Source organism: Ovis aries, chromosome X (genome assembly GCF_016772045.2).
Source record: "Ovis aries strain OAR_USU_Benz2616 breed Rambouillet chromosome X, ARS-UI_Ramb_v3.0, whole genome shotgun sequence".
Classification (NCBI taxonomy): domain Eukaryota; kingdom Metazoa; phylum Chordata; class Mammalia; order Artiodactyla; family Bovidae; genus Ovis; species Ovis aries.
In genome coordinates, this window is record NC_056080.1 from 128,560,345 (window position 1) to 128,670,574 (window position 110,230).

At 38.2% G+C, this 110,230-nt stretch overlaps 1 protein-coding gene across 2 annotated transcripts; it reads right to left on the reverse strand.

The window, feature by feature from the left end:
- Positions 1-4,403: 4,403 nt before the first annotated feature.
- RNF128 (ring finger protein 128) lies at positions 4,404-102,578 on the reverse strand. 2 transcript variants are annotated; one of them, XM_027962884.2, is made up of 7 exons: positions 102,024-102,578; positions 37,060-37,307; positions 23,803-23,874; positions 20,069-20,151; positions 17,026-17,122; positions 16,066-16,234; positions 4,404-5,835 (listed from the first exon to the last, which is right to left on the reverse strand). In XM_027962884.2, exons 1-7 carry the CDS (start codon positions 102,421-102,423, stop codon positions 5,702-5,704), a joined length of 1,203 nt encoding a protein of 400 aa, XP_027818685.1. In that variant the 5' UTR covers positions 102,424-102,578; the 3' UTR covers positions 4,404-5,701. The 2 variants fall into 2 exon arrangements, with proteins under 2 accessions (XP_027818685.1, XP_014960599.2); XM_015105113.3 differs by lacking the exon at positions 102,024-102,578 and adding an exon at positions 66,752-67,456.
- Between the last annotated feature and the right edge of the window lie 7,652 nt (positions 102,579-110,230).

Sequence of the window (110,230 nt, forward strand, 5' to 3'; positions counted from 1 at the left end):
CAAGGTCGCTGACGCTGAAAAGAGTCACTGAAGGGAGTTGCTGAAAGGAATCCAAGCAGATACCCTTTCCCATGATTTCAGTCCTGAGAACTGCGTGCAGCTCTATTCATTCTCAGAATAGGAACTGATAAGGAACAGAGAATCCTTGAGAAATAGAAAACAGCATGCAGGAATCCTTCTGTTAAATGTTCCCTGACAGTTCTAATTCTGTGAAAAATACTGTTGGTAGCTTCAATCTATTGAATCTATAGATTGGTTAGGGTATATATTCATTTTCACTATATTGATCCTTCTGATCCATGAACATGGTATGTTTCTCCATCTATTTGTGTCACCTTTGATTTCTTTCATCACTATTTTGTAGTTTTCTATATATAGGCCTTTTTTTTCTTTAGGTAAATTTATTCCTAAGTATTTTATTATTTTTGTTGCAATGGTGAATGGGATTGTTTCCTTAATTTCTCTTTCTGTTTTTTTCATTTTTAGTGTATAGGAATGCAAGGGATTTCTGTGTATTAATTTTATATCCTGCAATTTTACTATATTCATTTATTAGCTCTAGCAATTTTCTGGTGGTATCTTTAGGGTTTTCTATGTAGAGGATCATGTCATCTGCAAACAGTGAGAGTTTTACTTTTGCTTTTCCAATCTGGATTCCTTTTATTTCTTTTTCTTCTCTGAATGCTGTGGCTAGGACTTCCAAAACTATGTTGAATAGTAGTGGTGAGAGTGGGCACACTTGTCTTGTTCCTGATTTTAGAGGAAGTGCTTTCAATTTTTCACCATTGAGGATAATGTTTGCTGTCAGTTTGTTGTATAAGGCTTTTATTTTGTTTAGGTCTGATCCTTCCATGCTTGCTTTCTGGAGAGTTTTTTTTTTTTTTATCATAAATGGGTGTTGAATTTTGTCAAGGGCTTTCTCTGCATATATTAAGATAATCATATGGTTTTTATCTTTCAATTTGTAATAATGGTGTATCACATTGTTTGATTTGTGATATTGAAGAATGTATCCTTGAAATAAAACCTGCTTGATCATGATGTATGATCTTTTTAATATGTTGTTGGATTCTGTTTACTAGCATTTTGTTGAGGGTTTTGCATATATGTTCATCATTGATATTGGCCTGTAGTTTGTGTGTGTGTGTGTGTGTGTGTGTGTGTGTATGTGTGGCACCTTTGTCTGACTATGGTATTAGGGTGATGGTGGCCTCATAGAATGAGTTTGAGAGTTTCCCTTCCTCTGCAATTTTCTGGAAGAGTTTGAATAGGATAGGTGTTAGCTCTTCTCTAAATTTTTGGTAGGATATACCTGTGAAGCCATCTGGTCCTGGGCTTTTCTTTGTTGGAAGATTTTTGATTACAGTTTGATTTCCATGCTTGTGATGGGTCTGTTAAGATTCTCTGTTTCTTCCTGGTTCAGTTTTGGAATGTTATACTTTTCTAAGAATTTGTCAATTTCGTGCAAGTTGTCCATTTTATTGGCATATAATTGGTCATAGTAGTCTCTTATAATCTTTTGTATTTCTGTGTTGTCATGATTTCTCCATTTTCATTTCTAATTTTATTGATTTGATTCTTCTCCTTTTTTTTCTTGATGAGTCTGGCTAACAGTTTGTCTATTTATCATCTCAAAGATCCAGCTTTTAGTTTTGTTGATTTTTGCTATAGTCTCCATTTCTCTTTCAGTTATTTCTGCCCTAATTTTTATGATTTCTTTCCTTCTACTAACTTTGGCTTTCTTCTGTTCTTCTTTTTCTAGTTGCTTTAGGTGTACAGTTATGTTATTTATTTGATGTTTCTCTTGTTTCTTGAGGTAGGCTTGTATTGCTATGAACCTCCCTCTTAGCATTGCTTTTATAGGTTTCGGGTTGTCATGTTTTCATTTTCATTTGTTTTTATGCATATTTTGCTTTCCTTTTTGATTTCTTCCATGATCTTAACACAACGTGACTTTTACAAATGAATTCTCATAAAACCCCACCATCTTAAGTTGGAGACTACCTATACATACAAATATATCTACTGTCACTGTTTAAAAATATCAGCCTATATTTTGAATGTCATGTTGTTGTTTAGTTTCTAAGTTGTATCCAACACTTTTGCAACCTCATGGACTGTAGCCTGCGAAGCTCCTCTGTCCATGGGATTTCTCAGCAGGAAGAATGGAGTGGGTTGCCATTTCCTCTCCAGGAGATCTCCCCGACCCAAGGATTGAACCCCTATCTCCTGCATTGGCAAGCAGATTCTTTACCACTGAGCCACCAGGGAAGCCCTATATTTTGACTATGTGAAAATAATAAAGTCTGTTGCTCAAACTCTTATTTATATCAAAATATAATACCAGGAAGAAAATTCACAAGTGACATGGATTCCTCTTCTTTGCATATACCCAAGAGAATTGAAAGCATAAATCTACACAAGGACTTGTACATGAATGTTCATAGGAACATTAGCCATAATGGCCATAAAGTGGTAACGATCCAAGTTTTCTTTAGCTGATGAATGGATAACCAAATATGGAATACCCATAGACTGGAATATTATTCAGCAATTAAAAAGGATGAAATACTGATGCATGCTTCAACATGGATAAACCTTGAAAATATGCTAAGTAGAAGAAGGCAGTCACAAAAGACCGTATATTGTGTGATTCCATTTAAATGTAATGTCCAGAATAGGCAAATCCATAGAGACAAAAGGCTAATTGATGGTTCCCGGGGGCTAGGAATGGGAGCAGAAACTGACTAAAAATGGATATGAAGGGATTTTAGGGGATAATGTCAGTCAGTCAGTTCAGTCGCTCAGTTGTGTCTGACTCTTTGTGACCCCCATGAACCACAGCATGCCAGGCCCCTGTCTATCACCAACTCCCAGAGTCCACCTAAACCCATGTCCATTGAGTTGGTGATGCCATCCAACCATCTCATCCTCTGTTGACCCCTTCTCCTCCTGCCCTCAATCTTTCCCAGCATCAGGATCTTTTTCAGAGTCAACTCTTCACATGAGATGGCCAAAGTATTGGAGTTTCAGCTTCAGTGTCAGTCCTACCAATGAACACCCAGGACTGATCTCCTGGTTAATGTAATGTTCTCAAATTCACTTGTGGTGGGCACAATTCTATCCATCTTTAGAACCATACATTTACAAGGGCTGAATTTTTGGTATATAAATTATATGTTCATACAGCTAGTAAATATTCAAAAATTATAAGTGCCTCCCCAGAAGAACTGCTGCAAAGCTTGAGATGATTAACTTCCTAAGAATATAGAGAAACTTCCTAAGAATATAGAGAAACTTTATAGTGTGGCATCACACACATTGGGCATATTGCCACAGAAGACATTATGTATATCCTGGATTTCATAATCATGGTTCTGAAGTGTTTCAAACAACTGTTTATTCTTAACATGTTTGCCAAAATAAAGAGCTGCTTTTAACCCATTAATAGCATCCAAAGAATGATACTTCCAAAGAGAAGACCGAAGGAAAAGGTAATTATAAAGCAATAAAGTGGCCTTATGTTTTCTGTAATATAAAGATGGACATTTCCCTGGTGGCTTAGTTAGTGATAAAGAATCTGCCTGCAGTGCAGGAGACCTGGGTTTGATCCCTGGGTTGGGAAGATCCCCTGAAGGAGGGCATGACAATCTACCCCAGAATTTTTGCCTGGAGAATCCCCATGGACAGAGGAGGCTGGCGGGCCATAATCCATAGGGTCACACAGAGTCAGACATGACTGAAGCGACTAAGCAGCAGCAGCAGTGTAAAGATGGACTGGCATCATGGTCCTTTTCTAACCCTAAATTTTCAGTGATCAATAGGAGGAGGGTTCTGGAGAGAGGGGACATATGTATACCTGTGACTGATCTGTGTTGATGTATGGCAGAGGCCAACACAATATTGTAGAGCAATTGTCCTCCAATAAAAAAAGAAAAAGAAAAAAACTTATCAGTGGTCAACCTCATTATTTACCTTGTTGACATTTAAAAATAATTCATGATAGATTCAGTTATTTTATAACGGCAGCAGTTCCTCACTATGTAGTGAAATATGTAAACACGCTGTGCTGTGCTTAGTCGCTCAGTCATGTACGACTCTGTGACCCCATGGGTTGCAGCCTGCCAGGTTCCTCTGTCCATGGGGATTCTCCAGGCAAGAATACTGGAGTGGGTTGCCATGACCTCCTCCAGGGGATCTTCCCAACCCAGGAATAGAAGACAGTTCTCCCGCATTGCAGGTGAATTTTTTTTACCATCTGAGCCACCAGGGAAGCCCAAATACTGAAGTTTTAGTTTTTATTAATCAAATATATCAACAAATATTTACATTAAACCTTTTTCCTCCTAAATCCAAGCATATGTTAAAAGTTAGTATATGATTACTAAATACCAGACACAAACTTTTATTGGAATATTTTATTTACGTTTTATATTTAAAGAGAATCAATATAAATCGGGACCTATTTACAGCATTTCAAATCAGTGTACAAGAATGCAATGGTTTCATCCACTCTATATTTAGCCAACAAAAATACATGTCTATTCTGCTTTTGCTTAAATTCTGCTGGAATTTGTACTGGAAACAAAACTCTAAAACCAAAGATAAGCCACAGAAAATATAAAGTGCATTTTTATAATAGCTCTATTTAACTTTGGTGGATGAAGCTTCAAACTTTATATTAAGGCACCTGGAATTCTACCCCCCAACACCAATTCTTTTTCAAACACCAAGAAAATGCATTCACGAAATTTATAGCTACATAGATAGAATTTTATTTTACCTAATGTTATTTTATAAAGCCCATTTTGGTAAAATGTAAACTCAATTTTCAGTCAACTTTATTTGGAAAACATTTTCTATAGACTAATTTCTGTAGACAAATTCATACACAGAGATCAACTACCAATTTTTGTGTGACTTATTCAAAATCATTCTCAAATGGCATGATGATTTATATGTTCTACTTTTGAAAGTCCCATAAGTAAAGTTTGAGAAATAGTTATACAGTGTTTTTGTAAGGAAAGTTTATGTCTATGATCTTTTGTCAAATTGGTATCATTAATATACCAATCAATCCAGTCCAGTCCATATTCTCTAAAAAACTATGCTTGACACTCAAATGAAGTAAATTTAGCCTGCTTTTTAAAATAAGAAATTGTTAAAATGAGTATTTTGCTTTAATCTTTTTCTATCAACTTAATGCAGTTTAAATAGATATTTCATGAAGTACTAGCCTAAGTTTGCATTGTTTTTTAAATTACAATTCCAGATCAATATAAGCACCTGGAGAAAAACCCTGACACATATAGCCCAAGCTAAAGTAGTATTATTTTTAATTAAGATACTATCATAAAATAAAGTGATTATAGCTGTTCCACATTTTAAAAGCAACATGTTTTGATAAGAAAATTGTTATAAATGGAAAACATGATTACTTGACAAGAGTTTTGAATGTTTAAAAATGTTGCTACTGCTATCAAGAGGAAACTTGCCTATGAAAAATATTATAATGTGTTTGTGGAAAAAGTTAATAGGTTTAATATTTTAAGTCATTTAACTATAGCATAATATTAGTTATCTCAGCACTTTCAGTATCATTCTTATTTTATTAAGTTTATCCAGTTCCTTAGTAGTAAACTAGGCCCTGATTGGCAGTTCTGTTATTACTAAAGGTTCAAGTTTTCTATTGATACAGATTTTATGATTTAATTTCTCGAACAGTGGTCTCCTGATCAGGACTTTCATCTTCTTCAAAGGTTGGGTTGTCAACGTGAGGAACAACATCCACTGCCATGGAATTTGCTTCATGGTTTACCAGCTGTAGATTTTCATCTTAAAAAAAAAAATGGCATTTGAATCAGTTCTAATGAGGTGGATGAAACTGGAGCCTATTATATAGAGTGAAGTAAGTCAGAAAGAAAAACACCAATACAGTATACTAACGCAGATATATGGAATTTAGAAAGATGGTAACGATGACCCTATATGTGAGACAGCAAAAGAGACACAGATATAAGAGTGGACTTTTCGACTCTGTGGGAGAAGGCGAGGGTGGAATGATTTGAGAGAATAGCACTGAAACATGTATATTACCATATGTGAAATACATGACCAGTCCCAGTTCAATGCAGGAAACAGGGCACTCAGAGCCAGTGCACTGGGACAACCCAGAGGGATGGGATGGGGAGGGAGGTGGGGGGGGCTTCAGGATGGGGGACGCACGTATACCTGTGGCTGATTCATGTCAATGTATGGCAAAACCCACCACAAGACTGTAAAGTAATTAGTCTCCAATTAAAATTGTTAAATGGCAATTTTAGGATGCTTTTACCCCTCTGTTTTTCTTTTTTCTTTTTTTAAAAAATATTTATTTTTTAACTTTACAATATTGTATTGGTTTTGCCATACATCAACATGAATCTACCATAGGTGTACACGTGTTCCCAATTCTGAATCCCCCTCCCGCCTCCCTCCCCGTACCATCCCTCTTGGTCATCCCAGTGCACCAGCCCCAAGCATCCTGTATCCTGCATCAAACCTAGACTGGTGATTCGTATATGATATTATACATGTTTCAATGCCATTCTCCCATATCATCCTGCCCTCGCCTTCTCCCACAGAGTCCAAAACACCGTTCTATACATCTGTGTCTCTTTTGCTGTCTCACATACTGGGTTATTGTTACCATCTTTTAAATTCCATATATATGCGTTAGTATACTGTATTGGTCATATACACAATAGAGTATTACTCAGCCATTAAAAAGAATACATTTGAATCAGTTCTAATGAGGTGGATGAAACTGGAGCCTGTTATACAGAGTGAAGTTAGCCAGAAAGAAAATACCCCTCTGTTCTTTAAGACAAAATTCAACACACATGTCTAAGAAGTCTTTCTTATCTAATTCAATCACACTCTGATTATCACACTAATTCCCTGTTTCTTTAATATGATTTTGCTGCCTTACATAAAGCACTTATATGTGTGTGCTCAGTCACTTCAGTCGTGCCTGACTCTTTGTGACCCTATGGATTATAGCCTGCCAGGCTCCTCTGTCTATGGGATTTCCCAGGCAAGAATACTGGAGTGGGTTGCTATTTCCTCCTCCAGGGGATCTTCCCAACCCAGGAATCGAACCCTTGCCTCTGGTATCTTCTGCATTGGCAGGCGGGTTCTTTACCACTGCACCCAGGGAAGCCCTAAAGCATTTATGGCATTATATTAATTTACAATTACTATTTTGTTGATTCATACATGTGTTTATTTTTACCTACATTATAGCATCCTTAAGAGCAACAGTTATGTCTTCTGCTTCTTCTCTATTCTAAATATAATAGCTCTTAAAATCAACTTCATGTTTGAATCACCTGAGCACTTTAAAAAATTATCTATGCTTTTTCATATACATAGAGAGACTGATAAGATAGATCTGTGTATATGCTCAGTCAAGTCCAACTCTTTGTGACCCCATGGACTGTAGCCTTCCAGGTTCCTCTGTCTATGGGATTTCCCAGCCAAAAATACTGGTTGTCATTTCCTTCTCCAGGGGATCTTCCCAATCCAGGGATTGAACCCACATCTCCTGTGTCTCCTGCATTGCAGGAAGATTCTTTACCAACTGATAGATAGATAGACAGAAGGACTAAAGCTAATCAACCAGGAAGTTGTGAAGGGAGTTCCCAAAATGGAATACAAGTAGTAACAAGTGAATATAATTATTTTACAAATGAAATATAGAGAGTTCAGAAGAGAGTGGGAAAGAAAAGAACTAACCTAAGTAATTTTGGAAAATGATATTTTGACTATATCCTATAAGGTTAAAACCAAAGAACTACACTGGTTAGTGGAATTGTTCTTCACAGGGTACATTGGCAATGTTACAACTTACATGTACTTTAGGATTGAACAAATAAGTAAATATACTGAGGATAATAACAGCCAGGTTTCTCAATGTCCAAGAATGGAGTTAAAAGTAAGGAAAGAGGAAGGCTAGAATAAACTCTGTGATGTTGGATTAGAATCATACATCAGTATGAACTAGCTGTTCTTCAGATAGGTAAATGTAGATGTGTGTATATTTGTGTGAGTACATACACATATTTCCTCACTTTGTTCCTTTAAAGGTCTAATAGCAATGATACTCCAAAAGCAATGAGCATACCTAATGCCTGATCTTGACTCTGAGGTGCTGTTCTCCAATAAAAGCCCCCACTCCCTGATTTTAGGGCTAGGGCAAGAGAGAAGATTAACCTAGATTCTAGCCTGCTGCTGCTGCTAAGTCACTTCAGTCGTGTCCAACTCTGTGCAACCCCATAGACGGTAGCCTACCAGGCTCCCCCGTCCCTGGGATTCTCCTAGGGGCCAGCAAACTACAGCTTGCAAGCCAAATCCATAGCTAAGAGTGATTTTGACATTTTTAAGAGGTTGGAAGATAAAACAACACTGTCCCAGCCCCCAAAGCAACAAAGACCTAAAGTCTTCAAAGCCTAAAATACTTATTATCTGGCCCTATACAGAAAAAGTTTGCCACTCCTTGGCCTAGACCATCTTGTGATGATAGAAAGTAAGGAAGTACTCAAAAAGGGGGGGGGCATTATTTTGAAAGAAAATCAACCAACTTGAGGGAGTTCCCAATGACCAAATCTAGAACAATCTAAGCATGAATAAATCATGAGAATAATATTATGGAGAAAAAGAAGTGAGTCTGTGAGTCCATATTATAAACAGTTGAATAAATAAGTGGAGAAATGATAGCTCTTCTTTAAATTAGAAGCTTAATTAATGTAGAAAGAAGGATGGAAATAGAAAATCACCATTTGGCACACACTTCAGTAATAATTATTGCAAGCAAGAACTATCAATGATTGCTAAAATTAGTAGGTAAAAATTATGATGAGAAACAGGACATTTGCATAGTTTCCAAGTGCCTATAAAACAATAAAGGGAAAAATAATAACTTTAAAAGAAGAGGCTTGGCAGATACCACCTTAACCAAGTGAACAAAGTTAAAAACAGTGATAATAAGACATGGGCATAATGTGCCTCATTATATGATATCAAGCAGACAAGATAAGATATGTGGTTTTCTTGCCAGAAATAGACAATGAATTTAATCATTGGGAAACAGCAGACAATTCCAAATTGAAGGATATTCTTCAAAGTAACTAACTGGTGGCCTTCAAAGGTGTCAGAGCCAAGAAAAATGAAGACTTAGAAACAGTCACATATTAAGACTAAAAGGACATGACAGTTAAATGTAATGTGGACCTCTCAGCAGATTTGGTATAGAAAGAACATATCCAAACATAAAGGACGTATATAGGGACTTCCCTGGTGGTACAGTGGTTAAGATTCCAAGCTTTCAATGCAGGGGGTATGGGTTGGATCCCTGGTCAGGGAGCTAAGATCTCACATGCCTCACATGCGTGAGATGAACTAATATTTGACAAGGGAACCAAAAACATCCAGTGGGGAAGACAGTCTTCAATAAATGGTGTTGGGTAACCTGGATAAATACGCAACAGAATGAAACCAGACTCCCATCTCACACCACTTCCCCAGAGGGATGGTACGGGGAGGGAGGTGGGAGAGGGGTTCAGGATCGGGAACACGTGTACACCCATGGTGGATTCATGTTGATGTATGGCAAAACCAATACAATATTGTAAAGTAATTAGCCTCCAACTAAAATAAATAAATTTAAATTAAAATGAACTCTAAATAGATTAAGGACTTAAAATGCCAAAATCAACAAATGGGACTACATCAAACCAAAAAGCTTCTGCTCAGCAAAAGAAATAATCAAAAGAATGAAAAGGCAAGCTACAAAATGGGAGAAAATATTTGCAAACCACATATCAGGTAAGGAGTTAATATCCAAAATATATAAGGAACTCATATAATTCAATAGCAGAAAAGTAAATAATCTGATTTAAAACTGGACAGAATTGAAATTTTGGGGGGAAAAGATATTTTCCCAAAGAAGACATGTGTGCATGCTCAGTTGCTCAGTCATCTCCAACTCTTTGCCCCCATGGACTGCAGCCCATCAGGCTCCTCTGTCCAAAGGACTTTCCAGACAAGAACATTGGAGTGGGATGCCATTTCCTCCTCCAGGGGATCTTCCTGACCCAGGGATTGAACCTGCATCTCCTGTGGCTCCTGCATTGGCAGGCAGAATATTTACTGCTGACCCATCTGGGAAGCACCCCAAAGAAGATATGTGGATACAAATGGCCAACAAGTACATGAAAAGATGTTCATCGCTAATCATCAGGGAAATGCAAATCAAAACCACAATGTGATATTGCCTCACGCTTGTTAGAATAGCTATTATCAAAATGATAACAGATGAGTGTTGTTGGCAAGGATGTGAAGAAAAGGGAACTCTGGTGCACAGTTGGTGGGAATGTATATTGGTACAGCACTATGGGAAACATGTTCTCAAAAAACTAAAAATAGAACTACCATATCATCCAGCAATCCAACTTCTGGGTATATACCCAAAGGAAATGAAAGCATTATCCTGAAGAGACAGCTGCACCTCCATGTTCACTGCCATTATTCACAATAGCCAGACACAGAAGTAACCTGCTTCTATTGACTGATCAACAGATATAGAAAATGTGAGATACATATATATGTACACATACACAACAGGAATATTACTCAGCCATGAGAAAGAAGGAGATACTGCCATTTGCAACAACATTGATAGATCTTGAGGACACTGTGCTAAGTGAAATAAGCCACACAGAGAAAGACAAACACTGTATGATAACACTTATATGTGGAATCTTTTTTTAAAAAGTCAAAGTCATAGAAACAGAATGGTGGTTCCAAGAGGCTAGAAGCAGGGGGGGAATGGAGAAATGTCCATCAAAGGATACAAGTTTCCAGTTATAAGATGAGTAAGTTCTTGAGAATTTAATATATAGCATGGTGACTACAGTTAACAATACTGTAGTAAATACTTGAAAGTTGCTAAGTGTAGATCTTAAATGTTCTCACCACACCTACACACACACAATTTGTAATTATTTGAGATGATAGATTTGGTGACTAATCTTTCTCTGGTTATATGTCAAGTATATTTCAATAAAATTGGGGGGAAATGAGAGAAGAGGAAATGCAATGTGGGATCCTAGGACAGAAGAAGTACATTAATGGGTCAACTGGTGAAATTTGAGTAAGTTCAATTTAGTTACCAACATTTTATCATACAATTTCCTGATTTTGATAACTGTATATGGTTATATACAATGTTAATACTTGGAGAAGTTCAGTGATTGGCATTCTTTTTACTATTTTTGAAACATTTTTAAAGTCAGGCTGAAACTATTAAAAAAAAAAAAAAACAACCTGTGTTTGGGCCCCACATCTCATGGATTCTGATTGAACTATTCTGGGGTAGAGTCCAGGTATCAGTAATGTTTAAAGTTCTTCTGGGTGATTCTAATGTGCAGCAAGGATTAAGAACTAGGGGCCCTATTCTGTGGTTCTCAAAGTGTGGTCCCTGGATAAGCAGTATCATTACCACCTGGAAACTTCTTAGAAATGAAAATTCTCAGGGCTCATCTCAAACCTATTGAGTCAGAAACTAGTGGTTGCCACTCTGTTTTTTTTTTTAATAAACTTTTATTCATTTACTTTGGCTGTGTTGGGTCTTTGTTGCTGTGCACGAGCTTTCTCTAGTTGCAGCAAGTGGGGGCTACTCTCTAGTTGCAATGCATGGGTTTCTCGTTGCTGTGGCTTGTCCTTGTAGAGCATGGGCTCTATAGCGCTGGCTTCAAGTTGCAGTGCAGGGGCTTAGTTGGCCCGCAGCATGTGGGATCTTCCTAGACCAGGGATTTGAACCTGTGTCCGCTGCACTGCAAGGCGGATTCTTAACCACTGAACCAGGGAAGGCCCTCCCCTCTGTTTAAACAAGCCCTCTAGGTGACTCATGGTATGCTTAAGTTTGAAAACCAGTGCTCTAATACAACTCAGCACAATGATGGAACACACAGGCACAAACTAACCAACTGTATGTTTTCGAAGCTATTTAAACCAACTATCACCATAATAATCAGTGGTTAATAGGAAAGATGCCCAAACAATTATTATATAATTGTGTGTGAGTATGTGTGTGTGCTCAGTTGAGTCTGACTCTTTGCAACCCTGTGGACCATAGCCCACCAGGCTCCTCTGTCCACGGGATTTTCCAGGCATGAATACTGGAATGGATTGCCATTTCCTCCTCCAGTTGACAAGTCTACTTTATTATTAATGTTAAATTTTGCTGTTCTAATGTTTTTGCAAAACCAATTTAAAAATTCACAGTTGTCATCTGATCTCAAACCAAAGTGGTGGTGGTGGTTTAGTCACTCAATCATGTCCGACTCTTGTGATCCCATGGACTGCAGCCTGCCAGGCTCCTCCATCCATGGGACTCTCCAGGCAAGAATACTGGAGTGGGTTGCTATCTCCTTTTCCCTCAAAGCAAAGTATATTCTCTTAATTTAAGACATATGACTGAGGCACCAATTTATCTATTAGCAGTATCTCTGAACTATAGAAGTAGCCAAGAAGGAAAAGTAACCCTTAAATTATGAAACCCCAAATATCAATATATAAAAGGAATGGCAAGTGTGCCACTTCTATCCATGATTACATTTTAAGTAGTCACAAAAGTCACACTAACACATTCACCTTCAAAGATGTTGGTTTAAGTTCATTTAATATTTGATTTGTTTGAAGAGCATAATAAAGTATTAGGAAACTAAGCTTAAATTTCTTAACTTTTATTTTTGCTCTGACTCTCTGAATGGGAGGATTTTACCCCAAGGCCATACCAATTCTATATATCCATTTATTTGGATGCTCACACTTGTGATGATTGTATATTTGGCATGCCTCAAACATTTAGTGTCTGAGAAAAATCCAATCATATGAGGAAGTAACATAGGTTGTTGACTTTATAATGGGTATTCTTAGACTGGTTTGGTTTTTGGTATCTGTTACTGACTTTAGAAATAGCATATGGCTTCTAAAAGTGAAGAAAAGGCAGGGTAAAGATGAATATTTCTATATGTGCAACTTTTCTACAAACTATTAGATGTAAATTAGAATATCTCACAATCTCAGCATAATAATGATGACTGGGGGCCACAGTTGAACTGTAAAATAAAAAATTACAACTAAAATACAAAGAAATACTTCCCTTAGATATCAGAAGCTTATCTTAAAATACATGATTTTAAATCAGGACTAATTTTATATTTAATAAAACTTCTGGTTTCTTAATGTGGAAACAAATCTACTCCACACAGCTTAAACATCTCTGTCTAATTTATAATTACAGGAAACATATTACTTTATTCTTATTAAGGCAAACAAACACCATTTATGTGGGTTAACCTATTATTCTTTTTATTTTATTTATTTATTCTGTGTGGTCACTCATTCAATACTTATTTGAGTATTTGCTGTGAGGAAGCTTGTACTAGGTGCTGGGTGTACAATAGTGAACAATAAAACACTGTCCCTACCCAAATGGACTTTTAAAAGGTTTTAATACAATTCAGTGCAATAAGTGCAATGATATAAGTTCTGTGGAAGTGACAGTAGGGCCACACATGTAACTAAAGATAGGCTTCTCAGGGGAGCAAGTTTTCTTTCCAACATTTTATTTTGTATGGGCTAAAGCCCAATACAAAATAAAACTAAGATACAAATACAAAATAAAACTAAGATACAGAAAACTAAGATCATGGCATCTGGTCCCATCACTTCATGGGAAATAGATGGGAAAACAGTGGAAACAGTGTCAGCCTTTATTTTTCTGGGCTCCAAAATCACTGCAGATGGTGACTGCAGCCATGAAATTAAAAGACGCTTACTCCTTGGAAGGAAAGTTATGACCAACCTAGATAGCATATTCAAAAGCAGAGACATTACTTTGCCAACAAAGGTCCATCTAGTCAAGGCTATGGTTTTTCCAGTGGTCATGTATGGATGTGAGAGTTGGACTGTGAAGAAAGCTGAGTGCCGAAGAATCGATGCTTTTGAACTGTGGTGTTGGAGAAGACTCTTGAGAATCCTTTGGACTGCAAGGAGATCCAACCAGTCCATTCTAAAGGAGATCAGTCCTGGGATTTCTTTGGGAGGAATGATGCTAAAGCTGAAACTCCAATACTTTGGCCCCCTCATGAGAAGAGTTGACTCATTGGAAAAGACTGATGCTGGGAGGGACTGGGAGCAGGAGGAAAAGGGGATGACCGAGGATGAGATGGCTGGATGGCATCACCAACTCGATGGACGTGAGTCTGAGTGAACTCCGGGAGTTGGTGATGGACAGGGAGGCCTGGCGTGCTGCAGTTCCTGGGGTCGCAAAGAGTCGGACATGACTGAGCAACTGAAATGAACTGAACTGAACTGAACTGAAAGCTGATTAACAATGTTGTGATAGTTTCAGGTGAACAGCAAAGGGACTCAGCCATCCATATGTATGTATCCATTCTCCAAACTCAAAGGGGAGAAAGTTTTAAAGGAGGAACAGGAGTTGGGCTTGACTTCCCCAATTTCTTGGTGGAGGAAGAGTGGAAGGAATGGGCAGAAAGAAGACAGTGGTTCAAACTATGACTGTTGAATTAAGGTTAGAAATTAGGAGATGGATTAAAGGAAAAATTATATTGAATCAAAAGGAAAGGGAGAGGGAAGAATCTAGGATTCACCCTAAGTTTCTGGATTGAGGCACCTGGGTTGGTGTTCCTACCATTTATGCAGATAAAGAATACAGGAGAAGGAATATGAATTGTCATTTTATTTGCTTTTCAAATTCTCTGCAAAAACTGTTCTGCCTTCCACCCTCCCCCATAAAAACAGAACACCAAAATAGTAGGTTGGGACTTTTCTTCTTCTTTTAAACTGACCTGGCAATAAACTGAATTATCCCATACACTCAGGCCTCCTGCAGGGCAGGCAAGAATTCTACCACTGAACTACCAATGCTGCTAAACTGAATTATGCCATACCCTCTCCTTTCTCTTCACTGAATTCTATTAGCACACAGTTACAGGAACCAAAAATTCATCTGAGGCTAAGAGACAATGATTATCTATTATAGGCAGATTATTAAGATTCTTATGACTACTTTGTACTCTGTGAAATGTTCAAAGATTAGATTACAATATGAGGTTTGCGTTTGCATGGTAGTATTCCTCATGACCTCTGTACAAATGGTATCTATGGCACTGATAAGCCTACCAAGGACAAAGGTTCATGTCATAGGAAGCTGCAACTTTTACAAGTCATCTTGACATTTCGTTTTCCTCGTATTTTTTAGGCCAGAATTAGGTCATCTCAAAATGGGGACTGAGGAAAAACTATCAAACCAACAAAAACCAAAAGACAAAGGTAGAAGTTAAAGAAAGAGAAAATAATCTGTATAGGGGTTTTCTCTAAGGAAAAAAGTAACAGAATTCCCTAAAATCTCTCTACTGGTATGGCATTACTATTTTGAAATTAATATATTCACTTTTAGTTTCCAAAGTTTGTTCATTTCATGGCAAATAACAGGTGGCAGCACACTGTTCTTAAAACACAGTTTCCCATCTGGGAAAAAAAGGAGGGGGTGGTTCTGGAGAAGTTGTGTATAAATCAAGGTTATGGAAATTAAATTATATTTTATCATTATATAACTTCTTTATCATAATTTCTGGTTGATATGCAATAAAGAATGGCTTCTAAAGTTGAAAACTTGTCCTTAGCCTCTGTAAGTTAATAAATCAACACTTAAATGCATTGGAGAGCAACTTTCCAATGAAAAATCTTTTCATCTGTGAATAATCCCCATTCTTAATGCATTTCATCTGTTTCAGGTATATTTCAGTATGTGTATATTAAGTCAAAAGAGGGGTGCATCCTGCATTGCATCACTGTCACTAGAAAAAACCTGGAATGTGTTAATTGTGTTAATGGATGAACAGAATAAATGCTAAAAAACAGGAGTACACTGCCTGGGTGTCTAATCTCCAGCGGATCATTTGTGGGGCACTTGGGGCCCCTCAGCCTGGTGCTCACTTGCTGAGTGTGCATGTTCCTCCAAAGGTGGTTCATCTGCTCCCTGAACTGAAGCATATCCAGATGAAGCCGTCTCACTGTGGTTATCCTCTTCATGAGGAGAGGCATTACTGGAAGTTTCATTGGATACAGGAACTTGTAAAGACACTGACCCATCTTCAACATCCACCTGTGGAAAGCATTTGACCACATTAACAGGCTCTGAGAGTACATGCTTTTCCTTGACATATTATTACAAAGTTTCTTCATAGGTGACTTCTTAGAGCAAGGTTTCTTTTGAAACTTAAAATCCATTTTTTGATGATCACAAACATCTCTTGCTGGTCCCAGCCAGAGCACTGGACTAACAGGTTCCAATGGGGTGAAAGATGTTACAGGCAGACTGTCATCAAATAAACATTTGACATGTTTATTTGGGTGAACACTTCATAATATAATGCCTGAGACAAGGAACGCACTCAAAAGACAAATTCCTATGCTGTCCCCTAGGAGTACTGAGAATCACTGTCATCTATATATCTCAAGTCAGGAAGATTCTGTTGAGCTTGACTCTCTGTTGTGCATATTGTGAAACAGGTAGTTTTTTCACTTATGAAATATAATTCAATATTTATTATACTTTCTCAAACTTTACATGGTCATTTAACTACAAGTTTGGTTGCAATGCAATAGTAAGATAGTAAAAAACAACAAGGGGTATCAGAAGTCAGCTGGGGTTATCACTTCAAGTTCTGACCACATAATAAGTACATTTGAGGAGGGGGAAGAAGGAGGAAAATAGAGGTGGTCCAACATGGCATCTCACTGTCACTATGATGTAAGTAGTTCCCATTTTTGGTATAACCTATAAGTCTAGCACATTGTATAGTTTAAAAATAGCATGATAACTTCCTGAAGGTTAAGATATATAAATAACACACTGCTTAAGTTCCTTTGTATAAATAGTTTAGCAATGCCTACCTCAATTCCCAAAGCTTTGAGTATGTCACATTTGCACATGGGGCAAGTCCTGTGTTCTAACAGCCATGGGTCAACACATGTCTTATGGAAAATGTGGCTAATGAAGGAAAAAACATATAAATTGGTTATCTGTTGTGAAATAGCAACAACACTTTGCCTAATATACTAACAGGTTACTCTCTAAGTTTACTTGGTCTTTTAACAAATGACTTTTTTCCCTTTAAAACACACAATTACAGAATCAAAATTTAGAAATTTCATAATACAGTACTTTTAAATATAAAAGCCTCATTACCCTAGCTTCATAAAAACTATTTTCAATACCACTTACTTAAAAAATAGTTAAGATATTGCCTGACCTAACATGGACAGTAATTCGGATCTTGATTTTTTTTGTTATACCCTAACTAGACCATTCAGGTATGACCTAAATCAAATTCTTTATGATTATACGGTGGAAGTGAGAAATAGATTTAAGGGACTAGATCTGATAGATAGAGTGCCTGATGAACTATGGATGGAGGTTCACGACACTGTACAGGAGACAGGGATCAAGACCATCCCCATGGAAAAGAAATGCAAAAAAGCAAAATGGCTGTCTGGGGAGGCCTTACAAATAGCTGTGAAAAGAAGAGAAGTGAAAAGCAAAGGAGAAAAGGAAAGATATAAGCATCTGAATGCAGAATTCCAAAGAATAATAAGGAGAGATAAGAAAGCCTTCCTCAGTGATCACTGCAAAGAAATAGAGGAAAAGAACAGAATGGGAAAGACTAGAGATCTCTTCAAGAAAATTAGAGATACCAAGGGAACATTTCATGCAAAGATGGGCTCGATAAAGGACAAAAATGGTATGGACCTAACAGAAGCAGAAGATATTAAGAAGAGGTGGCAAGAATACACAGAACTGTACACAAAAGATCTTCATGACCAAGATAATCACGATGGTGTGATCAAGTGGTGTGAAGTCAAGTGGGCCTTAGAAAGCATCACTACGAACAAAGCTAGTGGAGGTGATGGAATTCCAGTTGAGCTGTTTCAAATCCTGAAAGATGATGCTGTGAAAGTGCTGCACTCAATCTGCCAGCAAATTTGGAAAACTCAGCAGTGGCCAGAGGACTGGAAAAGGTCAGTTTTCATTCCAATCCCAAAAAAAGGCAATGCCAAAGAATGCTCAAACTACTGCACAGTTGTACTCATCTCACATGCTAGTAAAGTAATGCTCAAAATTCTCCAAGCCAGGCTTCAGCAATACGTGAACTATGAACTTCCAGATGTTCAAGCTGGTTTTAGAAAAGGCAGAGGACCCAGAGATCAAATTGCCAACATCTGCTGGATCATGGAAAAAGCAAGAGAGTTCCAGAAAAACATCTATTTCTGCTTTATTGACTATGCTAAAGCCTTTGACTGTGTAGATCACAATAAACTGTGGAAAATTCTGAAAGAGATGGGAATACCAGACCACCTGACCGGCCTCTTGAGAAATCTATATGCAGGTCAGGGAGCAACAGTTAGAACTGGACATGGAACAACAGACTGGTTCCAAATAGGAAAAGGAGTACGTCAAGGCTGTATATTGTCACCCTGCTTATTTAACTTCTATGCAGAGTACATCATGAGAAACGCCGGGATGGAAGAAGCACAAGCTGGAATCAAGATTGCTGGGAGAAATATCAATAACCTCAGATACGCAGATGACACCACCCTTATGGCAGAAAGCGACGAGGAACTAAAAGGCCTCTTGATGAAAGTGAAAGAGGAGAATGAAAAAGTTGGCTTAAAGCTCAACATTCAGAAAACAAAGATCATGGCATCTGGTCCCATCACTTCATGGGAAATAGATGGGGAAAGAGTGGAGACAGTGTCAGACTTTATTTTTGGGGGCTCCAAAATCACTGCAGATGGTGACTGCAGCCATGAAATTAAAAGACGCTTACTCCTTGGAAGGAAAGTTATGACCAACCTAGATAGCATATTCAAAAGCAGAGACATTACTTTACCAACAAAGGTCCATCTAGTCAAGGCTATGGTTTTTCCAGTGGTCATGTATGGATGTGAGTTGGACTGTGAAGAAAGCTGAACATCAAAGAATTAATGCTTTTGAACTGTGGTGTTGGAGAAGACTCTTGAGAGTCCCTTGGACTGCAAGGAGATCCAACCAGTCCATTCTAAAGGAGATCAGTCCTGGGTGTTCTTTGGAAGGAATGATGCTAAAGCTGAAACTCCAATACTTTGGCCACCTCATGCGAAGGGTTGACTCACTGGAAAAGACTCTGATGCTGGGAGGAATTGGGGGCAGGAGGAGAAGGGGAAGACAGAGGATGAGATGGCTGGATGGTATCACTGTCTTGATGGACGTGAATTTGAGTGAACTCCAGGAGTTGGTGATGGATAGGGAGGCCTGGCGTACTGCGATTCATGGGGTCGCAAAGAGTTGGACGTGACTGAGCGACTGAACTGAACTATAAAATGGTACAGTTATTCAGTCATTCTTTATAATATAGACAAAAGTATTGAGTTCAAAATAATTCTGATAATTTAGGAAATGTGACAAATTCCAAGAATACCATTATTTAATAGCAAAAAGGAAGAATGTTAAGAATAACTTCCAGGAGATGGATAATGAGAAGCTAATGAAGACTTCCAAATAGGTGCTCATAAATTGATTTCATTTTTTTCTCAACAGGATGGGCAGAAGTCTTTTTAATTAAATTATCCAGTACCGCACAAGCTGGCTTCACACACACACACACACACACACACACACACACACACACACACACACACACAATAAACAGTGGTGCTAGCTAGGTTCTCAGTTTTTTACAGAGGTAGTTTCCAAATTACCAGATTATGGAACCTTCATATAATTAGCCTTATACTATTTCCAATGATATTAAAAATAAAGTAATCATCTGTATTTGAGTGAAAAGAAGTTAAAAACAAACACTTTCTTTATTTGGAGACATTCAAAATAGTTTCCTGCACTATAATCATTTTTGTAAATCAGCTATTTTTTAACAACATAAAAGAAAATCAAACTTACTTGCAGGTTAAGATGCGCACCAAATCATTTGGTTTATATAGTTCAATACACACGGCACAACTATCTCCATCAGGGCCAATTTCCTAAGAGCAAAGAGTTACTACTGTTATTCTGATGGATAAGAAAAATACACTAAACTACAGAGCAAGATCAGAATATACATGTATTTAATACATTACTTAAATTCCTACAGAAGGAGCATCATATTACTAAAATGACTTTCAATAAGAAATTTAAAATTATCTAGACTTAACTGAAATCTTAAAAAAAAGCCAAACTTATAGAAACAGAGTAGAAAAGTAGTTTCCAAGGGCTAAGGAGTGGGGAAAATAGGGAGAAGTTAGTAAAAGGGTACAAATTTTCAACTATGAGGTCTGAAGATCTAATATAATACATGGCGATGAGAGTTGATAACACTGTGTATTATGTAATTGAAATTAGAAAATAAAATACTTAGAATTTAAAAAGTAAAAGCAGAGGATTCCTGAGTAGCCTGGTGGTTAGGATTCTGGGCTTTCACTGCCATCAGTTCAGTTCAGTTCAGTTCAGTTGCTCAGTTGTGTCCGACTCTTTACAACCCCATGAATCGCAGCACACCAGGCCTCCCTGTCCATCACCAACTCCTGGAGTTTACCCAAACTCATGTCCATCGAGTCAGTGATGCCATCCAACCATCTCATCCTCTGTCATCCCCTTCTCTTCCTGCCCCAATCCCTCCCAGCATCAGGGTCTTTTCCAATGAGTCAACTCTTCACTGCCATAACCTGGGTTCAATTCCTAGTCGGGGAACTCAGATCTTGCAAGCCATGTAGCATGGCAGAAATAAATAAATAAATGTAAAAGAATAAAGTCAACCCAAGAGGAATAGTATAAAGAGAAACATGTAGCACTGACGTAAACTTTTTCTTGGTTTTAGAATTTACTCAGTGCCATAAGTTCTTTCAGAGAAGGCAATGGCACCGCACTCCAGCACTCTTGCCTGGAAAATCCCACTGATGGCAGAGCCTGGTAGGCTGCAGTCCATGGGGTCGCTAAGAGTCGGACACGACTGAGTGACTTCACTTTCACTTTTCACTTTCACGCATTGGAGAAGGAAATGGCAACCCAGCCCAGTGTTCTTGCCTGGAGAATCCCAGGGATGGGGGAGACTGGTGGGCTTCTGTCTATGGGGTCGCACAGAGTCAGACATGACTGAAGCGACTTAGCAGCAGCAGTATAAGTTCTTTGGCTATGTTTTTCCATTAAAAAAATTAAGGTATAATTCACATGAAGTTAAATTCATTCTAAATGTTGAGTAAACAGTTTTGCAAGTTTGGAGAAGCATGCAGTCACTTAATTCCCACCATAATCAAGACACAGGATAGTCCTGGTACTCCAATAAATTCCTCTATATCCCTTTGTAATTAACCCCCTCCTTTTACCTCTATCTTCTGTTACCCACTGATTTGTTTTTCAGTGCCTTCTATTTTGGCTTATCCAGGGTATCTTATAAGTGGAATTGTGTATTATATAGCCTTTGAGTCTGGCTTCTTTTACTTAACGCATTTACAATTCATCCCTGTTGGTGAATACATCAGTAGGGTTCTGCTGTTTTTATGGCTAAGTAGTACTCTTTAATATAGATGTACCACAGTTTTTTATCCATTCACCATTTGAAGGACATTTGGCTTCTTTTCAGTTTTGGGTAATCATCAGTAAAGCTTCCCTGAACAATTTTGAACAAGCATGAATGGGTAAACACTTAGCCGTGAGATTGCTGGGTTCTTTGGAGAGTGTATATTTGACTTCATAAAATTGCCAAATCACTTTCCCTGTATATTGCATTCTCACCACCAAACGCATGAAAGTTCCAGCTGTTCCACATCTGACCAGCTATTGGTATTGTAGGTTCAACTGGTTTTAGCCATTCTAATAAATGTGCTGTGGGTATCACACTGCGGTTTTAATTTGCACTTCCCTAATAATGAACGATGTTGAGCAACATTTTATGTGCTTCTTTGCCAACCATATATTTCTTTGGTAAAATGTCTGTTTTGCCCATTTTTACACTAGGTTGCTTTTTCTTTTGTTGAATTTTGAGAGTTCTTTATATATTCTGGATACAGTCCTTTATCAGATATGGATTTGCAAATATATTCTCCAAGTCTGTGGCTCATCTTTTCAGTATCTTAACAGTGTCTTTCAAAGAGCAAAAGCTAGTTTTAACAGTTAAATTTCTCATTTTTTTCTTTAATGGACTTGTTTTTGGTATCATATCTAAATAATTTTTGCCTAACTCAAGCAACAGAGATATTTTTTTTCAAAGTTCTCTTATAAAACTTCATAGTTCTAGGTTTTATATTTAAGTCTGTGGTCCATTTTGAGTTAATTTTTACAGAGAGTATAAAGCATGGGCTGAGGTTCATTTTTCATTTTTTCTGCATATGGATATTCAGTCATTGTTTATGCTGAGCCAACAAATGGCTGTCCTTTTCTTTTTAACTGCTTTTGCATCTTTGTCTAAAATCAATTGATCTTATATGTGTAGGTCTATTTCTGGACTGTCTCTTCTGTTCCAAAGATCTAAAGGTCCAGCCTTTTCCTAATACCACACCTTCTTGACTATTGTAACTTTAAAAAAAACTATGCAAATCAGGAAACATTAGTTATCCAAACTTGTTGTTTATCAGAATTATTTTGGTTATTCTAGTTCTCTTGCTTTTCCAAACAAACTCAGAATCAACTTGTCAATTTCTACAAAAGATGCAACTAATATTTTGATTGAAACGGTATTGAATCTTTAGTTTGGGAAGAGTCTTCTAACTCATGAACATGGTATATCCCCATTCCTTTAGGTCTTCTTTGATTTTTTTCTTTCTTTGATATTTTGCAGTTTTCAGCATATAGATCTTATACATATTTTATAAGATGTATACCTAAGTATACAATGGTTTTGGTGCTATTATAGATGGTATTTTTTTTTCTATTTCAGTTAAGTTCTATAGCTATAATTTCATTGTAGTACAAACCTCTATAGCAATTTTTTATATGGGTTTTAAACATCAATGGTACTTTTCAACTGTGCTGAATCTGAATATTGATGTTCAAGTAAAGTTGTACTTAAGTACTATATTGATCTTCTGTTGTTGCTATAACAAATTACAATAACTTAGTGGCTTAAAATGACACAAACTTATACTCTGGGTGTTATTGCTCATGGACCATTTCTTGTACCACTCCAATCTCTTACTTCCATTGTCACATCTCCTACTTCACTGTCAAATCTCCTCTTTCCTCCCTCGTATAAGAACACTGTGATTATATTTAGGCCCCACTTGGATGATCCCCTGGAGAAGGCAATGGCAACCCACTCCAGTATCTTGCCTGCAAAATCCGACAGAGGAGCCTGGTAGGCTACAGTCCATGGGGTTGCAAAGAGTCGGACATGACTGAGGGACTTCACTTTCACTTGGATAATCTAGGATAATCTTCCCATCTCAAGATCCTTACCTTAATCACATCTGCAAAGTCTTTTTTGCCATATAAGATAACATTTACAGGCTCCAGGGATTAAAAAAAAAAACCTAGATGTCCTTGGGGATCATTATTCAGCCAACCTCCAGCATTAAATAGATTAAAAAATCAGTTATATTTATAAATTCCAACTAAAATCATACTTTGGAAGAACATGAACTTTAAAAAATGGATTGGTAGCACTGCTTTAAAAAAATAGCATTTAAAAGTCATAAATGCACCTTGTCTCCTTGCTTCAGTGTACGGAGTTGAAGCCTTCCAATAGCTTTTTTAGCATCTGCCTTTAACTGTCTCTGTAATAAAAAATAGCATGTATTAGAAAAAAAAATTTAAACAAATATGATAAAAGAGTTAGAGAGGATTAATAAATATTTATAAGGTAAAAGTCAGTGTATAAGTAAATGCTGAAAGACACAATTTAATTAACCATAATAAATGTCCATTTATCTCATATCAAACAGGAATTTTTAAAATTACTGAAACCTTATATTTCCTACCTTCTTAAACAGCAGCTTTGGGCCACAATGATAAAGCTCTATGTCCCTATTTCAAATGAATTCAGATGCTATGAATTTTCAAAGCAGTTTTCCTATTTTCAAAAGCCCAGAAGGTCTTAGAGTACATATTTTCCAATTTCTTTCTTTTTTCTTTTTTTTTTTTGAATAGTGTCTTGTTTGGTAGAAAGTGCATAGGATTTGGAGTCAAATGAACCTAGATTCAAACTCTGACTTTGTCACTCATGAAATGAAAAATCCTGGACAAGTCATTAAATTCTTGTGCTTGTTTACTCATCTATAAAGTTAGGGCAACATCAATCCTTCCAGTGTTATTCAGTACCAGGGGAAAAAAATTGCTGTTTATAACCACTACTGCCTTGTAAGGTGGGTGGATTCTGAGAGTTTTTGGTTTATTTCACTTAACATATACCTAGATGAGTCTGGATATGCAAAGGCAAGTCCATGGTTCATTTAGGGAATAAGGACTAAAATATTACATTTATATCTATCTATTCATATATACACATATGTATATATTTGAATCAAAAGTGAGGTTTTAATATGGAATCTAGAAAAATGGTACCAATGAACCTATTTGTAGGGGAAGAATAGAGACTCAGACATAGAGAATAGACTTATAGACATAGCGGGGGCAGGAGAGGGTGGGAAAAATTGAGACAGTAGCATTGAAATGTATACATATTATCATGTGCAAAACAAATAGCTAGTGGGAAGTTGCTGTATTAACACAGGGAGCTCAACCTGCTGCTCTGTGACAACCTAGGGGGGTTGGATGGGGTGGGAGATGGGAGGGAGGTTCAAGAGGGAGGGAGCATATGTATACCTAAGGCTGATTCATGTTGATGTAGGGCAGAAATCAATGCAACACTGTAAAGCAATTATCCTTCAAATAAAAATAAATTTAAAAATTAAATTAAAAAAAAGTATGGGGGAAATCTAAAAGGCGAGGGAAAAGTGAGAAGGAAAGGAATCAATGAGAGACTATCTCTTTGTGTGGGATGCACTGGCGGGTGGGGGTGGGGAGAAAGCCAGGTAGTATGAGACATTCAGTGTTAATTTGAAATTATTTGTGATGCCACAAATAAACCTTCCTTCTATTTCAGTAAAAATCTACCACATATATGAATGCCTCAAGAAAAGATAATATATGTGTAAACTGAAGAAGAGGCCAGGTTTCATGCCTGGGTGGATGCTGTGTGGAATAGAGAGATAGCATGTTTAGCAGGGCAAGATGATAAGCAATCTTCCTATTTTGTATTGTGAAATGAACAAACTTAGAGAAATTCAGCAAAAAGTAGATGGGTAGAACCAGAAGTCTGTGAGAATGTCAACAGCTTCCTCATCCCCCTGTATGTACCTCCATCCCCAGCAGGGAGACCCCCTAGTGGATATCAAGGCTATATGAAAATTAGAGATAATTTAAGTGTTTGTCACTCAGTCGTGTCCCACTCTCTGTGATCTCATGGACTGTAACCCACCAGGCTGCTCTGTCCATGGGATTTCCCAGGCAAGAATACTGGAGCAAGTTGCCATTTCCTTCTCCAGGGGGATCTTCCTAACCCAGGGATCAAACCCGGGTCTCCCACATTGCAGGCAGATTCTATACCATCTGAACCACCAGGAAAGCTATGTAAGTAAAGTATCCAGCATAATGTCTGGCTGATAGCAGACACTCAATAAAATGTTTATTAAATGAAAATATAAAATATTTTCATCAATAAGCATATTTATGCCTGTCTGTAGCAAATATATTTTGGATGAGAATAATCCATGAGTATAGGTATGTGAAGCTATTCCTTAATACCCAAATCCGCCTCCTATGTAAGATATCATTTTGTGAAAGGATGCCAAGGTGATTCCTGCCAAAGTATTTTTCTGCTGTCACAGTAGCAGCAGAAACTTCTCAGATTGTTATCTGACTGGCAAACATAGCTCATAGAAACAGTTAATAGGAAGGCCTAGCCCTTAGAATAATTGAAGCCCTTTCACTCCCTGTTTGGAAGACTTAATCATGGAATTCACTCACAAGGGGAATTTTATGATGGTACTTAATTTTGAGCCTAAATATGACATCAAGGTAGTCATCTTTTGTTTACTGTGGCTTGAAGTAGGAAGCTAGTACTACTACTTCCTTATATTTATATAATTATTTAAAAATTTTTTAGTTTGTTTTTTCTTTTTTATTTTTTTTTAATTGTGAAAGTTATGATAGCACATTTACAGGAGACTTAGAAAATACCTTTTATATAATTTAAAATTATTTGTGATATCTATTACCTCACTTAATCCTCACAATAGCCCCTAAAGGAGACAATATCTCTATTTTAATGTCATTCAAATGGAGGCTTGCAAAAGTAAAATAATTTGTCCAAAAGGGAATGCAACCTCTAAACGACAGAGTTAGTGCAGGAAGTCTGCTCTTCATACCCCAAGATTCCATTATAATACAGCCATCCAAAATCATTTGAAGTTTTACCAACTCCTAGATTCTATGGTCTGGCAAATTGTGGCCAGTTCTTATAGTGAACAAGCAGTATGCCCACAGGGCTCTGGCCTCAGCCTAAACTTCCAAGCATTACTACTTTCGTTTCCTATAAAACATAAGCTATTTCGACATGAAGAAGAGAAAAATGCATATGATACAAAAACAGAGCCAACAAGAGAAAACAAGAGAAAGTGAAATAAGAGAAGGAAAAAGTAAAGTTGATGAGAAGTTTTTGACAACCATTTTGCACTTTGTCTTTAGAGCACTTCTGACTTAGGTTTAAGCAGCCAGCTTGACAACTGGGAAAATGTACTCACAAGGAAGTGATACATCTCTAGTGTATTTACATGATTAAGCCTGCACAGTTTGATTTCTCATTCCAAAATATTCAACAAAATATAAATACATGAGCCTCCAGTGCTAGTGCTTATCAGTTCATTAGGGATGAATGCTAACTATACAACTTTGATTATATCCAAGACTAACTGCAAATTAATTTGAGAGGTGGGATCAAAAGCAAACTTTAAATATCCTAAGCAAGGGACTTGATTATGAAGGATCTCTAAAAGATTTTGTAGCACAGCATATACCAGTGTTTAAGGAAGCAGCCCTAGAATTTTAAAAAGCCTTTGAAAGGAAATCTGAATGTTTCCAATAACTCCTACCAAGCTTTTATAAGGAAAATATATTTATTTCAATACGGAGGTGTGACTTGTGGTTTTGTTAAGAAGCACAATTTTTAGAACCTGAATAAAGGTTTTTAAACTGCCATCAGCACTCAAAATATTAATATTTCACTGTCATATTGATAGGAGGAGTTTCCAAGATGCGCCCATTCCTCTAAATACTGACATACGAGAACAAGATTAAGACCAAGTAGTTTATATTAAGGGCTTCCCAGGGGGAGAAGGGGACAACAGAGGATGAGATGGTTGGATGGCATCACTGACTCAATGGACAAGAGTTTGAGCAAACTCCAGGAGATGGTGCAGGACAGGCAAGGCTGGCATGCTACTGTCCATGGGGTCACAAAGAGTAAGACACAAAGAGTAAACCTGGTGTGCTACAGTCCGTGGGGTCGCAGAGTCAGGCACGACTGAGCAACTGAACAACAACAGGTGGCGGTAGTTGTATAGAATCTGACTGCCAATGCAGGTTCAATCCCTGCGCTGGGAAGATCTGGAGTAGGAGATGGCACCTCACTCCAGTATCCTTACCTGGAAAAATTCCATGGGCAGAGGAACCTGGTGGGCTACAGTCCATGGGACCGCAAAGAGTCAGACATGAATGAGCACAGCACAGTACAGTTTATATTAAATACATTAAATACATTGAGATTTCGCTGGTGGCTCAGACAGCAAAGCATCTGCCCACAATGCAGGAGACCCCAGTTCAATCCCTGGGTCAAAAAGATCCCCTGGAGAAGGGAATGGAAACACACTCCAGGATTCTTGTCTGGAGAATTCCACGGACAGAGGAGCTTTTCAGGCTACAATTCATGGGGTCACAAGAAGTCGGACATGACTAAGAAATTAACGTTTTGGGAAATATCTCTCCAATTCTGTCCCCTCACCAGTAAGTAGGAATACTAATAATCCTATATAGGATTGTTACAACAATATTTTGGGCTTCCCTGGTGGCTCAGCAGTAAAGAATTCACCTGTCAATGCAGGAAACATAAGAGACACAGGTTCAATCCCTGGGTTGGGAAGATCACCTAGAGAAAAAAATGGCAACCCACTCTAGTATTCTTGCCTGGGAAATGCCATAGATAGAGGAGCCTGGTAGGCTACAGTCGCAAAAGTGTCAGACACAACTTAGTAACTAAACAACACGTTTGAATAATATTAAGTCAAACCTTTGGATCCCCCTTTATGCTTTAATATTTAAAGACAATGTGCCTAATGCAAACTATAATTTATGTTTTACTTCTTAAAAAACAGAACTTCAAGAGTTTATCTACTTTGGTACACAAATTACTTCGGACACCTTTTCAGTACCTCTCCATCATATCAGAATTCCTATCCTATAAATTCCAACAGCACGTGGTTTCCACCTCTTATATTCTGTAGTTGTATTATTCGTGTGTCTTTTTCTCCTAGTAGGTTGTGAGTAGGTGGAAGACTGGGCCTTAATTATTTTTTTTTAAAATCCCCATAATGCTTAATCTTTGTTCAAAGAATAGCTTTTGAATTTAGAAAAAGAAATTTTCTCATCTAAGTTTTAGTCATTAAAAGCCTCTACTCAATCAATTTTGAGGGGAAAAAAAGGTTTAAAGAACATGTATTGGACTCCTGCCATGCCTCAGGTTTAACCCTAAGTTTTACAAGTGCCATCTTGTTTAAACAGTAACAACCTTATGGAACAGGCATTTTAATATCCAAATTTTATAGACAAGAAAAGGTCCTGAAGCTTGACTAAAGGCCAGGCAGCTGGTTAGTTGCAGAGCTGTGATTCAATTCAAGCCCAGGTTCTATCTGGCTTTAAAGCCCATGATCTCTCCACTATAGTACACTGCCTCCATTGTGTAGCAGCAAAGAAGCCTTTAAAGGGCTTCACATTCCTTGTGAAGAAGATAAATGAAAGAAAAAAACCCCTCAAAGTCAGCTATTATCCAATCTTCAAATCCTTCTTCATTTGACTACTTACTGTGATTTGGGGAACTCTCTTAAACAAGTATTTTATATCAACATATTCTACCCACCTCTTCCCCAGTTCTAAGAGATACCTGGTCTAAGAAAATTTGGCAGAGTAGAAGACTGATTCAAAGCAGCTTGGTTGTTGGCCAATTTTGTTAACAGAAGCTTAATGTCATTATTCAAAAGCTGGGATGGTTCTAGTCACTGACGAATTTCAGCTGTACAGTTTCTTTTGTTGTTGTTCTGAGTGACACTTTAAGTGGGCCGAAAATGAAGATTTGCAGCAATTCTCATCCTATATTACAATGTTCAATTTTTAAATTACAGTGAACACAAAGATATTCTACCTATTTTACCTATGAATTTATATTGAACTAAGTGAAATAAATGTTTTAGTCTGGTTATTTGTCAGCCTGATTCTTGGCCCCAAGGTATTCAGCTTTCAGTTTAACTGAAACCCACATAAATAACTAGGCATGTAGTCAAAACTAATTACTTGATGGGGGGCTGGGTAGGGTGAGTATATAAAAGAAAGAAAAGAACATGGATATAAGCAAACTAGATTTTCCTGTTCTTAAGCCACCACTTTTTTAAAAATAAAAACTTTCATAAAAATTTGGCTCAGAATTTACAAAACAGAAAACTTAAAATCAAGAATTATGGTAAAAGGATTCTTTTACTCAGATTCTTGTGAACAAAATCAAAATCTGAGTGTTGTGGCTATTTTGATATATGAGAACTGAGAGAAATCTATTTTTTCCCCAATCAAAAACCTATGCATCGAATCACTGTGTCATACATCTGAAACTAATATAATATTTTATGTCAATTATACTTCAATTTGAAAAGCTAAAGTTTGCATGCTGCAACTGAAGATTCCACATGCTGCAACAAAGATCTGACACAGCCAAATAAATAAAAATAATTTTTAAGAGGAGTAAGCAAAGACACCCCTATGTACAATATTTGAATGGGAGGATTCCTAAAGGAAAGAGGAGCTGCAGACTGTAACACAGCTTCCCATAAGTCTATGGAATTACAGAAATATGAGTACAGATCATTTGCATGAAGATGATCCCTGTGAACAGTGTGAAGAAATACACTGTAAGGAAGAGCATTGAGAAAAGGGGGAATTTGACCCAGGGGATAGGTTATGACTCAGATTATAGCATTTTTTCAAAGACACAATCAAAACCTTTATTATAGTAAGTGAATATTTTTTTTAAGTCCTGAGAGACTCATTGTAAGAGCTTCCTTTTGTTCAATGAGAAAATCACAGAAAGACTATAAAACTAGGTCCTACTCAGATAAGAATTTGTTTAATCTGCTCTTCTCATGTAAGAACCAAACCAGTAGTTTTGTAAAGGGTTCTAAACCTCAAATTTAAGCAGGAACAGATACATACAAATGCACCCACTATAAACATATATATCTAGATAGATAGATAGATAGATAGATAGATAGATAGATAGATAGATAGATACTGGTACAGTATGCAGACACCTGGTAAGTCTTCCAGTTAATTTCATATACTAGGAGAGCAGAGAAAACTTAATGTGACCGACTAGAAATGTTTCAGATATTTTTAGTCATGCTTTAAGTTCAAGGACAAATTTTAAGATATTAATGTAGCTAAGTTCTTCCTCATCTGAGACCACACAGGAGTGCTATCTCTTTGGCAGCAAACTTCAAGGACACATGTGACAGATCTCTGCTCAGGAAGCCAATTTGAATCTCAGGATGTGAGGCTTAGATGGGGAACTGACTGGTCACTACATAATTCTGCTAGCAGTAGGCCATGCTGCCCCAAACTCAGGACCCCAACAATGAAGCCAAGTGCATATTATTTATCTTGATTATTATGCCAAGCACCCATGACAAACTGGTACAACATGGTCCATTGCTTCAGATGTATATAACAAAATCATCAACCGTTCACATAAAGAACACTTTGACTAATCTATTTTGTAAATTAAAGTCTGTACCACTTAATCTCCATCATCTATTTCTGCCCCCCAGCCGGATCCCCCTCACCTTTGACAACCACCTATTTGTTCTCTGTATCTATGACTCTGTGCCTATTTGGTTATGTTTGTTCATTTGTTTTGTTCTTTAGAATCCACATGTAAGTGAAATCATACACTATTTGTCTTTCTCTGCCTGATTTACTTCACTTAGCATAATATCTTCTAGGTCCATTCATGTTGTCGCAAGTGGTTAAGATTCCATTCTTTTTATGGCTGAATAATATTTCACTGTATATAGGAGATAAAGAGGTACAAATTTCAGTTACAAAATAAATGAGTAACAGGTATAAAATGCACAGTGTGTGGAATATAGTCAGTAATTATGAGTGTGTGCATGCTAAGTCAACTCTCTAGGCAAGAATACTAGAGTAGATTGCCATTTCCTTCTACAGGGGATCTTCCCAACCCAGGGATCAAACTCAAGTCTCCTGCATTGGCAGGAAGGTTCTTTACCACTAGCGCCATCTGGAAGCCATCAATAATTATTCAGTATCTTTTTATGGTGACAAGTAACAACTATACAATCATGGTGATCATTTTGAAATGCACAGAAATATCAAATCATTGTGTTACGTACCAGGAACTAACATAGTGCTATGGGTCAATTATACTTCAAAAACAAACTTATAGAAAAAGAGGTCAGATTTGTGACTACCAGAGGCAGATACTGGGGGGAGAGGGGATTAGATAAAAGTACTCAAAAGCTACAAACTACTAATTATAAAATAAGTATGTACTAGGGATATAATGTACTATATGACAAGTATAATTAACACAGTTATATATTATAATTGAAAGTTATTAAGAGAGCAAATCCTAAGAGTTCTCATCACAAGTAAAAAAAAAATGTTTTTTTCTATCTCTTTAATGAGTATCTACATGAGATGACGGATGTTCACTAAACCTGCTGTGGTCATCATTTCAGGATGTATGTAAGTCAAATCATTATGTTGTACACCTTAAACTTACACAGAGCTTTATGTCAATTATATCTCAATAAAAGTGAAAAAAAAAACAAACAGAAAATCAAACAAAACAAACAAAATAAAACCACCTTGAGGATCATTTTCCCAGGGTTGGCTAAGGGCCAAGCATGATTTCCTGGGAGACTCCCAAGGAGTAAGCAACTAAATCTATTGTATTGTATTGTCTCTTTACAATCCACTCCCTCTCTTTTAATCAAGGTCTTTTTAACAATGAAATAGTCATATTTGGGCTTTTACAATTAGTATAGCGTTTATATATAAGCTAAGCAAGAGCAACATAACCGTATCTAATACTTGCAGAAGGCAATGAAGGATGAAAATAGGCTCAAATAAATTATTCTTCTAGTAATAGTAAGACCATTTAAGACATCTTTATATTGATGTAACAATTTAATTATCTGTTTACTCCCTTGATCTATGGCCACTTGAACTTGGTGATAACCTTGTACAGAGCTATTTAAAGTAATGAACTACATCTAATTCTTCCTCAGGCTAGTTACTCTCCATTGACATCACATGCTGGGAGGTTTTAGTTCAGTTTCCCAATACATTTGATTATCATAAAATTTGTTTATATAAGGCAGGTGAATCTTACCAACAATACCAGTATTACACCCTCACAATATAGTTATGATACAGTTTCATTTGGTTACAAAAGAAATTGGGAAGTATCACAGAAGTGTTTATTAAATCTTCCTAGAATAATTGTTCTTTGCCCACATATCAGATATCATGGACAAGTGTTATTACCAGTGATGATGTCATTTCTAGGTTCCATGTTAGCTGAGGACAAAGCCCATCATTTGTTTCAAGTCACACTATTATACAGTTTTCCCACTGACTGTTGTGCAGCAAGACCGTTTCCCTTCCATGGGGAAAACATGTGTATCATTCAGCATTATTCCTACACCTCATCTCATTGGTCCATCCTTTGGTAAAAGTCAGAGATCAGTAATATAAGTTACAATTTCACCCAGAAAATTTCCATAAGCTTGAGGATCTGCATGTGTCTCAAAGATGCTCTTCAACTTCCATAAGTAAAAATGGAAAGCCATTACCCCATGACTACTTGGATCTCCATTCAAAGTAAAATAGTTAACAGACCCAGTCGTGTCAGAGTATATGCTCTTTCCCAGTGCTGAATGCTAGCACTCTCTAGCATTATTATTGGCTCTGTGTGACCATATTACCAAGTCTTTATCATCTTTCCAAGTAGATTCCCATTCTTTTCTTTGCTCTTGGAAGATGATTCCAACCAATTCGTCTATGTCAGATTAGTTTCTTTTCTTCTGAAAGACACTTTTCACTAAAAGTGAATTCAGCTTGTTCCATTAAACCAAGACAAGCTTCTATTTCACCTAGAGCCCTCTTTGGTTTCACTGGCCGATGTTTAACCCAACACGTATCTTGTTTCCATTGAGTATTGATTCCTTGAACAAGGTTAAGGTGCACGCACTGTATCCCCAAAATAGAGGGAATCCCAAGCCAGAGTCATGTGTATAGTGGTCACTCCCAAATTCAGTTTAGTCTGATCATGCCATAAGGTTTTCCATACTCTTTCTTGTCTTAGGTTAGGGTGGTCCCCAGTGAAAACATGAATCCACCTGCTGCTGCTGCTAAGTCGCTTCAGTCGTGTCTGACTCTGTGCGATCCCATAGATGGCAGCCCATCAGGCTCCTCTGTCCCTGGGATTCTCCAGGCAAGAACACTGGAGTGGCTTGCCATTTCCTTCTCCAATGCATGAAAGTGAAAAGTGAAAGGGAAGTCGCTCAGGGTCTGACTCTTCACAAATCTATGGACTGCAGCCTACCACGCTCCACCATCCATGGGATTTTCCAGGCAAGAGTACTGGAGTGGGTTGCCACTGCCTTCTCCCTGAATCCACCATATAATGCCTAATATGTTATTTTCATTCACAACCCATTGATACTTTTCATCTTGTTTAAAAGCTTTCCATCCACAAAACCAGGGATAATGTGTGTTCTGACACAGCATACTGTGGTTTGTCAGGCATACAACCACTACATGCTATCCAATATACTTTGGCATTTTGGTCATCAAATTTATGGTTATACATTTATCGATTTGCCTCACATTATCTGCTATGTGTCAAAATGGTTCAGAGGGAAGATATACTAAATAATTTAATCAATTCCTAATGTTTTAATGAAGGTAAATTTTTATGGCTCAGTTTCAGCACCATTTCGACCAGTGAAGTGGAGATAATGCAGTCAAATATTTAGTGATAGTTATAACTATCATATGCATCAAGCTCTACATTTTAAAAATGAATAGGAAGTTATGAAAATTAAATAACATGTAAATAACATTTCAGCACTCTCAAGTATATGTAAGCAAAAGGGATCATCAGTCTCATATATTTAATCTTTTAGTCACCAAAGAATAATCAGATATAGCCCATTAAATAGTGAAAGACCTCTCAAAGCCTTCTCTAAAAGGTGAGAAGTTTTAATGCTATTCTTAACTATTTGTACAGAAGTTAACTTTTTTAAGAAATAAAACTATGAAAATTACTTAAACAAGTGATGAGATCAGAGTTAAATATCAATGTAGCTTATGCAACACCAGGTAGTTCTTTATGAACTATATTATTTGCTTATGGGGTTTAGTGCCGTGTTAATAGACTTTACATAGCACTTGGAGAACAGAAATACTTACCTCACTGTGAACATTCACAAACCAAACACTCTTCTCATTGTAACTATAACCTTTGAATAGCTCATTATACTGGACACCACTTTCTTTCCAATCTCAGAGATAAAAACCAGCACAATATACAAATGTCAAATATTGACACAGTGTGAGACTACTGAATCGTCTGGCACAGGAATTTTAAGCATCCTTTTGACCACAACTAGTAACAAGCTGAACCTGCCACCAATGTGATAAGCTGCTTCTTTAAAGAGAAGCACAGAAGTCAATCAACTTTAAAAACTGAGAAAATCATCACTCCTTACCTTATGCTGGTGTCTACATCTTTACAAGGGTTTTATAATAAGATTTTAATTTTTCATCTATTCCTATGCTTATTTTCTTGCTGTCCAGAAATCCTCACTGCTCCCCCACTCTCAAATAAATTGGGTTAATCTTTGCTTATTGGAGAAAAAGTTCATGAAATGGTCAAAATCTGTCTCTGGAGAAACTTTTAAGTACATATAAAATATAATCTTCCCCCCACTATGTGATCAGCTGAAAGCCTTAAATCCCTAGTGAGCATTCTGGAGACATGGCACACTGCTTTGCTGTTGTGTTTAGAATTCTTGAGAGGGAGAGGAGGTTAGGAAACGATTGTGGTGTGGATCAGAGTGGAAGCAAAGGAAGTGCTAAGAAGTAATTAGATCCTGGATATACAATGAAGGTAGAAACAAAGGACTTACTGACAGAGGTTATACAGGAAGTGAGAGAAAGAGAAGAATAAAGAATTAACTCCAAGTTTTCTGGCCTGGGATCAAAAGAAGTTCTTTTGAAAATGGAAGCAATTACTAGCATGTTTGGGTGTCTACAGTAACAGAAGACAAAGCAGAGGAAAGCAGGTATAGACACAGATGCAGAAATGTGGTAGACGCTTGTAGAAGTACTCTTGATTACTTCAATTTTCTCAGTGGAATAAGACCCAAAGTACATGTTGAGAGTAAAACTGGGGGTAAGTACTAGAGATGTGAAGAGAAAGGAATGTGTATGATTAGTCATCTATGAAAGAAGAAGAAATGGCTAAGAAAAGATGGTATGATTGTTGAGCAGCATTAAGCAAACTCACTCTGAATTTGTAGTTACAAATTTAAAGTGAGATTAGCCAGTTGTAGAGATGCTAATGTTTTTCTGCTACTTCAGCTAAGCAAAGAACAGGCACAGAATAGGTGGGAAGTAGGATGTAATCAGGATTGGGTTTTGACAGCAAGTATAACAAAGAGAGAGAAGGGCCAAGGAAACCGAAGATACATGCATGGGAATGGCTATGGCAGTTAAGCTGAGTAAGGAAGAGAACTGAGGATATCAGAGGGATGAGGGGCAGTTTAAAGGTAGTAGGATCAACATTAGACAAACAGGTACTTCCCTGTTCAATGATACTTCAGTATTTTTGTTCTATTATTTCTATATCTGTACTTGTTTATACACCAGTTGTTAATATATGGGAGAAATTATGACTCTGTCACTCTGTTTGGAATCAAGCACTATATTATACACAGTTAGATCTTTAAATTTGCCTACTCATAATATTCAGCCTAGTCTCTCTTCCCAGCCCAGCCCCCAAATGAAAATGAACACATGCATAGGCACATAGGAGAAGGAAATGGCAACCCACTCCAGTATTGGATTGGAGATTGAATGGATTGGATTGGATCCAGAATTCTCCTTGCCTGGAGAATTCCATGGATAGACAGAGGAGCCTGGCAGGCTTCAGTCCATGGGGTTGCAAGAATGGGACACGACTTAGTGACTAAACCACCACCTTGTACTTTCTAGTTTCTAAATTTTCTATATTGCATATGAAATGCTTTTGTCATTTAGAAAAATGTGCAAAAGAACATATGTATTTATACCCATATATACTTAAATGTTTGCTGTGCTCTCTAATAAAGTATTAGAAGATTTAACCCAGTAGGATTAAGGCCTTAGACCAGTTTCAGAAAATAAAAGATCTGAGAGTACAGATGCTGACATACTTTTAAAAACTACCAGTTTTCACAAAATACACGCATGGATCATTGTCTAGCAAGGGAAGCATATTAAAATGCATGACACTGAATCTACAATTAAAACAGTAAAATATTTTTAAACTGGAAGAAAGGATCATTACAAACCTGCTTTCTGCTTTGAGCTCTTGCATTCCGTAATCTTCGAGCAGAATAAAAGATAAAATAGCCCACAGTTGCTGCCGTAATAATGAAAAAGGACACAGAAACAAAAAAAATCGAATAGTGATTCACCCAAGGACCATGTTTTTTCCCTACTTCAATGACCATTGTTACTTGTATGCCTTTTTGAATAGATTGCAGAATTTTGGTGCCTTTCAGATTGCCAATCATGATTGCAACAATGTCTCCTGCACCTGTAAAAGAAAAGGAATTCAGTTTTAGTTTGGTAAAGCTAAAGTATAAAATTTTCCTTAGTATAAAAATCCAATGGACACTCAATGAGACAAAGGAAGGACAATCCTTCATTCAATTAACATTTACTGGGCACATATGTATACGTAAGTTACAGGGAATATAAGCATACTGAGACTTGGTTACTGACCTTAAGGAACTCAGAGTTTAGTAAGGAAGCCATGATATTGATATATAATAAATACCTCCCCCCTTCTCAGGTTTGCTACATACAATTCAAAAGTATTGGGTTTGGAGCCCAATTTGCCTCTTACATGAAGGTTTTCTTAAAGTAGTCACCTGGATAGCACGGAATTCTCCTAGACAATGTGAGATATGGGAAAAACGAAAAATTTAACTGTATATTTCTGAATTTATAAAGTGATAGACTATCTCATGAGCCTGCTACTAAAATGTATAAGGAAGGGGCTTCCCTTGAGATCCGGTGGTTAAGACTCCACACTTCCACTTCTGGGGGCATGGGTTTGATTCCTGGTTGGGGAACTAAGATTCCACATCCCATATGCAACACAGTCAAAAAAATAAAGAAAAATAAAATGTATAAGGATATATATATATATATATATCAGGATTAATAATTTGTGATAATGAGTACAGCCCAAATGGACAACCTATACATACACACACACACACACACACATATAGTACATATAGTATATACATGTGTGTGTGTATATATATATATATATGTCCATGTGCCATTTTTCTATATCCTCAAAAGCAATATAAAATTTGTCCAAGGTGCCCTAAGGTTTTGCATAGACATAATCAGGTTAGCTGGAGAAGGCAAAGGCAACCCGCTCCAGCACTCTTGCCTGGAAAATCCCATGGATGGAGGAGCCTGGTAGGCTGCAGTCCATGGGGTCGCTAAGAGTGGGACATGACTGAGTGACTTCACTTTCACGCATTGGAGAAGGAAATGGCAACCCACTCCAGTGTTTTTGCCTGGAGAATCCCAGGGATGGAGGAGCCTGGTAGGCTGCCATCTAGGGTCGCACAGAGTCAGACACGCCTGAAGCGACTTAGCAGCAGCAGCAGCAGCAATCAGGTTAGCAATGAATGTAACATGTACAATTGATAGAAATGTGTTTCCATTCAACTCCAACTAAAGTCAAGTCTGAAATTAGACTGAACTTTTTACTTAGTGTAATAGTCTATAAGTCTTAGTCTAAAAGGCTAAATCTCTGTAACATCTCCCGCTTTACCAACTTTATAAACCTTGTGATAAAAATAAAGGACAGATATTATCTTTCCCAATCTTTCCCAATGGTGTGAGAATGTTACTCTTACCAGTCCAATGCTTATCATGGTTTGTATTCCTTCTAGTTTAAATGACCTGAGACCGGTAATGTTTAGGAAAAGATTAGAGTTCTTTACTATTCACACTTTCAATGATCAAATCAAGAGTACAAACCTCAAATGGCAATGTCTATAACAGAATTATTACCTAAATAATCTCCTCAATTTATGGCCCCCAGTGGCCAAAGTCTACGAAAGATCAAGATTTTCCCCTCACTTGAAGATACTAACTCAAAAAATATATTCATAGGGTATTAGAGATCCTTGAAGTTCCAAAAGACATTATTTTATCACAGGATAGCCATTCAGTTAAACCCTTTTTTATTACTGCTGACTCATTTGCCATTACTCAGTTTGGTAACACTGAAGACTCACTTTCTCCTCACTTACATAAATAAAATTTCAAAAGCAGCAGGAAGTGAAGGAGGCTAAAATGTCTTCTGTTGTGTCTCTTTCCTCTATCAGTATATAATGCAAATGGTCCTAAATAACTGGCTATTTTGCAAGAGAGAGGCTGATTTTTCTCTTTATTTAGGAGCTTTAAGTTTCTAGCCTTGGCACTAAAAGCACAGAAATTATTTCAATTCTATTTTGTAATTTTTTAGCTTTTCTCTACAAGCTATCTGTCAGGAAAGCTTCTGGTTATAAAGTTTTGATTAACTATAGCATTCACTTCTGATACTGTAAAATGTATAATATTTGTATAGATCATTCTAAAAACGAGGTTTAGGAATATATGATATTTCTAAAGACTTCTTTTTAAATCACAGATGTGTCTTTCTAAATGTTTTTTTACTAATAGAAGTACATTTTCATTCTTTTAGAAGATATGGGGTGGGTGGCAGGGGTGGATGCTCAGGAATATACTGGCCTTTGTGGTCAAATGGAGATTAAAAAATGAGGACAGTCAAGAAATGTACATTGTCTACACATAAGGAACAATGCTGTGCTTCAATCACCCCAATTCATATTCATATATGCTATATGTAGTACAACTATCTATTGAATCAGCTTTCTAATCATATAAAAGTCCTATTTCTAAGCATTATTATACATCCCCTAGTTTCTACACCCTTGCGACTATTTAAAAACTGCTCCCCCTCCACTGTTCCTGGTTAGTTAATGGCATCACAACCCACTGGTCACCAGGTTTAGTGACATCAGAATCACATTCGAATAACCCCTGCTAACCTAGTCAGTCATGTATTGGGTTGGCTAAAAAGTTCCCTTCGGTTTTTCCAGAACATCATACGGAAAAACCCAAATCAACATTTTTGCCAGCCCAATAGATAATACGGGCTTCCTGTGTGGCTCAGTGGTCAAGAATTAGCCTGCAATGCAGCAGACGAGGCAGGAGCCACAGGTTCGACCCCTGGGTCAGGAAGATCCCCTGGAGGAGGAAATGGCAACCGACTCCAGTATTCTTGCCTGGGAAATTCCATAGACACAGGAGCCTGGCAGCCTACAGTCCACAGGGTCCCAAAGAGTCAGAAACGACTTAACAACTGAGCATGCATGTGTGCAATAGATAAAACCTCCTTAGCATCTCTCATTTTCAGAACCTCCATTCTGTTCCTGTTGCCTATATAACAGGCCCTCATAATTTCTTTGACTGAACTACTTTAGTAACCTAACTGGTCACTCTTAACTTCAAATTTCCCCCTTCCCTTAAAGTTTCACCAGTGTTTACCTTCCTGGTTGACTTCTGCCATTATGTAGTTGGATCATGACTCTTCCCTGCTCAAAAATCTTTAGCGGCTCCTTATAACTCACTAAATTTTTGACTTCTTGGCCTAGTATTTAAAGCCTTATATGATTTGGTCCCACACCAACTTTTCCAGTTTGATGTATCTCCACTACAACCATATCTCATAAACACTTGGATCCCTCCAGTCACATAGGATCAGCTAGTATCTTTCACTTTTCATAACTTTCCTTTTGTTCATTCTGTTCTCTCAGCCTAAAATGTCCTACATCTGCTGACACTCCTCCTCCCTTTTCTGCCTATGTATTACTTACCTCTCAGTTCAAATGTTGTCTTCTATGCTATTCCTCCCCCACAAGTTCCAAATGAGAATGTAAATATTTCCTCTTTGTTCCCCTGTCCCTTGGGTTTTAACTTTTATCTAGTACTTCATTTTCTTCTGCATTTCAATTGGCATGCCATACTCCCTCTGTCTTTTAGTTAACTATAGCAACACTCTCCTTTATCTAGTATTGTCAGGGAATTAGGTATTCCATATAAGCCAAATTCCCAAGTTTAACAAAAAAGTTTCATACAAATAACTTAATTTCAACAATTTTGAATGGACATTTTAAAAAGCCATCCATACTGCCTTACTTTCCTAACTAGGATACACTAATATAGATTTACTATTGATAGTGGATCATCTTTGAAAACCATTATCTAATATAGTAGTTAGGTTATCTGTCCTTAAACTGTTATGATTTTCCAGCAAATTCCAGATTTGGGGAGCTAGAATCAACCTTAGAGATCATCCAGTCTGACTCATTTATGAGCTCTCACTTTGGGTAATTTTTTGGGGGGAGAGACCTTGTCTTTTTTACTCTTTCTAATTTTATACCTCTAATCTACTGTCAGCTCTGAAAAGTCAATCAAGCTTGGATCTAAGCAAAGAGTAAAACAGGCTTCCAGAGAGAACTTGAGGGGTTTAGGGCAAGTACCCTCTGATATTTAGATTGGTTGCTCAGTGATATTTTTGTTTACTTCCTGAATCCTGGCTGCTTTCTGGACAATTAAAGTTGCCAGATAAGATCTATAAACTAGACTTTATTCTAAGTGTTTTACCTGCATTAACATATTTAATCCTTATATCAACCCTACAAGGTAGGCATTGCTATTATCCCATTAGAGATAAGACTGACTAACTTGCCTAGGATAACACAAGCTAATACATGCAGAACTGGTATCTGAACCCAGGCAGTTTGGCTTCAGTGCCTCTGCTCTTCACCATCATTCTACATCAGTTCTCTATCTTCAGTGAAACCTAAAGCTATTATTTGACAGTAAAAAATGAAAATTAAATAGGTACATTGGAGGAGGGAGTGGTAAGATTTAATGACTGGCTCTTAAGGGAGATGGAAAAAGCCTTGATTTGTAGGGTGTGCCAATTTCCATGTCATAAATATTACTCCCGTGGCTATATAAGTGCCTTCCCTGGTGGCTCCAGTGGTAAGGAATCTGCCTGCCAAGCAGAAGACGCGGGTTCAATCCCTGGGTCAAGAAGATCCCCTGGAGAAGGAAATGGCAATCTACTCCAGTATTCTTGCCTGGGAAATCCCATGGACAGAGGAACTTGATGGGCTATGGCCCATGGGGTCACAAAAGAATCAGATGTGACTTATTGACTAAACAACAAACAGCAATGGCCATAAAAATGTGGAGTTAGGAAAATATGGGTACAATTGGCTGAGTCAGAAAACTCCAGTGCACCACTGGACATTATAGAGTCAAAACCGAAATACATGTAGAATACAATTATAACAAAACTATTAATACTTTGCTTATTCTTGTCACTTTTTCATACTTACTTTAAAAAGTCAGTCAAAGTTCGTGTACAGCCAAGTTAAATTTGTTTTCCTACTTGCTACTCTGTTAAAACTCAAAGAATATGTACCCCAAAACTTCAAAGAAGAACAGTCAGACTTCTTTTTGTGGAAAAGAAAAAAAACACCTTTTTCTGACTGGGGCGTATGAATGAGTCTGTGTGTGTCTTGCCACAGCAGGCATACCAAGTCTTTTTCTCCCTTAAGCTTTCTTCTTTCTTTAAAATATTGGAGATATAGGAGGCTGTTATTATGCGTCAGCTGATTCCAAACCTCTCAAATTAAAATTAATAACTTTGTAAGTGATTTTTTAAAGTCTCACACAGCATATTCTGTATAAAAAGTTAGTCATTATTATATAGCCTATATCACTGAATCTGTTCCTTATGCTGTGGAATTTTACAAATCAGTTTATTCTCTCATAGTAGTACAATCATGCAAATATTTTTACCACAATCTTAAATATTATTGTTATTTCCTTAAACCATTCTTACAGTTGATATTTAAAACCAATGTTAGTGCACTAATACATATTCTTAAACAAGTTGTCAAGTGTTCCACTTTTTTATCCAACAACTTTGCTATAACAACTATCTCCTTTGGAAAGGACCAAGCCTAGGAAGCCAAATATGGGTTGCACAGCTCAGCTAATTACAACATAGTGTTAAAAAGATCAAGGCTATGGTTCAGTTAATCTTCTTGTGGATCACTTATACACAAGATAACATCTCAAAACTCATTAAGTATTTTCTAAGTATTTACACACATGACAGACACTATGCTAGGCCTTGGGGCCACAGAAAGGAATAAAATATAGTCCTTGCCCTCTAGGCATTTGCAGATGTCTCCTGTATATTAGCCTTTCACCATTAAGACTATGAACTAAGCCTGAAAAATGAATTGTACGTATCCATTTTCATGGTCAGTAGTAGAAAACAATAATTTCCAAACTGCATTCTGAACTGATCCTGGGTTAGTAGAACTGCTTCCTACATAAAAAAGACTATTTTCTTTCAATGTTCAGTAATTTGTAATATAACAAACTATACTTGTTTTGAAATTTCTGAACTTAGTAGAACTCTTTATTTAAAAATTGGAAACCAGAAATGGACTAGAGTTTGAGGGAGGGAAGAAGTATAATGTGGCAAAAATAACTTTGAAGTGGGAACCACACCACTGGGTTGCAGCTTTTGCCTGAAGTAGACAGGGCTGTATGAAAACTTCTAAAATAAATTCTGGCAAAGGAATAAGACAACTTTCTCCTGCTACCTTTATGGAATTTTCAAACCAGCTATTTATTAATTTCATTGTTTTTCCAAAAATCATAGCACCTCTTCCCTGCCAAAAGGAAAATCTTTAATAGACTAAAAGTGTCATATGAAGAAAACTGATCATTAATTGGAGAACAAACGTTAATGGCATAAACCCTGATGATCACAGAACAGCTGTCATTTCAGGATTTAAATCTCTCTAAATCTGCACTTTGTTTCATGGACTTATTTATAAATTTTAATGCTTTGTCTCTGATAAATTTTCAAAGTTGAAAAGCAAAAAGGAAAAGCTGTCATGTTTACAATTCTTATAGTCGACAATTTAATGGTCAAGAATAGCCAATCTGAACCCTTGTTGTTTAAATACACGTTCCGGGTTCCAGCAGAACTTTGACAATTATCTTGATAGACAAAATGTAGCAGTTACTCAATTCTATAGGGAATCCTTGAACTTTCCACTTAAAAACCATTAATAATATGATGTGGCTCAAGTTTGTCACATTTTAACTCTGCTATCTACGGTATTTTGGGAGAAGAGACAGATTAGGAATAGATGATAATTTAGCATAAGAGGAAATTTAGACTCTAATCTCAAATGTTCACCAATGAATAATGGATACATGTATATGTATGGCTGAGTCCCTTCGCTGTTCACCTAAAACTACCATAACATTGTTAACTGGCTATATGTGTGTGTGTGCTCAATCATGTCTGACTCTTTGTGGCTCCATGGACTTTAGCCTGCTAAGCTCCTCTGTCCATGGAATTTTCCAGGCAAGAATACTGGAGTAGGTTGCCATTTCCTCCTCCAAGGAATCTTCCCAACTTAGGGATCGAACCAGCATCTCAAACCCAAGTCTCTAATACTTGCAGGTGCATCCTTTACTTCTAGTGTTAACTGGCCACACCCCAACACAAAATAAAAAGTTTAAAGTTTGAGGGAAAAAAAAACAATGAATAAAGGTTTTGGCATGTGCTTATCTTGGGAACAAACGTAATAAAATAGGCTGCAGCAACTCTTACTACTGTTACTGAATATCATTCAATTAAAACATCATTCAATTAGCATCCTCATCACTACTGGCAAAAAACACTTCATAGTTATTATTTATAATATATAGAAATTTGACACTAGGATCCTGCTGGTGACCAATCACATTCATTTCTTTCAAAAAACTAACAAAATTATTGTTGTTGTTTAGTCACTAAGTCATGTTTGATGCTTTTGTGGCCCCATGGACTGTAGCCTGCAAGGCTCCTCTGTCCATGGGATCTCCCAGGCAAGAACACTGGAGTGGGTAGCTATTCCCTTCTCCAGGGGATCTTCCCAACCCAGGGATTGAACCCACATCTCCTGCATTGACAGGATTCTTTACCCGTGCACCACTAGGGAAGCCCAATGATATTATGCTTGCTTTATTTGCCTCAGTCGTATCCAACTCTTTGTGACTCCATGGACTGTAACCCACCAGGCTCCTCTGTCCATGGGATTCTCCAGGCAAGAATACTGGAGTGGGTTGTCATTTTCTTCTCCAATATCTCCAATGATATTATGGTCTGGGTCTAATCTTATTTATTTGTGAACACAGACAAACTCATTGAATAAATTATTTGTCAAATGCAAACTATGTAGTGAGCTCTGTGCTTCAGGATCTTTTCCTCACACACTTTAATATTAACGTGTCAAAATGTAAAATGAACTCTAAAATATTTTATAAAATATGAAATATCCTAAGCATAATGATGACATACTTACAGCATCTTGGCATTCAAATACAAAATACAAGGAGCTGAGGAAAGCTGTTCTAATATCTCTTTCAACAAGTTTTTCACTATTAATATTAGAAAAGAAATCTTCACAATGAGTGACTTATAAATAATAAGGGCAACTGAAAGCCAAAGTAGCTCTTAAAAAACTAAGCTCACATTCATTCTGATGATACAGTGGGGTCAACGCTCCTGAATTCACTTGTATATGGAATGAACAAGATCTAGGTGTGGTGAATTTCAACATAATTTTCTAACAAACATTTCCTCCTGAACCAATTCAAGTGAACCTCTTGAATATTCATTTGTTCACAGTAGCCTTTTTTTTGGCCCACACCACCATGGCATTTGGGACCTTAGTTCACGACCCAGGCCTTGAACCCGGACCCTTGCAGTGGAAGCACAGTCTCAACCACTGCACCACCAGGAAGTCCTCACCAAGTAGCTTTTAAAGGCTCAGTTTCCCAGTTTCCTTCCCTATAGCCCAAACTCTTTGGACAACTGGGGAAGGTCAATGTACTTCAAAGAGGGATACCAAAGCTCCCCAAACCAAGCAGTCCTAAGTGGAATTTTTTAAAAATGAGTAAAAAAAAAATTATCTAAACTTTTAAGCCAAACTAACTTCTCTTTACGCAAATTCCTGTTTTGTGACAACTTGTTTTTTGCTCGCTTCTGGTTACTACCAGTTACCAACAAACCAAATTTAGTTTATTCAATTGACTGCTTCATAGCAGCTCTCAATTAAAAAAAAATAGTTTTTTTCATTGCACCTCAACAAACAAATATACAAGTGCTTTCTTAAAAGTATCTGGAAATATATGTTTGTGGTTTACTGGGAACCAGACAAACCAGTACTGCACATCCCTTTAATGTGTTATGGGGCTTTCCTGGTGGCTTAGAGGTAAAGAATTCACCTGAAATGCAGGAACTGCAGAAGTTCTTGCAGGAATGCAGGGAGGCACTGGTTTCCTCCCTCAATCAGGAAGATCCCCTGGAGGAGGGCACAGCAACCCACTCCAGTATTCTTGCCTGGAGAATCCCATGGACAGAGCAGCCTGGTGGGCTATAATCCATAGGGTCACAAAGAGTCGGTCATGACTGAAGTGACTTAGGACAGACGGACACTCCTAACTAGCCTTGAGGTAAATTCTAGTCTACTGCAGAATATGAAACAGCTTTTAGTACAGGTTGCCTGTTGGTTAAAGCCATGGTTCTTAACTTTTTGCACTGTTACAAATCATCTTTTTGAGGGAAGGGTGGTGGCAGTGAAGATGACCAAAATCATCTTTTATTATTATCATTCTTTTAAGCCAACAAGTGAAACAGAGGCACACAGCCATGGGTAGTTCAATAAGTTGACTTTCTTTCTGCCCTGTATCCCCAAGTACTTCTGCTCTAAGATTTTGAAGGTAATAATACTTTAGAGATTAGGTGACAGATTTGATATGGCACCAAAAAATTTCAGGCAGCTGGAACTTTCAGGAAATAGCATATTAAAGGCACTAGAAAATTAGAAACAATACTGTTCAAAAAGTCACAGATGCATAATTTTTTGATACCATATTCACAGGTAAACAATTTTTAGGATTCTTATTTAAAAAACCTAGTCCTGCCAGGCCTATTCTGATTTCCACAAGTGGTAATGTTTAGCACATTGTTAAGAACCCAAGGGCTAGATCAACATTTCTCTAAATTTATGGATTTAGGATTCCTTTAAACTCTCCAAAGAACTTTTGTTTATGTAGATTATTTCTATTCATATAAACCATATTAGAAATTAACAGGAATTTTAGAAATATTTATTCATTCATATGTAACAGCTATAAATATATATTAATGTAATTAACATTTTTATTAAAAATAACTATTTTTCCAAAAAATGTCATGATGGCATTTTCATTTGTGCAAACCTCTTTAATGTCAGACAATAGAAGACAGCTGGATCTTCATACCTGCTTCTGCATTAGACCTAACTGTTTTTCTGGTTGAAATATATGAAGGTAAATCTGTACTCACACAAATATGTAATCAGAAGATTGAAGAGTGTTTTAATAGCATTTTCAAATAATTGTACATATTCTTCTTTTATGTTACAACAAAACTCAATAAGTGGTAGTTTCTTAAATATTAGGTGCAAGGGAGAATTTGAAATCCTATCAATCAATTCTTTCTACTTAGCTAAATGAAAATCAATTGATCTAATATATTGAATGGATCCTTTATCTATGCATGGTTTTGTGATACCATGCATTGGTCATCTGGATAATACTGATTCACTGAATTATGCAGATTTTAAAAATGATGACTCATTTCAAGATTATACAATATAAAAAAAATCATGGTTGTTAATATTGCTACAGTTTTCACTGGAAAAGTCTAAGTTTTAGAAACTGTCAGGTCATGTGGTAGGTAAAAGTTTTCCAAAACCCTAATTTTTGCTTGAACACTTGAATTTTACCATTAGCAGCAAATGTTATCATTTGTTTTCTTTGAAAGGGCTTCCCTGGGGGCTCAGCGGTGGTAAAGAATCTCCTGCAATGCAGGAGCTGCAAGAGCCACAGGTTTGATCCCTGGGTCAGGAATATCCCCTGGAGGAGGGTGTGGCTAAGCACTCCAGTACTGTTGCCTGAAGAATCCCATGGGCAGAGGAGCCTGGCAGGCTACAATCCATAGGGTCACGAAGAGCTGGACATGACTGAAGCGACTTAGCATACAAAGGACAGATTCATTTAGCTCATTTTTGACAAAAGGCTACATAACTATTGTTTGTCGGTAGTTCTTTCAAATTAAAAAGCAGTTGTTTGGAGACAACAACTAGTTTGGCTCACAACTCAGTCATATGAGTGCTTTCAACTACTTCCCATTGTTACCACACAGAACAGGTAAAAAAAAAAAAAGTTGTGTAGAGATTCAAAAAAATTAATTATTCTTACTGTTACATCAAGAACAGTCCTAAGTGAAACTGGCGTTTGCTTTTTACTGCAAATGCATAGAACGTATACAATATAGTTTGCTGCTTCTGTCTTAATTGGTGCTAAGGTGCCAGCAGCTTTTACCCACCACTGCTTTTAAACCATCCATGTAAATGTCAACACAGTGAATTCTGCAAATAATGTCTACATAGTATTATGAAAACAGTTTTGACCTCATGGTTCCCTGAAAGAATCACAGGGAACAGTGCTCCGAGATCATATTTTGAAAACTATGGGACTAGATCAATGATCCTCAAACTTTAACATGCATGAGATTACCTAGGAAACTTGTTAAAACATTGAAATTCCTAAGCCCCATTCCCTAATTCAGTATGTCTGGGGTGAGGCTCAGGAAACTGCAGTTTAACAAGTTCTGTGGGTTCATTGATTGCATGTAGTCTGTGACCCATACTTCTAGAAACATTGGCTGAAGTTTGGTTATAACTTGACTGATGTTATGGCCAAGGAGTTTCAAGACAGTGGTCCAGTCACTCTAGCTAGAACAATGCCAATCCTTGACTCTGCACAGAAAGACTTTGCCAATAGACTTATTTTATCAGTAAGTACTTCATAGAGAGAAGTTAGAAAATCAGCCACATAAGAAACAGGTCCATTTCTTTTCTAACACAGCTCCATTGTCACCATTGTGTCTCACCTAAATCACTGTGCTGTGCTAAGTCACTCCAGTTGTATCCAACTCTTTGCAACCCCATGGACTCTAGCCCACCAGGGTCCTCTGTCCATGGGATTCTCTAGGCAAGAATACTGGAGTGGCTTGCCATTCCCTCCTCCAGGGAATCTTCCTGACCTAGGAATCAAACTTGCATTTCTTACATCTCCTGCATTGGCTGGTGGGTTCTTTACCACTTCAGTTCAGTTCAGTTCAGTCGCTCAGTTGTGTCTGACTCTTTGCGACCCCGTGAACCACAGCACACCAGGCCTCCCTATCCATCACCAACTCCCAGAGTCTACCCAAACCCATGTCCATTGAGTCGATGATGCCATCTAACCATCTCATCCTGTCGTCCCCTTCTCCTCCTGCCCTCAATCTTTCTCAGCATCAGGGTCTTTTCAAATGAGTCAGCTCTTCGCATCAGGTGGCCAAAGTATTGGAGTTTCAGCTTCAACGTCAGTCCTTCCAATGAACACCCAGGACTGATCTCCTTTAGGATGGACTGGTGGATCTCCTTGCATTAGTGCCACCTAAATCACTGTAACAACCTGCTAGCTAGTTTCCAAGCTACCAGTCTCAGTCCTTCAATTCATTCCCCTCATGGCTACCAGATAAATTTTTCTAAATGGGAAAAATGTTCACGTAATTCCTTTGCCAAAGGCTCTTAAAGAGTTCTTTGCCAAAGATCCCTAACCGGACTCCATAAAGCTCTGTAGCTTAATTCACCTACAAAATAAAGTTCAGCCTCCTTTCGTAAGATCCTGACTCATCTACATTAGATAGTCAGGTTTTACACTGTCTAGTGCAGGCTTCCTTGAGGTTATCTGATTTACCTGAGTTTCACTAAATTATGGACTCTTTCATATTAGGGACTGGGTTTTTTATCACTGAAACTACAATGTCTAACAGAGTGCCTGGCACATAACACACGTCAAATGTTTGATGAATGCAATTTAAGAATGCTATATTTAGTGACAATTTGAATATTGATTGAATCTGAAAACAAATTCATCATTAAAGATAATTGTATGAACAGTCTAAGATGAATCACCTCCCTACATTCAACAATGGCATATCTTCAAGACACATCTGCCTACAGCAAGGACATATCTATAATAAGCAACAAATTAAATACTAATCTAATCCTACTCTGCAGATCTTGGGTTCAGTGTGACGGTTACTGCTTCAGTGCTGATGCCACTGACATCAACATAGAGCCAGAGCAGTATTAATGATCGCAATAATCCCTCTCCATCCTGCGGTTTTAGTTCACTATAGTTTCACAATTGCATTCAGGAGCTGGACAGATATCATTTTAGTGCCAAGTTCAAGTTAGAGCCCAGACAGCCATCCTGGTTCACTAGGAGATTGGTTGTTTGGGCACTTATGAGGAAGTTCAGAGAACATAAAAGGTCTTGAAGTATTGGAACAGGTTGAGTATTTATACCACCTTAAATTTGTGCTGATACTGAGGAAAAGAAAATAATAAGATATGCTATTGCCAGGCCAGGCAGAAATTCTAGGATGTATATTATTTGGTTAAAAGGGTATTCTGTGATTGCATTAAAATGTTTATGCTAAAGTTTTCTATTGCTACAGTTTTTGTTTGGGGGAGGTAAGATTTTGAGAAACCAATTCAACATTTGTTGTTGCTATTTATTACTGTTTTCCAGAGGAATGCTAGTCAGTAAACTCCATAGCATCAATGTATTCAATCCTTTGGGATAATAAACTACACAATATCCAGAACTATTCAGAATCTGATAAGAATATTTAATGGCTCAAGGTAAAGGAATTACTGACTTACAATATATACATCACAGGTTAATAATAACCTGATCTTTATTGAGCAGTTTAAAAAAAAAGTTAAACAGGAGATTTAGGGTTTCAAGGAAAGAAAACTTATACAAATGTTAGAAAATTATAGTGCTCTTTTCTCCTTGTAGTCATTGATTCTGTTTTCTTGTAATGTGAGACCTTGAGAAGGAGAATTCCACTGAATAAATTACTACCGTATTGGGTGAGGGATGGGATGAGCACAAAAGGAGGCCATAGCCTAGGCATAAAATAAAATTCAGATATGGCCTCCATCACTTGCCACTTAACCCTCAAATTTCCAGATCATGTGAAACTAGTACAAGAATGCATGAAAGGAAAATGTACTCGGAACCTTAAATATGGCCAGACTCTAGAGAGTGACATTTTTGTGTTGATCCAAAAGCCTTAGTGACTGCAGCCATGAAATTAAAAGATGCTTGCTCCTTGGAAGAAAAGACACAACAAACCTAGAGAGCATATTAAAAAGCAGAGACATTACTTTGCCTATAAAAGTCTGTATAGTCAAAGCTATAGTTTTTCCAGTAGTCCATGTATGGATGTAAGAGTTGGATCATAAAGAAGGCTGAGCACTGAAGAATTGATGCTTTTGAACTGTGGTGTTGGAGAAGACTCTTGAGAGTCCCTTGGACTGCAAGGAGATCCAATCAGTCCACCGTAAAGGAAATCAGTCCTGAATATCATTGGAAGGACTGATGTTGAAGCTGAAGCTCCAATACTTTGGCTACCTGAGGCAAAGATCCAACTTACTGGAAAAAACTCTGAAACTGAGAAAGATAGAATGCAGGAGGAGGAGAGGACAGAGGAAAAGATGGTTGGATGGTATCACCAACTCAATGGACATGAGTTTGAGCGAGCTCTGGGAGATGGTAAAGGACAGGGAAGCCTGGCGTGCTGCAGTCCATAAGGTTGCAAAGAGTCAGACGTGACTGAGCAACTTAACAACAAAAAGCCCTACCTTTATTGATATTTGAGTGCCAAACAAAAATATCACTATTAGCCACAAAATAGGCAACACAGGCTGAAAATGTAAGGACCAGGTCATTGTTTATCTTCACCTACTTCCTGTTACTATTCTCCTACTACAATATCCAGTCACAAGGCTGGTCATAAAGGGGTATTCAAACTTTTGCTGCAATTGGAACCTCTTTTTGTGTGTCTTCTCTTCACGTACAGTTTATAACAGGGGAATTAGATTGGAAATTGCATTAATCATTAAATCAGAAAGAGCATTATGTTGAGAGATAAGGTATTCATTTTGATCCTGTCACAAGAACCTACGTAGGCAAAAGTTACAGATGTTAAATTAGTATTCTATTAGGTATGTGAATCAGAGAAAAAGAGAATTTGGTATGCCTCTACAGAAATTGTAGTACCATTTAGTATAAAAAATTCATAAATAAGGACCCTCTGCTAGCTGAGAATACTAAATTTCCTCCTGTATTAATTATTGCAAAGGCTAAGCTAAGTTAGGCCCATACACTAATTTATAAAAACGAACACAAACCTGTCTAATTTGTTTTTATCTTTTCACAATAAGTTGTTTCTGAGAGTCAATAAGGAGAATAAACCTGTGCAACTATAAAGTTACATTAACTTGAATTAAAAGGTACCATATTAGTACCAAGAAACATAAATGTTTGTCATCACAGCTGAAAACATTCTTTCTTATCATAGTGAGATAACTGGTGTAGTCACTCCTTGACACTGACAGGACTTTGGTACAGTTAAAGTATGAGGTCAGTCTAAGAGAGACACAGAAAGACAGGGGGAGGGGGAGGGGGAGAGAACGAAAGAGAGGAAAGAAGTTATCAAGTGCTTGGTAATCAGTGTTTTCCAATTTATATTTCAGATGTTTAGTATTCTGAGATAAAAAGCATTCTATAGATAAATAAGTTTAGAAAATAATGCATTAGACAAAGTTAAAGTGTTTTAGACTCATCTACACTTCTCAGAGGTTCTGAGAAGTCCCGCAGAGATATATACTGCCAGTCTCCAGATAGGGCTATACATGAGGATAAGGAGGTGGTTAAGCTATTTTTTAATGAACAAAGCTATGTACTAAGTGTACTATATATTGTCTAATTTATGTCTCATAATAACCCTATGAAACAGGTACAACTATCATCCCCCGTTCAATAGATGAGTCTTATAGAGCAGTGATCTCCAACCATTTTGAGACCAGGCACCAGTTTCACGGAAAACAATTTATCCATGGACTGGGGTTGGTGGGAGGATGGTTTCAGGATGATTCAAGTGCATTACATTTATTGCGCACTTTATTAATATAAATTATTAATTTACTATTAATAATTATTATTAATTTATTAGTATTACATCAGCTCCACCTCAGATCATTAGGCATTCGATCTCAGAGGTTGGGGACTCCTGTTATAGAGAATAATTTGGTTAAGGTCACAAAGCTATTACATGATAGATCTGGGATTTAAGTTAAAATCTACCTCATTCCTTAGTTCCTGATCTTTGGTCCACTTAGCCCTCAAAAGGTTCAAAGCCATTTCTATTGTTAGAGCTTAACATCTTGATTTTAAGGTCCTGCTGCTGCTTAAAATGGAAATACACAGGGGAGAAGGACAAGAGTTGTTTCAGTTTCTTGATTATGTGATTTCTACCTGCATTTTTCAAAAACTGCCAGAAAAATAGCAATTTAGATGCCACATTTTTTTTCCTACTTCTACATATAAAGCAATTACTTATTTCAAAATGAGGTGGTGAACAGCTGTAATAATCAAAGTTGAAATATTATGTTTAGTTAAAAAAAGAAAAAACTGTCAACAAAAGGTTCAAGAGAACTAACAGTCACAAAACACCTACCTCAGGCCAAATACTTTATTTACAGTATCACAGGAAATGGGCATTAATTACCCCTCCTTTATATAAATCAAGATAAATGAAGTCCAGGTCAAAAACTCGCCCAAGACTACATGTATATTAATTAGTAGGGCTGAAATTCAAAAAGAGCAGTCTGACTCAAGGACATCTGTTTTTCCATTGCAGTATGCTATCTCCCAATTTCAAATAGAACACATTCACCTCTAGCACAATAGGTTGAAATAAAAAAGAGTAATCATGTATCTTTCCTTGCTAACAAAGGGTAATCTCTTAACCTTTAATTACATTAGTCAAAGTAAGTCAATTTCCTTATCTTGATTGCCAGTTCAACCAAAAGACATTAGCCAGACAGCAGCAGCAAAGTAGGGGGAGGGTTGAGGTCTAGGGCAAGGGAGGTGACTGATGCTTTTGCACTGGCCAGTTTCCGTTTCTTTTACACATCCTGCTCTCTTGCCAAGATGAAATGATGGTGGTGGGATGCAAAACTTTGAAGCACTCCTATAACTCAAAGCACTTTGGAATTTTGTGAAATATAGGTTGCTTGTGTATATCTACTAATGAAAACTTTACTCAATATAATCACACTTTTTTAGCCTTCATCTGAATGACTGTTGAAATCCTCTAAAATGAGAAAAGATGTAAGGACTTGGAAATCTGTTAATGGCTAAGCCACAAATCAAAATTACATTCTTGAAACTTTTGGGAACATTACAAATGCTATTAAAATAAGCCAACCTCCAAGATGATCATAGGTTAGGAAAACAAAATGGAGATTCCTTAAGGTAAAACACATGTAAAAGTGAGGTAGTGCTTTGGTCAACATCGCAAAGAAACGGATTAAGTAGAGAAATCTCTCTAAACTAGCATGATTGGGGAGAACCTAATAAACCATATTTAATGGAGCTATCATTATGAACAAAAACCACAACAGAAACACTGATGGGTTGTGTTTCAGAAATTCATCTGCAAATGAGTTGTTTGGAACTAGAGACAATACATTTTCCCATAGTAATGTTGGTAAACAGAGTTTGAGCTCCCAAATTAATCCCCAGATTATTTCCATGGGAAATGCTTTGAGGACTAAAAACTTCAAAGCAAATATAAATTATTACTTAAAAACCCAAATTAATAATAAAACTCAGAAAAAAAAATCTCAGAAATACTTAGGCAAGCAAGCAAAAAATCCAAAACATTTAAAATATCTTAAATGCTGGGACATGAGAAAATGCATATTTAATCAGGAGGATTAAATGGTTGATGGGAAGTTTTTGTAGAGACTGTGGGAGTAGTTACGGACACATTTAAGGTTGTTAAGATATTGACAGCACTGGCTTCTTTATGCCTAATTTCACTTCAAAAGAAATGGCATCACATAGAAAGAAGCTCAAACTTTTTTGTAAAAATGGGACTCAGCAAGACAGAATAAAAGCGAAAGCAAGAGAGAGAGACTATATCTAAGGTGGAATTGATTGAGCTATGAAAGGCAAAGGAAGCATGTAGAAAAGTAGGACACAAAATGTATCCTAAGAGGAAAAGAAGTGGTATAACCGCTACCCTTGAATTTGACAATTTCTTGTGCAAACCACCAACCTGTGCATAGCAAAGTATTATTTCAAAGGAAATGCCAATTTAAAAAACAAATACACGCATGCTCAGTTGTGTCCAACTCTTTGCAATCTCATGGACTGTAGCCCACAAGCTCGTCTGTCCATAGGATTTTCCAGGCAAGAATGCTGCAGGGGGTTGCCATTTCCTGTTCCAAGGGATATTCCTAACTCAGGTATCGAACCAGCATTTCTTGCATCTCCTGCATTGGCAGGCAGATTCTTTACCACTGCGCCACCTGGGAAGCCCCCAAAAAACAAGCACAGAAGGTTCCCAACTTACGATGGTGTGACTTTTGAGTGGTACAATCCTCACTGAGCAGCAGCAGTCAGCCATATTACCATGAAAGTAAACAACTAATATACTTACAACCACTGTGTATCCATACAATAATTGTTTTTCACTTTCAGTACAGTGTTCGATAAATTACATGAGATAATCAACACTTTATTATCAAATAGGCTTTGTGTTAGATGATTTTGCACAACTGTAGGCTAATATAAATGTTCTGAGCATATTAAAGAATATGCTATCATGTTAGGCAGGTTAGGTGTATTAAATGCATTTTTGACTTATGATATTTTCCATTTATGATGGGTTTACCAGGATGTAACTCCATCATGTCAAGGAAGACCTGTAATTCAATTTTAATGATGTGTTAAATACAATTTTGATTGAGCTTGTATGTTCTGCACATCATTAATAAACTGTAAAATAAGAATACCATGATTCTCCTTTGCCCTTATTCTCATAAAGTTTCTTCCTCTTTTCTAGAATGACAAAAGCTAAGTCATCAGTGCCTTCTGTACCATGTTACAAACTTCCATCCATCCACAGTTCTTCAGGAATTCTGTCTTTCAGATCTAATCCCTTGAATCTATTTGTCACTTTCACTGTATAATCGTAAGGGATTTGATTTAGGTCATACCTGAATGGCCTAGTGGTTTTCCCTATTTCTTCAATTTAAGTCTGAATTTTGCCATAATGAGTTCATGATTTGAGCCACCAGATAACTATGATAGTGTGATCACTCACCTAGAGCCAGACATCCTCAAGTGCAAAGTGGAGTGGGCCTTAGGAAACATCATTACGAACAAAGCTAGTGGAGGTGGTGGAATTCCAGCTGAGCTATTTCAAATTCTAAATGATGACGCTGTAAAAGTGCTACACTCAATAAGCCAGCAAATTTGGAAAACTCAGCAGCCGCCACAGGACTGGAAAAGGTCAGTTTTCGCTCCAATGCCAAAGAAAGGTAATGCCAAAGAATATTCAAACTACCACACAATTGCACTCATTTCACATGTTAGCAAGGTCACGGTCAAAATTCTCCTAGATAGGCTTCAACAGTACGTAAACCAAGAACTCCCAGATGTTCAAGCTGGATTTAGAAAAGGCAGAGGAACCAGAGATCATATTGCCAACATTCACTGGATCCTAGAAAAAGGAAGAGAGTTCCAGAAAAACATCTACTTCTGCTTCATTGACTATGCTAAAGCCTTTGACTGTGTGGATCACAACAAACCGTGGAAGATTATTAAAGAGATGGGAATACAAGACCACCTGACCTGCCTCTTGAGAAACCTATATGCAGGTCAGGAAGCAACAGTTAGAACCAGACATGGAACAATGGACTGGTTCAAAATTGGAAAAGGAGTACATCAAGGTTTTATACTGTCATCCTGCTTATTTAACTTCTATGCAGAGTACATCACGTGAAATGCCAGGCTGGATGAAGCATAAGCTGGAATTAAGACTGCAGGGAGAAATATGAATAACCTCAGATATACAGATGATACCACCCTTATGGCAGAAAGTAAGGATGAATTAAAGAGCCTCTTGATGAAGGTGAAAGAGGAAGAGTGAATAAGCTGGCTTAAAATGTAGCTTTCAAAAAACTAAGATCATGGCATCTGGTCCCATCACTTCATGGCAAATAGATGAGGAAACAATGGAAACAGTGACAGACTTTATTTTATCGGGCTCCAAAATCACTGCGAATGGTGACTGCAGCCATGAAATTAAGATACTTGCTCTTTGAAAGAAATCTATGACAAACCTAGGCAGCATATTAAAAAGCAGAGACATCACTTTGCTGACAAAGGTCCATATAGTCAAAGCTATGGTCTTTCCAGTAGTCATGTACGGATGTGAGAGTTGGACCATAAAGAAGGCTGAGCACCAAAGATTGATGCTTTTAAACTGTGGTGTTGGAGAAAACTCTTGAGAGTCCCTTGGACTGCAAGGAGATCAAACCAGTCCTTCCTAAAGTAAAGCAACCCTGAATATTCATTGGAAAGACTGATGCTGAGACTGAAGCTCCAATACTTTGGCCACCTGATGCGAAGAGCTGACTCATTGGAAAAGACCCTGATGCTGGGAAAGATTGAAGACAGAAAGAGAAGGGAATGACAGAGGATGAAATGGTTGGATGGCATCACCAACTCAATGAATGTGAATTTGAGCAAACTCCAGGAGATAGTAAACGACAAGGCCTGGGGTGCTGCAGCCCGTGTGGTCTCAAATAGTTGGACATGACTGAGTGGCTGAACAACAAATTGTCATCAGATGAACTCAAGTGTGTCATGGGTGAAAACTGCCAATATATCGGATTCTTCATATTAAGCTATTAAATTTAGCATTAATTTTAAAAGTATTGAGTAGAAAAGATATTGAAGAGGGCTTGTGAGGGCAAGCAGGACTCTTATGGAAAATAAACAGATGAAAAAAAAAAGAAAGGTAAGGTATGTACAAAAGGGGGGAAAGGAAAAATACCAATCATAATACAAAGGGTAAAGAGAAGAGAAACATTCTATATTATAAATTGAAAAAGTCAGTCTTTAAAGTTCTTTAGTGTTCAAGGCTTATTTTACATACAGAAAAATCAGTATTAACAAGAAAGGACCATGCTAACAATTCTGTGAGTTAGATATATTAAAAAAACCAAAGTAATTCTTCTTTAAATTCTAATAATAGTCTATAAATCATTTCTATCATTAGGTATGCTTTGTTCCTGCTATTGGTATAGTCACATAATTAATGCTTTCTTTTGGATTTATGAACACTATAGGAGTATTTTGGATTTTTAAATAACATTATTTTTCTGATTAAGTACAAAACATTCATTTTAGGAAATTCATAAAATAGAGACAAATTATAATGAAGAGAACAATAATCACCTATAACTCCAGCAACTGGATATAACCACGGTTAACATTTTGGTGTGTTTTCTTTTCAAAGGCTAAGACTTTTTAGTTGCAGGCAGCATTTAACTAAGCTTATTCAACATTTTATCTGAAATGATAATGACTGATATTCTGAGAGAAACACACACACACACCAAGTGAGTTCAAGCACCATCTTCTTTCAAAAAAGGTCAAAATAAATAGGGTTAACTCAAAATCACTGATTTGTATCTAACTTGAGCATTCAAGCATTAAAACCAAGTAACTCATGTCTAGGTTCTGAACCTAACAGCCTCCATGAAGTCGGGCATAAATCACCAAACTTTCTTTCTGGAAGCAATCAATAATGTAACAAGCCTAGGGGTAAATTCAGGCAATAATTATATGTCATGATATACAGAAAGACGTACACACAGCTGAAAGAGGCAGAACAGGAAATGGAAAAATAACAAAGAGCCCTTGTGCTCTGCTTTGCCCACAGGGCTCCAAAGTGGGTGTTAACAGCTAAATGTGGCAATTCTGAACTGGCTTAAAAACTTTGTCAAAAAGTGCTTGGAAATAACTCCCTATAATGTGTAGCTGAGGATCAACCACCGTTAACTAGCTCCAGTGCAGTGTAGGATTTGTTTCTGTGGGCGAGTGGGCTCCTACCACATGCTGTAAGAAGTCATTTCCTCTGAAGACAAAGTTGACAATTGTGCTGCTTCAAAGGGTCTTCACTGTGGGGTGTAAGGTAGCCTTCTGGGGTTCTGGGACTATCCTGCCTCTTGATCCAGGTGCTGGTTACACAAGTGTGCTCACTTTGTGAAAATTCACTGACCTATACACTAATTATTTCCGTACCTTTTTGGTATGTACATTATTCGTCAATAAAATTTACATATACAATAAATTATTCACCCCTAAGCAGTACTCGTGGTACCCTATCAGGCAAACTTTGGGGAAAACCCAACAATAGTTTATAGTTCAGTGGCCATCATGAATAAGAAAAGCCATTTTAGTCAATGAGGTGCTGCTTAACCAAGCAACAAGGAAACTGGGTGTAAACTTCATTTGTGACCTAATTCCTATAATATAGGAATATTATAAGAATACTGTAGGAGAAGAGGAACTAAGGCACAAATGGTGATCAAATCTTTCAAAAGGCCAAGGCCACAATAGGCAATGAATATGTGTTAGACCAGATCATGTTTTTGACTAGTTAGCATATTTTATATAAAGCTCTCTGGGGTATATTTTTGTTTTAAATGTTCCAATTCACATCCCTCCCCATCACCATTTCTGCACTTCTTTTTGCTAGTTATTGGAAAAGAAGCTCAATTCCCACCCCCACCAAAGACTGCCATCTTCAGCTTATAAGAAAACCCTCTTTCTATTTTTAATTACACAGGAAAATGCTTACAACAAGAAGTAGGATACAAAACTGCATATCTAGTATATAATTATAATTCTTTACATAATACATATACAGAGCAAAGGGAGAAAATGACAACAAAAGCACCCCCAAATGGTAAAACGGTTACATTTATGGTTTTTTCTGTTTTCCTTTAAATTGTATTTTCTTAATACTGTATTAATATTCATGATAAAAGTAGGATACCAAACTATACCTATATATGGAAAAAGAGACAAGAAGGGATATTAACGATACCGTCTCTGCATTGTAGAATTATGTGGAGCTCTTATTTTTAGTTTTCTGTATTTTCCAAGTTTTCTGCAAGAAGCATAGTTAAGTTTATAATCAGAAAATAATTTAGACAATATCTTTGGTACTCTCCTCTATGTCCTCCACTGAAGCCTAAGAATAGAGACTAAATGCATTCTAGATGAGACACCACACATCTTCCATGGACTAGGGGAAAAACAATTCCTCAATCAAGCTATATTGATTTTTATATTATGGAATTTTTATATTATGGAATTCAACATTCACCAACATGTTCAATGGAAGCATTTTAGTTGGAGACATAAATTTAATGGTATAAATCAAATTTTTTTAATATTAAAAAAATAGAAAAGGGAAGGTTCAACAGAAATACTTACTGTCATTGTTTCTTTGTTATCTAGGTCATATTACTATTTAAAAACCATAAACTAGCACATGATGATGACCACCATATAAGTTAGGGTGCTTGCAATCTTAAAGTATTTATATAATCTTATTTCTTTTTTTGTATATTGAGGCAGGAAACTCAGTACTTAGCATACAGTAGACCCTTGATAAATGTTCAGTGAATTGAGTTTCAATCCCTTTTTTTAGATAGTTTTCTAGGGAACCTTATGATCCTTTGTCATTCTTATGTATTTAAGGCCACTCAACAACTATTTTCAAAGCACATACAGTAAAAAGGTTTCTAAATTGTTGTTGTTTAGCCACTAAGTCAAGTCCCACTCTTTTACGATCCCATGTATACTCGTCAGGCTCTTCTGTCCGCAGGATCTTCCAGGCAAGAATACTGGAGTGGGTTGCCATTTCCTCCCCCAGGAGATCTTCCCAACCCAGGGATGGAATCTGCATCTCCTGCATTGGCAGGCAGATTGTTTACCACTGAGCCAACAGGGAAGTTAATAAAGGTTCCTATGGGGAATATGAAATTAATAAAACATTAAAATGATTACAATACAGTAGGAAGAGAAAATACATGAACAAAAACTACCAGCAAAATGCAGAAAGTATTTATAATGGATGGAATTCTATGGGAGATAAGAGATTATTTTGTTTTTGGTTGTGGGGGCTGTGGTGAGAAGGGGAAAAGAAGGAATTATGAAAACCTTCAACGATGAGGAGGCATCTGTGTTGGGTTTTGAAGGATGGGTGAGTTTCTGATCAACAGAGCTGGGAAGAAAAGGGTACATAGGCAAAAGCAGAAGTATGAGCAAAGGAATGATAATGGGAAAGGGTAGAGAATACGTTTCAGGATCAATATGAGACAAGAGGTACATAAAGCTTCAAAAATAGGTTGGGACTAGATTATTAAGAGTGTATATGCCACGCTGAGAAACATAATCTAAAAATTATAAGTAATGGGCTCTTGAGTAATGGCATATATGTGTCCAGAGCTATGTTCCAGTGGCCACATGGAAGAACTGAAAAGGAAGAAGTGACTGAAGGCAGGGAGACCAATTAGGAGGCTAAGCATTTGTTTCCACTAGAAGACATTTGGAACCGTAAGCAGTGTAATAACAATTGTGAGGGAGAAGGGAACATATGTGAGAAGGAAAAGTTTAAATCAACTGGACGTGGCAGATACTTATTAGAGGGATAGTGTTGGGGGCCTGGATGTGAATGCAAGGGAGAAAAGGTGTGAGATGAATGTGTTAATAAAATAACAGAAATGAAACGAAAGAGAAGCAAGAGACTGCTTGGGAAGGAGTTTCAAAGAAGGAGCAGTCAACAATATCAAATAGAGTTCTGCAGAGAGATCAAAAAGGATGAACGTGAGAATAGATTTTGGAATGGTATTTTACCTTGGTAAATCATCACCACCCAATCTCTTCTCAACTTCTTTTTGAGCCTAAAGAGGTTCTTTTTGATGTCAACTTACTAGAGGGTAAAAAATAAAAATTAAAAAGCAAACAACAACAACAGCAAAACTCAAAACAGAATAGAAACTAAATGTCAAATGGTTGAGAAGGAACTGAGTGGTAATAAACCAGTGGAAAATCCTATTCCAAAGTCCTTGTGAATGGAAAAGAGATTGGTTACTCAAGGGACAAGCAGTTATTTGAGAGAAGAATGACAAACATATGCAGGCCAAAAGATTATTTTCTTGTAAAGCATTTAGTTTACTCAACTTATTCCTAAAGAGTTACAGTTAGATATCAGATAATATGGACCTTGGAGTACTCGTGGCTATTCATTTTCAAATTATATACCACAAACATACAAATCAATTTTCATTTTCTAAAATACATTTAACTATCCCTATCCTAACTCCAAATGTATTTCTAAAATACTATCCTATCCTAAGAAAAATTATAGTTGCTTCCTAAATGTCAGGCTTTGTGTTAAACACTTTATCTGTATTATATCATTTAATTCCATTAACCTTATCAGGCAAGTTTTTTATTATGTCCATTTTACATAGGAGAAAACTAAGACATAGAGAAGTAAAATACTGGCCTAAGATTTTAAAAATAGTAAGTGGCACGGGGAGGGAGTTTGGGATTTACATATACATAGTACTTTATATAAAATAACAAGGACCTACTGTATAGCACAGGGAACTATACTCAATATTTTATTATAAACTACAAGGGAATTGGGCCTTCCCAATGGCTCAGCAGGCAAATAATCCACCTGTAATGCAGGAGACGTGGATTTGATCACTGGGTCGGGAAGATCTCCTGGAGGAGGGCACAGCAATCCACTCCAGCATTCTTGCTGGAAAAATCCCACTAACCGAGGAGCCTGGCGGGCTATAGTCCATGGGGTCACAAAGAGTCAGACATGACTAAAGCAACTAAGCATGGCACATAAGGGAAAAGAATCTGAATAAGAACATGTGTGTGTGTGTGTGTGTGCACATCTGAATCACTGTGCTATACACCTGAAATTAACACAACACTGTAAATCAACACACAAGTATATTTCAATTAAAGAAAAAAAACCTGGGGACTTCCTTGGCAGTCCAGCAGTTAAGACTCCTGACTCCCACTGGAGGGGGCACAGGTTCTATCCCTGGTTGGGGAACTAAGATCCCACATGCTGCACTGAGCAGCCAAAAAATAAAAAATAAATAAAGAAAAAGTGGCAAAGGTCATCTTCTTAATATGCTCTAAGAAGTCTTCCAACAATGTATACAACAAGCAACTGTTTTATATAGCAAACTCTATTCCAAGGGAGACCAGCAAATCATTCATTAGCTTAAATGGCTTGGTTCATTCACTTTTTTACAGCACTCAGGAATAATGCTTCTCCTGCCATCCTTTTGATATGTTTCAAGTTCTGGTGAGCACGACATGGATTATGAAGGTGGAAGCTTTGCACAGGTCTTTCAATAAACTCATGCCTGCACATGTTGACTCAAGGAAAACTATACAAGGAAGTACTGACACCACTTCAACCCGTGGGCTGTGTTCAATTAGAAAGCATGCAAGGCTCAGGCTCATCTGCTTGGGAAAGCAGTCTAGTTAGTTGTGCAATAACGAGAGCATGCGCAACGTGTCTCATCGTGACAACCCTGCATTTTAGACGGCTTTAGTGCTTACTCTAAGTTTTGGCCGCTTCTTATCTGATTTTCTTATTTAAATAAGACACGAATAGTGATTTAACTGTGAAACCAACATTTTCTCTGAACTTTCTTCCCTGTTTCTGGATCAATTTGAATGAAAAATATCCAGAGATTGCAGGATCAGCTGTTAATAGAAATCTATCATTTATAATTTTTTATCTGAAAGAATCAAGATTTTCTGGAAAATAGTATACAGAAATAAACTGCTAGGTTGCTGCAAGGCTATAGCTACCCTTTGGGAAAATTTGTTATCCATAAAAACAGCCTGAATTTCTAATTGGTTGCTGTTAGATACTGGAGTTTCTCTCCAATATACAGAAGTGTTAAAGCTACTGCTCTAAACCAGTTAGCTCTATTACTTGAAACAAATGGATATTCATGGTCACAGAACTGTGATAGGTAGGAGTGTGGATGATCAGCACTAATTCCAGTGAAGGACAATTCAAGCACAGACCCCTGTGAGAGGGGGTGGAGAAAGGTTTTGTAAAACAAAGTCCACAGCAATGACTTTTCCACATTCGGCGGCCCTTGTAGAATTCATGGCAATATATATTAAGTTAATCAACACTTAAACTTCAGTCTTACCTCTTTGCCACTAGGATCCAAGAGAAATCGTTTTTTGACCAGAGATTACAACGAAACCTGTGATTACTCTCAGGAATGAGCAAAGCAAACAACACAGCACTTTGCAAACAAAATATTTACCAACATACATGGATGAAATGCAAAGTGATTTCCCCCTGTGTTGAAAAGTAGTTTCTCCGGAGTTAAAGGGAGAAATGTGATTCCATTTCTCAAGTAACTAGCTAGCTCTTTCAGCTAGTTAACCTAAGTGTAACATTGTTACAGTCAGATAATAATTCATTGCTATATCTCAGATAATAATTCATTTTTTAAAGTGTCAAAACACTCTTCTGAGTTTTAATTAAGTGATCGCTATTTAGGGCTTTATTTCTATATAGTATTCTGAAACAAAAGAGCCATGCTTAGATTCCCAGTGTATTTGTCTTTACCCTGACAGTTGTGTATGCCTATGTTTGCTCATTATTTTTTTTGCATCTTGTTAGCATTAGCCTATTATAATAACTAACTTTTAACTAAGTATTTATTATCTGCTAGGTAGTTTACATACATTATCCTTAATGATCACAGCAATGTAAATATCTCCATCTTATAGATGGGAAAACTGAGACTCAGTAAAGTTAAAAAATCTGACCAAGACACAAAACTATTATGTGGTAAATTCAGAATTTGATTCTCATTCTTGACTACAATGCCTGTGCTTTTCCTAGTACACCATACTATCTCTCCACAAAGTATAAGTAAGATGTATGCAGAGTGCCTGGAACATAGTAGGAATGCAAAAAAATTAATTTTATTGTCCCCTAAAACTATCAGATAAATATAAGCTTATATCCTTAAACAGAAGTAGGATGAAAGCAGTCTAAACCAGAACTCTAATTAAAGAGTACTTTTCAATTCCAAATCATCCGTGCAAACGAATCTTATTTAGAGGAGGCAAAGTCAAAACGTTGCATGTAAGTAGCCAATTGAAATGGAAGGACTTTAAAATTTATGAGTCCTTATTCTTCCTTTCTATCAGCCTTTAAAAAGTCTTTTCATTCTAATCAATGAATTATCAACCAAAAGAGATAGAGTTGCGGCTATCTTTACTCAATATAAAATCTAAGAATCACAGCACTTTAGAGCTGGAAGGGAGTTTATTTGGTTCATTTTTGTCTCTGCACAATCTGCAACTTGGCCTCCCCCTCCTACCTCTGTACTATCATTTGACTAAGTGAGTAACCTGTACAAGGTCACAAAGCTGGTACAGGCACAGAAGGGACTAAAATGAGCTCAAATCTCCTGAGTTCCAGTTCAGCACCCTTTCCATTATACCACCCAGCCACTCTACAAGTGCTCTCTAGGCAGGGCCAGACACACTGTTTTAGGAAAAACACAAAACCTCCAGCAGTTAAACAAGCAGATTCATCTCTCCAGTGACTCCTAAAAGGATAATCACTTCATCCTCCTGGCAAACCTGTGGGAGTGGTTCATTCTTAGTTCTTTTCTATTTGATTGAGGAGGGAACCCAGGCTAGACTTCAAATAAGTTGCTCAAGGTCACAGGACTAGCAAGCAACCAAGCGAGAATTTAACCAACATCTGACTTGAGGCCCAGCTCTCAACAACTATGATATACTGCCAGTATGTGTCTCTGCCTTTTTATCCCCCCACATTTTTTTCTTTGTCTTTTGGGGCCTAGGATCACTATGTACACATGGTATGAATACCTCAACAGGGAGAAGGTTTCTGGAAGGATAACTGAAAAGGGAAAAAGAGTAACCCACCTCATCTGCACAAATGTAAGATCTACCTGGATTACATTTTCCAAAGTCTAGGTCCTTGCTAGCCTCGTGCATAAACCTCTCCCTTTTAAGTAACACTAATGGCACCTGTTTTGTCACTCAATAAACTAAATCAGATTTTTTTTTTTTTCCCCCAGAGGCCAAGGAAAGCAGCGATGCCAACAGTCACTTGGGACCTGAGACCCAGGGGCAGAGAAGGATCCAAGGGCTGAACATAGTTTCCAACAAAACTGGAATGAGGTTAACAGGGCACAGTAACACAATCTTGTACCTGATTCGAGGAAACACGCAGAGAAAACAGGGAGAGCGGAGGGAAAAAAAATCTGCGGCGGGCCTGAGGCTGTGAATCAGGACAAGGTTGAGGAACAGATTTTCCAGATGGGCTTCTCGGTTAGGCTGCCTCCCAGTCATATCAAACCCAGTGCCCACCACCAATGCCCACCCCATGCAAGCACCCTCACAAACAGCAGGAAAAGACGACGCAAAGAACCCCAACAGTTCTCGAGTTGCCAGCCCCCGCAATCCGTTGGTTTTTACCCTTTTCCACCAAAGAGGCAAATTCTGAAGGATTTTCCCGCCCAACCCCCCATGCAGGGTGCAGCTTGGGGAAGAGAGGACCCTGCCTCACTCGATGGGGACAGAAAGGACACTCGTTTTCCTTCGGAGCAAGGGGATAGGGGGAGGAATACCCTGAGAGAAATATGGGAAAAATGGCCTCGGCAGGGGTTTGATGGGGCGCAATTGGATAGCTGCACTCACCCGGGTGAGACATGGGGATGACCTCATTGCGGGTCCCCGGGAAGTTAAAGATGACGGCTCCAGACGCCCCTCTCTCGTAAGCCAGATGGATTTTGTCTGCGAAGGTGCAACCCCCACCGCGCTGGATGAGGGCCAACCAAGACACTTGCACGCTGCTGCCCCAGTCCCCCGGGACCGTGGGCACCGTGAAATTCGTGTGCGGGTTACAGGCATTGAGCGCCCCCGGCCCGTCGGGCGGTACCAGGACCCCAGCCACGGGCTCGAGCGGCGAATCCTGGCCGTACACGCCCTCCTCGCTCAGCTCCCACACGGTGCGGTTCACTCCGGTGTGCGGAACCCGCCAGGACACGTTGAGGTACGCGGTCCACACGGCTTCGGCTCCCCTGGAGCCGGGGGTTTGCGGACTCAGAACCAGCAGGAAGCACCAGGCCAGCAATCGGGAAAAGCCACAACCACCGCGGCAGAAGACCCCGGCCCCCGGCAGCGGCCCCATGGTATGCGCGCTCTGAGGTTCCCTAGGGCCCCTCGCACGCGCCTTCCCGACTCTCGGCGGGACCCCGGCCCGGGCCAGGTGCGCGCCAGGTAGGGAGAGGACGGGGAGAGACTGGCGCGCGCGGCGGGCTGGGTCAGAGCCGGCGGGCACGTAGCGCGCCGGAGATGTTGCCGCAGAGGAAGCCCTTTGTGGCTCGACTCCTCTCCGCGACTGCCGGGGCCGCGTCGGGCTCCGGGGTTTTAGCGCGAAGCCCCGCCCCGCCGACCGGGGGTAGAGGTGGCTGGGAGGGAGGAAAGGACACTGCGGGACCGCCTCTTAAAAGGGTAGCAGGAAGGGAAGGCTTTAGACTAAGATCGGAAGCTGTGTGGTCAGGTGTGTCGAGTCGTAGTATGAAAAACGGACAGGTGAGGAACTGTGGAATCAGCGCGAACAGAAACGCTCGCTGGTAGGATTCGAGTCCATTTTGAACTGCAAGAATGTATTTTTTCCCTCGTAACGTTTGCCCACAAGGCTGTTCAGGCTTAAGGTGCCAGAATGCGAAAAGCACTTCTAAAAAGCCCAGATCTGAAGGGTCTGAGTTGCAGTCCAGAGAATTTGGGTAGGTGGGTGGTACCTAGGCAGGCTATTTACTAATCTTCTACGGGGGGGAGGGGCAGGAAGAACCCATTATCTTATTTTTTTTAAAATTTTTCCTTTCCTGCTCTAAACAAGCGTCATACCTGTGTATTTTCTTTCACCTTTACCTCATCCTAAATCTACTGCATTAGATGCCCCTTCTAAAGCTAATCTTAGCTCTCAAAAAAAGATTGACTGTTTTCATACTCCTTGAAACTAAACCTCTTCCATCTTCCACAAACCAGATTTACCCAACCGGATATGTCTCCGCCAACTCATGACCTTATCTACACAATCATTCTCCATTGCCCACTAACAAAAATGAGCCTGATTCACCTTGACAATTCGCTCATGGCACTTTGGCATTAAGATTTCTCCTTATTTTAAGTATACAATTTTCGTTTACCCTGTTAGTTATTAATTTAGTATGTGCTCAATAAATAAGCATGGATTAAACTCAATTAATACTTCTGGTGTCTGACACATGGATAACCTTCAACCTTGGCAAAATTACTTCTCCGTGCCTCAGTTTCCTCATCATCTATAAAATGGGGGTGATAATAGTACCTACCTCATAGACTTGTCCAGATCAAATGAGTTCATACACATAAAGCCCTTAGAACAGTGCTTAGCAGAGTATAGGGCTTCCCTTGTAGCTCAGCTGGTAAAGAATCTGCCTGCAGTGTGGGAGACCTGGGTTGGATCCCTGGGTTGGGAAGATCCCCTGGAGAAGGGAAAGGCTACCCACTCCAGTATTCTGGCCTGGAGAGTGCCATGTACTGTATAGTCCATGGGGTCGCAAAGAGTCAGACAGGACTGAGAGGCTTTCACTTCACTAGCAGAATAGAAAAATTATATCTGTTAAATACTATTATTATGAAACAGTCAGGGACCCAATACTTTTTAAAGAATACCAAGGTTGTTACTTTGAGGTAATAATCAGAGAAAGTAATGTTCAGAATGTTTAGTTTTAACAATTTTTTCAGTTCAAATAAATATAATTTACTTTATCCAGCCCAACATTTGTTAGGTTCCTAATCAATCATTTCACACCCATGGCCCAACGTTTACTTAATCAATATTATTCGCAAAGATTAAGCATGGGACAATTCTGTACTTGATACCCTTATGGTTTGAGAGAAACCTAGAGGAAAATTAATACCATAACTAAACAGCACCTAGAATCCAAATAAACCGGCAGTTTTGTGAACCATGAACTGTAGGTGTTGAAAGAGACTTTAGAGGTCAAGGGAAGTATATGGGACCAATATTATGGCACCCCCAACTACTGATTATGTTACTCTCTTAGATAAAAATTACCTAGAGTAAAATAAAAGGATAGCATCTGCCATCTAAAGAAATGGTATGATTCCAGAAATTGTCTGAAATTGCTGGTAAAGGGCACTCAACATTCAATCAATATTACTTGTGTGACAAACAACTCTATGGTACTTTGAGGAAACAATGTGTTCAAAAGAAAAGAGATCTTTTATGAGGTGTTTACAATAAAGTTTGGAGAGACATTTATTAATATTCATTCTGTCTTTTCTTAAATATTTACTGCAATCTCCTATATGTCAATCATGGGCTAAGCATTGGGATAAAAAAAAATAAGACATTAACTCTGCTCTCAGAAAGCTCATAAATTATTTTTGATGAGACAAATAAGCAGACTGATCATTGTACTATGTATACAGAGCTGGATGTATATAGTGTAAGAGATATGCTAGAGGTAGGTGTAGGGCAGTAGTGGGTGTCAGAGAAGAGGAACTAACTCAGACTGGGAAGTTAAGAAAAAGCTTCCCAGAGGAGGTTACAATTGTGCTGATTTTGAAAGTGTCAGCCTTTCTAGACAGAGAACAATACAAGAAAAGGCATTGACGCATGAAACTGAAAATGTTGAGAAACAACAAGTACTACACATTCTATAAACACTATAAACACCAAGTGTTTGGAAGCCGGAGTACAAGAGATAAAGTTATAGAGGTTCAAACGGGTCAGTTCTTGAGAGTCCTTTGGGTAAAGTTAAGGAGTTTGAACTTGATCCAAAAGCAAGGAGTAATATAATCAGGGTTTAAGCAGGGAGTAATAAACTCAGATCTGAATTTTAGTGATCATTATGGCTTTTCTGTGAATAAAAATTTGGAGGCGACAAGAGTCTCCTGCAGGGAATCCTCTGCAGGGAACCCAGTGCTCTCCAGGTGAGAAATGAAGGTGGCCCAGACTAAATAGGTAGTGGACATAAAGAGAAATGGACAGATTATAGTATATTTTGGAGATAGAATCAGTAAGACTTGTTTGGAGGATGAATGAGAGGGAAGAGTTAGGGACTGCTCTGAGGTTTTTGACTTGGAAGACTGAATGTCATTTAATTAGGAGGAGGGTTTTAAATATGTAGAGTTGGTAGGAAGAGAAATTATTTCAGTTTAGACATGTTGAATTCAAGGTACCCATGATATAACTAGGTAGAACTGTCCAGCTGGCAGTTGAATTTTCTAATTACTGAACACCTACTAAGCACAAGACACTTGAGAGGTACAGGTATACAGGGACAAATGAAACATTCCCTGCCCTCAAGGAGTTCATAGTTTAGTAAGAAAGTCAAAGTGTTAGTCAGTTGCATCCGACTCTTTGCGACCCCATGGACTATAACCTAACAGGATCCTCTGTCCATGGGATTCTCCAGGCAAGAATACTGGAGTGGGTTGCCATTTCCTTCTCCAGGGGATCTTCCCTACCCAGGGATTGAACCCGGGTCTCCCTCATTGCAGGTAGATTCTTTACCATGTGAGCCACGAAGAGAGGCAAGCAAATAACAGCATAGTGTAATACATGTTATCACTGAGAAGAGTATAGGATGCAATATGGACATAGCTGTCTTTATGAACAAATAGAATTAATCAAGGAAAAAGAAAATAAGGATGTTCAGACATAGGCAATAGATAATAAATAGCAGGGAACATTGGGGAACTCCCATTCAATAGTTAGGTATGTCTGGGGAGCAAAGGGGGAGCCAGGAGGAGTGGAGCAGGTCAAGTGGGTTGTGCCGGAGCATGAAGAGTTCAGCAATCTATGTTAAACAGTGTAGGCTCAATGCACATGTGTGCACACAGAGACATAAAGTAAATATGGCAAAATGATAATAATTGTTGAATCTACTTGGTGGGTATATAGGTGCTTGCTATAATATTTTTTCACCTTTTCTCTATATTTTAAACTTTTCGTAATGATGAGTTTAGATTGTAAATTTATATTGAAGTGGATCAAATGAATGATATTATCAGACCTAGGCTTACATATATCATGCGAATTGTATGAGGGTAAAACAGACTTGGTATTGAGGCTAACACCCTCACCCTAGACCATTCTAGCCCAGTGGTGGAGATGGAGGTATCAGACTATCATAGACTGATGATATGAACTGTTAAAATCATCCTATGAACTCCCCTTGCTATGAGTCCACCCTCACCAAGCAACCTTCTTATTATCATTTAGCTCCTCATATAAATATGCCTGCAGGGTGATAATGCACTGATCAGAAAACACTAGTATCTGTTCCTTCTGGAAATTATACTTCTCATTAGAAATTAATCAGTTGGCATTCTGACTTGTATATGGGTCTCTTGTGAATTTGGTTAAGCATGAGTCAGTCCCCAGGAGCCCAGGCTCTGGTTATACTACCAATCATATTGCAAAGCTTTTGAAGCTAAGGACCAGACTGTAGATCCTGACTGCATTAGAGTGCTCCCATTTTATGGAGCCTTGACTGGGTAACTCTCTGGCTTTCCCTAACCAAATCCCTCTGTCTCACTATGATTTCTCTTCAAACTGCAACAGAGCCTTTGCTACTAAGAGTGAGATCTGTTGATCGGGAGTATCAGTATCGTCAGGGAACTCCTGAGAAGTGAAGACTCTCAGGTTCCACCCAGATCTGCTGAATCAGAATCTGCATTTAAACAAAATTCCCAGGTGATTTGTAGTCTACTCTGGGGTAGACTAGAGTATTTCTGACAGATAGCTAGCACCCAGCCTCTGCTTGAACACTCCCAGTGTCAGAGCTTACTACCTCCCAGAGCACTGCATCCTGAAAGTTCCTAGAGATGTACTGCAATTTTGCTTCAGTCTTTCCTCTTCCTCCCATCCAATTCTTCCTACCCCAGCTCCCCAGAGTTTCCATGTTCTTCCCTAGCTGTATTATCAGCACTCCACCAGGGTCTTTGCTATGAGCAGTTTCCCTGTACCAGACTTCAACTTTTCCTGGCTCTCAAACTGAGTTTACCAGTTCCAGATGTATTCCTTCCGGGTCCTACTGTCTCCAAGGCTAATAAGAGCTACTGTTCGTTGAGCATTTACTATGCTCTTTACATGCATTACCTCATTAAATTCTCACAACCCTCCATTATTGTCCTTATTTTCATTAAAAAAATTTTTTTGCTGCACCTTTGGCATGTGGGATCTTAGTTCCCCCACCAGGGATAGAACCCAACCCCCTGCCTTGGAAAGCAGAGTTTTAACCACTGGACCACCAGGGAAGTCTGCAATTTTCCTTATTTTCAGAAAAAAAAAAAACTGTTTCAGAGAGGATTCAGTTTAGTTCATTTCAGTCGCTCAGTCGTGTCTGACTCTTTGCGACCCCATGAATCGCAGCACGCCAGGCCTCCCTGTCCATCACCAACTCCCAGAGTTCACTCAAACTCATGTCCATCGAGTCGGTGATGCCATCCAGCCATCTCATCTTCTGTCGTCCCCTTTTCCTACTGCCCCCAATCCCTTCCAGCATCAGAGTCTTTTCCAATGAGTCAACTCTTGGCAGAGAGGATTAGCGACTCCATAAACTTATATAGCTAGTAATAGAGTCAGGATTTCAATGTACTTCTGACTTTAAGTATTACTAGCCAATAATGACCCAGTATCTTTCCTCTCGAGAGTGGTATTTGCATTCTAACACTGCCTTACACCCAAGAAGGAAAGTTCATGTGAAAATTTCTTGCATGCATTTCAGTCACTGTGACCAGTGACAGAGATATATTTGGGCCAGGAGTCTTTTTCAGCTCTTCAAATCCTACCGCAAAGGCTAGCCTTGCCAAATATCTATATCAGCAACACTGAACTGAAAGCCACCCTGAGCAGTGCCTATCTAATGATGAACTGGTAAACAGAGCAGCATACTGCAGAAGCAACAGCAGGGTACCACAGCAGCTGACTAAGTTTCCAGTCTCACGGAGTTTCTGTGGTGGTGCAGAGATGGACAAGAGCGTTCAGCCCTTTAACATATCTCCAGGAAATGAGACACCACATCTGGCTTCTTACCATTAAATAAGTGGCAGAGTACCATCTTGGACAACTGGTGACCTGGCATCAAATCCATGCTGTAGCCAAACTGCTCGATAATATAGGTGCAGAGAATATATGGCAACAAATTTCCACTTGAGGCAGTTACCCTTTAGATTAGAGAAGGCGATGGCACCCCACTCCAGTACTCTTGCCTAGCAAATCCCATGGATGGAGGACCCTGGTGGGCTGCAGTCCTTGGGGTCACGATAGCAAGAAGAAGATGGCAGTGCGGAGAGAGCAAACAGCCAAACGAAACAGAACCCTAAACCCCAAATGTGGTGCCAATGCATACTTTCAAATTATGTCCCATGACCTGCAAGTGCAGGTAAACTTCAGTCAGCTCAAGTGGGTATACAACCGTTAGAAAACAACGGATATTTTTTTAAACAAAGATTTCATGCACTCAAAGAAAAGACAGAATTTCAGAGAGGGGCTTTACAACAGGTAGGTGTGCTATATCTGAATCTAAGAACAGTCTTCTCATGCCTGTAACAGTAATAGCTACCATTGAGAACCTGCCAGGAGCCAGACACGTTATACGCATGTGTTAAGTGTTATATGCTACATCTTACCAGAGGAGAAATGTGTGCTCAGGTTAAGTAACTTGCTGAGGTCACCCATTAGGGAATAACCTAATGGTCGAATTGGAATTTGACTCCATGTCTTAGAACAAAACTACACTCTTCTTGTACAACTTTTCATTCCATAAACTACCTACCAAAGTAGGAGTAGGAAGGAAACATATTTATTGAGAACTTACTATGTGCCAGACACTTTACATGTATTAATTATATCATTTGATTCTTACAACAAGTAATAAAATCCTGTTACTTTCAGATGAGCAAAATGAGGCTCAGAAAAGTGAAGTTTCTTGCTGAAGGTCACACAGCTAATAAGTGGCAGAGTTGGAATTCACATGGGAGTTATATTTGACTCCAAATTCGATGCCATGTTCACTTTGCTGTACTTCTTCTCCACATACATAGTGAGGGTATTACTACAAGGGGGAAAGATTTGTTGTTTTTCAGTCAGATCCAGTAACACATTCAACCTACTAAGAACCCCTTCACCAGAGTGCACTGATTTCTTGCTGAGCAGCCCTAAAAATCCTAGATAACAGAGATAATGAAAGTCCATTTAGTCAAGTGCTTCATCATCCTTTATAAATGTCTACATCGAGTTGTACACACTGGCCCCTGTGCTTGTGTGGAGAGGAGTGCTTGAACACGTGTTATGTGTGGAAAGGGTGTTTTCTGTTCACTGATGCAAACTAGTACAGAAAGGAATCATACTGATAAGGACAGTGAAGAAAATTGGAAGTGAATTGTGACAAGTTGACTGCTATGGGGAAGGGGAATCAAGTTAGCTATCTTGAGTTTGGGGGGATGACTGTGGGGATCCCAGATCGCTAAAAAGGGATATGAGTGGGGAAGAGCCCAAGGCATGGGGTCAGCAATGGTTTCAAGGGGAAAGTTGGGCAAGGGAGGTGCTTGGAGGGAATGATGGATGTGAGTGATTTTTACCCTCACCTGCAGTATCAGGACAATGTTATCGGGTTGGCCAAAAAATTTGTTGGGTTTTTCCATAAAGTCTTACAGAAAAACCTGAAAGAAATTTTTGTTCAACCACATACTTGGGAAATTAATCTGTTCTCATGCAATCTTTTCTCTCTAACTCTCTCTTTGTAGGTTTCTAGTAAGATGACTTTCAAAGAATTAAATCTGTGAACACAAGAGATTTCTGTATATTAAAAGAAAGAAAAACAACTGCTTGGGGAAAATGTTTTTAATGAATCGTGCCCTACAGATCAGAGAAGGCGATGGCACCCCACTCCACTAGTCTTGCCTAGCAAATCCCATGGATGGGGGACCCTGGTGGGCTGCAGTCCATGGGGTCACGAAGAGTCAGACACGACTGAGCAAATTCCCTTTCACTTTTCACTTTCATGCATTAGAGAAGGAAATGGCAACCCACTCCAGTGTTCTTGCCTGGAGAATCCCAGGGATGGCGGAGCCTGGTGGGCTGTCGTCTGTAGGGTCACACAGAGTCGGACATGACTGAAGTGACTTAGCAGCAGCAGCAGCCCTACGGATATGGCCACATATCTGAGGTTTATTTCCAATCTGTTTGTGCTACTCAGTAGACTAGATCCTGTTGTTATTTTTAACTTTGTTGTGGACTGGTTATGTGACACCGAGGAAGTTTCTGTTTCTTCTTTCTCAGCTACAAAATAGGGATAATAATAATAATGAAAAAATTGTGTAGATATATTCTGAACCACTTAGTGTTCCTTCAGATTAAAGCCTACCAGATCAGCTAGTGTAGCTAAAATAAATTATCTAAGATTTTATCACTGCCTAGGGCAAATGATAGAACTGCTGGAGAAGGGAGTGGGCCTGGCAGGCCTGGAGAAGATCAGTTTACTAAATTAGGGAGGGGTTAAGTTCTTCAAAATGTACATGGGCAGTATTTTTTTTAACCTACAGACAGAATAGAATTCCTTTTCAATAGGCGCCTGATTCGGTAATTTCTAGTAAAACTGAAGCTTCCGAAAAGCAATTTAAGAATAAACATAGTTATAGTGTAGTGCATAAGCACAATCACCTGTGAGGCCAAGGTTTACTGTTTAGAAACTAAAGTGTGCGCAAAGGTGGCCTTTGTATTCCAAGGGGCAAAGTCAAAAATTCACAGCTGCCAACAATATGCATTAGGATTAGCTGCTGCTGGCCAGAGCTCAAAATCGATCAAAAACTGGGAGTAAACAAGCATCTGGCAATAACGATCTGGTACTAACACACAGTTGAGACAACTGAAATTAGCTGGTCTCCCACTCATGATTCACACAGTAATTAAGTTTAGTCACACCAGAATTAGATAAGTGTCACAACTGTGTTGGTCACAGGAAACAGGCAAGAGACAGGCACATCTTCAACAAAAGGGGATTTTGTGACTACAAAACTTACTTTGGTTTGACTTTATCACAAATCATGCCATATAAAGTATAGGAACTTTAATGACGAAAAGTACTAACAGAACCATCACAAGGAAAAAATGCCCATATCCACTGAACCATAGCACATCCAGGAATCCATAAAATAAATTCTCTCCTAGCTGCTAATCTTCTAGTTAGCAGAGAGTGGATACACTCTTTTCTAAACTGTGTCTGTGTAACTCTGGGGGCAGATCGGATCAGTATCCTTCATGTTCTTTAGAGCAAAGTAGTTTGGATGCAGAGACCCGTGACTGCTTAATATTCTGGATGTTGTCAGCTCTGATACCACAGAAAGCCTTTTAGCAGAGGCAATGAAGTGGCTTAGCAATGTTTGGTTTTTGTGTGGTGGGGGAAAAAGAGGGAGCAAGTAGACACTGAAAGCCTGAACTCCTATTTGTTTGAAGAGGTTCATCAAGTTTATGTTAATAATCCCACCAGTTCATTAAACATCTTAGTTTTGCTGAGGTGGCGATGGTTGAGATGTTTGTTTACAGACCCGATGAGAGCATGTTTGGGTTTTACAAGGTGTTTCGGGCCCAACATCCTGCTGGTTTTAGGACCTTCTGTTTGTTTGGATTCAGGACAGGATAAACACTTTTCAGCACGTACATTCCAGGAACCAGGCTATCTCAGATCAGTGCCTTCAACTCTGCCGCACATATGGTATTTTCAGCAGAGATTTTCGAGTTCCAAGATAGATGGAATAGTCAATTGCTTAAGGGTAGTGTGTGCATGGTAAGTCGCTTCAGTCGTGTCTGACTCTTTGCAACCCCATGGACTGTAGCCGGCCAGGCTTCTCTTTCCATGGGATTCTCCATGCAAGAATACAGGAGTGGGTTGCCATTTCCTTCTTCAAGGAATCTTCCAGACTCAGGGATCGAACTGGTATCTTCTGCATCTCCTGCATTGGGAGGCAGGTTCTTTATCATTAGCTCCACCTAGGATTCTGGCCTGGAGAATTCCATGGACTGTATAGTCCATGGGGTCACAAAGAGTTGGACACGACTGAGCAACTTTCACTTTCACTTTCACTTAACTTTCCACCTGGGAAGTCTAAGGGTAGTTCTAGTGTAGATTTATAATGCCTGCTGTTATCTTATTTTTTAAAACAGAATCTTAGCCCTGTCACTGCAAGTCGTGTTACATAGCAGTGAACAAGCATAGAATGGACTTTCCAGGGAAAAAATGTGCTAGACTAATCCCACCTGATCACTGCAGTCAGTATTCAAATTAGAAAAATAAAATGTTTCACTAACCTTGACCCTCTGGCCTGTCAAATGACATACAAAATGTTAAGTGATAAGCATCACTGAGCATGCAGGATTTATGATTTTCTCTTTTGGAACTTCAGTGACTTAAAATAAAATTCACACATTCTTGAATTTATTCATTAGAATAATAAATATTTTTTAGAGCTTCTAATGTCTACAAAGTCTTATGATAGTTGCAACCAGATCCCTCCTTTAAATATCTTAGTCTACTGGGAGTCAGTTTTACCAAGGGAAATTTTGTGAGCCCTTTTTTTGTTTTCGCCTATGTGCATCTAGATTATAGGCAATAAAAGCTTTAGTTGAAAGCCTAGTCTAATCTCGATAGCCTACTAATAAGGAATAAAAGTGATATTAATTTTCTAGACAACTGTAAATAGCCTTCTAATTGATCTCCCGGCTTTTAGTCTCTGCCCCACTCCAAGTCACCCTTCATATTACTGCCATACTGTACTTTCTAAAACATAGCTATGATTATGTTACTTCTCATTGTATATTGAATAGAGTAGAAATTTCTAAGCTTCGAGGGCTAGGACCTCAACAATCTAGGTCCATCTGACCACTGTCTCCTTTATACCTCCACTGTATCATATATAGTATCTTCCATGCTATGGTGCATTTATTTATTTACATATCTTCTCCATCAGAGACTGAGTTCCTTGGGAGAAAGGATCATGTATTTTTCTTCTTTGTAGCCCCAGCTTTTAGCCTGGCACATTAGAATATATTTGAAAAACAGTAAATGGATGGCAGGATTTCCCAGGTGGCTCAGTGGTAAAGAACCTGCCTGCCAATGCAGGACACATGGGTTTGATCCGTGGGTCAGAAGATTCCCTGAAGGAGGAAATAGCAGCCCAATCCAGTATTCTTGCCTGGAAAATTCCATGGACAGAGGAGCCTAGCAGGCTACATGTAGCCCATGGGGTCCCAAAGAGTTGGACATGACTAAGCACACACATGCAAGCGGATGGCAAGAACTGTAGGGCAACCTCTTCAGTTTGCTGACTAGCTGGTATTAATTTTTTCCTACTGTGTTTGTTAAGGTATAATTTACACACAATAAACTTCTCTTTTTTTTTAGTATACAATTCCATAAATTTTAGCAAATATACAGTCATGTAGCCACTACCACAATCAAAATATAGAAGTTTCATCACTCCCTCAAATTCCACATACTATGCCTTTATAGTCAACTCTCCCCCTGCACCCATCCTTTACACCTGGCACCCCTTCATCTGTTTTCTGTCCCTATATATTTTTTTCCTTTTCTAGAATGTCATGTAAATGGAATCACTAAGTATGTTGTTTTTTTGCATCTGATTTCTTAGTAAAATGCATTTGAGACTCATCTATGTTATTGCAATGGCAAGACACTTAAACGAAAGAGTGGTTAGAGAGATGGATGCTGGAAGGGGGTACAAAGTCCTATGTGAATGCAGATGGGGGAATGTTTGCTTTTGGCTTAATGATTTGGGGGAAGATTTCATAGAGAAAGTAGCATCTGTCTGAGCAGGGCCTTGAGGGGTGGGTAGGTGGGATTTTTATAGGTGAGAGAAGATATTTTAGTAAAGGATATAGCAGAAACAGAAGCTCAGAGTCAGGAAAGAGCAGGGGGATTGAGGGAACATTATTTCAGTTTGTTTAAGCATAAGAGGAGTATTGGGAGACAGGACAGAAAAGGTAGGTTAGGACTTTATTGATCTTGAATAATGTATTTAGGAATTTGGTCTTGATTTATTTGGTGGTGGTGGTAAAGAACACGCCTGCCAATGCAGGAGATGTAAGAGTACTGGGTTTGATCCCTGATTTGGGAAGATCCCCTGGAGGATGGCATGGCATCCCTCTCCAGTATTCTTGCCTGGGAAATCCCATGGACAGAGGAGCCTGGCTGGCTACAGTCAATGGGGTCAAAAAGAGTCGGACGGGAATGAAGTGACTTAGCACGCATGCCCGAATCATCATTGCAGGTATTTGATTCAAGCTCTTCTTAGAGGAGAGTAATAGTTCTGCCTGCAGGTAATTCTGCTGCCCTGCCTGAGTTGAAGTAGATGGCTGTCTATCTGGATGAGTATATACAACTGTGACCCAAGAAATAAGGCCACAAATGACATCTAAATATATCAAAAGCATACCAAAGATATAAAATATTTGTGGTACTGGTAATTGCTAGAAAACATGTTCATGAAATGACCTAATCTGCTCTGCCTGAGCTGAAGTAAACAGCTCTCTATCTGGGTTAGTATATACAACTGTGACCCAAGAAACAAGGCCACAAATGACATCTAAATATATCAAAAGCATACCAAAGATATAAAATATTTGTGGTACTTGCTAGAAAGATATCACTTGCTAGAAAACATGTTCATGAAATGACCTAATCTAATACTTAACCAAAAGCTCTCTTATCTCTCCATTCATTTGTATTCTCTCAATTCTCTCTAGGTCAAGGAATCAAAAAGCCAAGTATTGTTCCTGGATTCTATTTTTCTGCTTCTCCACAGAAACATCTTCACCGGGATGGTGGTGGTGGTTGTGGTTTAGTCACTTCAGTCATGTCTGACTCTTTGCAACCCCGTGGACCATAGCCCGCAAGGCTCCTCTGTCCATGGGATTTTCCTGGCAAGAATTCTGGAGTGGGTTGCCATTTCCTTCTCCAGAGAATCTTCCTGATCCAGGGATTGAACCCATGTCTCCTACATTGGTGGGAGGATTCTTTACCGTTGAGCCACTGTAAGTATCAATTAATGTTAAGGCTTCTATCTTAGCAGATAGCCAGTAAAAATTCCTGATTGAATAGCATTTCTTTCTTTTATAAAACTATATTATTCACTGGTATTATTCAAGTTCCTATGTAAAAAAACCCCATTCTTATTTGCGATGCTTTTTTCCCCCCGGGACAAGAACACACATTTCACCAAAGAGGATATATAGATGGTAAATAAGCACATGAAAAGATGTTCAACATTATTAGCCATTAGGGGAATGTTTGTTAAAACCACAATGTGATATCACTGCATACCTATCAGAATGGCTTAAAAAAATGACCACACCAAATGATGGTGAGAACGTGGAGAAAGTGCATCACACACAGTCAGTGAGAATGTAAAATGGTATAGCAAATTTGGAAGAGTCTTGGAGTTTCTTATAAAATTAAACGTATAACTACCATATAACTCAGCAATACTAGTCTTGGGCCTCTATCTTAAATAAATGAAAAATTATGTTCACTAAAATATATGTATATGAACATTTATAGCAGCTTCATTCATAGTTGCCCCACACTGGAAAGAAATCAAATGTTCTTTGATAGGTGAATAGTTAACCAATTGTGATACATCCATACCATGGATTACTACTCAGCAATAAAAAAGAATGAACTATGAATGTATGCAACAATCTGAACGGATCTCCAGAGAATTACACTGAGTGAAAAAAGCCAATCTACAAAAATTACAGACAGTATGACCCCATTTATATAACATTTTTGAGATGAAGAACTGTAGTAATGAAGAACAGATTAATGGTTGCCTAGATAGCATATTCAAAAGCAGAGACATTACTTTGCCGACTAAGGTCCGTCTAGTCAAGGCTATGGTTTTTCCAATAGTCATGTATGGATGTGAGAGTTGGACTGTGAAGAAGGCTGAGCGCCGAAGAATTGATGCTTTTGAACTGTGGTGCTGGCAAAGACTCTTGAGAGTCCCTTGGACTGCAAGGAGATCCAACCAGTCCATTCTGAAGGAGATCAGCCCTGGGGTTTCTTTGGAAGGAATGATGCTAAAGCTGAAACTCCAGTACTTTGGCCACCTCATGCGAAGAGTTGACTCATTGGAAAAGACTTTGATGCTGGGAGGGATTGAGGGCAGGAGGATAAGGGGACGACAGAGGATGAGATGGCTGGATGGCATCACGGACTCAATGGAAATAAGTCTGAGCGAACTCCGGGAGTTGGCGATGGACAGGGAGGCCTGGTGTGCTGCAATTCATGGGGTCGCAAAGAGTCGGACAAGACTGAGCAACTGAACTGAACTGAGAGTCAAGGAACTCCAGTACTTTTGCCAGGAAAATCCCATGGATGGAGGAGCCTGGTGGGCTGCAGTCCATGGGGTCGCGAAGAGTTGGACATGACTGAGCGACTTCCCTTTCACTTTTCACTTGCATGCATTGGAGAAGGAAATGGCAACCCACTCCAGTGTTCTTGCCTGGAGAATCCCAGGGACGGGGCAGCCTGGTGGGCTGCCGTCTATGGGGTCGCACAGAGTCAGACACGACTGAAGCGACTTAGCAGCAGCAGCAGAGTCAAGGAAAGAGTATGGGGTGGAGGTGTGTGTCACTATAAAAGGGCCACATGAGGGAACAATGTAGTGATGGAATTGTTCTGAACCTTGACTGTGGTGGTGATCACATGTGATAAAACCGCATAGAAGATGTAATAGAAAGTAAAATGAAGTCGCTCAGTCATGTCTGACTCTTTGCGACCCCATGAACTGTAGCCTACCAGATTCCTCCGTCCATGGGATTTTTCAGCCAAGAATTCTGGAGTGGGTTGCCATTTCCTCCTCCAGGGTATCTACCCAACCCATGGATTGAACCCAGGTCTCCCACATTGTAGGCAGATGCTTTACCGTCTGAGCCACCAGGGAAGTCCCAGAACTTGCAATGAGTGCATGTAAAACTAGTAAAATCTAAATAAGCTCAGTGGATTGCAATAATGTCAATTTCCTGGTTGTAATACTGTTCTATAGTTACATAAGGTGATAACATTCAGGGAAACTAGGTGAATGGTATATGGGATCTCTATTTCATACAACTGCACATAAATCTACAATTATCTCAAAATAAGTTTTTTGAAAAGAGAAATGTGTGTTGGTTGTAGAAATGAATTTAACTCTAGGAAATTATCTCCCCCCACGTTTCTTTTCTTTTTTCTTTTTTTTTTTTTTTTTTGCCGAGGGATTCAGATGCTTTCTTAAGACATTACATTTTTGAAAAAACAATAAAATTCACCAAGTTTCTAGTTCTAACTATGTTGTTAGGAGGCATACAACCCAAACAGGGGCACTACTTCTGTTTTTGCTATGATTCTTAACTTTTTGGTGGGCCAGAGTTCCTTCTGAAACTTTGATGAAACTTTGTTGTTGTTCAGTTGCTCAGTCGTGTCTGACTCTTTGTAACCCCACGGACTATATAGCATGCCGGGCTTCCATGCCCTTCACTATCTCCTGGAGTTTGCTCAAACCCATGTCCATTGATGAAACTTATGTACAGAGTAAATGAACACACACAAATATGTGCACAGTTTCAAGGACTCCATGGACCTCATGAAGTTTATCCCAGTGACCCCGTGTTAATGTTCATCTAGTGCTGAACTGTTCAATACAGTAGTCAACAACCTCCTGTGCCTATTTAAATTTAATAAAAGTAAAAATTCAGTTCTTCAAGCACATTAGCCACATTTCAAGTGCTCAACCGCCACAAAAGGCTGTGGCTATATATATTGGACTGCATGGAGATAGAAGTTTGTATCATTGCAGAATGTTCTATTGGACTGCATTGCTCTTGACATTTAGAATGATTTTTAAAAAAATCGACTCCATGTACTGGTAACTTCAAGAATACTTTACCTTGGTACTTCCCTGGTGGCTCAGTGGTTAAGATTCCACCCTTTCAGTGCACAAGGTGCAGGTTTGATTCCTGGTCAGGAAACCAAGATCCCACATGCCACGTGGCCAAAAAAAAAAAATACTTCAGCTGCATAGAGACTTTGTATGACCTATCTGTGCATCTCCAAGGACTGCAGCTTAAGAATTCCTCCTTTAGATCGATTCTATTTTATCCACAAATGTTTATTTTTGTATTGGTCTTAACCAAGGGACTAACTGAGATGCCTGTGAACTAGGTAGGCTCTAGACACTGAATGTTTACCATTTAAATTGTTATATATAATGGCAGAAGAAAACAAGGCTGGCACTTGCAAATAGGAAGAATTGTTTCAAGTGCATTATTTTGGAAGACAACAGAGATACAGATGAATAATTTCAGGAGATATTCAAGAGTCAAGCTTACCTACATAATAGCAAAACACCTGGCTAAAAGTAGAACATTCAGTTGCCTTGTTCAACTAGTATTTTTTATTTATTTTGGTGTCATGTAAACATATATGATACTAACTGTGGCAAAGGGTTATTAAGACAGAGAGGGGAAGCAAGATTTTTAACTCCTGTGATGGGAAGATAAATAGCTGAGTTGAATAACATTTTAGATGTGAGGGCAGAAAAAAAGATGGAGAAAAATGTAAGAGAACTGGTGTCTTGCAATTTTCTCATTCATTGCAGTTTGTCAAGTATTTAGAAATAGAGGGCACTCATGCTTAAAGTAGTGGTCATTTACCAAAGCTCTGATGATCTTTCTCTTATTAGAATTATATTCTTAAAATGCAAATAATATTCTTGCCTGTCTGGCTTTCTCCTTCAAATATTGGAATCAACTTTAAAATTTTTTAATTGAATTTCATTTTCCACCTAAACTAGGTGCTCACCAGAATTACTCTACTGAAGGTTTAGATTTCTTAGGGTCACTGTTTATTAGTCCCCTGAGAAAGAGTTGAGGCAGATCTCAGTTATAGATACAAGTATATGGGAAGCAGTGATCCAGATAATACAAAAGAGCAGATTATCAAAGACACTTGGAGTTGGCTTTGAAATGCATTTTTCAGCACATTTTAATCTTATGTTTTATGCAGGCATTCCCTTCAGACCCATAAGAGGTGACTCTGAAGTAGCTTGAGTGATCAAAGAAAATTAGCCTGAGATTTAAACACTGCCAGTGGACTAGCTGCATGCAGATAATTAAATTAATGGCATAACTTAGCATATTTATATTCTGTCTATCGCCTTACTCCCATGAGCATGTAACCACTAAAGAGGATCTATGAACTCACTGGTCTTATTCATTCTGGGAATTTATTCACATCTTCAAGGTAGTTGGTTTTAAAGTAATCAATTATATTGATTTTTGTTTTATTTAAATCTATTTGGCTGAACTTGACTGAGTATGTTGGTGTTCTCTTAATTGAAAGAGTTGCCATATGACATCAGAAGACACTGGAAATTTTACTTCAGATGCAAATATAGCATGTAACTGCTTAAATATCCTTGAGGCAAGTACCAAGGTGTTTGGATTAGCCATAAAAATGCTCAACATGCCCTCTGCTGGGCCTTTCTTTTATAAGATTGGAATTGAAAAATGCAATGTCATCTGGTTGTACAGCGGGTTGAGAAAAGAAATTCCCCACAATGATCACATGCAATGAATAAACCCTAAGTACAGATTCTTGAGTCTTTCTGGCATGAATAAGTCTGGCTCACTTAGCTGGTTTCAAAAGGAAGATTTAAACGTTATCTCGACCCAAAGAAACGAAGACTTCATCATGCGTTTGGAAATTCCCTTGTGTTTTATGAAGCAAGAGCGTCTCGTTGTCAGGAAATCGCTCCAAAAATATGTAAACCAATGAAACAATTCTACTATTATTATATTTTGTGTGATTATTACATTATTACAACTAAATCATCGTGCTACAAGAGAATATCCGTGAAGAGATGAATTTTAATTCAAGATTTGTGCAGGGTTTGCAAAGATGCATTTCTACCTATCCCCTCCCCCCATCCCCAGGGTTTTATCTGAGACCAAATCCTATGAATCAGTAGGTGTTCCTTCCTATAAATTAAGAGGGTGTTTGGATTTTAGAGAAGAATGGAGATTTAGGTTCAGTGTTTTTTCTTTAAGCGAAAATTATTTTCATATTTTTGTTGGATCAAAATATTTTTTAATATCCTCTATGTTATAGTAACAAATATCCAGCAAGGATCTGGATTCCTTACAGTCAAATTCCTTACAGTCAAATGGGGGTGTACATAGTTCATTTGTAGAAACTATAATTGCCACATTTTAGTTGACCACATGCTCCTACTTATAGCTTCAGAAGAAGCAAATCATGAAAATAGACAAAATCCAGAGACTATTGCTTCTCCTCTACCCAGTGCCAACTGGCACTCAAAAAAATAGAACTGGCCAGAATATAACTGGCTTTTTTTTTAAATGAATTTCTCGCTAAGGCACCAAGATCAGCTCTTGGAGCCCTAGGAGTCAAAAAGGAGTCAAAAAGGTCATCATTTTTATCAAACTGACACTTCTTCCAGACTCATTTAAGTCAATGCCCTCAATGAAATCATTGTACTCTGAGTTTTCTGAAGCATCCAATTGCTTCTGCTATTAACAAAATAAATAATAACTGCAAAGATAATGATTGGAGCATTATAGAAATCTGCCTTGTGGTGTATATTAGTCTTTGCTGCTTTCCTTTTGTTATGAATGTTAGTGGTATGTCAAAGACAAGGGTGAAACTAACTACAGGACAGGAAAACAAACATACTAAAGGAATTTAGATTACCTTTTTTTTCATATTTCAGTAGAACATGGTGCTTTACTGTGTAGCCTTTCAGAAATCAGAATACTACAATCTATGCAGTAATTAAATTTATCTGCAGGTACATTTAAGACAATAGGGGGTTTGTGTTTTTGTTTTTTTGCCCTTTTGTTTGCTGAATGCAAAGAAGTCTTGAATTACCCTCCTGCTCTGAGCAGAAATTTTCTTTTTCTCACGTGCAATAGGTACATAATTTGAGAAGGTATTTTAAAAATATGGGTTGGACCCAGAGAGATGTTGTGGGGAGGGAGGTGGGAGGGGGGTTCATGTTTGGGAATGCATGTAAGAATTAAAGATTTTAAAATTAAAAAAATAAATAAATAAAATAAATAAAATAAAAAATAAAAATATGGATTGGACAAAAAGTTCGTTTGGGTTTTTCCATCCCATCTTATGGAAAAACCTGAACTAACTTTTTGGTCAACCCAGTATATACTGTCTCCAAGATCTTATTGTAAGGGAATGGAAATATTCCCATAAGAAGTTATAGCATAAAAATGTCCCAGATAAATGTCAGGAAAAAACCACTGAACACCACAACTGCCTGTTTTTAAAATGTAATTACAGGTTAAGAGCATAGGTCCATTAAATGGCAGCCTAAGGGACCAGGTATGTGAAGTATTAGTGCTTGAAAGAGATGCATCTTTTATTTACCACTTTACTAACATTTTAAGTATTCACAGAGTGAGGATTAATGGGCTGTGGACATTGATTTTTTTTCAGAGAAGTATTAATAGGATATCCAAGAGTTAAAACAATTTTCACAAATGAACAATGTGGATATTCTTTTAGATTTAACTTTTTTCATTGCCAGAAATACAGTCCAAGTATATAGAATAAAGAAAATAGAGCTCTACTTTCATTATGAAGTTATTTTGCAGAGAGAAAAACTTTACTAAATCAGACTTGCTTGAAGTTGGCAAGTGCTATAATTGGAATTATAGAATAATATTTCATTATTTTGGAGAAGGGCTAGGGCTCATTCTGTGATGAAGGGAAATTTATGATGTAGATAAGTTCTGCACTGAGAATAGTTACCTTGTACAAGAAAACCAATTTTTCTAGTGCCTTAGGAAGCATTCATTTACATAAAAGCAATTAGACTATTAATTAAAATCATTTTCACTGTTCTCTGAACAGATTTCTATATTTCATTAGCTTTGATTACATTACTGTTATATGCCTGAAAAAAATATTCTTTCAAATGCCCTTCCAGAGTTCAGTGATTTCCTGTCACACAAGCCTTCCTATTAAAATTTTAACAACATACGAAATGCAGCTTTATTATTTTCAAGTAATACAATAACACAAATGAATTGGTACTAAAATCATGTCAAAGAGAAGCACTACTGGGGATCGTTTAATGAACAGGCAAAGATTGTTTGCAGGAAAATAGTTGCTTTTATGTACCGCATAAAAACAGTTTTCTATTCTTTGAAGCAGGTAATCATCTCCCCACCCTTCTAAGTGCCAACCCCACACTTTTAACTTAAACAGTGGTGAGAATTAATGAGGTTTTTCTTACATGCTACCCAAATTCACATAGTATGTACAGATCACTACATCTACAATAGTTTATATAAAGAAGTGAAAGAGTCATTTTAATTCCATGATATTGTGCAGTAAAACAAGACCTGAACTGGAATTTGGATCCTCCACCCCATGACCCTGTGTGGGTGTAAGCCCTCTGTGTAGGTGTGTGAATCACTGGTGGTAATCTAGGCAGTTCCTATTGCCAGGGCTTTATATAGAAGCAGCCTAGCAAAAGTCATGTCCTGACTGCCAGCTGAAGGTGAGACACCAAATAGCTTCAGGGAGAGACGATGGAGATAAAAAGAACATGTTAATAGCCAGCAAGGCTATTACTAAGTTGAGGAACCCCAATACTTCTGGTATTACTATAGATAGAATTGTGAAGTAGGTAATATTTGTTTGGGAGAGTATACGCTTCTCTTTTTAGCCTCCTTCATCAATCATCAGTGAGGGCTTAGTGTTAGTCTGTTACTGTGCTAAGTGCTATGTATATTGACATGAAAGAAACAAGGTCCCTGGATCTCCAACTGTCTAGTACTGCATCTAGGTCACAGCTCATCCCATCTGCCGTTTTGCACTCAAGTCACTATCAGTGAATTAATCCTTGCTATGGTATCCAAATAGGAGAATGAGTACGTCAAGACTATATATTGTCACCCTGCTTATTTAACTTATATCAGAGTACTTCATGAGAAATGCTGTGCTGGAGGAAGCACAAGCTGGAACCAAGATTGCCGCGAGAAATATCAATAACCTCAGATATGCAGATGACACCACCCTGATGGCAGAAAGTGAAGAAGAACGAAAGAGCCTCTTGATGAAAGTGGAAGAGGGGAGTGAAAAAGTTGGCTTAAAGCTCAACAATCAGAAAACGAAGATCATGGCATCTGGTCCCATCACTTCATGGCAAATAGATGGGGAAACAGTGGAAACAGTGTCAGACTTTATTTTTCTGGGCTCCAAAATCACTGCGGATGATGATTGCAGCCATGAAATTAAAAGACGCTTACTCCTTGGAAGGAAAGTTATGACCAACCTAGAGAGCATATCAAAAAGCAGAGACATTACTTTATCAACAAAAGTCCGTCTAGTCAAGGCTATGGTTTTTCCAGTGGTCATGTATGGATGTGAGAGTTGGACTATAAAGAAAGCTGAGTGCTGAAGAATTGATGCTTTTGAGCTGTGTTGTTGGAGAAGACTCTTGAGAGTCCCTTCGGCTGCAAGGAGATCCAACCAGTCCATCCTAAAGGAGATCAGTCCTGGGTGTTCATTGGAAGGACTGATGTTGAAGCTCAAACTCCAGTACTTTGGCCAACTGATGCGAAGAGCTGACTCATTGGAAAAGACCCTGATGCTGAGAAAGATTGAGGGCAGGAGGAGAAGGGGACGACAGAGGATAAGATGGTTGGATAGCATCACCGACTCGACGGACATGGGTTTGGGTGGACTCTGGGAGTTGTGATGGACAGGGAGGCCTGGCATGCTGCGGTTCATGGGGTTGCAAAGAGTCGGACATGACTGAGTGACTGAACTGAACTGAACTGATGGTATCTGTTGGGCTTCCCTAGTGGCTCAGTGATAAAGAGTCTGCCTGCCAATGTAGGAGACATGGGTTCAATCCCTGGGTTGGGAAGATCCCGTGGAGAAAGGAATGGCAACCTACTCCAGTGTTCTTGCCTTGAAAATCCGAAGGACAGAGGAGCCTGGTGGGGCTACAGCCCATGGGGTCACAAGAGTCGGACATGGCTTAGTGACCAAACCACCACAGCAAAGGAGAGATCAGGGTAAGTTGTTAGTCAAGAAAGTCTTCATTGGGACATAAATTTTGGCCAAGAGTTTAAAGTGAGAAAGAACTGGATAGGAAAAGAGAGGGAATAAATCAAGAAGTGGAATTACTTCATCATCATCAACCTACTATTACAAATTTTTGAGTGTCTATGATAGAATAGGCACCATGCTAAGTGCTTTCTTTACATGTGTTATCTCATTTGATCCTTACAACCATGCTATAAGGTAGTACTGCAGTATACCCACTTTACAAATGAGATAACTAAGATGAGAAGACTGGAATTCAGAGAAGTTAAATAACCTGTTCAAGATCACACAGCTAGAAAACAAACAGTAGAGCTTATATTCAAATCCAGATCTGTCTCCCTACCAAGCCCAATGCCCTAAATCACTATGACATGCCACTGCTTCTCATAGAGCCCTTGTGACATTTTTGAAGGCTGAGAGCAAGTGAGCTATGAAATGTAAAATTTGGGAAGATAGGACCGATAGTTGGTCCTTGCACGTATTTGTTAAATGAATAAGTAAATCCTTGCTTTTTAGATGAAAAAAAAAAAAAGACCCCACATTTTATGTCTCTTTCTATTCCCATGTTAGATAACCCAATTGTCAACCAGAACTTGCTTTCCCTAGGAGCTTACATCTTAGTAAGCTCAGTAAGCTTAGTAAGCTCACTGCAGAGCTATCCCTAGGCCCAGGTTATGAATGTGTAAACAAGGACGAGTGGCACCCAAGGGTTTTATGCCCTAGTGTTTAACCTCACCTGTTGTATCCCAGGAGTGATGGGGGAGGTGTCATGTATAATATGCATCAGGTTAGGGCCCTAGCATTTCTCTTTAGGCCTTCTTTAAGCTTCCTTCTCTTGTTCAGACAAAGAGCTGCAGTTTTCTGAGGAGAAAGGATGTGTTCTTTGTGAAATGATCAGAGAACCCATACATCTTCCTTCAGCCAAAATGCAACTAACCCCTCTCTCCATCTGAGTTCTGTTCCAAGAATTCTCCACAAAGCCCTCTGGTAAATATGGCCTTTCTGCATATCCTGGCTTTTTAACAAGACTAATTTTCTAAGAACATTTCCCTGTATGGTTGAAATAGTAATACATTTCTAAGAATTAACCACTGTGGCCTCCAATTGCAACTGATCTTTACCATACACAAGTTACTGAGCATTTAGATGCGGTTATATCCTATAAGAGGCTAATAAAAATAATCAGTGGGAAAATTAATTTGACAAATGGTTATTTGGTCCATGAAAGTATTTTTTTAGAGCTAAAATAATGTCAGACATCCTATTTGACTGATTCTCCACTCCTTCTACTCAGCCTCCATCACTGAATTGACTGCTCTGAAGAAAAGAACTCAATTTATATTTCCATTTAAAAGCTAAAAATACATACAAGTAAATGTAGGTTGGATTTAATTCAATTCTAGAATGCAGGGCAACCAGGAATTTAATCATTGCAGTTTTGACATCCTAAGGCCTTGACTAGGTTTCTACCAGTTTTTACTAAAAGCATTAGTCATAAAAAACAGATCATTTCCCAGAACATTTAATTTATTAAATGGACCCAAATAATTTTTGTCATGAGCTCACTCTTTATAAAGATTTCATATTTTTATGAAACATCCTCTAGATATCTATGTAACACTGGACGCAAGTCCCAACTTACACCTGGTTTAAGACTTTAAAGAAGTTCCATTTGGAAACATAAGGTGGTTACTTTCGGGTCATTCAGCATCTATTACCTTCAGTGTACTCTCCCTCCCTGCCCAAACATTAACATTCCTCTCTTTCACTCTTGTAATCTATAGCCACAGCTCTAGGACCCTACTGATCTCAATTCTTTTATATTTTCATCTTTACTGTATTCAGCTCTGCCCTTCTCAACTTTTTCAAGAGTTCCTGCTCTCTTGTGAATAATTCTCTTAAGTCTTATATACACTGCCAGCCTTTTACACTGGTAAACCAAGTCCTCTATTTGTCTGAGACATCTTTACCTTCACACTAATGCTTCCTGGTCTCACATTCATATCATCCTTAGTTATTGTCCCAGATGGAAGCTAATTTGTTTAATCTTCATTCTGTGCTCCCCCCTATGTTCTGTTCATTACTTTCTTCTTCCACTGTTCTTTTCCCCAAAGTTTTCATTGAGTCTTCCAGGTCTCTGGTTCCATGACACATGCTTAACTGGTAAAATTCCCTCATTTCCTCTTCACTGAGGGTTATACTAAAACTTATGATATTTTCTTATGGTCCCTGACCCATCTTACCCCAGAGGACACCACTTTTCCTTCAGTTACTTTTAATAGAGACAGCTCATCCTTCTGTATCCCACATATTTCAGAGATATAGGGGGTCTCCTCACTCCCACATGGTTGTTTCTAGACCACTTTCCCCCCACCATCATGAGTAAAACCCATTTCTTGGAAACTCATGGCAGTCAAGAGACTTATGGCACTTGGTTTTATCACCTCCAAGTCTTTCTCTCCCTATTTGTTTATGGACCAACTTCCTAGTCATTCCCCCACAAACATGAAGACTTTGGCATTTGAATCACAGTCATTCTCTCCACCCTAAGTTCTTCCATCATCCAACAGTCTGGCCTCCTTGTGATTCAACCTCAGGGACATTTGTCTCTATTCCACTGTCGTGACTAGACTCTGGACATGATTATCATCCTGATCTGCTCAACTTGTGAAATCTTAACAGAAATAGTTCACTTCCTAATTGCCTCCTCAGGTAGCTCTTCCTTATATATTCCCACTCCTGATCTTTGAGTTCTTTGCTATCATCTTCTATAACTTTAACATGCACCCACATTGATGACCTTTCCAACACTATGGCCTCATAATTTCTTAACCTCTTCAGCTCCAACAATCTCAACACTTCTCTGAATAGTGCTTTTTATATTCTGCCTTTTACTAGTTGTGTAGATATCGGTTTCCCCTACTACATTTTCCTCTTGAGGGCAATGATCGTGTTTTGGTACTATTTTGTATGGCACCTTGTGTTGTGTATGCTCACCAGAAGGGTATTATTGTGTACTGTTTAAAAGCAAGGTTCTGATGTTAGGATTGCAAACCTTAGTTTTGTAAGCTACTACTTGTTATGACTATGAGGGGAAAGTTAACCAACCTTTGTGTGTCTCAGTTTCCATAGATATGACATATGAATACTGACACTTTGTACCTTATGGATTTTTGAAATGATTAATTACACTATGTGCAGCACAGAGCTAATAGAATATTTACTGTTAAGAACTGCCCTCATAAAGGGCAAGGAAAACCAGTTTTTAATAGGAATTAGGTACAATACTGAACGAAAAGAGCTCCAGATCTTAGGGATAATGATATGGAGACAATCATTTTTTAAAAATTAAGAGCAAGTGAATTATTGAGCACATTTTCATTTCCCTCTATTTGTACTTTCCACTAAGGAGATGCCAATGTACTTACTGATCACTGCCAGAGACCAATTTATTTAACCGTATAGTATCACTATGTATCACTGCATGTAAAGTCATTAGAAAATCACATAATAATATATATCATTAAAATTTAGATACAAATATGAGATATGTATAAAAATCTAAAATGTTAGGTAGAGTACATTGCTCCTTGTATGATGTGATAAGGGATGCTCTGAAATATGATTTCCTCCAATTTCCTGTTCCACAGTTCTGTCAAAGGTTCTGATATTATCATCAGAAATCAGGTTTGTTTGTTTAAATCATGTTTCTAGAGACAACTAGTAAAGTTCCCCCTGGGATACTTTATTAAAGTAGCTTTGGCATATCTAATAATTACCTAAATGAATAGGACATAAGACTTGTGAGTTTAGATGGAAATGGATATAATTTCTTTACATAAAGTCCTTGCTGTCTAGGGAAGGTAAGCTTGAGTGATGGAAGAGAACTAGCTAGGGTAAGAGGACTTAGGAACCAAGGATTGCTGAAAATGAAGAGCTTACTTAAGAGGAACTGTTCTATTGTATGCAATGCTATTCAGGCATTTCTCCATCTAGTTTAGGAGAAAGAGGACAGGAGTTAAGCAGAGAATATATCAATAAACAAAAAGCACATATTTAGACTTACGAAATATTCCTTGACTAAAAAATACATTCCTAGATTTTAAAATGGAGAAAGGGGAGATAAAATGGCCTTTAAATAGCTCATAGTGAATTTACTCATTTTGTTTCTTTTCTGGAAACCAGCATTCAGAGGTACTGTATCTTTAACTCACTTATAAAAACATAAACTTATGCAGTTGTGTATGTTTGTGTCTATATGGCGGGAGGTGGGGGCGGGGAGAGAAAAAGAGAGACAGACACTTGGGAATTTATGTGAGAATATGAGAGAGGTACTAAAATCCTGTTATTGTAAGCCAGGTTATAGTAAGGCTTATGATATTTTCAGAGTTTTGTGAATTCCAAGCATAACCATGGTATTTTCCAGGCCTAACATATTATATACTTGCTGGTGCATCTCATGATCATGCTAGTTTTATTTAACTTGTGGTACAATGTGACTGGGCTTCCCAGGTGGCACTTGTGGTAAAGAACCCACCTGCCACTACAAGAGTTGCAAGAGATGGAGGTTCAGTCCCTGGGTCAGGAAGATCCTCTGGAGGAGGGCATGGCAACCCACTCTAGTATTCTTGCCTGGAGAATCCCATGGACAGAGGAGCCTGGTGGGCTATGGTCCGTAGGGTCACAGAGTCGGACACAAGTGAAGTGACTTAGCACACATGCACAATGTAACTGTCAAATATTTTGGTTATAAACTTGTCTTAAGATTTTTCTATTTTACATCTGTCTCTATATTTATTATTCTTTACTATTTTCTGTGGCACTTCATCTTGTTTTAATAGACACTTTTTCTAATTTGTCAAGATATTTTTAAATTTCACTTGTGTCTTACAATTTGACACTCAACTTGAAGTCATATGTATAAGCAACAAAAATGTTTTCAACCCTTTTATCAAGGGCACCTGGGAATTCCCTGGCAGTCCAGTGGTTAGGGCTTGGCACTTTCACTGCTGAAGGCGCTGGTGGGATTCCTGGTTGGGGAACTAAGACCCCTCAACCTGTGTGGTACAGTTAATAAAAAGGCACCAATACAATGATATCTTAAAAAAAAAGGAAGAAAAACAAAACTGTCCCTTTTACCTATTGTTCCCATAAATATATGCCTATACATATGTATTTATATTATAGCTTGCCAGTAAGGATACCAAGATTCAAAAGCCTTACTAAAGTCTTGAAACTTGATAAAGAGTGTCTCCCAGAAACTTCTCGCAAACAACACACTTACTGGTGGAACAGTGGGAGCATTTTTGTAGTAAAGTCAGGAACAAGTCAAAGAGGTACATTTTATCACTACTGGAACCCTAGAGAGTAGTGTAAGACCACTGGAAAGAATGAAGAGGTACAATTAGAATAAAAGACAAAACTTTGTAGAGAAAATGGTCATTTATCCTGAAAAGTCAAGAACAAATTATTAAAATAAAATAGGAGTTTTGCCAAAGTGGTCAGATGTAAGAGATCAATAGTGATGCAAGGTCAATGTCATTAGCTTCCTTAGGTATCAGCATTAATTATGTTCATTGGAGTATTGTCTATAAAAAAAAAGTTGAAAACAACCTAATTGTTCATTAATAGAGGAGTGGTTGAATAAGTTATGAGTGTGCTTGCACTATGAAATATTATGCAGTAGTTAAAAATTGACACAACCTAAATATGAATTTATTAACATGGAGATAACTCCAGTTCCTACTGTTAAATGACAAAAGCAATTTGCAGAATAACTTCATTAATGTGAAAAATAAAAGACAGTTGATTTTGGATTTTCTATTGGTATATATATATACAATAATTAATACAAAAAGCCTGAAAGGTTACCTACTGAATGAAGCAATGGTTATCTTTGGGAGAGGCCTGAGACTGGGGGCAATGGTCAAGGGGAACTTTATATTTTGTGTTTTGTTTTTTTAAAAGAGAAAGTATCACCTGCATAGGGAAAAATAAAAACAACTTTAGAGTAAAATAGTTTGCTGAATTCACCTAAACTTCATTTGAACTTGTCCATCTTTTCATATATAAAAGGAAGTTGCTTTTTAGTTTCTTAACCTTTCATTCATTTAACAACTAGTGAAGACTCTGCACTATGCTCTGTACAATGAGTGACATGTTCTCTGCCATCCTGGAACTTACAATCAAGTGGGAGAGACGCATAATAAGCAAATCAGACAGTCATTACACTTTATAAGAGATTCCAACAGAAATGAGCACCCGGTTTTGATTGTAATTAATGTGGTCAGGGGAGATCTCTGTGAAGAAGACACTTTTAAACTGGGATTCAGAGTAATATGTATTGTAGTGATGATGGTGATGAGGAGAAAAACAAGCCCAAAGGGCCTCGCAGAAAAAGCTTTGTGAGTTGGTAAAAATATTTGAGGGTCAGCGGTTAGGCTTTAGGCAGGGTGGGTGGCAGTGTTAAGTTGGGAAGGCAGGCAGAGGCCAGATCATACAAGTCCTTTCAGGCATGGTAAAGTTTAGATTTTATTTGAAGAATAACCAACGGGGGTTGGTTTGGAGAAGAGTAGCAATGTGATCTGACCTCTATTTTTAGAAGATCGTTCTAGCTGCCATGTCGAGAAACTAGTGACACAGTTATATTTTTGGAGGCAGCATTATATGAAAACATGAAACAGAAATGACTTCAGTAGAGGGGACAGCAAGTGCAAAAGCTAGCTCTTTTGGTTTAGAAACAAGAAAGACAAGAGTGGCGGAGGCATAGTAATGTGGGGGAGAGGGGTGTGGAATCAGGTCTCATCACCCAGGGTCTTGTAGAACCTGCATGAAGCCTGAGTTTTATTCTGATTTGGACTGAATTCCATTTTCCACAGGATCACTCTGACTGCTGGGTGGAAGACAAGACTCTGTAGGGGGGTGAGAGTAGGAGGGAGAGCTGCTGGGAGGTTATTGCCATGGTCCAGGACCCCAGTGGCTCAGCTGGTAAAGAGGCCACCTGCCAAGGCAGGAGACGTAAGTGACATGGGTTCAATCCCTGAGTCGGGAAGATCCCTTGGAGGAGGGCATGGCAACCCACTCCAGTATTCTTGCCTGGAGAATCCCATGGACAGAGGAACCTGGCAGTCTATGGTCTATAGGGGCACAAAGAGTTGGATGCGACTGAAGCAACCTAGCACGCATGCAGGTGAGGCATCATATTGGCCTGGGCTTGGGTTGAAGCAGCAGAGGTGGGAAAAGGGATGGATTTCAGCAATGCTTGGAGATTGAATCAACAGGACTTGATGCTTAATGAGATGTAGGAGTGTAAAGAAGAGGATTCTTTCAAGTACTTTCAGGCTCAAGGCAGGGAATGGTTTATTGGGACTGAGGGCCTGAAAGAGCCCTGTGTGGCTGGAGCTCAGTGTAGGGGGTGGTGTGCGGGGAGGTGAGAGGAGATGAGGTCAGAGTGGTGGGCACGAGCCAGGTGATTCATGGCCAGGTGAGGACATGGAAAGGTGTCTGAATGTACTCTAAGCGCCATGGGAAGCTACTGAAGGGTTTTAAACAAGGTGTGGTTTGGTTTTTTCTCAAAAGCCACTTTGGCTTCAGAGTGGGTAGTGGGCTTAGATGGGAACAAGAGAGGCAGGGAGATGAGTTAGAAAGTTACTGCAGAGGTCTGAGGATGAAGTCTTGGAGATGGTGCCAGGCAGATTTGAGATTCATTTGAAGTGGAACTGATTAGTTTTCTTGAATTAAACACACACTTATATATATATATATATATATATATATATATATATATATATATATATATACACACATATATATATGTATATATATGAGTTTATATATAGAAGTGAAAGTCAGTCGCACAGTCATGTCTGACACTTTGCAATCCCATGGACTGTAGCCTGCCCAGCTCCACTGTCCATGGAATTTTCCAGGCAAGAGTACTGGAGTGGGTTGCCATTTCCTTCTCCAGGGTATCTTTCTGACTCGGGGATCAAACCCCGGTCTCCTGCATTGCAGGCAGATTCTTTACCAACAGAGCCATTAGGGAAGTCCATATATATGTGTGTGGGTGTATGTGTGTGTGTGTGTGTGTGTGTGTATCAGAGTCTAAGCCTTATTAAGTTTTTGTCATTTTCTCATTTCATTTATATGAAGTGAAGTCAAGTGAAGTCGCTCAGTCGTGTCCGACTCTTTGCGACCCCATGGACTGTAGCCTAGCAGGCTCCTCTGTCCATGGGATTTTCCAGGCAATAGTCCTGGAGTGGATTGCCATTTCCTTCTCCAGGGGATCTTCCCAACCCAGGGATTGAACCCGGGTCTCCCGCATTGTAGACAGATGCTTTACTGTCTGAGCCATCAGGGAACCCCTCATTTCTAGGAAAACATTTTTCTAAAACATGTGAGTTTGCTGTTCTGATGAAACTCTTCCTTCCATGCACATAACTGCTTGGGAATTGGTGAGTTTGGGGGATTCTGAAAGACTATAGACATCACCCTGTAATCCATTTCGTTGAACATAGTCAAATAGATAAAGAACCATTCTGTCCCTCTCAAATTACTGACTTTGCTGAAATAAACTACAATACATTCAAATCTAATTGCTTCTTAGGGCAATTAACCTATTAATAGCATGTTTAACTTTCAAAAAAACCTGTTCGGTCAGAAAGCCAATACTTAACGTATTCACTCAGAATTAATTAATTCATTCTGCATTAATAACTGAGGAGTCCTGCCTTTTCTTACACATCTGGGACAACTGGATAGATAGCTGTCTCCAAACTATTTGGAAAGGGTTGTTAAGAAGTTACATAATTATTTAAGGATACCATAAACATATCTTTCTATTTCCAGTCGCATCAAAATGCAAATCCAAATACACTGCAAACTGGGAAACTTAGAATTAAAGCTTTACTGGGCTATACACCATTCTTCCTCAGTGAGAGCACGTCTCAGACTGAAGTTGTCCCCATCAGAAAAAGGATTCTGCTAGTAGGGGGGCTATGAATGAACTGGGCCCAGGAGTAAAGACATTCTGTATCCATATCATGAAACCCTGAGAGGTAAGGGGTGCAGAAACATCTCTTGGGCTTCTTGGGGACTTTGAAGGCAGGGTATAGGGGGGTGGGGAAGCACTGATACATAAAATGGGGGGAGACAATGTATTTGCACAGCAGTATAGACATAGACATAGTGTATTGTTGATGAGAAAGAGACAAGCAGCCCCTGATATCTGGGACCTGGCTTGGTACTAACAATCAGGACTTGGTGTTTTCTTATTGAGCATAAATAATTTCACAGAGCATCAATAGTAGAGAAGTTCATTCTGTACCCATGATGAATCAAGACAAAGACAAGACCATTCTGTAATTATGTCTGAATCCAGTCAAAATATGAACAGCATCCAAGGCACAAAAATGACCAAACATCTCCCATCCTGACAAACATGAGTGACAATTACTTCTTTACCAATTATCTGCCAGTTCAGATTAGTCTCCCCTACTTACAAATAAGATTTATTTAGAAATCCAATCACAGAATTACGCCCTACTTTCTGACAGCATCCAAATCCAGAACAATGCCAGCTAGAGTGACATACTCAGCTTGGTTTTCCCAAGAATTTCCTGGCTTTAGCACTGCAAGACCCACAATCCAGGAAATTCCTGTCTCAGGCAAACTGGGATGTCTGGTCAAAGGCCTGTTTCCATAAATCCTCCCCTGAGTCATCTGAAGCAAGCCCAAATCTTAGAAATCCTTTCTAAAGCCCCACTGTTTTTGATGGTATGCATTCCTCTTTTGCTGCAGTAAGTAATAAATCCAACTTTTAAAACTACAGGTCTGTTCCTAGCAGCCTTTGGTTGGAGGGTGTTGACATCAATAAGACATAAAGAGGCACAGCATTATGGAAAGGCTAGGGAGGCCTAGCATGGAAAATGAGACTGAAGGAATGAAGAGGTAGTGGGAACCAAGGAAGTGAAAGGGTGCTACAGCCCTGAGGCGGGTAGAGTGTGGTTTTCTGAAAAGGTGGTTTTCAGGGCTGATAAAAGATAAGGTGATGGAAGGTAAAGCCTAGAGCTTTTGTAGAAGGAGCAGGGGTTGTTCCCCCATGCTCTGTGCCTGAAAACACACAGACACACACACACACACACACACACACACACACACACGAAAGATAGCAAAAACAAACACAATTTTGGCTTATGTTGTATAATAATGACTCAGTTTTTAATGGTCTAGGGGCTGATCATTGACTTTTCATAGCCACACAATTCCTAATGTTTGTTGTTTGTCAACTGCATTACATAATAGTTTCTATCTAAGAGAAATTTCTAGCAAGGAAGAACTCCAATGACACACTGGCTGACAAGTCTTATAACTGCAAAACACCAAAATTGCAATTTTAATTTTTGGGGATTGGGATCATTCAGTGTTAAAGATCACCATTCATTAGTTAAAATAAAGACCCTAAAACAGTGTCTGACATATATTAAATGGCAATAAATATTAACTATTACAATTACTGTGATAATGCTATCATTTCCCATGTGCTTATTTTAAAACAGGAGCAATGCTGTAGTTTTTACAAATGTTTTTGTATTATATATTCAATGATAAATATGATAAATATAATTGCTTTGTTTCTTAAACTGTACTCAGAGACATATACTCAAATGACTGTGCCTGCCTTTTGGAGAGATTTACTGTTTTGGCAGTCTTTTAAATTCAATAGCTGGGCACCTGCTTTTCAGTAGTTGGCCCTTCATGTTGCAAAGCAAGTTTTAAAAACATGACTGCTGTTTAGGCTGATGCTGTTTATACTTTTAGAAAACCAGAGGATCTAGAAAACAGAAACAGTCTCACAGACATCAAAAACAAACTTATGGTTACCAAAGGGGAAAGGTGGGGAGGAAAGATAAATTAGGAATTTCGGGAATAACCTATACACACTACTATATATAAAATTGATAACCAATGAGGACCTACTATATAGCATATATGTGTGTGTGTGTGTGTGTGTGTGTGTGTGTGTGTGTGTGTGTGTGTGTGTGTAACTGAATCACTTTGCTGTACACATGGAAACAGATACAACATTGTAAATCAACTATACTTCAGTTAAAAAATTATGCTAAATAAACCAGGGGAGTAAACAGCAGAATGTGAGTGTCCATGTAAAAGGAAACCTTGAATACTTAAGAGTTTCTAATTTGAAACAGAGCACATAGGTTCCTTAGAAGAGGTTTAACTCCTAATTTTCAACAGAAAGCTGCCTCATTTTATTTTTATAAGAATAAAACTCATCTGTAAAAATATAGGAACACAGGGAATGCTTATGGAGTACTCTTAACTTCAGAAGAAAAAACAATGTGAATACTTGGGTTCTGGTGATGTTCAGCATATGTTATAAAAGGTAGCAAGTAGAGTTTTGTACATTTACAACAATTTTGTACTACTAAAGACCATGTTACCTAGTTTTTCAATAACCAGAGAAACAAGCAGCTTGGTTTTCAAACATTAGTACCAAATTGCCATATTGTATGTACACAACCTGGATGTTTCAATCATTCTACTACTCAACACAAATTTGATTTTTTTCTTACAATTTTGAAATCTGGTTGATTTAATTTACATTAATTTTCTCAAACACAAAATTTGGTGGTGAGAATACTAATTATCCTGATATTGCGTTCAACCAGATCTCACTGTTTGAAATTATTTTTTTCCTTTGGCCAAGGCTTCCCTGGTGGCTCAGATGGTAAAGCGTCTGCCTATAATGAGAGAGACCTGGGTTCAATCCCTGGGTCGGGAAGACCCCCTGGAGAAGGAAATGGCAACCCACTCCAGTATTCTTGCCTGGAAAAACCCATGGATGGAGGAGCCTGGCAGGCTACAGTCCATGGGGTTGCAAAGAGTCAGACACAACTGAGCGACTGAACTGAACTGGGGTCGAGAATACGTATATCCACCTAAAGTATAGAAGACTTGTTTCAGAAGTCTACTTCTTCACTGGTTTAAAACCATTTATTTCGAAACTGGCATTTTTTACAAAATAAAATAAAACCAGTAGTTCTAAGAGGTGAATTCCTTTACAAAGTTAATATATTAGATAATTATATTTACTTAAGTCATAAGTAAACATTTTTAAGGGAAATCTTTACTTTTGGTGTGAATTGCAGAGATATCCAATTTCAGCTATACCATTTTAAATGTATAATGTTTCTTACAGAGTAGTTTTATATGTATTCGTCCCACAAATATTAAAATCTCACATGCATACAGCAGATAGTTGAATTCTCATTTCTGTAAACATTTTGAACACTTAAAACATGCTACTGTTTGATCATAATAATGAATCAGTTTTGCAGTTACTGCATACTTGAATACATACAACCCTGAATCAAAATGAAAAGTACAAATTAAGAATGAAATTAAAACATTTATATTTTCTTTAATGTTTACAGGTAAAGGCACATTTATCATAAAGCAATTATATAATATGCACTGAGAAACCTAATAGAGCTAAGAATATCATGAAGGAAAACAGGAACCACTTCCTGAATTGCTTTTGTTCTTGAAACAAATTATTCCAAATATTAATAGTATAGTAACTCAGAGTAGTGCCGGGCAAAAAAATTAAAAATACACTTGTTTAACAGTCTCATTGCCAGATCCTAGAACCACTGTAGATAGAAATACCATTTTAAGATAAACAAAGACATTAATCCTCCTTGGGAATTGGTTCTTACCGAAATTTGCCATCTGTATCGTCTGGTTGCCAGTCTCTGGAAGATTGTAAATCACAACAGCATCAGCATTTCTTCTGCCCGCTGTTTGAATTTTTTCTGAAAATGTACAATTACCTCTTTCTATCAGCGCAATCCAGGGCTTCTTAGTATAGGTAAACTCAGTGTTGTAGTCACAAGCTTGGTAGTTATTGTTCTTAGGGATGCCTACCACCCCCATAGCATCAGCCACTGGTGAGGCTAAGCCATAAACACCACATTCGCATGTCTCTACTGAAGTGTAGTTGCTGGTTTCATTGTAGTAAGTCACAGTCACATAGGCATTAATTGAAAAAGGTGCTGTGATTTTAAATAAAAAGGTAAAAATTACCAGCAGCTGAAAATTGGACGTCTCCTGGTTCATGGTTCATTCATTTGAGCATAAAATTTAAGATGTCTGCTGATTTTTCCAACTATCAGTCACCATTTGTCCATCCAGGTCCCTGCTAAGCAGAAGTTTGAAATTTCAGTTGCAAGTAGGTAACTGATCTCACCTCTAGCAATGTAAGCTCTGAATACATCAGCTCTATTTCACTTTACTTAGCTATATTCCCCTTTGCCTGTCCCTCCTCCAAGTGTACATACGTATAACCCTTAATCAGGACTGCCTTAGCGATGAATAACACCATCAACTTTATTCTACGTGTCAACTTATCAGGATTGGATGACTTCCTGCACTGACATTTTTTCCTTCTTATTGTTCCAGCTAATGAACTTTCATAAACATGGAGTGGATTGGAATGAGGAACTGGACTCTTGGTACGCCCACGTGACAAAATGAAAGTCACCTCTCTCAGATTATCTAAAACACCAAACTGGTTTTCCAAGCCCTGCTGAAATATGCTGTCAACCAATTCAGGCAGAAGTAAGTTAAGATCTGTCATTTTAATTGCTATGGCATTGGTGGAATTGATTTTGCAGCCCTTTTTGGTCTTATTTCTTTGTGGAATTTTTCTTAACAATCTCCCCAAGGAATATCTTCTGCTACCTTGTTTATTCATTGAAAGGGAGACCTATTCCAGTCACTAGAGATCATTTGAAGTACAGTGCCTTGCCAGTGGTGGGCACTCAAATATTTCTCAACTTGTTGATACCTATGATGTGATGCATTCCATTAATTTTTATGTCCCATGTCTTATACTCTAACAAAAGATTATTCAAGGTTTATCTCCTAACATTTAGAATAAAAAGAAATTATTGGAGTATAGTTGCTTTACAATATTGTGTTAGTTTCTGTTGTAGAGCAAAATCAATCAGCTCTATGTACACATATATCCCCTCTTTTTTTGGTTTTCCTTCCCATTTAGGTCAGGAAGAGTAGAGTTCCCTGCACTAAAAGTAGGTTCTCATTAGGTATCTATTTTTTATACTGTTGTTGTTTAGTTGTTAAGTCATGTTTGACTCTTTTGTGACCCCATGGACTGTAGGCCCCCAGGTTCCTCTGTCTGTGGGATTTCCTAGGCAAGAATATTGGAGCGGATTACCATTTCCTTCTCCAGGGAATCTTCCCAATGCAACCTGCATCTCCTGCATTGGCAGACAGATTCTTTACCACTGAGCTACCAGGAAAGCCCATATTACACATAGTAGCGTATATATGTCAATCTGTCTCCCAATTCATCCCACCCCAATCCTGTTCCCCCCTTGATGTCCATGTTTGTTCCCTACATCTGTATCTCCATCTCTGCTTTGCAAATAGATTGACCTATTTGTATCACTCTTCTAGATTCCACATATATGTGCTAATATATGATAATTTTCTCTGACTTTCTTCACTCTGTATGTCTCTAGGTCCTAGAATTTTTAATTCTAGTTATTTTAAACATATAAATAGCTTTATTTACTTCATTGCTTCCTTTACCGTAAGCTGTTTTTAATCAAGAGCACACTGGACACTAGCAGCAGTTGGGCATACATTGGTGTGGGCTCGATTGGTCTGGGTAAGTTGCTGGGAAAAGTAGATTGCAATGTGTACCAAGGGCTGGTGAAGGAGTAGATGAATGGACAACAAGACAGAGATATCAGGAGTCTTACTGGGCCAAGAGTAAAAAAAAAAACAGACAAATAGGTATCAGACTGACAGAGAAGTAGAAAGACACCAGGTCAAAAGGAAGGCAGAAACAATGGTAGTCTGAAGTCCAGGGGAAATAGTCTGGAATAAGGAATACCACTAGAGTCAACGGGACAGGACAACAGAAAACAGGAAAATAGGAGACATTGTTGAAGATGCCCAATGAAGCTATTTCCATCCCACTCCCCCACTTGTCCATTCCTGGGCATCTGAAGTATTAGCATTGGGAGTAGACCCTGCAAGTGGAAACAAACAGTTAGCATCAGAAGGGAGTTCAGGGAATCTGCAGTAGAAACTTATGGATAAACCCCAGCAAATGCACAATACAAATATTATGAACCTTTCTATCCTTTTACAGCTGCTGATTACTCATGGGTGTATCCCCTCCCTCACCGTACCTGGTATTAGTAACAACTTACACACAGTAACCACTCAATAATTATTCATGGAATTGAACTGAAAAGTTTAAAGGTCTTGTGTATTAGCTTATGATCTGTTTCAGAGTAAATGCAAGTAGTTTATTATTTTGCTATTAGCACTATCATATTGATGTCAAAACTCATAATATAAGACTGCTCAATAGACAAAAAAACTATCAAACTGAAAACCGAAGTATTATTGTCAAAATGATTAGTCTGCTGATTGCTAATAGACATCTGTGATCAATTCAACAGATAATTCATTAGTAAAGTTATAGAGATTTAACCTTCTATACCAGTTATTACATTGATTCTAAAAGGAAAATCATTATATGATTTTAAATGACAACTTTGCATAACACTTTGTTGCAGTGCTCATGAGAAAACTTTGCTAAACTATTTTAAATTGCTCTGATGGTTGAAGCGCATGACTTTAAATGGTAGCCAACATTATATACCTTGTATGTGAGTGCCTTTATGTTTCCTTGTATAACTTTCAGAGTCACACCTTACAAAGATAATTTTAAATTGTTTTTAAAATTTTGCAGTTAAGTAAAATTAGTCCTAGAACAATAAATACCCATCAGTGCTATTTTCTGGTTGACTCAAGGTAATTTGCTGGGGGATGAGTAGTCTAGTATTTATTCAGTGTTTTTAAGATTTTCTCTGTGAGCACCTACAGTAGAAACATTTGGAAATTTATCAAAAGTGAAGATTCCTGGGTCCTACTACCAGTCATCCTGAATCAAAATCAGAGGGAAATATCTAGGAATACACATTTTAAATAGCTCTCCAGGTAATTCTCATGTACTCAATTTAAGAACTTTATTTTTTAAATTTTATTTTTAATTGGAGGTAATGAAGAACATCTATTTCTGCTTTATTGACTATGCCAAAGCCTTTGACTGTGTGAATCACAATAAACTGTGGAAAATTCTGAAAGAGATGGGAATACCAGACCACCTGACCTGCCTCTTGAGAAATCTGTATGCAGGTCAGGAAGCAACAGTTAGACCTGGACATGGAACAACAGACTGGTTACAGATAGGAAAAGGAGTACACCAAGACTGTATATTGTCACCCTGCTTATTTAACTTCTATGCAGAGTACATCATGAGAAATGCTGGGAAAGAGGTTGGATTAGAATTGACCTATCAAGTCTTTTCTGGATCTGACATGCTAGAAATCTTACAAAAATGAAAGTTGTTTCAAAACTCTGAGGTTTTAATTTTTCCTTCTTATCAGAACAATTCAAGATGAAGGCTGCATCGAGTGTAAATGAAACTATAGCACTTAGATAGGAGGTTAAGTTCCATGTACTGGGTAAAGCTTGAGCGCTAATAAAACTACCAAGAGCTTGAAATGGGACTATATACCTATTTAGTGGTATATAACTTTAGTGGTGTACAAACTTGCCTGCACATTAGAATCACCTGGGGAGCTGTTACCTATCTTGATGTCCAGGCTACACCCAGATCAGAAACTTGGAGTGAGGGTGACACACTGGCATAGTCATTTTTGAAACTCCCCAGGTGATACCAATATGAAGCCAAGTTTGAGAACCACTATTGTGTTTCTTTTTTTTTTTTTTTTTTTATTTATTTATTTATTTTTTTTAAATTTTAAAATCTTTAATTCTTACATGCATTCCCAAACATGAACCCCCCTCCCACCTCCCTCCCCATAACATCTTTCTGGGTCATCCCCATGCACCAGCCCCAAGCATGCTGCATCCTGCGTCAGACATAGACTGGCGATTCAATTCACATGATAGTATACATGTTAGAATGTCATTCTCCCAAATCATCCCACCCTCTCCCTCTCCCTCTGAGTCCAAAAGTCCGTTATACACATCTGTGTCTCTTTCCCTGTCTTGCATACAGGGTCGTCATTGCCATCTTCCTAAATTCCATATATATGTGTTAGTATACTGTATTGGTGTTTTTCTTTCTGGCTTACTTCACTCTGTATAATCGGCTCCAGTTTCATCCATCTCATCAGAACTGATTCAAATGAATTCTTTTTAACGGCTGAGTAATACTCCATTGTGTATATGTACCACAGCTTTCTTATCCATTCATCTGCTGATGGACATCTAGGTTGTTTCCATGTCCTGGCTATTATAAACAGTGCTGCGATGAACATTGGGGTACATGTGTCTCTTTCAATTCTGGTTTCCTCGGTGTGTATGCCCAGCAGTGGGATTGCTGGGTCATAAGGTAGATCTATTTGCAATTTTTTAAGGAATCTCCACACTGTTTTCCATAGTGGCTGTACTAGTTTGCATTCCCACCAACAGTGTAGGAGGGTTCCCTTTTCTCCACACCCTCGCCAGCATTTATTGCTTGCAGATTTTTGGATCGCAGCCATTCTGACTGGTGTGAAGTGGTACCTCATTGTGGTTTTGATTTGCATTTCTCTAATAATGAGTGATGTTGAGCATCTTTTCATGTGTTTGTTAGCCATCCGTATGTCTTCTTTGGAGAAATGTCTATTTAGTTCTTTGGCCCATTTTTTTGATTGGGTCGTTTATTTTTCTGGAGTTGAGCTGCAGAAGTTGCTTGTATATTTTTGAGATTAGTTGTTTGTCAGTTGCTTCATTTGCTATTATTTTCTCCCATTCAGAAGGCTGTCTTTTCAAACATTTAATACTATTGGACTTTTCCTATTGCTTGTACCTTTATTAAGTACCTTAATACATATCAAGAATCTTAGCAAAGGTATGTAATATTAATAAAGGCATAGAGAAGGGAATTACTTCCCTTAAGCAAGAAAAATTTGATTTTCCCGTATGATTGAATAAGAGCTATGTCAAACCTATCATTTATAGATGAAGTACACGGCTTACTAGATACAGGAATGGTATCTAATACAGATACTCCTTGATTATTCATAGCAAACTTCCAATTCTGGGCTGGGTGACTAACTTGGTGTATGTTCAAAACAACTAAGTTAACTTTATTTTTATTTTTAAATTTATTTTAATTGGAGGCTACTTTACAATATTGTATTGGTTTTGCCATACATCAATATGAATCTGCCACAGGTATACACATTTTCCCAATCCTGAATCCCCCTCCCTCCTCCCTCCCCGTACCATCCCTCTGGGTCATCCCAGTGCACCAGCCCCAAGCATCCTGTATCATGCATTGAACCTGGACTGGCAATTCATTTCACATATGATATTATACATGTTTCAATGCCATTCTCCCAAATCATCTCACCCTCTCCCTCTCCGAGTCCAAAAGACTGTTCTATACATGTGTCTTTTTTGCTGTCTGGCATACAGGGTTATCGTTACCATCTTTTTAGATTCTATATATATGCGTTAGTATACTGTATTGGTGTTTTTCTTTCTGGCTTACTTCACTCTGTATAATAGGCTACACTTTCATCCACCTCATTAGAACTGATTCAAATGTATTCTTTTTAATGGCTGAGTAATACTCCATTGTGTATATGTACCACAGCTTTCTTATCCATTCATCTGCTGATGGACATCTGGGTTGCTTCCATGTCCTTACTATTATAAACAGTGCTGCAATGAACATTGGGGTACACGTGTCTCTTTCAATTCTGGTTTCCTCGGTGTGTATGTCCAGCAGTGGGATTGCTGGGTCATAAGGCAGTTCTATTTCTAGCTTTTTAAGGAACCTCCACACTGTTCTCCATAGTGGCTGTACTAGTTTGCATTCCCACCAACAGTGTAAGAGGGTTCTCCACACCTTCTCCAGCATTTATTGCTTGTAGACTTTTGGATCGCAGCCATTCTGACTGGCGTGAAATGGTACCTCATTGTGGTTTTGATTTGCATTTCTCTGATGAGTGATGTTGAGCATCTTTTCATGTTTGTTAGCCATCTGTATGTCTTCTTTGGAGAAATGTGTTTAGTTCTTTGACCCATTTTTTTGATTTGGTCATTTATTTTTCTGGAATTGAGCTGCAAGAGTTGCTTGTATATTTTTGAGATTAGTTCTTTGTCAGTTGCTTCATTTGCTATTTTCTCCCATTCTGAAGGCTGTCTTTCCACCTTGCTTATAGTTTCCTTTGTTGTGCAGAAGCTTTTAACTTTAATTAGGTCCCACTTGTTTATTTTTACTTTTATTTCCAATATTCTGGGAGGTGGGTCATAGAGGATCCTGCTGTGATTTATGTCGGAGAGTGTTTTGCCTATGTTCTCCTCTAGGAGTTTTATAGTTTCTGGTCTTACATTTAGATCTTTAATCCATTTTGAGTTTATTTTTGTATATGGTGTTAGAAAGTGTTCTAGTTTCATTCTTTTACAAGTGGTTGACCACTTTTCCCAGCACCACTTAAAACAAGTAAGTTAACTTTAATATTAGCCCAAGCCAAATAAAAGAGTCACAAGGCTATATTCAGCCACAAAGGAAGGAAGGAATAGTATTCTTTATTCTAGGTAGCTATCTGCTTAGCTAAAAATGGAGAGAACTGTTACTCTATGAGAAGAATAGGTATTAGGATACAGCTAGCAGTCTCTGCTAACCTCCTTATATTCCACTCTCTTTCCAGGAGACAGTGACCACTCTAAAACATTATGAATCCAATCAAAGCATATCAGTGGCTACAAACCATTTACTGGCTTCCTAGAGCTCTGAAGGGGCTTCTCAGGTGGCTCAGTGGTAAAGAATCTGCCTGCCAATGCAGGAGACTCAGGTTCGAATCCTGGGTTGGGAAGATCCCTTAGAGAAGGAAATGGCAACCCACTCCAGTATTCTTGCCTGGAAAATCTCAGACAGAGGAGCCTGATGGACTACAGTCCATGGGGTCGAAAGAGTCAGACAAAACTGAGCAACTGAGTAAGGACACAGCATGGATAGTCCATATTGGCAGAGGGTACCTAGCTAGATTTAGTAACATCAAATGCTACCAGTCTCACAAAATAAGGGTTTCAAATTTCTTTAAAGACCTAGTCTTAATGTGAATAAAATTAATGCAGGATAAGTCCAACAAAGAAATAAAAGTGACAGAACATAAAGGTGTTCTTAATAACTTACCAAAGGATTTAAATGTGTAGATCTCATGTACCATCTAAAATTAGAAACTTCAGTGAAAGATTGTGGTCTTGTGGTAGACTATGTAATATTTTATAATTTACAAACCAGTTAATATAAAAGTGATACCATAGTAGTTTATTTGTGTCGATTTGGGGAAGAATCACCACTTACTGTCACTTGAAGATAAGGTCTTCCGATGTGATAGTTTGCTATTTTCCTTAGGAAATCACCACAGTACCTATTCAATTTTTCTGTAACTGGAAGTGTAGATACAGATGTTAAAACTCCAAATTTGGACAGAAACATTACTATAAAATAAACTGCCATGAAAGTTGTTTTTAAAGATCTTGAATCTTAAAAATATTTCTTATTTCTCATCCAATATGAGAACAGAAATCACACCTGCTAAAGTGTGTAATTTTGCAATCTCAGCCTGAGGGTTTTTCAGTCAACAGTTACTTAAGTATTAACTTTTCGCTCCTCCAGCATTTATGTGGCACTAAAACTGAACTGCCTATTTAAGTTTCTAATAGCTTAATATGAAAACCCAGATTCTATTTGATAAACAACAGTTTTCAACCCATATGGAAGAATCATACTGGCTCATTTAGCAAGTACATGTAGGTCTATTATAGGTCAAAAATATGGAAGAAAGACATCAAATAC

Excerpts from the sequence above, each read along its gene's own strand:
- RNF128 (XM_015105113.3), bottom strand. The coding sequence starts at position 67,244 with ATGGGGCCGCTGCCGGGGGCCGGGGTCTTCTGCCGCGGTGGTTGTGGC. Across the intron at positions 16,235-17,025 it reads TCAAAGCTTTGGGAATTGAG|GTGGATGTTGAAGATGGGTC; the intron begins GTAGGCATTGCT and ends TGCTTTCCACAG. Across the intron at positions 5,836-16,065 it reads GGAACATGCACACTCAGCAA|ATGAAAATCTACAGCTGGTA; the intron begins GTGAGCACCAGG and ends TTTTTTTTTAAG.